Genomic DNA, 120,724 nt, shown 5'->3' with positions numbered 1-120,724 from the left:
TGCTTGAGATAGTACGTTTGCTTATGCAGGAATCCCTGCTTAAGTCGCCAACTTGCAAACGGGCTTTGTCAGGTAGCGCATTAGCCAAAGGATTTGAATATTTTTACTACCACCATAAAAGGCTGCTCTCCTCTACTCTCTTATAATCAGGTCTTGGGAATGCTATATTTAGCTTCCACTGGCAGAAAATAAGTTCTGTAGGGATTGTATGCAGACCTTGATGGAAATATGAAATGTAGAATCTCAGTGGGTATAATTCTCACTCTGTATCAAAACATGTATTCAGAGTCTACTTGTACCAGTGCCAATAAAAAAAACACCATCAGATGTGACATATACATGTGGAAGGCAGTGTCCTCTAATAGAGTATCACAACCAAAGACCCAAACATGCACATTAGTGCAAACACACACAGAGAAGTACAAACCCACGCGCGCACACACACAACCTTTGTATCAGACAAACAGAACATCTTGCAATATCTAGGCACCCAACTCTCAGGTGCATTGAAACTTTGCAACGACTTAATTGGACTCAACCATACTGCATATCCAGTTAGAGGTGTGATACCACTGAAAGAGTCTGAGAACATTGTGACAAGTCTCTGATTTTCAGTCACTAGCATCAAGTGACACAGTCACCTTGCACACTTTTTCTACTTGAAAACTCCTCCAGCTGAGCAACTTCACAGGCATGCGAGTGTTAACAGATATTGTCATTAGAGGTCCTTCTGTATTCCCATTTCAAGGCATAATGATTGGATAGAGTGATAGAGGGCTACTGTCTCACTACGGAGCAGATTGAGATAAGCATTATTGAGCACAGCGGTGCTGCATAGATTGGGGTTTGCTGCCTGGAACTCCTGTGACTGATTAGAGCTCTGGCCTAGATTGAGTGGTTATTTCTGGCACAAATTAACACATGGGGAAAGTATTGCCTCCTGAGCTTTATATCTTCTTCAGCACTGAGACCAATATTTCAAAGCACAGAAAGAAAAAATGGATATCCTATATGAAGAGCAACAGAGGCACAGTAGGACTTTGAGGAGGGCTCTCGTATTTGTAGATGGTAGAGGAGATGGGATGCAGGAATGAAGAGATGGAGAAGCACCCTTCTTTTACCATCCACCCTCACCTCTCCATCTGCAGGTGTACATCCCCAAAGTATAGCGTAGATTATACCTTTACCTTCCCCAATTTCTCACAGTGTTATCACTGTTCAATGTCACTTTCTTTTTTAAACACTTGATGTGAGTGTGACTTACCACAAATAGCTGTGTGTGTGTGTGTGTGTGTGTGTGTGTGTGTGTGTGTGTGTGTGTGTGTGTGTGTGTGTGTGTGTGTGTGTGTGTGTGTGTGTGTGTGTGTGTGTGTGTGTGTGTGTGTGTGTGTGTGTGTGTGTGTGCGTGCGTGCGCGCAGTCGGGTGTTCAGCACAGCTACAATTTCCACAGGATTGGAAAGTTTATCCACCTGACAGACATGATGAGAGTATCCTTATTCTTACCGCTACGCATGGTGGACTGCCAACCCCTCCAAAAAAACTAATTATCAGATACACGGAAGTTCAATTTGGACTCAAAATGTGCATACATTTTTAATATGGTCAGCAGGGGTGAATGGGTGTCCGGTCACATTTTGGCTTGGGTTGCTGCTCTACCTGTCCCTCACCTTTGACCCTACCAGACCAACCTGACACTGTGAAGCATTACATTTTTCTCTAGGTGTGTATATCACGCATGTCTGAGCTGTCTGAGCCATATCATCTAACTTATAGGCTACTATTCATATGTCTCAAACTGTCTTGTTTCAAATATAGTAAGGCATTGGAATCTTGGGGGCAAGTTCGAGACATTGTGTAGTGCACTGTGCAGTTGGAAAAATCCATAATACCTTCTCTGTTGTCATGCGTTCTACATTTCTGTATCATGAATTACTGTAAAAAAAAAATCTAAAACATGATTTCCTGTGATTATATATATATTTCCACCCTATGAGGTTGAAACAATACTGTGAAATTGTGAACATTATGATAAATCATTTTAGGTGTAAGAGAAAATACCACGTGAAATAGCATCCTGTTTTGGTGGGATGCAGTTTTGGCTTGCCTAGTGACATCACGGTAAATGTGTCAATAGACCAATAAGAAAGATAGTTCCAAACCTCTCTACCAGTAACAGCTAGTTTTCCGTTTTCCCCTCCCAACTCAGACCACTCCCAGACAGTCCAAGCAAAATTCTTGCTTGAAAATTGCTCTTTGCTAAGAAGCTATTTTTGTTATTTGATTCATTTTAATTGAAAACAATCACAGTAAGGTACTTATTTGTTACCCATAAATGATTTGATATTGAGATAAAAAAACAACAACAGCTGCATTGGACCTTTAAACGTGTTAGAGACCATCAGTTTTACAGTATAGTGATTGTGTAGCCTATGAGGGTTGTCTAAAATGAGAATTAGAAATTACCCTTGAATTAAAACAATACATAAATTCCTATTGGATAAAAAGGAAACTTCTGTCACCACCGTTTTTTGGCAATGGGCGTATGTATTGATAATGACTATTAATCCCCAGTCTAATTTACTTGTTGAATCCTTGTGCTGACTTTGAATGTTTGTTCGATAGTAATCATGTGTTGTAGTTCTGTCTAGACACGGGACTACTACGTACCTGTCCGAAGACTGATTTCACTATCGGGTGCAGATTGGAGTCATGTTCAGATGGAGCTGTGCTGAGTCTTTTGGAGGTGCGGCTGGTAGCGGGGCCGGTAACTGGCGTGGACGTTGCGGGTGGAACCGAGTTTAAACTCGTGGACGACCCAGTATTTATTCTGTCCTTCGATTCAAAAAAGTACGCAGTATCGTCGGATTGTTTAGTATAGGATGGAGTTGGCGAGGACCTCCGCCCCGGACGTGCGTTGCCGTGGTGATGAGCTGGCGGCAGGTCACCTCTGGAGGTGTGGTGGTGGTGGTGGTGGTGTGGGTGTGGGTGTGGGTGTCTAGACGACTTACTGAGGTCTTTCCCGCTCCGATCCACCCGCTCTCTAACTTCTTCCTGGCTGTAGCCGTCATTGTAGTGGCTGCTTTGTTGGTGGGAATGTCCCCGTTTATCACATCCATTCCTGTCTGTCCTGCCACCAGCATGCCTCGGTTGACAAAGGGGTCTGCGCGCGCTTGCCTCGCACTCATCGGTCCAACACGGCTCGTCAGGTACATCTTTACCTCCGTCGGGTTGATGGATGTGACTACAGTGGCTGCGCGACCCATGATGCTCAGAATGTTCGGACCTCCGACTCACCGGTACGGCCGGAGCTCTCAGCAGAGAGGTGGTTGATTCGCTTTTGGGAAGAGAGGAGCTCATTGTCCTATGCCGTTCCCTTAATGTATTACTGTGTGCAGATACCAGGACTAGACAGGAGGTCGTTAAGACAGATGCACCTGTGTGGTCGTTCTGAGCATTTAGCCAATGTGTAGTCAGGGCAGCCTGTTGGATCACCTCTGAGTAGCCTATTCGCGCGTCTCTAGCCTAGGCTACAATGCGAACTAGGAACCCACACCTACACTCTCACTTGTGAAATGATGAAGTTCTGAATGCTACCTGCTCGCGCAATTGTAAATATGTCCAGGCGAAGTGAGGAATCAGTCGCTTATATAGTAGGGGACTAGGGGGTAACTACTCCCCCCCTAAGAACAATGTCTAATTGCTGACACAAAAAAAGCTCGTTTTGAAAATAATTGGTATGTGGATGAAGATCATGCTTAGGCGAATACAATATAAGTGTTTACACTTTTTTTGTTTGTTATTTCATGAAATGTTGTTTTTAAGAAAAGGAGCGTTACCCTGGTAGAAGAATATGGCATAGAGTTTCACACAAAAGTGTTAAAATCCATTTGATCAGTTTTATTTAGAAATGGTTTGATGTAACATATGGGGAGGGGGTTAATGGTGTTGCACGTCACCATTAATATCCTCACTATGAGGATATTTGATGTAAAGTCCCTCTTTTTAACTCGCCTGCACATTCACTTTCTTTGTTCTTTCTTTGTTGTTCCTTTTCCATACAATCCATTATGTCCAATTGCACTAAATATGATTTCAATAATGTAATATTTTAAATTCCAGCAGTCTTTAAAATTACATTCAGGAGCAAAGGGTTTTGAATAGTTGTTTTTAATTCATATAAAATATATAATATTGGAATGGAATGAAAATAATAACGCTGGAATATAACATTTAATTACAATAACTAATTTACTCAGTGTAACATTGATGTGGAAACTCTATTATGCTATGCTATTGCACGATTCTAATTTTAAATTCTAATTTTAAAGACAGGTGGTAAGGGTAGGTAACAACTTGAGGTCGACCGATTAAGATTTGTCAAAAAAAAGTGGATACCGATTAATCGGACAATTTTATTTATTTATTTATTTATTTGTAATAATGACAATTACAACCATATTGAATGAACACTTATTTTAACTTAATATAATACAGCAATAAAATAAATTTAGCCTCAAATAAATAATGAAACATCTTCAATTTGGTTTAAATAATGCAAAAACAAAGTGTTGGAGAAGAAAGTAAAAGTGCAATATGTGCCATGTAAAAAAGCTAATGTTTAAGTTCCTTGCTCAGAACATGAGAACATATGAAAGCTGGTGGTTCCTTTTAACATGAGTCTTCAATATTCCCAGGTAAGTTTTAGGTTGTAGTTCTTATAAGAATTATAGGACTATTTCTCTCTATACCTTTTGTATTTCATATATTGGATGTTCTTATAGGCACTATTGAGTATTGCCAGTGTAACAGTATAGATTCTGTCCCTCTCCTCGCCCCTACCTGGGCTCGAACCAGAAACACATCGACAACAGCCACCCTCGAAGCATCATTACCCATCGCTCCACAAAATCTGCGGCCCCTTGCAGAGCAAGGGGAACAACTACTTCAAGGTCTCAGAGCGAGTGACGTCACCGATTGAAACGCTATTAGCGCACACCCCGCTAACTAGCTAGCCATTTCACATCGGTTACACCATCCTAATCTCGGGAGTTGATAGGCTTGAAGTCATAAACAGCTCAATGCTTGAAGCACAAAAGTGCTGTTTGAATGAATGCTTACGAGCCTGCTGCTGCCTACCACCGCTCAGTCAGACTGCTCTATCAAATATCAAATCATAGACTTAATTATAACATAATAACACACAGAAATACAAGCCTTAGGTCAATAATATGGTCAAATCCAGAAACTATCATTTTGAAAACAAAACGTTTATTCGTTCAGTGAAATAGGGAACTGTTCCGTATTTCATCTAACGGGTGGCATCCCTATGTCTAAATATTGCTGTTACATTGTACAACCTTCAATGTTATGTCATAATTATGTACAATTTTGGCAAATTAATTACGGTCTTTTTAGGAATAAATGGTCTTCACACAGTTCGCAACGAGCCAGGCGACCCAAACTGCTGCATATACCCTGACTCTGCTTGCACGAACGCAAGAGAAGTGACACAATTTCCCTAGTTAAAAGAAATTCATGTTAGCAGGCAATATTAACTAAATATGCAGGTTTAAAAATATATACTTGTGTATTGATTTTAAAGAAAGGCATTGATGTTTATGGTTAGGTACACATTGGTGCAACGACAGTGCTTTTTTCATGAATGTGCTTGTTAAATCATCACCCGTTTGGCGAAGTAGGCTGTGATTCGATGAGAAATGAACAGGCACCGCATTGATTATATGCAACGCAGGACACGCTAGATAAACTAGTAATATCATCAACCATGTGTATGTAGTTAACTAGTCATTATGTTAAGATTGATTTTATAAGATAAGTTTAATGCTAGCTAGCAACTTATCTTGGCTTCTTGCTGCACTCGCGTAACAGGTAGTCAGCCTGCCACACAGGCTCCTCGTGGAGTGCAATGTAAGGCAGGTGGTTAGAGCATTGGACTAGTAACCGGAAGGTTGCAAGAACGAATCCCCGAGCTGACAAGGTAAAAATCTGTCGTTCTGCCCCTGAACAGGCAGTTAACCAAACGTTCCTAGGCCGTCATTGAAAATAAGAATGTGTTCTTAACTGACTTGCCTAGTTAAATAAAAAATTTAAAAAACGGCCACAATCAGTGTCCAAAAATGCTGATTACCGATTGTTATGAAAACTTGAAATCGGACCTAATTAATCGGCCATTCCGATTAATCGGTTGACCTCTAGTAACAACACATCCGCCACGCTGATCCTAAGCACGGGGGGCCCTTAGGGGTGTGTGCTCAGTTCCCTTCTGTACACCCGGTTCATTCATGACTGCATGAGACAGCCTATAGGGAGGAGAACAGAGACCTGGCCATGTGGTGCCAGGACAACAACCTCTCACTCAACGTGATCAAGACATAGGAGATGATTGTGGACTACAGGAAAAGGAGGAACGGGTAGGCCCCAATTCTCATCAACGAGGCTGTAGTGGAGTAGGTTGAGAGCTGCTTTGGTATCCACATCACCAACAAACTATCCTGGTCCAAACATACCAAGACAATCATGAAGAGGGCACGACAAAGGCATGGGTCCTCAGATCCTCAAAAAGTATCACTGCATGGTATGGCAACTGCTCTCCCTCTGACTACAAGGCACCACAGAGGGTAGTGCGTATGGCCCAGTACATCACTGTGGCCAAGCTTCCTGCCATCCAGGACCTCTATACCAGGCGGTGTCAGAAGAAGGCCCTAAAAATTGTCAAAGACTCCAGCCACCCTAGACATAGACTCTTCTCTCTGGTACCACACAGCAAGCGGTATCAGAGCAAGTCTAGGTCCAAAAGGCTTCGTAACAGCTTCTACCCCCAAGCCATAAGACTCCTGAACAGCTAATCAAATGGCTACCCAGACTATTTGCATTGCCCGCCCCTTTTATGCTGCTGCTACTCTCTGTTTATTATCTGTGCATAGTCACTTTAACTATTACCTCAATTACCTCGACTAACCAGTGCCCCCGCACATTGACTCTGTATTGGTACCCCCTGTATATAGCCTCGCTATTGTTATTTTACTGCTGCTCTTTAATTATTTGTTACTTTTATTTTTCATATTTGACTTAATCTATTTTTTACTTAACACTTACTTTTCTTAAAACTGCATTGTTGGTTAAGGGCTTGTAAGTAAGCATTTCACTGTAAGGTCTACACCTGTTTTATTCAGCACATGTGACAAATAACATTTGATTTGACCTGTAGGTCACAATTAAATCTATCCCCAGTACAATTGGAGCTCATGAGCTCACCTCCTGCACTGCTCACACCTAATCCAGTCCCCACCTGTGACTGAAAACAGGGGGTGAGATACCAATTGAAAAGCTCTCTCTTAAAAATGTCGATAGCTATCTAGCTATATTATATAACATGCTGTGTAAAATAGCTAAATGGCTCTACATTTGCATTAACTGTAAAGCTATCAGTCACTAGTGGAATTGTTTGCAACTGAAATTAAGTTACTTTATCTTTTTTTAAATGTATTTTACCTCAGACGATTGCTGGCTAGTACTCCTAGCAGCTTATGCTAACTAGCTAGCTGGCTAGCTTTTTACTTCTGTTGAAGTTGCTAGCTAGCAAGTTAGCATAAACAAGCACTAACTGAGCTAGTCATTGTCTAAATGACAGGTAGAAACACATTCATAACCTTAAGGGGGTAACTGGTCCCCAACACACTCATCCAACATATTACTACTTTACAAAAAAATTCTAACACAAAATAATTTTGTTGAAATATCTCAAAAAGTTGTGATGACACAAAGCACATTTTTTGTTCAGCAAGAACAGTGACAGTCAGGGAAAGTTTTGGGTTGACAGTGATTGGTCAGTGGCAGAACACTGACCAATCACTGTGCAAGTATTTTGGTCAGTTATTGATTATAGGCAACCTAAGTGGGACTGCATCTCTTGGACAAATACATAAGGCCTATTGATGTCAAACGAAAATATACTGAACAAAAATATGAACACAACATATAAAGTGTTGGTCCCGAGTTTCATGAGCTGAAATAAAAAATCCCAGACATTTTCCATATGCACAAAAAGCTTATTTCTCTCAAATTTTGTGCACACATTTGTGCACATCCCATTTAGTGAGCATTTCTCCTTTGTCAAGATATTCCATCCACCTGACAGGTGTGGCATATCAAGAAGCTGATTAAACAGCATGATCATTACACAGGTGCACCTTGTACTGGGGACAATAAAAGACCACTCTAAAATGTGCAGTTTTATCACACAACACAGTTTTGAGGGGGGTGCAGTTGGCATGCCGACTGCAGGAATGTCCACCAGAGCTGTTGCTAGAGAATGTAATGTTCATTCCTCTACCATAAGCTGCCTTCAATGTCGTTTTAGAGAATTTGCCAGCACATCCAACTGGCGTCACAACCGCAGACCCCGTGTAACCAGTATTTCTGTCTGTAATAAAGCTCTTTCGTGGAGAAAAACTCATTCTGATTGCCTGGGCCTGGCTTCCAAGTGGGTGGGCGTATACCCTCCCAGGCCCACCCATAGCTGCACCCCTGTCCAGTCATGAAATTAAGGCCTAATTTATTTATTTCAATTGACTGATTTCCTTATGTGAACTGTAACTCAGTAAAATCTTTGAAATTGTTGCATATTGCGTTTATATTTTGGTTTGTATACATTAATATCATCACAATATTCTCAATTTCATAATGAGTCATACTGCAGGGAAGGAATTGTCTCTTCTCTCCTCTACATCTTTTGTCTAGTATCTTTCCGAGGACCATTGGGAACAGGCCATTGTAGCCTACCACAGTAGAAAGTTGACAGCCTGCATGGAATTCCGAGCCAAACTCCTCCTCCCCAGTCCTATCTAACTATGTCCCAGCTTTCCATACATCTTGTATAGCCTAGCCTACACTAAACATTTTCAAATGATCGAGCTGATGAAACGCTAGAGGCTCAATGGCCTCAAAAGAAATCTCTATATATTCATTTTCATCCACAATGTCTAAATAGGCTATTACCACTCCTGTTGGCAGATTGCTCTTTTTCCAGTGACCTCAGTCATTCTCTGGCCTCTCCCCCTGTGTGAGCCCCCTTTCTCTCTAGGGTAAACAGATGCTCTCAAGCTGAAAGTCTTATGTAACATTGTACATTCACCTTTCAACCCAATTTCCACACTGTAAAAACATATTTGTTGACTCAATTTACAAAAGTTTGTTACAAGTCCAATCAGGATTTCATGTTGAGTTAGCTTAATCTAAAGTTACTTCAACCTAGTAGAGTAAGTGGAACTGACACATTTGGATTTAATAGCTTGTTGAGTGACCATGATACTTGTAGTCAAATCAATGTGCTTCAACTGTTTGTTTTAGTTGTGCTAACAAATTTATTTAAAACCTCTCTGGGATTATGTGGGGCGGTAGCGTCCCACCTCGCCAACAGCCAGTGAAATTGCAGGGCGCCAAATTCAAAATAACAAACATCTCATAATTAAAATTCCTCAAACATACAATTATTTTACACCATTTTAAAGATACAATTCTCGTTAATCCAGCCACAGTGTCTGATTTCAAACATGCTTTACAGTGAAAGCACCACAAACGATTATGTTAGGTCACCACTAACTCACAGAAAAATGCATCCATTTTTCCAGCCAGAGAAAGGTGTCACAAAAAGCATAAATAGAGGTAAAATTAATCACTAACCTTTGATGACCTTCATCAGACGACATTCATAGGACTTCATCTTACACAATACATGTATGTTTTGTTCGATAAAGTGCATATTTATATCAAAAAAATCTCATTGTACATTGGCGCGTTACATTCAGTAGTTATAAAACATGCGTTGATTGTGCAGAGAGCCACATCTATTTACAGAAATACTCATTATAAATGTTGATGAAAATACAACTGTTATACATGTGTAACGAATGTGAAACGGCTAGCTTAGTTAGCGGTGGTGCGCGCTAAATAGCGTTTCAATCGGTGACGTCACTTGCTCTGAGACCTTGAAGTAGTAGTTCCCCTTGCACTGCAAGGGCCGCGGCTTTTGTGGAGCGATGGGTAACGATGCTTCATGGGTGACTGTTGTTGATGTGTACAGAGGGTCCCTGGTTCGCGCCCGGGTATGGGCGAGGGGACAGTCTAAAGATATACTGTTACATTGATGCTGTTGACCCGGATCACTGGTTGCTGCGGAAAAGGAGGAGGTCAAAAGGGAGGTGAGTGTAACGGATGTGAAACGTCTAGCTTAGTTAGAGGTGGTGCGCGCTAAATAGCGTTTCAATCAGTGACGTCACTTGCTCTGAGACCTTGAAGTAGTAGTATCACCTTCTTTTGTTAGGGCGTTTGAAAAACAAATCCAAAAGCGCGTTCAGGTCCAGCCGAACGTCGAAAGAAAAGTTCAAAAAGTTCCGTTACAGCCCTTAGAAACTTGTCAATCTAAGTATAGAATCAATCTTTAGGATGTTTTTATCATAAATCTTCAATATTGTTCCAACCGGAGAATTCCTATGTCTGTAGAAAAGCAATGGAACGAGAGCTAACTCTCTCGTGACCGCGCCTCAGAGCCTGTGGCAATCTGCCAGACACCTGACTCATTCCTCTCTCATTCGGTCCCACTTCACAGTAGAATCCTCAAACAAAGTTCTAAAGACTGTTGACATCTATTGGAAGCCTTAGGAAGTGCAACATAACCAATATCCCACTGTATCTACAATAGGGGCTGAGTTAAAAAACTACAAGCCTCAGATTTCCCACTTCCTGGTTGGATTTTTCTCAGGTTTTTACCTGCCATATGAGTTATGTTATACTCACAAACATCATTCAAACTGTTTTAGAAACTTCAGAGTGTTTTCTACCCATTACTACTAATAATATGCATATATCAGCATGTGGGACAGAGTAGCAGGCAGTTTACTCTGGGCACCTTATTCATCCAAGCTACTCAATACTGCCCCCCTGTCACCAAGAAGTTAAGTTGTTTTGGCAAATTACTTGGTGAAAAGGACAAGTATTTGCTAGTCAGAAAAACAAAACTATTAGTTGTTTCAACATACCAAAGTTTGTCACAATGCTGCCTTACAATTTTAAGTTGTGTCAACTTCCAAAACAGTTAAAACAACTACTTTTTTTAAAATGACAAATTTCTGAACTGGGCTGAAATCTTTTAAATAATATAATAATGATTTCAGAAGGGAACATTATGCTCCCATCTGTCTCTTGCTCATGTGTGAGCATTTTCACCAGTTTCAAAACTGGCAGTGCACTCAGTAATGTCGACTAACCAACACCACTTCAACTACAACAAGCTAAGTAACCTTTACAGAAATGTTTTACTCGCTCATTTTAACTTGGTTGTTTATCTACCTTTGTTGAATGTTGACATTGCTCTGGATTAAAGTGCCTGCTAAATTACCAAAATGTAAATTTTGGTCATCTGAATTAAACATTTGTTTTGTTGCTTCAGTTGATTTGACTTCTTAGTTTTCAATTTATATGTTGCGTAAACATATTGTTTTTTGCTAAATCAACTTGAGTTCATAAGTTAAGACTATTTGATGCGTTGTAGTTTTCTTTAAACTTTTTGTCAGCACAACTGTTATGTTTCTTCAGTTGATTTGACTTCATGGTTATGCATTTCTAAGTGGAATAAACACACATCTCAACTTGATTGAATATGTTTTTGACATTTTGAGTGAGTTGAAGTCAACTCAATTTTTGAACAAAAGGTAAACAACTAATTTAGTTGACTTGGCTAGTTTAAACGAGCCATTTTGACTGAATCCTTATATCCTTTTTTACAGTGCATACATTTTTTTAATGGTAAAATAAAATGTGACATGACTAAGACAAACCCTTCATAAAAGATGAAGTGCTATCAGTGGTTGAAATTGTGTGATCGTTTGTGATTGCTGAAAATAATGGTGTTATATGTAGCTGTTATAATTCAATCAATACAATATAAACTAACTGTCTTTGCAACTTTTGCAAAGCCTTTATAAAGATACAACAGGTGAGGGACAGTAGATCTGAAGCACTTTATAGCAGTTCTTCACATAAGAAACTTATAACCTATTTCTGTTTATGATTGCATCATCACATAATGAAAGAAAAACTATGTTGTGTAGCCAGATAGTTGCAGTAAAACCTGACAGTCTTGCAAACCCATCTGCATGCCCATGGTCTTGAATCAGAGCAGATGCCCAGGGATTCAGGGCAGAAGTCCATATGTGAAGGATTTTTATATAGAGACCCAATTAGATATACAACCTCTCCATCCTAACTGTGTTTTGAGCTTGCAGTCCTAATCCAGGCTCTTGTCATCTCCTTTCTAGACTACTGCAACTCTCTGTTAGCTTGTGCCATCAAACCCTTGTAACTTATCCAGAATGCTGCAGCCCGCCTGGTGTTCAAACTTCCCAAGTTCTCCCATGTCACCCGCGCCTCCGCACACTCCACTGGCTTCCAGTCGAAGCTTGCATCTACAACAAGCCCATGGTTCTTGCCTATGGAGCAACAAGGGGAACTGCCCCTCCCTACCTAGGCTATGTTCAAACCCTAAACCCGAGCACTCCGTTTTGCCACCTCTGGTCTGTCGGCTGTCCAACCCCTATGGGTCAGTTCCCGCTCAGCCCAGTCAAAGCTCTTCTCTGTCCTGGCACCCTAATGGTGGAACCAGCTTCCCCCTGAAGCTAGGACAGCAGAGTACCTGCCCATCTTCGGAAAATGCCTGAAACCCTACCTATTCAAACAGTATCTTAAATGACCCCCCCCCACACACACACACACAGAAATATATATATTTTCCTACTGACACTGACTTTGCTGATAACTATTTTGTTGAGTGGAAATGTACTTGCTATGACTGTAGTATGTGGTTTTCTCACCTAGCTATTTTAAGAGGAATAAAATCTGGATAAGAGTGTCTGCTAAATGACTAAAATGTAAATGTAAACTGTAAGTGGACTCCCCCATCTTCCCTCCCTCTGCCCCTGTCTCTCTGACATCTGTTTCTCTGTCTCCCCTGCTCCAGGGATAGGCAGCAGAATATCTCGCTTATCTTTTTGTCTCTTTCCCATCCCCTGTTTTCCTCACCTTCTTTTCTTGTTCTTGTTCATGCTATTTCTAGTTTTGTCATCCTCTCACCCTCCCTGTCTTTCCTGTTTCTATGTGTCCTTCTTTCTTTGTAGAAAGTCTACAACCCCCTTGGAGTTCTTCATACTTTATTGTGTTGGAAAGTGGGATTAAAATCGATGTAATTGTCTTTTTTTTCAATGATCTACATAAAATGCTCTGTAATGTCAAAGTGACAGAAGAATTCTATCATTTTGTAAAAAATTTATGAAATACAAAACACTAATATAACTCGATTAGATAAATATTCACCCCCATGAGTCAATATGTTAGAAATACCTTTGGCAATGATGTGTCTTCTTGGGTAAGTTTCATAAGAGCTTTGCACACCTATATTGTGCAATATTTCCCCAAGCTCTGTAAAGGTGTTGAGGATCATGGCTAGACAGCAATTTTCAAGTCTTGCTTTGTTTTGATTCCAGGCTGTATCACAACCAGCCGTGATTGGGAGTCCCATAGGCCGTCATTGTAAATAAGAATTTGTTCTTACAGTTTTTCTCAATTGCTAAAACACTAAAACCCATTGGCTGAACAAAGTTCTCAGTTGCCTGGACTCATTTAGCTAATTATGCAGTCTGTTGTCAATACCTTAAACCATTTCACATGGTAAAACACAATTTGCAGATCTCACTTAGACTTTTCAGCAAAACTCTAAACACATTCTCTTTCTCAAAACACATTCTGCACTCTAATGCACATGTCATCCAGACTGGTAAACACAAGTGGCCACAATCAAATACAAATAGAGAACATATGTCATTGATTGAACACAACCACTCAAAATTGATTTAACCTGTTTCAAATGATGAAACACAACCAATATAAGCCAGTTCAGAGAGCAAACAGGTTGTTGAAGGTGGGAAGGAGAAAGTCTGAGAATGGATACTGTAGTACAGTGCATTATAGGCTGTATACTGTACAATGGACTAATTGTATGGCCCTGAACATTGTGCTTTCCATTTATTAACAGTACTGACTGCTCAATAGATGTTGACTGGTTGCAGGTTCATATCAACAAAGAACAAGAATTACAGTATCACAAGGACAAGTTTGTGAGATGCAGGGTGAAGTACTGTAAAAATAGGGGTACAAGGAGGAGGAAGAACAAAAAACAAAATTTCAAAGAGCAAAGCAGAGTAGTAATTTCGGATAAATTTTGAGCTACTATGATAGACCCTGTTTTCGTTCATCAAAAGACAATGACGGAAAAATATGAATATTTTTTGGGGATTAAAAATGTACTTCTCCCTGAGAATTGTATGTTTTGAACAATGTGTTTTCTATTTTTTGGTGTATTGTTTACTGACTGCTTGAGAGTGTATATCATTTTGATCACTTTGTTTATGATTTGAGAGCAGTGTTTGATTTTGAACACAGGTAAAACTGTTTCGAGGTGAATGTTTCATTTTGCAAGAGGAGTCAGAGATTTTTGTAAATAGCGCTTGAAGATGAGGATTTGTGTTGAAAGTTTTCAGGAAATGGAGCAAGGTTTCAGAAGTTGTGTTTTAGCAATTGAGAAAAACTGTAACAGACTTGCCTAGTTAAATAAATAAATTAATGTTAAATAAAAAATTCATAAAAAAATATATAGTTATGTGTGGTGGATGATACAGTATGTGTGGATGGTGTTCGTTGTTGTCCATGTAGCCCTCTCCCTGCTGTCTGTCTCTTATCTCTGACCACATTTTGCACCCCCATAAACCCAGTCCCCTGGCACAGTTTGGTACCCCTGAAACATTTATCCGTTGCTTTATTAATTAACCACACACAAGCTTATGGCATATACAATGAGGACAGAATGTGAATGAACGCTCTTATCTGATACTTTGCTTCTCAGGTAGAAGCAAATCTCTATGGGTTGAAAAGACACTGTCACTGAAAGTGACGTTATTACTAAGTGCCTGCATGTGCTCACAAATAATGATTTCTGCAATATAACTTACTGATTAGTTTAGAGGGTTTTAGTTTATATTGTGCTATATCATGATTTATAATTGAATGAACCATTCACTTTTACTTCTACTGAAAATATTTTTTTAGTTCAGTCCTCCAATAGCTTGTTATTTCTTTCACACTGTTTTGTGTACTCTGTTTCTCCACTGCCACAGGTTCTAATTGCCCCCCTCTCTCTCTCTCTCTCTCTCTCTCTCTCTCTCTCTCTCCCTCTCTCTCTCTCTCTCTCTCTCTCTCTCTCTCTCTCTCTCTCTCTCTCTCTCTCTCTCTCTCTCTCTCTCTCTCTCACTCTCTCTGCTTGTTGGCATCTCATTAAAAAATATCCCAAATTCCCAGAAAAACAAAAGAGCAAACAATATTTTTTAAGTGTTGAAGAGAGGAGAAAGTGGTATATTATTTACGATTAATGGAAGAAGTGAAAGGGGATTGAAAACTGACAACTAAAGGAGAGGTGGGTAAGAAAGGGGGGTTGGTGGAGATTTAGAATGACGCAAAGAGAGCAGAATAATAACTAGTACTATTTATAGAATCACAGAGACCTTTGTCTCTCTGCTAAAACACATACTCCTACCCCGTCTCTGGGTGTTCTTTTGAATGGTAAATAATGCATGGGGCTTGCAGATACCCTCGTTTTAATGATACTAGGTTAACACAGGGGCAATTCACTTTGTAATTATACTATTATAGGGGCTTAATTACAATATTTACTTCAATTGAAAGATTTTTGTTGAGCTAAATCCTACAATCACTCTGTAAAAATGTCAGCCTTAAATTGTAAGGTGCAGATCACCATCTTTTGCATGTTCCCAATTAAAAAGCTACACACCATCTCCCCCTGGTGTCAAGATCCCATTTAAGAGTAGTCCAACATAAAAATACAGTACAGGTTAACTGACAAAATAATGGAAACTCTTGCAGAAATGAAGGCTATGAAGTATATTGAATGCAGGTGCTTCGACACAGGTGTGATTCCTGAGGTAATTAAGCAATTAACATCCCATCATGCTTAGGGTCATGTATAAAAATGCTTGGCAGGCCAATACTTTGGCTACCATGGCTGTGCCCCCCATAGGATGACAACGAACCCATTCACAGGGCACGAGTGGGCACTGAATGGTTTGATGAGCACGAAAAGATCATATCCCAAGGCCGACTCAGTCAGCAGTTCTCAACCCAATTGAACCCTTGTGGGAGGTTCTGGAGCTGCGCCAGACATATCGTTTTCTACCACCATCAACAAAATTATTGAATTTCTCACGGAAGAATGGTGTCGCATCCCTCCAATAGAGTTCCAGACAATTGTAGAATCTATGCCAAGGTGCACTGAAGTTGTTCTGGCTAGTGGTGGCCCAACTCCCTATTAAAGGTCCAATGCAGACATTTTTATCTCAATATCATAATTTCTTGATAACAATTAAGTACCTTACTATGATTGTTTTCAATTAAAATGGTAAAAAAATAAACAAACATATCTTCTTAGCAAAATGCAATTTCTCCAGCAATAATGTTTCTAGGACTGTCTGGGAGGGGTCTGAGAGAGGGGCCAAATGGAAGGGATATGTGACCTGAAAACTAGCTGTTATTGGCAGAGAGGTGATCTATTAACTTATTCAAAAAACCCACCCAGACAAACAAGCTGAAATGTCAGGCAGTCTTTTCAAACGGCTCTTACCCTAAAAGTGCATTATCACAATTTCCCAATTTCACTTTATTATTCCAACCTCATAGTGTGGAATATATATCTATAAAACTTCAAGACACTTTATGTTGATGCGTCCTTTATTTTGGCAGTTTGCCATCACTAGCCAAAACAACTTCAGTGCACCTTGGCATAGATTCTACAATTGTCTGGAACTCTATTGGCGGGATGCGACACCATTCTTCCGTGAGAAATTCAATAATTTGGTGTTTTGTTGATGGTGGTAGAAAACTATATGTCTGGCGCAGCTCCAGAATCTCCCACAAGGGTTCAATTGGGTTGAGTACTGCTGACTGAGTCAGCCTTGGCATATGATCTTTTCATGCTCATCAAACCATTCAGTGCCCACTCGTGCCCTGTGGATGGGTTCGTTGTCATCCTATGGGGGCACAGCCATGGTAGCCAAAGCATTGGCCTGCCCAGCATTTTTATACATGACCTTAAGCATGATGGGATGTTAATTGCTTATTATTTCACTCAGTAATCACACCTGTGTCGAAGCACCTGCATTCAGATTGCTCAGCTTGGCCGTGTCGCCAGCTCTAGGAAGAGTCTCGGTGGTTCCAAACTTCTTCAATCTTTGCAGCATTCCACCAATCCGGCCTTTATGGTAGAGTGGCCAAACGGAAGCCACTCCTCAGTAACCCCAACCCAACTCCAGTGAGTGTACTTGGCTCCAATAAGCATAATTTGCTCAATATTAGTAGTTAGGAAATAGTTGACATCATTAGAAAAAAATATATTCTCCTCTTTTTTTTTACCGCAGGTAAATAAATCAAATGTTGTTTATGCTGTTGTTTCCTAGCAATATTCATATACAGTGCCTTGCGAAAGTATTCGGCCCCCTTGAACTTTGCGACCTTTTGCCACATTTCAGGCTTCAAACATAAAGATATAAAACTGTATTTTTTTGTGAAGAATCAACAACAAGTGGGACACAATCATGAAGTGGAACGACATTTATTGGATATTTCAAACTTTTTTAACAAATCAAAAACTGAAAAATTGGGCGTGCAAAATTATTCAGCCCCTTTACTTTCAGTGCAGCAAACTCTCTCCAGAAGTTCAGTGAGGATCTCTGAATGATCCAATGTTGACCTAAATGACTAATGATGATAAATACAATCCACCTGTGTGTAATCAAGTCTCCGTATAAATGCACCTGCACTGTGATAGTCTCAGAGGTCCGTTAAAAGCGCAGAGAGCATCATGAAGAACAAGGAACACACCAGGCAGGTCCGAGATACTGTTGTGAAGAAGTTTAAAGCCGGATTTGGATACAAAAAGATTTCCCAAGCTTTAAACATCCCAAGGAGCACTGTGCAAGCGATAATATTGAAATGGAAGGAGTATCAGACCACTGCAAATCTACCAAGACCTGGCCGTCCCTCTAAACTTTCAGCTCATACAAGGAGAAGACTGATCAGAGATGCAGCCAAGAGGCCCATGATCACTCTGGATGAACTGCAGAGATCTACAGCTGAGGTGGGAGACTCTGTCCATAGGACAACAATCAGTCGTATATTGCACAAATCTGGCCTTTATGGAAGAGTGGCAAGAAGAAAGCCATTTCTTAAAGATATCCATAAAAAGTGTTGTTTAAAGTTTGCCACAAGCCACCTGGGAGACACACCAAACATGTGGAAGAAGGTGCTCTGGTCAGATGAAACCAAAATTGAACTTTTTGGCAACAATGCAAAATGTTATGTTTGGCATAAAAGCAGCTCATCACCCTGAACACACCATCCCCACTGTCAAACATGGTGGTGGCAGCATCATGGTTTGGGCCTGCTTTTCTTCAGCAGGGACAGGGAAGATGGTTAAAATTGATGGGAAGATGGATGGAGCCAAATACAGGACCATTCTGGAAGAAAACCTGATGGAGTCTGCAAAAGACCTGAGACTGGGACGGAGATTTGTCTTCCAACAAGACAATGATCCAAAACATAAAGCAAAATCTACAATGGAATGGTTCAAAAAATAAACATATCCAGGTGTTAGAACGGCCAAGTCAAAGTCCAGACCTGAATCCAATCGAGAATCTGTGGAAAGAACTGAAAACTGCTGTTCACAAATGCTCTCCATCCAACCTCACTGAGCTTGAGCTGTTTTGCAAGGAGGAATGGGAAAAAAATTCAGTCTCTCGATGTGCAAAACTGATAGAGACATACCCCAAGCGACTTACAGCTGTAATCGCAGCAAAAGGTGGCGCTACAAAGTATTAACTTAAGGGGGCTGAATAATTTTGCATGCCCAATTTTTCAGTTTTTGATTTGTTAAAAAAGTTTGAAATATCCAATAAATGTCGTTCCACTTCATGATTGTGTCCCACTTGTTGTTGATTCTTCACAAAAAAATACAGTTTTATATCTTTATGTTTGAAGCCTGAAATGTGGCAAAAGGTCGCAAAGTTCAAGGGGGCCGAATACTTTCGCAAGGCACTGTATATAATGTAATGAAACAGGCAGACAGCAGGACTCGAACCCTCGACCTTCTAGCCCGAGGTCCGGCGCGCTATCGACTGTGCAACAAAAGCATGCTCGTGCGGCAGAGTCGATTTCCGCGCTTATAAACCCAGGGTCGTTACACTACTCCCTCCTTCCAAAGAGCGCGTCCTCGCGCTAGCCTGCGACTTTACGTCTTACAGGAACGCGCTCACCGGCCAAACATCGGCACTGTCGTGGATGCAAGGTCCGATCACTTCTGACACCAATGTAATGAAACAGGCAGGGAGCAGGTCTCGAATCCTCGACCTTCTAGCCCGAGGTCCGGCGCGCTATCGACTGTGCCGCAAAAGCATGCTCGTGCGGCAGAGTCGATTTCCGCGCTTATAAACCCAGGGTCGTTACAGTAATATATGTATTTATTTCTTTTTTCGTGGACCCCCTGCAGTGCTTCCGTCTGCGGACCCCGGGTTGAACACCCTGGTTTAAAACATGTATGAAGATAAGCCTATTAAATTTATAATATGCCACATTCCCTATAATGTCATGTAATATCTGACGTCTCAAGAGAATACCATATTTACTTTAACTTCTTGAGGACTGATTTCTTATTTTTTTACGCGTGGGGGAGGGGGATTTGGTGCATAAATAGGAGGGCTCATTGGCTACTGTACCACGCGCTCCTGTGACGGGACTCTATACAATACCATTCTCCGCTGGGCAGAAAGTGCTCTTGGAAAAGTTTTACTCCTGAAAGTATGGCCAGATATAAGCCCTGGCAGTTTGGTTGCTGTCTCTGTATTGGTTTATTGGGTGCTATAATATCCATTTGTCTCTGCATAGCCTTCGATGTATTTATCCACCGAGGATGCTCGGAGGACACCTTCAAGAACGCGGCGGTTTCTGCGGACTCTCAACTTTGCTCAGAGATTGGCAGGTGAAGTAGAGTACGGTTGCTTTGCTTAGTTAGATACGCTCTTAGAAAAAAAAGGGTTCCAAAACGGTTCTTCAGCTGTCCCCATTGGAGAATCATTATTGGTTTCAATTAGAACCCATTTGGGTTCCATGTAGAACCCTTTCCACAGAGTACTACATGGAACCGAAAAGGGTTCTTCCTGGAACCAAAAATAGTTATTCTAAAGGTTATCCTATGGGGACAGCTGAAAGCACCTTTTTTTCTAAGAAGGTACAGCTTGTGAGGTACATCTTATTTGAAGTTTTCACTGTTATCAATAGGTGTTTGGTCTAAACAGGTGTTTGATGGTTCGGTAAAATGGCTCAACTGGTCTCTTTAGGCTACAGGTTCAAGCCATGTGCCTTATCCTGTACTGTACAACATAAATTTAAATGTCAATATTGCAGGGATACTCAATCTTTACTGCAGGCATTAGAATCTCTGTAGACTATTTTTTTTTCAACCGAGCCAAGGTGCAGTGAGATATAAAATGTAGACTAGTGAACTGTAAACGGATTAAGAGATTTGATAGTCTGTCATGGAGATTATGGTCTGAAGAACATTTCATTGAATTGCATTGAACCCAAGTGACTTGATTCAACTGTGACTGATCAGATCTATAGCTTTACTTGTATTACAAAAAAAAACTAATCAAGTGTGCCAGTCAACGGCAATGTCTGTAAATTCAGAAAATGTCCTACAATAAACATTTGTTATGTTTTTGTGACTTTTCCCATGTATTTTAAGCACACGGACATGTTTTGTGTATTTAATGGCTTGAGCTTTACATTCCTTCGATATAATCCCTAACTTTGCATTACCATTTTGTTAATGTGAGGGCTACCATGACCTTAAATAAGTAGCATCAAATCAAGCTTCAAGTCAGCTCCCCAAGCAACAGAAAATATTCAGCTTTTTTAGCTGAACAGGTAGTGGTAGAGCACACAACATGCTTTTCTGTGTAGAAGGTCATAATATGTCCCCTATTGGCGAGATGCATCCAGCGAGCAAATAATTACAGGAAAGGAAAAATGAAGTGAGGAAAGTGCGCTAGGAAAGGTGGAAAGGAGCTATGACAGGAAAGTAGATAAGGAAAGGGAGGAAAAGGAAGCTTTAAAAGAAAGGAGATAAGGAAAGAGAGTTGGGGAACGAGGAGAGGAAAGGGAGGCTGGGAAGTTGAAAAAGTTAGATCCCATGCTTTAAAACGCTCTGGATAAATTATGTAAATGAGTTCTCATGTATGTGATAGGGATTAACCACAGCCAGTAAATGGCGATATTATAGGTTATAGTGACAGGCTATTTTTAGTGACAGGTTGCTGCGGGGCTGCAGCTAGATACTATTACGATCGGCTGCAAAAGTTGTCGATCTTCAGCAAATCCATTTCCTTCTTCAGTTGTGTGAAACTATCTTTATCCTTCGCAAACAATGAGACATGAAGACACTCTAGGGGTACAGATTACCCAACATGCACCACCTGACTGGAGGAGAGAGGATGTAAGGAATGTTATAGTTGGACATACTTCTGTTTGGTGGGACATTTGCACTGAATGTACATGTATAAACCAAACAAGCTGTGGGATGACACCCTGGCCTCAGATCCCCATACTGTCCCCTTTATTGTTGTTTAACAAAGAGAGGAAATGAGAAAGGACACAAGGCTTTTAATACCTGAGTCATAATATTTTTATGACCCTATTTTAATGACCCGGAAAAGTCCCACCAGACATCAATGAGAGGTCCTGGCTTTCATCTGGATTCACTTGGTCAGTCTTTATCATGGCAAAACCAGTGTTCTTATTGTTCTGTATGTTCAGTGTAGATGTAGGATCTGTTTCACCAGTGAGCCCATGCCAAAAATGATGTTCCATTAACAGGAAATGGCGAGACAACAGTAGAAACAGATAGAATTGCAGTGAATGCTTCACTTGACCCCGTGTTCTTAGACTGAGGAGAAAAGTCTTCAAAAGTTTTGAATTGTACTCCCATAGAGAGAGGTTATATAGGCATATTCGATTATTTTACTGGGTCCTCTTTGCTTTCTATCTGAAAGATCTTTTTTTTCTTCATTCAATGACCCCCAGGCAAATTCATCAGTTGGCAAATGTTTGTCGTCCTCAGTGATTATGACCATCTTTAATGTAACCCTGATCAAACCTCTGATTTAAAATATCCATATGTAAAAATAAAAAACTCCTCAAACGACCAAAGTGAAAACAAGGACCCATATAAAAGTACCGTGTTAGATATGATGAGTGGTATTCAGAAATAGTCGGTTTCCTCTGTTAGCTGTGCTCTGGGGGTTGAGACATGGTGCATGGCCCAAACTTGCCTCCTGGCATGGGATTTGTCATTCTGACTTTCTCTTGAACATAACATAACTTAAGTTTCAGTGAAATTACTCAACTACAGGAAGCTGTGAAGAGCGTGTGTGTGCGTGTAGCCTATGTTCACACAGTCAGTGTTACCCTGTCAAGTATTGTTTATAGTGGAGCATTGAAGTTATACTGTAATGCAGGGTATCCCAAACTCTGTCCTCAGGACCCCAAGCGGTGCATGTTTTGGTTTTTGCCCTAACACTACATAGCTAATCAACTAATCATCAAGCTTTGATCATTTAAATCAACTGTGCAGTGCGTCGTGGAAATTCTAACCAATAAGGAGAGACTTTGTTATTTCTTCAAACAATCATACTTACAACATTGATTAATTATAGCAATAATGGAGCTGGTCAATGAACCACCCCGGAAGTGATTAGTTGAGAGCCCGATGATACAGGAAATGCTGATGTGTTATATACTAGACCTAAAAATGCTAAGTCATGGCTCGTTCCACCCCTCCCCAGCAGACCAGGGCATCGTAAGCTACCTTGTTTTCTTCTTGTGGCTGTGGGTATCGGGTGTGTGAGGTCATAGCGCACAAACAAGTGATAACGTTGCTCCTCTCTGTTCAAGCCAGCATCTGTTCACCTCATATCTCCACACAGAGTCAAAATGGAAAAATGCCTGCTCCTTCTTACAAGACAGTGGAAATTTACAGCGCATGTGCATAACAAAGTTAACCATTAAGAAATATTAAATTCATGACATTGTCTCTGCTAAACAAGCTTAAAGAGGTTATACAGGATTTTTCCCCTTACAAAACATGCACCCCTTGGGGTCCTGAGGACCGAGTTTGGGAAAAGCTGCTGTAATATGTGCTGTGTTTCCAGAGACATACTGCTAGAAGGAGGGTCGGCAGTAGATGGGGCCATTGCAGCTCTGTTGTGCACCTCACTGGTCAACCCTCAGAGCATGGGCCTGGGAGGAGGCTCTATATTTACTGTTAGGGATACATTTGGTGAGTCTGTTCTTTACTGTTCTTTGCTTCTGTGTTACTGTACCGTGTAGGGTTTAGACAATCATGTTTGTGGCGGAATTGTGTGACCTCTCTACATCTCTTTATCAATCTATTCTCAGGTAAGGTGAAAACCTTCAGTTCGAGAGAGACTGTCCCACAGTTATTCAAAGCTGACCTGCTGAAGGGCTGTCCCACATCTGTCACATTTATCACAGGTAGGTAGACTTGCCAATCGGTGGAGGAATGAATGAATGGCTTGATGGAAGGATCAGTATTCAGTATGAATATGTAAACATTGCATGACAACAACTGATTCAAATTACTCCAAGACCACTAAAGTAGAAATGTCTTTTAGTCTTTTCTTACATCAAATGTGAACAAACCACAAGCCCATTTCTGTAACCCTTTAACATTGCTCTCTGTCCTGGAGTGTGGCATCACATGTCTCTTCTCACTTTTGTGCTTTACGCCTCTTCTGACTCTGTGGCCCCTGGTAGGTAGTCAATGGATTGGCGTTCCTGGAGAGTTGCGTGGGTATGAGGTGGTTCACAGACAGTATGGGAAGCTGCCCTGGGCCCGGCTGTTTGAGCCCACCATTAGACTGGCCAGAGAGGGATTCCCTATGCCACCCTTCCTGGGACGCCTCCTTAACTTCCCAATCATAGAAAACCTGGTGAAAGCAACATCACTCTGGTAGTACAACATCTCACACTGACACACAGGAACTCAAATGTGTTCCATTTGTTTTCATTCTAACTGTACTCCTTTCTAAAACAGGCATTTTCCCAAATTTAAAAGTCAAAGTGCATGTATCTCAGTCAGAGAAGTCCAGATATCCTGCCAGACATCCTGTCCTATTACCCTAGCAATGAAGCTAATAATAAACTTGCTCTGCTGTAGTCTTTATCTGTTGGCTCAGACCAAGTTCTCATCCGTATGGTTGTGCGGTACTATACACAGACAGACTGCAGAGGCTTTCCTAAAGCCCAGCCCTGGGATTAACATCAAAGGGGGTTGTCTCCCCTCAGCTCCCCGCTCTCCTCCCCTCTCTCCTCCTCTTACAGAACAGAAGTCTAAGCAGTAGCACAAGATCTGCATAGAGAAAGTGCCCTTGGCACCCCGGCAGATGGACAGGGTGGATTCACATATACTCAGGGATAATTTGAGATGCTAATGAGTTTCCACAAGCTGCTTAGGAAGGGAGATATTTATGAAATTAGGTGGTAAACAGAGATGTAATGTTTGTTGGCGGTAGCTACTTCTCTGTTCTATCTCTGTAATCCAGTGAAGTCGCTTAACATCCAAGTAATAGGCTATGGCATTGGCTACATGTGCATGTTTATGTTTGTTCTATTGTCTTTTCCCAGTTTATGGTTGCTATGGTATAATGAATGCATTCCCCTCTTCCAGTGAGGTGTTCTGCAACAAGAACAAAACGGTGCTGGGCATGGGGGACATATTGAAGTTCCCTAAGCTGGCGGAAACCATGGAAACCATTGCAGAACAAGGAGCAGATGCCTTTTATACTGGCCAAATTGGACTTGACTTGATCCAAGATGTAAAAGCAGCAGGTGGGTGAGGTTTGTATGTGTAAATGAGAGAGAGCGAGAGAGAGAGAGAAGGAAGGAACAAATTATATCCCCCAAAAATGTATATGAAAACTCCAGCTTGTTATGTTTTTTTGTCTGGACTGCTCACATGGATAGACATACTTTGTTCCCCATTATATTTTAGGTGGGACCCTAACCATGGAGGATCTGAAGTCATTCCAAGTCAGAGTGGAAGATGCCTGGACTGTTCCTCTGGGAGATTACCAGATGCACATCCCTCCACCTCCAGCAGGGGGAGCCATGCTTGCCTTTATTCTCAACATCATGAAAGGTGCATGATCAAATATGATCAAATAGTCTTTCAACTCAAATCATCGTGGTAGCTCATCATTGAACAGTTCCAAAATGTCCCTTCATCGAGTAGTAGAGATTTGAATGGCTGTTTGTGACCTTTCCCAGGGTTTCATTTCACCCCCAGGTCCATGGAGGGGGACCAGAAGGTCCTAACTTATCACTGCTACATTGAGGCTGCTAAATTTGCTACCGGACAGAGGAGACACGTCCGCGATCCTGTCTTTAACCCTAAAAAAGTAAGGATCTGAGAAGAACGGCCTCTTTAAGTGTATTCTGTACTTTTCACCCACTAATTTGCGGAATATTTTTTTTCCATGTAGAATGCATCGTATATGGTGGACTCAGATTTTGCTGATCGGATCAGGTTATTGATCAGTAAAAACCGTACCTATAACAACTCCTACTACAACATCACACCTTCCCCTGACCGCTTTGGGACCACACACGTGTCAGTCCTGGCTGAAGATGGATCTGCAGTCTCTGTCACAAGCACCATCAACCAAATGTGAACCTCTACCCTCACTGAGATAGAGAACATTACAGAACAGTAGCTACATCCCTCTAAATAGAACACTGTCTACTGTATTAGAACACAATCTCCTTCTAAATATGAATAGGAGGACAGTCCTGACTGCAAACGAACCAGCTAACACTGCAGCTTTTGGAGTTGTGTACTCTTCACTTGGCTAACAAAACAGTCTTTCTTTCTCTCCTCGCAGTTTTGGTGCAGCGATTTACTCTCCTAGAACAGGCATCATCCTTAACAATGAGCTGGCGGACTTCTGTTTTAGAGCAGAGAGAGTCAGTGCAGGTAGATTACATGTTTTTAAATGAATGTATCACTTAGGCCTACCTGTCTAACCTCTAACTGGTCTTCATGGGGTGACATCTTATTATATAAGCCTATGGGTGATATCTGTGTATATGATTATATCTCATTTCTCACAGGTGAACAACCTCCCTCTTCAATGGCTCCAGCTATACTGAGCTCCAGCTCTGGAAAGAATACCCTTGTAATTGGGGGATCTGGGGGCAGCATGATCACCACGGCCATGGCCCTGGTGAGTCTAGATTACATTTCTACCAGTTTTACATGTCTGACCGTTCCTTCTCAACCCATTACCTTCTGAAAAACTGAGAAAGGGATCCATAGGGCCTCATCAAATCCATCCATCTCGCTCTCTCTCACGCTCTCTCTCTCTCTCTCTATCGCTCTCTTTCTTTCTCTCTCCTTTCAGTCAATCATGAACCACCTTTGGTTGGGGATGAGTTTGAAAGAGGCCATTGCTGCTCCTGTAGTGTTTGTTGACGGCAACAACAACGTGAACTTTGAGCCTGCCTTTGATAAGGTAATTCCCATGTTCGTATCCTCTCAGTAAACCAATGAAAATGACAGCCAAGGTCACTGCAATTGACTGCCTGAGAGCAGTGACCATTTGAGAAATGTAAGGAACTTGTATGTCAGCCCTGTATTAAAGAACATAAATGGTTCAAGAAAAGTTTGATAAATAAATACAGATACCAATTTCAAGAAACATTCTCTCCGCAATATTAAGCTGATCCACCTCTAAAAAAAATAATATTTTAATTGTTTAAATGTACACTGAGTAAGTGTTGCTTCATCGCAAACAAACCATAACGTGGAATAGGTAAGGATTGTGAGTGGTGCTTGTTTTACCCTAACTAACTGTCTGTATGTGCTTTCAGTCTGTGATAGAGGCCCTAAAGGTAATTGGACACAGAGTGACAGACTACCCATACTTCTTCAACGTGGTCAATGCTGTGGCCAAGGAGGACAAATGCATCACAGCCGTGTCAGACGGCAGAAAGCAGGGCAAAGCTGCTGGCTACTGACCAATAGAAAACCAGGACATTAAGAGGTTCCCGGGACCAGGTGTTCCCTTACTCAGGTCTACAACCAAATAGTGGGCCTCAGTAGATCACTGCAGTAGATCCAAGGGGATCATCATTTTAGTGAGATGTATTTTTATAGTTCATTTATTTTTATATATTAAACCAACAGTCCAAGAGCCTTATTCTCAACCAACAGTCCAAGAGCCTTATTCTCAACCAACAGTCCAAGAGCCTTATTCTCAACCAACAGTCCAAGAGCCTTATTCTCAACCAACAGTCCAAGAGCCTTAAGAAGAATCAAATGTGCCTCTTGACATAATAGTTTGGGCTTTTTGGGGGGGGCCTCTCACTTTGGCACTCAAATGGATGGAGTTTCACATTTTACAAAGTACATACAGTACATATTTGTTCTTGAGGACTTACTGCACAGTACACATACAGTATAGTGAGGTCCTGAAGCAACTGACATGGGAACAGAAGGTCGGTACAGCCTGTCAGCCTGTGGTATCATGAGGCTCTTGCTGTGACCGCAAGGACCTGTCAGATTCAGGCAGAACGTGTAACAACACAATCCTCCAAGTTCATTTATTAGTCCTTCTCTGGAGTGTAGTAGCAATACTCTGAGACTCACACATTCATTAAGATTAAACAGGTTTTCTGCAGCCCCCTTTCACAGTACATTGGAATAGAATCAACATCTGAAATAGCAAGTAAATCGGTTAGAGGGGCTGAATGAATTCTGGTGCGATAGTGATAGTGTGCAATCTTGCAAAAGCTTTAATGGCACGTATTACCCCCCCCCCCCCCCCCCCCCCCCTGACAGAGACAAAGGCAATAGTAATGAGATGTGTTTCAATAGTGGAGCTTATGAATGAGTAATGATCTCCGAAGTGGATCCTCCCAGGCGCTAGATGTGAATTATGAAAACATGCAAATCTGCTACCCAGTGTTAGGTGCTGGTGTCTGGTGTTCATGTGGGATCATTTGGAGTAAAGGAGCTCAGTCTTTGGTATGTGGCAGAGTGTTTCATCAGGTTTAGCTGAATGATAGTGAGGCTCTCGTGAATCAGACCATCTCAAACACTCGTGGAAATGCTTGACTAAAGCCTTAATCAACTCTCCAATACAGCATATTCTCTGTCCAGGGCATGCCAAAGCTGTAAAATAGTTGTTAAAAGCCTTGCCTCATAGTTTTGTCTCTTTTTGTATCCTGCTCTCCAAAGGTTTAAGTGCTTTATGGTCCTTTCCCTCCAATAATACAGTGAGAGATGTGGTATGAACCTGTCAGAGGAGACAGTATTGTTAAGGTCATGTCATGAGCGTTTACTGAACTCTTGTTGGTGGGAAATGATTGTTAAAGTCATAAACTGTAGCTCTACAGCACTTTGCCCCGTTGTCCATAGTACGTCACATATACTATGTCCAAAACATGACGCTAAAGACGATAGTGTCACCTTGTCCCTTTTTGTTTGCTATATTTGGTCATAGAGTATATGGTCTATGCTACACATTTACTATATCCCTGATATGGTGCCACTGAGAATAGTTTCAAGGTTTGGTTTACATTAGTTTTCTTGTTATCCTCTATGCTATTATGACATAATGGTTTCATGTTTACTGTCCAAATAACATGCGTCAAGTAAACGCATGCAATATATCGTTTTTTAAGTGTGGGGGAAAAGTTATGGAACACTTAGCCTTACAAGATAAAAAATGATCATCTATAAATATGTTGTCATGGTATAGGCAATGTGATGCAGAAACGTTGGTGGTTTAGTAAATAGATTGCTGGTAGCTTATACAGTGCTTTTGGAAAGTATTCAGACCCCTTGACTTTTTCCACATTTCTTAACGTAACAGCCTTGTTTAAAATGTATTAAATCATTTTTTCCCCCCCATCAATCTACACACAATACCCCAATAATGACGAAGCAAAAACAGGTTTTTAGAAATGTTTGCAAATGTAAAAACTCAAATATCACATTAGCATAAGTATTCAGTCCCTTTACTGACTACTTTGTTGAAGCTCCTTTGGCAGCGATTACAGCCTTGAGTCTTCTTGGGTATGATGCTACAGTACAAACTTGGAACACCTGTATTTCTCCCATTTTTCTTTGCAGATCCTCTCAAGCTCTGTTAGGTTGGATGGGGAGTGTCACTGCGCAGCTATTGTCGGTTCTCTCCAGAGTTGTTAGATCGGGTTCAAGTCCAGGCTCTGGCAGGGCCACTCAGTGACATTCAGAGACTTATTCCAAAACCGCATTGTCTTGGCTGTGTGCTTAGTGTCTTTGTCCAGTTGTAAGGTGAACATTCGCACCAGTCTGAGCGCTCTGGAGCAGGTTTTCATCAAGGATCTCTCTGTACTTTGCTCTGTTCATCTTTCCCTCCATCCTGACTAGTCTCCCAGTCCCTACCGCTGAAAAACATCCCCACAGTATGATGCTGCCACCAACATGCTTCAGCATAGGGATGGTACCAGGTTTCCTCCAGATGTGACGCTTGGTATTCAGACCATAGAGTTGAATCTTGGTTTCATCAGACCAGAGAATCTTGTTTCTCAAGGTCTGAGAGTCCTTTCGGTGACTTTTGGCAAACTCCCAGTGCTGCCATGTGCCTTTTACTGAGGAGTGGCTTCGGTCTGGACACTACCATAAAGGCCTGATTGGTGGAGTGCTGCAGAGATGGTTGTCCTTCTGGAATGTTCTCCCATATCCACAGGGGAACTCTGGAGCTCTGTCAGTGACCATTGGGTTCTTGGTAATCTCCCTGACCAACGCCTTTCTCCCCTGATTGCTCAGCTCTAGGAAGAGTCTTGGTGGTTCCAAACTTCTTCCATTTAAGAATGATTGAGGCCACTGTGTTCTTGGGGACCTTCAATGCTGCAGAAATGTTTTGGGACCCTTCCCCAGATCTATACCTCATCACAATCCTGTCTCGGAGCTCTACGCACAATTCCTTCAACCTCATGGCTTTGTTTTTGCTCTGACATGCACTGTCAGCTGTGGGACATTTATATAGACAGGTGTGTGAATTTACCACAGATGGACTCCAATCAAGTTGTAGAAACATCTCAAGGATGATAAATGGAAACAGGATGCACCTGAACTCAATTTCGAGTCTCATAGCAAAGGGTCTGAATACTTATGTAAATATGGTATTTCTGTTGTTTAATATATATATATATATATATAATCAATTTTAGAAGGCTGTGGGCGAATCTATTTATTAGTATAGCCTACATGGTGTACTTTACCAACATAAATTAACAAATGGCAAACAAACATTGCACTTTGCAGTCGTATCATGAGAACAATTGAACCATGAAGTAAGCCCTCTGTTATTATTTTAAACTTTGTTTCTGTCTTCCTGTGTTTTCATTGTTGGTCAATGCTTATAAGATTGTTGCAGTCTTGTTAACATTACATCATAAAACTGTTATATGGGTATGGCTTGTGAATTATTTATCTTGAACCAATAACATGTCTTCTCAAAAGCAACACAAATAAAAAATATATAATATTTGGTTTAAGGCAAACAGTGATTATCATAATATATTATCTCAAAATGAAAATCCTGACTGAAAATCATCCATGAAAAGATTGCAGTGAAAGAAAAACATTGATATAGTGTTGGCACAGTTACTTTGAATAAGAAAGGACTAAGGTCATACTGTTGGTCGTAGGTCTATGCTGAGATGACAGGAATCTGAATGTTTTTCTCTTGGTTTGTAATATAGTCTATAGAGTAGGGCCAGGACGATACCAGTATCGCGAAGCGGATTAACTTCTTCAGGAAAACAGCCCTAATGTTGGAAACAAATATCATTATGTTGTCATCCAGAGTCTGATGTTTATGTTTTCTATCTACAGCACACAATATTTAACATACAGTACAGCAGGTTTGTAAAGTACCAAAGAGAGATCTGCTTCGTGTATTCATTTTTGCCATGGAAAAAATATTGCGATACTGGTATTGTCATAGCCTTATTGTAGAGGTGGCTTTCATCTGAATCAGAAGCCCAATCAGCCAGCCTGTCTGTGGGAGCAGAGGTGTGTGGTTTGCCTCAGTTCGTGGGAGCAGGGGTCTGTGGTTGGTCTCAGTACCCAGCAGCGTAGCTCCATTTCCTGGGGTCGGATTCAGCATGGAGCCGGTCTCCCTGGCGCACCACTGCCTGAACCACAGCCCCTGTGGCTGTCAGGAACTCTGTCTCATGGTTCTTCAAAGCCAGACCTGCCATCACCATCTGTAAGGAAAGCTTACTCATTGTGACACTCCTTTTTATGCACTGTAGAGTATGTGAATTCACTGTCGTCAATCTTCTAACCCACCTCGTCAAACCCGGGCTCTCCCAGTGTGGTGTTAGGACTCAGCTGGTTGTGGATTCTAGGATCTGCCACAGCTTTCTTCAGGTCGTAGTTAAAGTACAGCGTGTTGAGAATCACCTGCAGAATGAACAGCCAACATTTCAGTCACAGACGACAACTTGGTAGAATGCAAAGAAAGTATTAGAGTACTTTCACACAGCAATGAAAGGGCATTGTAGCCTGATGTACCGTGGCAGTTGCCGTGGTGATCTTTGTTCCTCCTGAGCCCCCCACCACCATCTTGACATTGTTGCTCCTCTTGTCAAAGAGAATGGCTGGACACATAGAAGACAAGGGCCTCTTACCTGGGGAGAGATAACAAGGCAGTTAGGCCCATCCTTACCCACCACTAAGTACCAATTTCTGCTATTAGAGCCGGGTGGTGAACGGAAAAGTGTGGCGTCTGTACAGATGTAGCCCTTACCTGGTCTGATGAAGTTGTTTGGTGAAGGAGGCACTCCAAAGCCATTGGTGATGAAAGGGGAGCTGAAGTCATCCATCTCATTGTTGAGGAGGATTCCTGTAGATTGTGACATGACTTTGGAGCCAAAACTAAGGAGGAAATAGAAAAGAATGATAATGAGGACTAGCTCCAGTTAATTTTTCTAATCAAATGTTTAACTGGGACATGATTCCTACAATTGATTGATGGTGCTGGTGGCTGCCACTGCACTTCCGTCCTCTGCCACCACAGACAGATGTGCTGTCCCGTGGTTCTCGGGGACAAAGTACTCTGGCTCATAGTAGTTCATGTGATGGGTGGTATCATCTGTAATCTTCTGACGGAGGGCATCGGCAAAGTAGTCTGAGGTCATGTTGCGGATGAGCTGAAGAGGCGAGGGGACAAGAGAATGAGTCACAAATGAATGCCCAATAATAAAACTAACCATTTAGAACAGTCTAGAATGATGAAGCTGTACTGGTTTGCATTTACAGAAATTCCAACATAGCACCTGTACAAATAGTCTCTTGGTAGACAGAAGTTCATTTCAATCAATAATCCAATCAACTCTCTTATATGAGCATATTTAATAAAAGGGCTTACCAAGAAAGTCCATGGAGAACAAGAGAACAAGAGCACCTCCTCCCAGCTGCCCACTGCACCGAGGCTAGGTAACACGGTCACCACTGATAAATCCATGATTATCGAAAACTTCAATAAGCATTTCTCAACGGCTGGCCATGCCTTCCGCCTGGCTACTTCAACCTCGGCCAACAGCTCCGCCCCCCCCGCAGCTCCTCGCCCAAGCCTCTCCAGGTTCTCCTTTAACCAAATCCAGATAGCAGATGTTCTGAAAGAGCTGCAAAACCTGGACCCGTACAAATCAGCTGGGCTTGACAATCTGGACCCTCTATTTCTGAAACTATCTGCCACCATTGTCGCAACCCCTATTACCAGCCTGTTCAACCTCTCTTTCATATCGTCTGAGATCCCCAAGGATTGGAAAGCTGCCGCAGTCATCCCCCTCTTCAAAGGGGGAGACACCCTGGACCCAAACTGTTACAGACCTATATCCATCCTGCCCTGCCTACCTGTCTTCGAAAGCCAAGTCAACAAACAGGTCACTGACCATCTCGAATCCCACCGTACCTTCTCCGCTGTGCAATCTGGTTTCCGAGCCGGTCATGGGTGCACCTCAGCCACACTCAAGGTACTCAACGATATCATAACCGCCATCGATAAAAGACAGTACTGTGCAGCCGTCTTCATCGACCTTGCCAAGGCTTTCGACTCTGTCAATCACCATATTCTTATCGGCAGACTCAGGAGCCTCTGTTTTTCGGATGACTGCCTTGCCTGGTTCACCAATTACTTTGCAGACAGAGTTCAGTGCGTCAAATCGGAGGGCATGCTGTCTGGTCCTCTGGCAGTCTCTATGGGGGTGCCACAGGGTTCAATTCTCGGGCCGACTCTTTTCTCTGTGTATATCAATGATGTTGCTCTTGCTGCGGGCGATTCCCTGATCCACCTCTACGCAGACGACACCATTCTATATACTTTCGGCCCGTCTTTGGACACTGTGCTATCTAACCTCCAATCAAGCTTCAATGCCATACAACACTCCTTCCGTGGCCTCCAACTGCTCTTAAACGCTAGTAAAACCAAATGCATGCTTTTCAACCGGTCGCTGCCTGCACCCGCATGCCCGACTAGCATCACCACCCTGGATGGTTCCGACCTAGAATATGTGGACGTCTATAAGTACCTAGGTGTCTGGCTAGACTGCAAACTCTCCTTCCAGACTCATATCAAACATCTCCAATCGAAAATCAAATCAAGAGTCGGCTTTCTATTCCGCAACAAAGCCTCCTTCACTCACGCCGCCAAGCTTACCCTAGTAAAACTGACTATCCTACCGATCCTCGACTTCGGCGATGTCATCTACAAAATGGCTTCCAACACTCTACTCAGCAAACTGGATGCAGTTTATCACAGTGCCATCCGTTTTGTCACTAAAGCACCTTATACTACCCACCACTGCGACTTGTATGCTCTAGTCGGCTGGCCCTCGCTACATATTCGTCGCCAGACCCACTGGCTCCAGGTCATCTACAAGTCCATGCTAGGTAAAGCTCCGCCTTATCTCAGCTCACTGGTCACGATGGCAACACCCATCCGTAGCACGCGCTCCAGCAGGTGTATCTCACTGATCATCCCTAAAGCCAACACCTCATTTGGCCGCCTTTCGTTCCAGTACTCTGCTGCCTGTGACTGGAACGAATTGCAAAAATCGCTGAAGTTGGAGACTTTTATCTCCCTCACCAACTTCAAACATCAGCTATCTGAGCAGCTAACCGATCGCTGCAGCTGTACATAGTCTATTGGTAAATAGCCCACCCTTTTTCACCTACCTCATCCCCATACTGTTTTTATTTATTTACTTTTCTGCTCTTTTGCACACCAATATCTCCACCTGTACATGACCATCTGATCATTCATCACTCCAGTGTTAATCTGCAAAATTGTAATTATTTGCCTACCTCCTCATGCCTTTTGCACACATTGTATATAGACTCCCCCTTTGTTTTCTACTGTGTTATTGACTTGTTAATTGTTTACTCCATGTGTAACTCTTTGTTGTCTGCTCACACTGCTATGCTTTATCTTGGCCAGGTCGCAGTTGCAAATGAGAACTTGTTCTCAACTAGCCTACCTGGTTAAATAAAGGTTAAATACATTTTTTTTTTTTAAACAGGATTTCAATGTTGCTTCATCTATGATCAGGCTATTAGCTGGCCAAATGTAGGCTACATTAAAAGTGCAATACTTTTAATATAACCATGTGTTAGTGTGGGTTTTCAGTGAATTTATGTAAATCACGAAGCTCATCTGTATTTCCTTTGGTGCAGGAATAGGGGTTAAACTATGATTTTTCATTGTCCTCGTTTCCATAATGTCGTCATGATTGTTTGTGTCTCTCTGCCGCTGTTTTCACAGACACCCAAATATCACCTTTGTTTATTTTGATATGGGCCTATTAATCAACGAGACACCTGATATGTGTTACTATTATTCTGTGTTATTATTAGCCATTGACACTGTTATTGTTTAATTTCACATGGTTGTGTCTCAATAGGCCACTCGGCTAAAAATAGGAGTTGAGTGCAATTGTTGGGTCAGTCACCTGTAACTGCTCATCCAATGGATTAAAGCTGAGAAAAACAAATCCCTGCCTTTTTTGTTGAGTGCTCCAACTCCTTTCGTCTTCGAATTAGTCCTTCTGTAACTTTTTCTTGGCAAGCCCTTTTGTTGGATTTTTTGACATTGTTACCAAGCATCCCTCTTACCTTTATTTATTTGCTGTAGCTCGGAGGCCTACCTGAAATCATATCCATATTAACTGTCTCCAATGAACATGAACTTATTGACCCATGACATTCCAACACATACAGTACTATGAGCCGTTGATTGAATATAATCAGTCAGTGATTGAGAGTACTAATTGAATATAAACTCTGGGGAAGATGGGGGTGAGACTTACATCAGAGATGCTGAGGAAGTTTGGATCTCCCAGCATGCTTCGCTTGGCATAAGCAAATCGGAAGGCCTCAACCATGCGGTGGTACGTGAGGATCTTCTTCTCAGTGCTGGAGACACTGTCTGAGGTGAAGTTGTATCCTGAAAACAGTAACCAGTTCAACCATAGCCACTATCTTTACATTTATTAAACAATAATAGAGTATGTTCAATTTGATCAGGTGAAGTTGACATTCAAAGGGTTTTACTCTCGATATAAAAGTTCTGTTCATTCTGTTTCCCTATTCCAGACTCTCAGTGTTAGAACTGTTTTAGCTCACAGCCATAGAGGAGGAGAGGATGGGAAAAAAACGAAAGAGATCTGTAACCAAATGGAATTGTTTGACGAATTTCAGCTGACAGGCAGTAGCAGAAGTCATGGTGAACTGTCAGGATGAAGGGCTTGAGCGGGCCCTGGCATGCCAGTGTTATGTGATTCCCCCACCACTCGTCTGTGTCCAATTAGAGGTAAATTGGTCAGATTAGTGTTTTGCGGTAGAGGCAGAGAGCCACTGTAAGTGGGGCGGCCAGGCAGAGGAGCCACAGGAAGAGGCGGTTTAGTTTAATTAGGTAGTTTAAATACTCTGGAATAAAGTTTCCATCTAATCCCCTGACAGACACTGTCATATTATATAGCTACTGTACTGGGAACCAGCTGAGAGAGGGAGTCTGGAGGAAGTACTCTATTGACTAGATATCCAATAGACCCCGGGCATTAATGTGAAGCTGAAACAGAGCTGGGGATGAGAAGAGGAGATGTATTTTTACACCCCAATTACTGGTCAGTCAGCAGCACCACCACCGAACAGAAGGTGGTTATCTATCTGAATATGCATGGTCAAGAGAGAGACATGGAGCATACAGTAACGGGATGAGATAGATCAGGGCTGCTATAATGGTAATGAACAGTTCAGCATCATTTTCCGCAGTTAACAGTGCTGACGGAGCACCAGGCCTGCAGAGCAGAGTGCCTCGGGTGTGATGGCTCAGAAAACAATTATCTTTGGTTCTTAATTACTCCTATCTGGAGCAGCTGCCACATCTCTAATACATTTGTACTGTAGCACGAGAGTGACAGGCTGTCCAAATGTGACTCAAATATTTTTCCAAACCTCCTTAAATAGAACAGCCACAGTTTGATGTTGAATTACAACTCTGTGTCATCAGGTTGAAGACTTACCATCCAGGATGTTGAGTACGAGGGACAGGACAGGGCCACTGGCTGGGGCGTTGGGCACATACATGATGTACTCCCCCACATTAGAATTGAGAGGACTCTCATCCAAAAAAGGCTTGTAGTTCTTTAGGTCATCCAGTGTGATGATACCATCTGAAATACATACCGGTAAACAGACAATAAGACACTGTTTCTGTTAAGATGTTCAGCCAGCAGACCCTGAATGAAATTCAATCAAAATTGCGGTTTGTTAATATTTGGTAGATATAAGGGAGAAGCCAACCTGCTGACTGAATGTCCCTCACAAGGTTCTCTGCCAGTGGGCCCTCGTAAAAAGCATTAGGCCCCTCATTTGCTATTGTTTCATAGGTGTCAGCAAGTTTAGTAAAGGTGATGGTGTCGTTTTCCTTCAGGATGGCACCATTTTTGTCACAAAACACCTCACTTAAAGAGAGACCAAAAACAGAGATGTCAGAGACAACATATGAGACACTGAGCTCTCATGTGTGGGAATAAGGGCAAAAATCATCTTAAAAGGGGAGTATCTCCTCATGTGAAAATGTGACCCTCTGTACAGTAACTCAGATCACCACTCCATATTATGTCTCCCTTCTAGGCATTCTTACCATAAAGCTGTGTCACTAGTGATGGTTTTTCTGTTCTTGGAGATAGCAGTGGCCAATGCCCTGCCCAAAGGAAAGCCCTTCCGTGCCAACTGGATTGCAGGCTGGAACAGCTCTCTCCATGGCAATTTTCCATGGCGATCGTGTGCCAGCTCGTACCCACGGATCTCCCCTGGTATGGCGATGGACAACCCTCCTGCCAAACGTTACTGCCAAACATTACTGCCAAACGTTCCTGTACAACTCTTATCTCTGTATCTTTGACTCTTATCGCAAGGCCATCACTCATTGTAAATGTACGCCTTTCAACCATTTTCTGGTGTTAGGTAACTGGTAAAACATTACCTTTCTTGGCTAAATGAGTGCTATTCCCAAACATGTCCTCTGTCGCGGTGGCGGGAGCCGTCTCCCTGGAATCAATGGTCTCTACCTTTCCTTTGAAGGAAGTCAAAATCATCTTTTGAACATCACACCAAGGTTTTACATTTCCTGTTTTTAGTTCAGGCGTCATTGTTGGAATTGTTGACATCAATAAAGATAAATATGGTGTAGTTTTAAGTCAAGGATTAGGGCTCTGACTGTACCAGTTTTGGCATCATAGATAGTGAAGAAGAGTCCTCCACCAATGCCCATGCTGTGGGCGTTCATCAGCCCAACACACAGCAAGGCAGCAATAGATGCATCCACTGCAGAGCCACCTTTTTGCAATGTGTCTCTGAGATTTACAGACACACCCACGCAGAAAAAAGTTTATATTCAGTGGCCCTAATTTGCATACAAATGCACTAGTTCATCAAAAAAACAGCAGGCAGTTTACACAGACAAAATGAATTATCATGACAAAATGGGAAGGATTTGAGATGACGGATGAACATAAATAGACTCAGAAGCAGGAGCATATTTGTATGTTCAGACCAAGAAAAACTTATTAGGCCTGCATGGAACAGCATGCTTTGAAACCGGTATCTTTGTGTCTGGATGTCTACAAAAAACGTTTAAATGAGTAATTTGTTGGTGTGGAAATGTATGAGACTGGTACTGTATATACTGTATGTGTTTGCGTGAGAGTTCTTACCTGCCGATTTCTGAGCATGGGCCAGCATCAGCTGCCACGGCAGCCCTGGAGTAGGAATGGTCATTTGAGGTCGACCTGCTCCCCAGCCCAAAGAACACACCCACGAAGGTGCTCACGGCAGCCACCAGCAGCACCACCAGACCCACCACTATGGACTTATGGACCATCTTTCTGTCAGGGAAACACAGGACATCATATTACAGTCAATCTCAAATGAAGGGTGTTATATAAACATATAGAAACACCCCCACACAAAAGTACTCTCAAAATTGCAAAACACATGAGCAAAGGCAAAAGACAGTGCATCACAATTGTACAGTGTGAGTTGTTGGTCAATTCTTACATTCTGTTCAGATATGAAACCATGCCATTACTACTCACCTCACTCCTCACTGACACAAATGACTGATGACTGGCTAAAATGTATTTATAGTAATACGATTGTGGTAGCTTTTTTGTTGGACTTCAGTGCAGCTTTTGATATGATTGATAATAACCTATTGCTGAAAACACTTAAGTGTTATGGATTTACATCCTCTGCCTTATCATGGATTGAGAGTTAACTATCTAACAGAGCACATAGAGTTTTCGTTAAGGGAAGCCTCTAATGCAATTACAGTTGAGTGTGGTGTACCGCATGGCAGCAGGCTTGGGCCATTATTGTTTTTCTGTTTTTACTAATGACTTTCCGCTGACCTTGAATAAAGCCAGTATGTCTATGTACACTGACAACTTAACAGCATACATGTCGGCTGCGACATTAAAATAAATAACTGACACCCTTAACATAGAGCTCCAGTCAGTTTTAGAATGGGTAACTAGCAATAGGCTGGTGCTAAATATATTTCAAAAAGCAAAGTTTTTGAAACAGATCACTCACTCAAACCTAAACCTCTAGATATATATCTAGATATATTATTGAATAATGTGGTGATTGAGCAAGTTGAGGAGACTAAACTGCTGGGTGTAACCCTAGATAACAAGATGTCATATAGACATCTAAAATGAAAAGAGATCTGTCCATGATAAGGCTCGCTTTGCTTTCTTCACATCTCAGTCAACCTATTTTTGTCCCACCTGGCCTACTGCCCAGTTGTATGGTCAGGTGTGGCAAAGAAGGACATATGCAAACTGCAGTTGATCCAGAACAGAGCAGCAGGTATTGCACTTAGATGTAGTAACATGAGATCGAATGTCAGTAACATGCATGTCAATCTCTCCTGGCTCAAAGTTGAGAAGAGATTGACTGCATCACTTTTGCTCTTTGTGCGAGGTGTTGATATGTTGAAGGCACCGATCTGTCTGTTCAAGTAGTTGGCACACAGTTCGGACACTCATCTGTACCACACAAAACATGCAACCAGAGGTCTCTTCAAAGACCTCAGGTCCAGAACAGAGACTGGAAAACGCACAGTACTAAATAAAGCCATGACTACATGAAACTCTCTGCCACCCGAGATAACTCAAGAAAGCATTAAAACCAGATTCAAAAACAGATAAAATAACTCCCCATCGGTACGATGGGGACTGTGAAGAGACACAGATACTTTTATGTATTTTGTGTTCTATTATGTATTATAATAATGTGTGATACTTGGTTGTCTCACCTGGCTCTCTTGAGATGGGAGCATCTGCTAAATGACTAAATTGTGATGTAAATGTAGTGCAATTGTCACGCCTTGGTCATAGTATTTTGTGTTTTCTTTAATTATTTGTTCAGGCCAGGGTGTGACATGGGTTATTGTGTTGTCGTATTGTTTTTTTTTGTAGGCATTGGGATTGTGGTTGATTAGGGGTGTGTTGAGTGTAGGCTTGGCTGCCTGAGGCGGTTCTCAATCAGCAGTCAGGTGCTTCTCGTTGCCTCTGATTGGGAACCATATTTAGGTAGCCTGAGTTCGCTTTGTATTTCGTGGGTGATTGTTCCTGTCTCTGTGTAGTGTTCACCAGATAGGCTGTAATAAGTTTCACGTTCCGTTTGTTGTTTTTTGTATTTATTATAGTTATTTCATGTATCGTCACTTTTCTTCATTAAAGACATGAGTAACCACCACGCTGCATTTCGGTCCGCCTCTCTCTCAACAAACGAAGAACGCCGTTACAGCAATGTACAGTCATCTATTTCATTAGTTTTGTTTTGAGTTCTGTTTGCCTCGGCAGCAGCTAATTAGAGATCCTAATAAATACTACTAATACTACTACTACTCAACAGTGTCCTAACCTTATCTAGAGAGTAAACACAATAGTACTCCTTTCAGTATATCAACCCAACAAGATACACTTTTCCCCTAACCACACTGAACAAAACTATAAATGCAGCATGTAAAGTGTTGGTCCCATGTATCATGATCTGAAATAAAAGATGCTATAAATGTTCAATGCACAAATGTATTTACAGTGCCTTGCGAAAGTATTCGGCCCCCTTGAACTTTGCGACCTTTTGCCACATTTCAGGCTTCAAACATAAAGATATAAAACTGTATTTTTTTGTGAAGGATCAACAACAAGTGGGACACAATCATGAAGTGGAACGACATTTATTGGATATTTCAAACTTTTTTAACAAATAAAAAACTGAAAAATTGGGCGTGCAAAATTATTCAGCCCCCTTAAGTTAATACCTTTTAGCGCCACCTTTTGCTGCGATTACAGCTGTAAGTCGCTTGGGGTATGTCTCTATCAGTTTTGCACATCAAGAGACTGAAATTTTTTCCCATTCCTCCTTGCAAAACAGCTCGAGCTCAGTGAGGTTGGATGGAGAGCATTTGTGAACAGCAGTTTTCAGTTCTTTCCACAGATTCTCGATTGGATTCAGGTCTGGACTTTGACTTGGCCATTCTAACACCTGGATATGTTTATTTTTGAACCATTCCATTGTAGATTTTGCTTTATGTTTTGGATCATTGTCTTGTTGGAAGACAAATCTCCATCCCAGTCTCAGGTCTTTTGCAGACTCCATCAGGTTTTCTTCCAAAATGGTCCAGTATTTGGCTCCATCCATCTTCCCATCAATTTGAACCATGTTCCCTGTTCCTGCTGAAGAAAAGCAGGCCCAAACCATGATGCTGCCACCACCATGTTTGACAGTGGGGATGGTGTGTTCAGGGTGATGAGCTGTGTTGCTTTTACGCCAAACATAACATTTTGCATTGTTGCCAAAAAGTTCAATTTTGGTTTCATCTGACCAGAGCACCTTCTTCCACATGTTTGGTGTGTCTCCCAGGTGGCTTGTGGCAAACTTTAAACAACACTTTTTATGGATATCTTTAAGAAATGGCTTTCTTCTTGCCACTCTTCCATAAAGGCCAAATTTGTGCAATATACGACTGATTGTTGTCCTATGGACAGAGTCTCCCACCTCAGCTGTAGATCTCTGCAGTTCATCCAGAGTGATCATGGGCCTCTTGGCTGCATCTCTGATCAGTCTTCTCCTTGTATGAGCTGAAAGTTTAGAGGGACGGCCAGGTCTTGGTAGATTTGCAGTGGTCTGATACTCCTTCCATTTCAATATTATCGCTTGCACAGTGCTCCTTGGGATGTTTATAGCTTGGGAAATCTTTTTGTATCCAAATCCGGCTTTAAACTTCTTCACAACAGTATCTCGGACCTGCCTGGTGTGTTCCTTGTTCTTCATGATGCTCTCTGCGCTTTTAACGGACCTCTGAGACTATCACAGTGCAGGTGCATTTATACGGAGACTTGATTACACACAGGTGGATTGTATTTATCATCATTAGTCATTTAGGTCAACATTGGATCATTCAGAGATCCTCACTGAACTTCTGGAGAGAGTTTGCTGCACTGAAAGTAAAGGGGCTGAATAATTTTGCACGCTCAATTTTTCAGTTTTTGATTTGTTAAAAAAGTTTGAAATATCCAATAAATGTCGTTCCACTTCATGATTGTGTCCCACTTGTTGTTGATTCTTCACAAAAAAATACAGTTTTATATCTTTATGTTTGAAGCCTGAAATGTGGCAAAAGGTCGTAAAGTTCAAGGGGGCCGAATACTTTCGCAAGGCACTGTACATCCCTGTTAGTGAGCATTTCTCCTTTACCAACATAATCCATCTACCTGACAGGTGTGGTATATCAAGAAGCTTATTAAACAGCATGATCATTACACAGGTGCACCTTGTGCCAGGGACAATGAAAGGCCACTCTAAAATGTGCAGTTTTATAACACAACACAATGCCACAGATGTCTCAAGTTTTGAGGGAGTGTGTAATTGGCATGCTGACTGCAGGAATGTCCACCAGATCTGTTGCCAGAGAATTTAATGTTAATTTCTATACCATAAGCCGCATCTAACGTAATTTAGAGAATTTGGCAGCACGTCCAACTGGCCTCAAAAACGCAGACCAATTGTAACCATGCCACCCCAGAACTTCCACATCTGGCTTCTTCACATGCAGGATCGTCTGAGACCAGCCAGCCAGACAGCTGATGAACCAGAGGAGTATTTATGTCTGTAATAAAGCCCTTTTGTTGGAAAACAATAATTCTGACTGGCCGAGCCTGGTTTCCCAGTGGGTGAGCCTGGTCCCCAAGTGGGTGGGCCTATGCTCTCCCAGGCCCACACATGGTTGTGCCTCTGTCCATTCATGAAAAAACACTAGATTAGGGCCTATTTAATCTATTTAAATTGACTGATTTCATTAAATGAACTGTAACAGTAAAATCGTTGAAATTGTTGCATGATGCGTTGTCACGTCCTGACCATAGAGAGCCTTTATTTTCTGTGGTGGAGTAGGTCAGGGTGTGACTGGAGGGTTAGTCTAGTTTATATTTTCTTTGTGGGGTTCTAGGTTGTTTTTTCTATGTTGGGGTTTTGATATGATTCCCAATTAGAGGCAGCTGGCTATCGTTGTCTCTAATTGGGGATCATACTTAAGTAGCATTTTTTCCACCTGTGGGTTATGGGATATTGTTTATGTTTTGAGTTAGTGTTGTAGTCACGGTTCGTTGGTTGTTAGTTTATTGTTTATTGTTTTGTCTTTGCTAAAGTTTCACTTCTTTAATAAATTATGTGGAACTCATCGTGATATGCGTTTATATTTTGTTCAGCATAATTTATTTAGTTGAAATCTGATACTGGGTTTACACAGGCATCCCAACTCTGATTTCTTTGCCTAAATATTTGCAAAAGATCTGACCTGATTGGTCAGAAGACCAATTATTGGCAAAATATCTGAATTTGTCAGCCTGTGTAAACCAGGTCCACTTACTGAGGGCAAGGTTCACTTGACTAAAGAATGTAATAAAAAGAGGCATATTTATTTAAAAACAGGCATAAATATTTTATCAAATTAGATTCTGACCTTGGGGCAATGCTAATAACAAGCTTTGACATGTTGCGATGAGAAAGTATTTATATTAAACAGTCACACAGATGTGCCATTGGTGAGAGGGTAGTCTCTACCTTTTGAAAAGGAAGGTTGTTTTTGAAAAAAAAAAGTTTTAATCTAGCTGGTTGGAAATTTAAATTCAGATAAGAGCCTTTTGATGTACTTAATGAGAATTTTCCAGAGCTTTTTTACATTTATTTTTATTTAAAACCTCTCTAGGGCAGGCGTTCTGCTAGCGGAACCCCTCCACAACATTCTGCTGAAAAGGCAGCATGCGAAATTCAAAAATATATTTTTTAAATATGTAACTTTCACACATTAACAAGTCCAGTACAGCAAATGAAAGATAAACATCTTGTTTATCTACCCATTGTGTCCGATTTAAAAAATGCTTTACAGCGAAAGCACAACATATGATTATGTTAGGTCATAGCCAAGTCAAAAAAACACACAGCCATTTTTTCCAGCCAAAGAGAGGAGTCACAAAAAGCAGAAATATAGATCAAATTAATCACTAACCTTTGATGATCTTCATCAGATGACACTCATAGGACATCATGTTACACAATACATGTATGTTTTGTTCGATAATGTGCATATTTATATCCAAAACCTCAGTTTACATTGGCGCCTTACGTGCAGTAATGTTTTGATTACAAAACATCTGGTGATTTTGCAGAAATACTCATAATAAACATTGTTAAAAGATTAAACTGTTATTCACAGAATTAAAGATAGACTTCTTCTTAATGCAACCACTGTGTCAGATTTCAAAAAAACTTTACGGAAAAAGCATAATCTGAGGACGGCGCTCAGAACCCAAAACAACCAGAGGAATATCCGCCATTTTGGAGTCAACAGAAGTTAGAAACAACACCATAAATATTCACTTACCTTTGATGATCTTCATCAGAAGGCACTCCCAGGAATCCCAGTTTGACAATAAATGACTGATTTGTTCCATAAAGTTCCATAAAGTCCTTAATTTATGTCCAAATAGCCACTTGTTGTTAGCATGTTCAGCCCAGTAATCCATCTTCATGAGGCGCAGGCACTTCGTCCAGACAAAAACTCGAAAAGTTCCGTTACAGTCCTTTAGAAACATATCAAACGATGTATGGAATCAATCTTTAGGATGTTTTTAACATAAAACATCAATAATGTTACAACCGGAGAATTCCTTTGTCTGAAGAAAAGCACTGGAAAGAGAGGTAACTCTGTCGGGAGTGCGCATCATGAGACCAAGGCCAAGGCCAGACCACTGACTCAAAGAGGTCTCATAAGCCCCTCCTTTATAGTAGAATCCTCATTCAAGTTTCTAAAGATGGTTGACATCTAGTGGAAGCGGTAGGAAGTGCAATTTTGTCCATATCTCAATGTGTTTCTAATACTATTTTAGGTAGGCCAAGCTTTGAAAAACTTGTTCTCAGGTTTGCAAAAAAAAATCTCTGGTTTTTGCCTGCCATATGAGTTCTGTTATACTCACAGACATCATTCAAATAGTTTTAGAAACTTCAGAGTGTTTTCCATCCAATACTAATAATACTATGCATATATTAGCATCTGGGACAGAGTAGGAGGCAGTTCACTCTGGGCTCGCTATTCATCCAAAAGTGGAAATGCTGCCCCCTATCCCAAAAGAGTTTAACTAAGTAAAACTGGCCCAACACTCTAGCCACTAGGCTACCTGCCACCACAGCTTGCACTGTACTGTATAGATATTGGACAAATAGTGTATTCGGAAAGTATTCAGACCCTTCCCTTAATCCATATTTTGTTACGTTACAGCCTAATTCTAAAATGAATTAAATATTTTTTTCCCTCATCAATCTATACACAATACCCCATAATCACAAAGCGAAAATTGTATAATTTATTTTTTATACAGTAATTACACAAATATTCAGACACTGTGCTATGAGACTTGAAATTGAGCTCAATGTGCATACTGTTTCCATTGGTCATCCTTGAGATGTTTCTACAACTTGATTGGAGTCCACCTGTGGTAAATTCAATTGATTGGACATGATTTGGAAAGGCACACACCTGTCTTTATAAGGTCCCACAGTAGACAGTGCACGCCAGAGCAAAAAAAACAAGTTAAACAAGGAATTGTCCGTAGAGCTCAGAGACAGGATTGTGTCGAGGCACAGATCTGGGGAAGGGTACCAAAAAATGTCTGAAGCATTGAAAGGTCCCCAAGAACACAGTGGCCTCAATCATTCTTAGTTTGGAACCACCAAGAAAGATAAACGAAGCAAAGTAGAGAGATCCTTGATTAAAACCTGCTCCAGAGCTCTCAGGACCTCAGACTGGGGCGAAGGTTCACCTTCCAACAAGACAATGCAGGAGTGGCTTCAGAACAAGTCTCTGAATGTCTTTGAGGGACCCAGCCAGAGCCCGGACTTGAACCCGAACGCTCCCGATGCAACCTGACAGAGCTTGAGAGGATCTGCAAATAAGAATGGGAGAACCTCCCCAAATACAGGTGTGCCAATCTTGTAGCATCATACCCAAGAAGACTCTAGGCTGTAATCGCTGCCAAAGGTGCTTCAACAAAGTACTGAGTAAAGGGTCTGAATACTTAAGTAAATGTTATTTTTTTAATATTTTTTTTTAAAACATTTGCCACCATTGCTAAAAACCCGTGTTTTAATTTGTCATCATGGGTTATTGTGTAGATTGAAGAGGGGGGAAAACAATTTAATCAATTTCAGAATAAGGCTGTAACGTAACAAAATGTGGAAAAAGTCAAGGGGTCTGAATAATTTTGGAATGCACTGTACACTACTGCATAGAGCTGCAACAATTTCTTGACGGCAGCAACTTCTTGATTTTAGGAATCTTTACTTTAGAATCCGAAACCATCTCCAAATGAATTTCCTGGTGTTCCATAAGTCAAAATCTTATAGTCCCCCTTTGATGCTCTTTCCCTGACGAAGACTGACCAGGTGAAAGCTATGATCCCTTATTGATGTCGCTTGTTAAATCCACTTCAAACACTGCAGATGAAGGGGATGAGACAGATTAAAGAAGTATTTTCAAGCCTTGAGACAATTGAGACATGGATTGTGTATGTGTGTCATTCAGAGGGTGAAAAAGATGTAAGCACCTTTGAACAGGGTATGGTAGTAGGTGCCAGGCACACCGGTTTGATTGTGTCAAGAACTGCAACGCTTCTGGGGTTTTCAATCTCAACAGTTTCCCATGTGCATCTAGAATGGTCCACCGTCCAAATGACATCCAGGCAACTTGACACAACTGTGGGAAGTATTGGAGTCAACATAGGCCAGCATCCCTGTGGAACGCTTTCGACACCTTGAGAGTTCATGCCCCAACAAATTGAGGAAGGTGTTTTGTACACTTTGTGTAAGTAATAACAGCAGAGCGAATAAGTAGGCCAAATTAAAATGGGGAAAAAACAGGCACTCTTCAAGTGTGACTATTTCAAATCAACCAGTCATAACCCACACTATACAAGACTGACCAAGAGATTACATTTTTTTTTTAAATAAGAAAAGCTTTGTACTGTGCCCATTCAGTAACACATCTATTTTTCGGTGTGGTTTATTGTGTTTCTCTTTGTGTTTGAAGAAGCACTTTCGATTGCGAATAAAAAATGTTTTATTGATTGATATTATTTGAATTAGCAGCATATGATAAGCAACATGTGATAACCAACATGTGATAAGCAACATGTGATAAGCAGCATATGATAAGCAACATGTGATAAGCAACATATGATAAGCAACATGTGATAAGCATTTTTCTTTATTTTTTTTATTTTTAAGCAACATGTAATAAACAACATTTATGGGGAATGTCTGTGTCTGTGTTGAATACAACAACAGTCGATGAAAATGATCTGCTCTTTATCGCTGTGTCACATTCATCGGTAGATACTAGCACCAGGTGTAGGTGAGTTACTGTTGAATGTAGAATGATAAATTCACATACAGACACATCTCAGCTTCAGTGGGCAACAGTGAACAGTCACCCACGCACCAAACTGCCCATTTAGTGTTGCCAAAAGATATGACCCGTTCTAGCTGACCATAACTCTCTCACCATTGCACATGATCACAACTCACATACACAACCCCCATCGTTAAATACTGTCATCTGCAATGCTTTAAATAACATAGAAACACATTATGTTTTCAAACCCTTTTTATTTGACAAATGTCATATCATAAGCTACCAATTACCCATCATTGTTAAGGAAGAATATTTCCACTGAGATGCAGACTTTTTACAAAGACTGACTGACACTATTAGCTATTTAGTTAAGGACATTTGGTAAATATATAGACACTGAATCATTTATTGACTTGACTGTTTCCCAGTAACAGAGAGACCTGTTAATTGTTAGAAAAGCGCGGATGTGTTGCCTGCATCAAACCCTACCTCACTGCAGAACTGTAGCTACAATATATATATATGTGAGCACACTGTAATGCAGCACATCCCTCTCTGTGAAGCTCGTGCTGCCTGCAGCCAACAAAATTAAACCAGCAACACAAAAGACTGGAATTTCTCAGCCAGATAATACCTCCCTTCAGTGCTATGTATTTACTGCCATGCAAATTCCTCAGCCTTCAAAGCAACAGCGTTCAACGTGTGTAACATCTCTGGACACTTCCTTTAGCTTATGTAGCACAGGTGCAGTTGATGAAAATACACAAACCAATCAGACTGAGTTATTCCCTGTCTTCACTCTTTATAGCATTTCTGTTGTTGTTGTTGCCACGATTGAGCCGTCCATCACCCAAATAGTAAAAGATCAGATCCTTCTCTTACCTTGGTGTCTCTCAGGCCTCTGGAACAGACAGACTGGTTGCCAGTGGGTTTCTCACAGTCCTCTGAGCAAGTTTGAGCAGTACATAGCACCATGTAGGCAATAGCTCTCAATGTGTAACTATTACAATGCCATTAAACATTAACCTACGCCTCCATAAAAGCACCTCATCGGTGGTACTGTGGCAAAAGCAGACAGGAACATTCAGAAAACATAAAAATAAGACCCACCTCTCTTATGAGGGAATTCATTTACAAATTAACATCAACATAAAACCATCTATGATGCCGTTTTGTTTCCCCAGATACTGGATATCTGACCAATAGGACAAATTATCTCTTTAACAAATAGATTGCTCTTGTGCTTGGCTACACACATGAAAGATTAACCACATGAAGCAAAATGGTTGTTGGAGATGAATTCAAACAGGTTAACTGCCATGATTTCAATGTTTAATGTGCTTCTAGAAGCTCTATCTTTTAGCACATTACCAATGCAGCATTCTACCACATGAAAAGGTATAGCAGTGTGGTACACTGCCTGTAGATCTCTTCTCTTGTAGTCTTTTCTGAGAACAACACAGCTGGATTGGTTTTAATGTTTAAGTTCAATGGGTGCAACAAAGGTTGAGATGGTATAAAAATCTTTAATAACACTCCTATATTGCTGAGTTTTATAGATTCTTCATTTTTTAAATTCGAGAATGACATAACATCACCTCATTTCACAACAGAATTGTGGTTTTATTTCTTCTTGACACGTAGAATATATTATACAGTAACTGCATAATTGATTTTCTCTTTAGGTTTAACTCGCCTATTAAATGGGAATACCAATAGTTAGTTAAATTCTTTTACTTTTACATATTGACTGCATGGGAGTCTCATTACCAGCCTGATTCACAGCTCATAATAAACATTAATTTATATTATGTGAGTATGTAATACTCTGGAAATATCCATATAGCTAAATAAAAAGGTTGGTGAGAAAGAGAGTGAGATAGAGAGAGAGAAAGAATCTGAAAAAAGTCTGCATTGTAGGTCTGCAAGACAATATATAAAAAACGGAGAAGGGAGAACAGAGTGGAAGACACGTTTCCTTTATATTGTATGTTTTGTATGCATTGTTGTACTGTATAAACAAAACAAAAACATCTACATTGATTAGCCTATGTGATAATATGGATTATGATAATTAATATCACAATTTACATTCCTGCACTCTAAAAAATGCTGGGTTGAATATAACCAAATTTGGGTTATTTGGTAACCCAGCGCTGGGTAAATTATGGACAGAACACAAGCTGGTTATTTTTACGTGTTGGGGTTGCTTGGATTATCCAAACGGTTCATTTAACCAACAGTTTTTTTTTACCATCAGTTGGGTCGACCCAGCAGCTAGGTCTTTTTTAATGTAATCAATCTGTTATTTCAGGGGGCGTGGCCTAGTAGGGGTGTGGCTTTCACATTATTATTTTTGGCCACCTGTAAGAGTAAATGTCATTCCTGTTCATCATTTTAAAGGTGCTACACCTAGAATCTCTCTTAATTTCTCCCCTATGTGGAAGCTAGGTGAATTGCAACAGCACTAGGCTACTTTCAAAACAAATCTCCTCCTATTCTGCATCCTATTACCCCGTAACATGGTGGAGACTCGTGCTTGAGCCTTTTACTTTCGGTTTTGTTCCACCAGCTTCAAAAAGCTGTTAAAACTATATTTGTTGTTATTGAGAATATATTTCACAGCGATTTAGATGATACAATGATTCCCTACACTATTCAATGATTGTTTTCTCACCAGGAAATGAGTGATTTCTACATTGGCCACTCAACCTAATTTCCACTGGATAGCACAGCCACAAAGTCGAAACAGCTTTTCCATTTTGACAACAGATGCCGCGCCGGAGAATATCACACCCAATCACAACACTGGCAGGTAAGTAATACAGTGAAATACTATAATTCCACTGTTACTGCGGATATATTATGGACATTTGTTCTGAAAATACAATGCAAAATTGAATATATCCTATATGTAGCACCTTTAAGTTTGTACACTGCAAATTTCAATTTTCCTTGAATATTTTTGCACGTTACATATTATAATATAACATTCATAACAATATTGTTTACATATCCCAACACTGGGATATGCATAGGCTCCAGGGGCCCGATTCAGAACTGGAAATGTAGCGCACTTCTCAGTAATTGGTATTCAAATCAAATCAAATCAAATCAAATCAAATTTTATTTGTCACATACACATGGTTAGCAGATGTTAATGCGAGTGTAGCGAAATGCTTGTGCTTCTAGTTCCGACAATGCAGTAATAACGAACAAGTAATCTAACTAACAATTCCAAAGAACTACTGTCTTATACACAGTGTAAGGGGATAAAGAATATGTACATAAGGATATATGAATGAGTGATGGTACAGAGCAGCATAGGCAAGATACAGTAGATGATATCGAGTACAGTATATACATATGAGATGAGTATGTAAACCAAGTGGCATAGTTAAAGTGGCTAGTGATACATGTATTACATAAGGATGCAGTCGATGATATAGAGTACAGTATCTACGTATGCATATGAGATGAATAATGTAGGGTAAGTAACATTATATAAGGTAGCATTGTTTAAAGTGGCTAGTGATATATTTACATAATTTCCCATCAATTCCCATTATTAAAGTGGCTGGAGTAGAGTCAGTGTCATTGACAGTGTGTTGGCAGTAGCCACTCAATGTTAGTGGTGGCTGTTTAACAGTCTGATGGCCTTGAGATAGAAGCTGTTTTTCAGTCTCTCTGTCCCAGCTTTGATGCACCTGTACTGACCTCGCCTTTTGGATGACAACGGGGTGAACAGGCAGTGGCTCGGGTGGTTGATGTCCTTGATGATCTTTATGGCCTTCCTGTAGCATCGGGTGGTGTAGGTGTCCTGGAGGGCAGGTAGTTTGCCCCCGGTGATGTGTTGTGCAGACCTCACTACCCTCTGGAGAGCCTTACGGTTGAGGGCGGTGCAGTTGCCATACCAGGCGGTGATACAGCCCGCCAGGATGCTCTCGATTGTGCATCTGTAGAAGTTTGTGAGTGCTTTTGGTGACAAGCCGAATTTCTTCAGCCTCCTGAGGTTGAAGAGGCGCTGCTGCGCCTTCCTCACGATGCTGTCTGTGTGAGTGGACCAATTCAGTTTGTCTGTGATGTGTATGCCGAGGAACTTAAAACTTGCTACCCTCTCCACTACTGTTCCATCGATGTGGATGGGGGGGTGTTCCCTCTGCTGTTTCCTGAAGTCCACAATCATCTCCTTAGTTTTGTTGACGTTGAGTGTGAGGTTATTTTCCTGACACCACACTCCGAGGGCCCTCACCTCCTCCCTGTAGGCCGTCTCGTCGTTGTTGGTAATCAAGCCTACCACTGTTGTGTCGTCCGCAAACTTGATGATTGAGTTGGAGGCGTGCGTGGCCACGCAGTCGTGGGTGAACAGGGAGTACAGGAGAGGGCTCAGAACGCACCCTTGTGGGGCCCCAGTGTTGAGGATCAGCGGGGAGGAGATGTTGTTGCCTACCCTCACCACCTGGGGGCGGCCCATCAGGAAGTCCAGTACCCAGTTGCACAGGGCGGGGTCGAGACCCAGGGTCTCGAGCTTGATGACGAGCTTGGAGGGTACTATGGTGTTGAATGCCGAGCTGTAGTCGATGAACAGCATTCTCACATAGGTATTCCTCTTGTCCTGATGGGTTAGGGCAGTGTGCAGTGTGGTTGAGATTGCATCGTCTGTGGACCTATTTGGGCGGTAAGCAAATTGGAGTGGGTCTAGGGTGTCAGGTAGGGTTGAGGTGAGGTGATATGGTCCTTGACTAGTCTCTCAAAGCACTTCATGATGACGGATGTGAGTGCTACGGGGCGGTAGTCGTTTAGCTCAGTTACCTTAGCTTTCTTGGGAACAGGAACAATGGTGGCCCTCTTGAAGCATGTGGGAACAGCAGACTGGTATAGGGATTGATTGAATATGTCCGCAAACACACCGGCCAGCTGGTCTGCGCATGCTCTGAGGGCGCGGCTGGGGATGCCGTCTGGGCCTGCAGCCTTGCGAGGGTTAACACGTTTAAATGTCTTACTCACTTCGGCTGCAGTGAAGGAGAGACCGCATGTTTTCGTTGCAGGCCGTGTCAGTGGCACTGTATTGTCCTCAAAGCGGGCAAAAAAGTTATTTAGTCTGCCTGGGAGCAAGACATCCTGGTCCGTGACTGGGCTGGGTTTCTTCCTGTAGTCCGTGATTGACTGTAGACCCTGCCACATGCCTCTTGTGTCTGAGCCGTTGAATTGAGATTCTACTTTGTCTCTGTACTGGCGCTTAGCTTGTTTGATAGCCTTGCGGAGGGAATAGCTGCACTGTTTGTATTCAGTCATGTTACCAGACACCTTGCCCTGATTAAAAGCAGTGGTTCGCGCCTTCAGTTTCACACGAATGCTGCCATCAATCCACGGTTTCTGGTTAGGGAATGTTTTAATCGTTGCTATGGGAACGACATCTTCAACGCACGTTCTAATGAACTCGCACACCGAATCAGCGTATTCGTCAATGTTGTTGTCTGACGCAATACGAAACATCTCCCAGTCCACGTGATGGAAGCAGTCTTGGAGTGTGGAGTCAGCTTGGTCAGACCAGCGTTGGACAGACCTCAGCGTGGGAGCTTCTTGTTTTAGTTTCTGTCTGTAGGCAGGGATCAACAAAATGGAGTCGTGGTCCGCTTTTCCGAAAGGGGGGCGGGGCAGGGCCTTATATGTGTCGCGGAAGTTAGAGTAACAATGATCCAGGGTCTTTCCACCCCTGGTTGCGCAATCGATATGCTGATAAAATTTAGGGAGTCTTGTTTTCAGATTAGCCTTGTTAAAATCCCCAGCTACAATGAATGCAGCCTCCGGATAAATCATTTCCAGTTTGCAGAGAGTTAAATAAAGTTCGTTCAGAGCCATCGATGTGTCTGCTTGGGGGGGATATATACGGCTGTGATTATAATCGAAGAGAATTCTCTTGGTAGATAATGCGGTCTACATTTGATTGTGAGGAATTCTAAATCAGGTGAACAGAAGGATTTGAGTTCCTGTATGTTTCTTTCATCACACCATGTCACGTTAGTCATAAGGCATACGCCCCCGCCCCTCTTCTTTACCAGAAAGATGTTTGTTTCTGTCGGCGCGATGCGTGGAGAAACCCGCTGGCTGCACCGCTTTGGATAGCGTCTCTCCAGTTAGCCATGTTTCCGTGAAGCAGAGAACGTTACAGTCTCTGATGTCCCTCTGGAATGCTACCCTTGCTCGGATTTCATCAACCTTGTTGATTCAGACTTACCTTAACTGATTTTCTTGTGGAGATTTTATTCTATAGGGTTTTCACTACATTTATCTAAAGCCATCCATTTGAATGTGGTGTACCTTTAATTCGAATTTTCTCACCAGACTCACTAGAATATAGGGAGAGAACGGTTCAGAATACAAGGTGAAAGAAAACAGTGAAAGAAAGCCACCTAAATATATGCATATTTGTCTCCGTTTCAGCATTTCAGATTTAAAATACTCTGATCTTGTAGATTATTCGGGCAAATTTCAGGGTTAGGAAAGTATGTATGAATCATAAAATAATTGTTTGGAGAGCCTTTACGCATTACATATATTGATGAATTAAATATATTGATGAATCAAATATACAGTGGTTTGATTCATCTTGAAAGTTGCCATATTCAAGTTCAATCCCATGAAATATTGTAAGGTGAAAAGAAGAGTACACTAGGGGTTTATAACCATAGTCCTATAAATCTGGTGTCCTGTGTGATCTTATGTATGCTCCCTCTAATTCTCCCATCTCTCTCTCTCTCTCTCTCTCTCTCTCTCTCTCCCGGAGGACCTGAGCCCCAGGACCATGCTTCAGGACTACCTGGCCTGACAACTCTTGGCTGTCCCCGTCCCAAATCCACCTGGTCATGCTGCTTTCTGCTGTTTCGACCCTCACTCTCTCTCTCTCTCTCTCTCTCTTCTCCCCCGCACCTGCTGTCTCGACCTCTGAATGCTCAGTTATGAAAAGCCAACTGACATTTATTCCTGAGGTGCTGCCCTGTCGCACCCTCTATAAGCGCTGTGATTATTATTTGTCCCTGCTGGTCATCTATGAACGTTTGAACATCTAGAAGAACAATCTGGCCTTAATGGCCATGTACTCTTATACTCTCCACCCGGCACAGCCAGAAGAGGATTGACATCTACACTACCGGTCAAAAGTTTTAAAACACCTACACACCTATGCTTTTCCTTCACTCTGCGGTCAGAATCATTCTAAACCATCTCAATTTGGTTGAGGTCAGGGAATTGTGGAGGCCAGGTCATCTGAACTACAGGTAATCTGCTCTCCATCACTCTCCTTCTTGGCAAAATAGCCCTTACACAGCCTGGAGGTGGGATATCACTGGATGGGATATCACTCCAGAATGCTGTGGTAGCCATGCTGTTTAAGTGTGCCTTGAATTCTAAATAAATCACAGACAGTGTCACCAGCAAAGCACCCCCAGTCCATAACACCTCCTCCTCCATGCGGGAAATTCCAGGTGGGAAATTCACACCAACCCAAAATCTCAAATTTGGACTCCAGACCAAAGGACACATTTCCTCCGGTCTAATGTCCATTGCTCGTGTTACTTGGCTCAAGCAAGTCTCTTCTTATTATTGGTGTCCTTTAGTAGTGTTTTCTTTGCAGAACTCGACCATGAAGGCCTGATTCACAAGGTCTCCTCTGAACAGTTGATGTTGAGATGTGTCTGTTACTTGAACTTATTTTTGGTTGCAATTTCTGAGGCTGGTAACTCTAATGAACTTTTCCTCTGCAGCAGAGGTAACTCTGGGTCTTCTATTCCTGTGGCGGTCCTCTTGAGAGACAGTTTCATCATAGTGCTTAATGGTTTTTGCGACCTTCCTGTCTTAAAGTAATGATGGACTGTCGTTTCTCTTTGCTTATTTGAGCTTTTCTTGCTATAATGAAGCTGATTGAGAGAATGCCAAGAGTGTGAAAAGCTGTCATCACGGCAAAGGGTAGATATTTGAAGAATCTCAAATATAGCATATATTTTGATTTGTTTAACACTTTGTTGGTTACTACATGATTCCATATGTTATTTCATAGTTTTGATGTCTCACTATTATTCTACAATGTAGAAAATAGTAAAATAAAGAAACCCTTGAAAGAGTAGGTGTTCTAAAAGTTTTGACCAGTAGCGTATCTAAAACCCCAGAGAGCTAAGAGAGCAAGCAGTGCAAATGTAGAAGCACGGTGGCAAGGAAAAACTCCCTAGAAAGGCAGGAACCTAGGAAGAAACGTAGAGAGGAATCAGGCTCTGAAGTCAACCCTCAGGGCCTGGTTCCACTCTATGTTATTTACTCCCTAGGTTCTGTCTTTTCCAGGGAGTTTTTCCTAGACACCATGCTTCTGCATTGCTTGCTCTCTGGGGTTTTAGGTTCGGTTTCTGTTTAAGCACTTTGTGACAGCTGCTGATTTAAAAACGGCTTTATAATACATTGGATTGATTGGTTGATTGAGGACCCCCTACTGGTGAAATAGTCATGATTCCACAAGCCTCTCGTTCACATGTCATTCCCCATAAAGGGCTTATTGGAGCTGTCATTTGTGATTGAGACTTGTAAAAGCATGCTTTAAACAATGTAAATTTTTTGATTGCTAGGCTTACAAATATGATTATTTCTTGGTACATTTGACAAGATTGTGAACGACTCTTGGCGGAATGCATTGCTTGACTGCTGTGAGGGTGATAAGCACAAAATCATTGGTGAACCGCAGCACCCCAAACAATTTGTTCTCGAGTTTGCGTTTGTTGAGCAAAGGCTGTGTAGGTTTAGGTTCTACAAAGCTGTGTCCATCATAATAACATTCAATAATCAATTAATTGCATTCATTCTTGCACAATGCGATCAATTATCAACCCAGAGCTTGAATAAGTATCATGTGCAAATATTGAACAATCCAGGTAAATGAATTTAGAGGTTTAACCAGAAAGACTCACAGTTGTAATTGATGCCAAAGGTGATTCTAACATGCATTATGAACTGGGTGGTTCGAGCCCTGAGTGCTAATTGGCTGACAGCCGTGACATATCAAACTGTATACCACGGGTATGACAAAACAATTTTGTTACTGCTCTAATTACATTGGTAAACAGTTTATAATAGCAATAAGGCACCTCTGTGGTTTATGGTATATGGCCAATATACCACGGCTAAGGGCTGTATCCAGGCACTCCGCATTGGGTCGTGCTTAAGAACAGGCATTAGCCGTGGTATACTGGCCTTATACCATTATTGCTTGATTGACTCAGGGGTGTGCATACCTATGCAAATGAGATATTTCTGTATTTCATTTTCAATAAATTTGCAAAAATGTCTAAAAACATGTTTTCACTTTGTCATTATAAGGTATTGTGTGTAGATGGGTGAGAAAAAAGATTGAATACATTTTTAATTCAGGCTGTAACACAACAGAATGTGGAATAAGTCAAGGGGTATGGATACTTTCTGAAGGATATGTCTGACAAGACAGTTGACCGTCAGAGCACGTCTCCACAGAGGAGCAAGTATAGACATGGACAAGTTACCTGACAACATCACGAAAATGATGAGTGTGCTGCAATGGGTGTTGTTGTGATTCTGGATGGCCAGATAGCTACTGTAGCAACAATGCCAAGAAACTGCCATACAGGGAATCGTAGGAGGCTCGTTTCAGCAAGTTTTTTTTTATCTCGTCTTGATACCATGTCTTATTTTGAGGTGTTTTGTATGTGATATTGTGGCAAAAATTCGCTAGCTAGCTAACCAACAACTGTAAGGATGTATTTGAGACAAGTTCTCATCGTGCAAATTAATTTATGTTTTCAATAAACATTGGCGACGAAGTATAGTTTACATATTGTCAACAATCTAAGCCAATTATGTCTGTTTTGTACCCATAGTTACGCACGCATCGTTTTTTTTTTGCTAAACAACCTGTCAATTAATCCTGCTGTAGAATTCATTGCAGCCAAGTAGGTCAAACAAAGGACTGAACGAGTCCCTCGGAAAACCGAATCAAACCTCTCAGTCACTAAAATGAGTCGTTCAAAACGAAGAAATCGTTCACGACCGACACATCACTACTCAATAATCCAGCATCAATAACCTAGCGGTCTTTAAAGAAAAACAGCCCAACTATCTTTTAGCACATTACCAATGCAGCATTCTACCACATGAAAAGGTATAGCAGTGTGGTACACTGCCTGTAGATCTCTTCTCTTGTAGTCTTTTCTGAGAACAACACAGCTGGATTGGTTTTAATGTTTAAGTTCAATGGGTGCAACAAAGGTTGAGATGGTATAAAAATCTTTAATAACACTCCTATATTGCTGAGTTTTATAGATTCTTCATTTTTTAAATTCGAGAATGACATAACATCACCTCATTTCACAACAGAATTGTGGTTTTATTTCTTCTTGACACGTAGAATATATTATACAGTAACTGCATAATTGATTTTCTCTTTAGGTTTAACTCGCCTATTAAATGGGAATACCAATAGTTAGTTAAATTCTTTTACTTTTACATATTGACTGCATGGGAGTCTCATTACCAGCCTGATTCACAGCTCATAATAAACATTAATTTATATTATGTGAGTATGTAATACTCTGGAAATATCCATATAGCTAAATAAAAAGGTTGGTGAGAAAGAGAGTGAGATAGAGAGAGAGAAAGAATCTGAAAAAAGTCTGCATTGTAGGTCTGCAAGACAATATATAAAAAACGGAGAAGGGAGAACAGAGTGGAAGACACGTTTCCTTTATATTGTATGTTTTGTATGCATTGTTGTACTGTATAAACAAAACAAAAACATCTACATTGATTAGCCTATGTGATAATATGGATTATGATCATTAATATCACAATTTACATTCCTGCACTCTAAAAAATGCTGGGTTGAATATAACCAAATTTGGGTTATTTGGTAACCCAGCGCTGGGTAAATTATGGACAGAACACAAGCTGGTTATTTTTACGTGTTGGGGTTGCTTGGATTACCCAAACGGTTCATTTAACCAACAGTTTTTTTTTACCATCAGTTGGGTCGACCCAGCAGCTAGGTCTTTTTTAATGTAATCAATCTGTTATTTCAGGGGGCGTGGCCTAGTAGGGGTGTGGCTTTCACATTATTATTTTTGGCCACCTGTAAGAGTAAATGTCATTCCTGTTCATCATTTTAAAGGTGCTACACCTAGAATCTCTCTTAATTTCTCCCCTATGTGGAAGCTAGGTGAATTGCAACAGCACTAGGCTACTTTCAAAACAAATCTCCTCCTATTCTGCATCCTATTACCCCGTAACATGGTGGAGACTCGTGCTTGAGCCTTTTACTTTCGGTTTTGTTCCACCAGCTTCAAAAAGCTGTTAAAACTATATTTGTTGTTATTGAGAATATATTTCACAGCGATTTAGATGATACAATGATTCCCTACACTATTCAATGATTGTTTTCTCACCAGGAAATGAGTGATTTCTACATTGGCCACTCAACCTAATTTCCACTGGATAGCACAGCCACAAAGTCAAAACAGCTTTTCCATTTTGACAACAGATGCCGCGCCGGAGAATATCACACCCAATCACAACACTGGCAGGTAAGTAATACAGTGAAATACTATAATTCCACTGTTACTGCGGATATATTATGGACATTTGTTCTGAAAATACAATGCAAAATTGAATATATCCTATATGTAGCACCTTTAAGTTTGTACACTGCAAATTTCAATTTTCCTTGAATATTTTTGCACGTTACATATTATAATATAACATTCATAACAATATTGTTTACATATCCCAACACTGGGATATGCATAGGCTCCAGGGGCCCGATTCAGAACTGGAAATGTAGCGCACTTCTCAGTAATTGGTATTCAAATCAAATCAAATCAAATCAAATCAAATTTTATTTGTCACATACACATGGTTAGCAGATGTTAATGCGAGTGTAGCGAAATGCTTGTGCTTCTAGTTCCGACAATGCAGTAATAACGAACAAGTAATCTAACTAACAATTCCAAAGAACTACTGTCTTATACACAGTGTAAGGGGATAAAGAATATGTACATAAGGATATATGAATGAGTGATGGTACAGAGCAGCATAGGCAAGATACAGTAGATGATATCGAGTACAGTATATACATATGAGATGAGTATGTAAACCAAGTGGCATAGTTAAAGTGGCTAGTGATACATGTATTACATAAGGATGCAGTCGATGATATAGAGTACAGTATCTACGTATGCATATGAGATGAATAATGTAGGGTAAGTAACATTATATAAGGTAGCATTGTTTAAAGTGGCTAGTGATATATTTACATAATTTCCCATCAATTCCCATTATTAAAGTGGCTGGAGTAGAGTCAGTGTCATTGACAGTGTGTTGGCAGTAGCCACTCAATGTTAGTGGTGGCTGTTTAACAGTCTGATGGCCTTGAGATAGAAGCTGTTTTTCAGTCTCTCTGTCCCAGCTTTGATGCACCTGTACTGACCTCGCCTTTTGGATGACAACGGGGTGAACAGGCAGTGGCTCGGGTGGTTGATGTCCTTGATGATCTTTATGGCCTTCCTGTAGCATCGGGTGGTGTAGGTGTCCTGGAGGGCAGGTAGTTTGCCCCCGGTGATGTGTTGTGCAGACCTCACTACCCTCTGGAGAGCCTTACGGTTGAGGGCGGTGCAGTTGCCATACCAGGCGGTGATACAGCCCGCCAGGATGCTCTCGATTGTGCATCTGTAGAAGTTTGTGAGTGCTTTTGGTGACAAGCCGAATTTCTTCAGCCTCCTGAGGTTGAAGAGGCGCTGCTGCGCCTTCCTCACGATGCTGTCTGTGTGAGTGGACCAATTCAGTTTGTCTGTGATGTGTATGCCGAGGAACTTAAAACTTGCTACCCTCTCCACTACTGTTCCATCGATGTGGATGGGGGGGTGTTCCCTCTGCTGTTTCCTGAAGTCCACAATCATCTCCTTAGTTTTGTTGACGTTGAGTGTGAGGTTATTTTCCTGACACCACACTCCGAGGGCCCTCACCTCCTCCCTGTAGGCCGTCTCGTCGTTGTTGGTAATCAAGCCTACCACTGTTGTGTCGTCCGCAAACTTGATGATTGAGTTGGAGGCGTGCGTGGCCACGCAGTCGTGGGTGAACAGGGAGTACAGGAGAGGGCTCAGAACGCACCCTTGTGGGGCCCCAGTGTTGAGGATCAGCGGGGAGGAGATGTTGTTGCCTACCCTCACCACCTGGGGGCGGCCCATCAGGAAGTCCAGTACCCAGTTGCACAGGGCGGGGTCGAGACCCAGGGTCTCGAGCTTGATGACGAGCTTGGAGGGTACTATGGTGTTGAATGCCGAGCTGTAGTCGATGAACAGCATTCTCACATAGGTATTCCTCTTGTCCTGATGGGTTAGGGCAGTGTGCAGTGTGGTTGAGATTGCATCGTCTGTGGACCTATTTGGGCGGTAAGCAAATTGGAGTGGGTCTAGGGTGTCAGGTAGGGTTGAGGTGAGGTGATATGGTCCTTGACTAGTCTCTCAAAGCACTTCATGATGACGGATGTGAGTGCTACGGGGCGGTAGTCGCTTAGCTCAGTTACCTTAGCTTTCTTGGGAACAGGAACAATGGTGGCCCTCTTGAAGCATGTGGGAACAGCAGACTGGTATAGGGATTGATTGAATATGTCCATAAACACACCGGCCAGCTGGTCTGCGCATGCTCTGAGGGCGCGGCTGGGGATGCCGTCTGGGCCTGAGCCTTGCGAGGGTTAACACGTTTAAATGTCTTACTCACTTCGGCTGCAGTGAAGGAGAGACCGCATGTTTTCGTTGCAGGCCGTGTCAGTGGCACTGTATTGTCCTCAAAGCGGGCAAAAAAGTTATTTAGTCTGCCTGGGAGCAAGACATCCTGGTCCGTGACTGGGCTGGGTTTCTTCCTGTAGTCCGTGATTGACTGTAGACCCTGCCACATGCCTCTTGTGTCTGAGCCGTTGAATTGAGATTCTACTTTGTCTCTGTACTGGCGCTTAGCTTGTTTGATAGCCTTGCGGAGGGAATAGCTGCACTGTTTGTATTCAGTCATGTTACCAGACACCTTGCCCTAATTAAAAGCAGTGGTTCGCGCCTTCAGTTTCACACGAATGCTGCCATCAATCCACGGTTTCTGGTTAGGGAATGTTTTAATCGTTGCTATGGGAACGACATCTTCAACGCACGTTCTAATGAACTCGCACACCGAATCAGCGTATTCGTCAATGTTGTTGTCTGACGCAATACGAAACATCTCCCAGTCCACGTGATGGAAGCAGTCTTGGAGTGTGGAGTCAGCTTGGTCAGACCAGCGTTGGACAGACCTCAGCGTGGGAGCTTCTTGTTTTAGTTTCTGTCTGTAGGCAGGGATCAACAAAATGGAGTCGTGGTCCGCTTTTCCGAAAGGGGGGCGGGGCAGGGCCTTATATGTGTCGCGGAAGTTAGAGTAACAATGATCCAGGGTCTTTCCACCCCTGGTTGCGCAATCGATATGCTGATAAAATTTAGGGAGTCTTGTTTTCAGATTAGCCTTGTTAAAATCCCCAGCTACAATGAATGCAGCCTCCGGATAAATCATTTCCAGTTTGCAGAGAGTTAAATAAAGTTCGTTCAGAGCCATCGATGTGTCTGCTTGGGGGGGGATATATACGGCTGTGATTATAATCGAAGAGAATTCTCTTGGTAGATAATGCGGTCTACATTTGATTGTGAGGAATTCTAAATCAGGTGAACAGAAGGATTTGAGTTCCTGTATGTTTCTTTCATCACACCATGTCACGTTAGTCATAAGGCATACGCCCCCGCCCCTCTTCTTTACCAGAAAGATGTTTGTTTCTGTCGGCGCGATGCGTGGAGAAACCCGCTGGCTGCACCGCTTTGGATAGCGTCTCTCCAGTTAGCCATGTTTCCGTGAAGCAGAGAACGTTACAGTCTCTGATGTCCCTCTGGAATGCTACCCTTGCTCGGATTTCATCAACCTTGTTGATTCAGACTTACCTTAACTGATTTTCTTGTGGAGATTTTATTCTATAGGGTTTTCACTACATTTATCTAAAGCCATCCATTTGAATGTGGTGTACCTTTAATTCGAATTTTCTCACCAGACTCACTAGAATATAGGGAGAGAACGGTTCAGAATACAAGGTGAAAGAAAACAGTGAAAGAAAGCCATCTAAATATATGCATATTTGTCTCCGTTTCAGCATTTCAGATTTAAAATACTCTGATCTTGTAGATTATTCGGGCAAATTTCAGGGTTAGGAAAGTATGTATGAATCATAAAATAATTGTTTGGAGAGCCTTTACGCATTACATATATTGATGAATCAAATATATTGATGAATCAAATATACAGTGGTTTGATTCATCTTGAAAGTTGCCATATTCAAGTTCAATCCATGAAATATTGTAAGGTGAAAAGAAGAGTACACTAGGGGTTTATAACCATAGTCCTATAAATCTGGTGTCCTGTGTGATCTTATGTATGCTCCCTCTAATTCTCCCATCTCTCTCTCTCTCTCTCTCTCTCTCTCCCGGAGGACCTGAGCCCCAGGACCATGCTTCAGGACTACCTGGCCTGACAACTCTTGGCTGTCCCCGTCCCAAATCCACCTGGTCATGCTGCTTTCTGCTGTTTCGACCCTCACTCTCTCTCTCTCTCTCTCTCTCTCTCTCTCTCTCTCTTCTCCCCCGCACCTGCTGTCTCGACCTCTGAATGCTCAGTTATGAAAAGCCAACTGACATTTATTCCTGAGGTGCTGCCCTGTCGCACCCTCTATAAGCGCTGTGATTATTATTTGTCCCTGCTGGTCATCTATGAACGTTTGAACATCTAGAAGAACAATCTGGCCTTAATGGCCATGTACTCTTATACTCTCCACCCGGCACAGCCAGAAGAGGATTGACATCTACACTACCGGTCAAAAGTTTTAAAACACCTACACACCTATGCTTTTCCTTCACTCTGCGGTCAGAATCATTCTAAACCATCTCAATTTGGTTGAGGTCAGGGAATTGTGGAGGCCAGGTCATCTGAACTACAGGTAATCTGCTCTCCATCACTCTCCTTCTTGGCAAAATAGCCCTTACACAGCCTGGAGGTGGGATATCACTGGATGGGATATCACTCCAGAATGCTGTGGTAGCCATGCTGTTTAAGTGTGCCTTGAATTCTAAATAAATCACAGACAGTGTCACCAGCAAAGCACCCCCAGTCCATAACACCTCCTCCTCCATGCGGGAAATTCCAGGTGGGAAATTCACACCAACCCAAAATCTCAAATTTGGACTCCAGACCAAAGGACACATTTCCTCCGGTCTAATGTCCATTGCTCGTGTTACTTGGCTCAAGCAAGTCTCTTCTTATTATTGGTGTCCTTTAGTAGTGTTTTCTTTGCAGAACTCGACCATGAAGGCCTGATTCACAAGGTCTCCTCTGAACAGTTGATGTTGAGATGTGTCTGTTACTTGAACTTATTTTTGGTTGCAATTTCTGAGGCTGGTAACTCTAATGAACTTTTCCTCTGCAGCAGAGGTAACTCTGGGTCTTCTATTCCTGTGGCGGTCCTCTTGAGAGACAGTTTCATCATAGTGCTTAATGGTTTTTGCGACCTTCCTGTCTTAAAGTAATGATGGACTGTCGTTTCTCTTTGCTTATTTGAGCTTTTCTTGCTATAATGAAGCTGATTGAGAGAATGCCAAGAGTGTGAAAAGCTGTCATCACGGCAAAGGGTAGATATTTGAAGAATCTCAAATATAGCATATATTTTGATTTGTTTAACACTTTGTTGGTTACTACATGATTCCATATGTTATTTCATAGTTTTGATGTCTTCACTATTATTCTACAATGTATAAAATAGTAAAATAAAGAAACCCTTGAAAGAGTAGGTGTTCTAAAAGTTTTGACCAGTAGCGTATCTAAAACCCCAGAGAGCTAAGAGAGCAAGCAGTGCAAATGTAGAAGCACGGTGGCAAGGAAAAACTCCCTAGAAAGGCAGGAACCTAGGAAGAAACGTAGAGAGGAATCAGGCTCTGAAGTCAACCCTCAGGGCCTGGTTCCACTCTATGTTATTTACTCCCTAGGTTCTGTCTTTTCCAGGGAGTTTTTCCTAGACACCATGCTTCTGCATTGCTTGCTCTCTGGGGTTTTAGGTTCGGTTTCTGTTTAAGCACTTTGTGACAGCTGCTGATTTAAAAACGGCTTTATAATACATTGGATTGATTGGTTGATTGAGGACCCCCTACTGGTGAAATAGTCATGATTCCACAAGCCTCTCGTTCACATGTCATTCCCCATAAAGGGCTTATTGGAGCTGTCATTTGTGATTGAGACTTGTAAAAGCATGCTTTAAACAATGTACATTTTTTGATTGCTAGGCTTACAAATATGATTATTTCTTGGTACATTTGACAAGATTGTGAACGACTCTTGGCGGAATGCATTGCTTGACTGCTGTGAGGGTGATAAGCACAAAATCATTGGTGAACCGCAGCACCCCAAACAATTTGTTCTCGAGTTTGCGTTTGTTGAGCAAAGGCTGTGTAGGTTTAGGTTCTACAAAGCTGTGTCCATCATAATAACATTCAATAATCAATTAATTGCATTCATTCTTGCACAATGCGATCAATTATCAACCCAGAGCTTGAATAAGTATCATGTGCAAATATTGAACAATCCAGGTAAATGAATTTAGAGGTTTAACCAGAAAGACTCACAGTTGTAATTGATGCCAAAGGTGATTCTAACATGCATTATGAACTGGGTGGTTCGAGCCCTGAGTGCTAATTGGCTGACAGCCGTGACATATCAAACTGTATACCACGGGTATGACAAAACAATTTTGTTACTGCTCTAATTACATTGGTAAACAGTTTATAATAGCAATAAGGCACCTCTGTGGTTTATGGTATATGGCCAATATACCACGGCTAAGGGCTGTATCCAGGCACTCCGCATTGGGTCGTGCTTAAGAACAGGCATTAGCCGTGGTATACTGGCCTTATACCATTATTGCTTGATTGACTCAGGGGTGTGCATACCTATGCAAATGAGATATTTCTGTATTTCATTTTCAATAAATTTGCAAAAATGTCTAAAAACATGTTTTCACTTTGTCATTATAAGGTATTGTGTGTAGATGGGTGAGAAAAAAGATTGAATACATTTTTAATTCAGGCTGTAACACAACAGAATGTGGAATAAGTCAAGGGGTATGGATACTTTCTGAAGGATATGTCTGACAAGACAGTTGACCGTCAGAGCACGTCTCCACAGAGGAGCAAGTATAGACATGGACAAGTTACCTGACAACATCACGAAAATGATGAGTGTGCTGCAATGGGTGTTGTTGTGATTCTGGATGGCCAGATAGCTACTGTAGCAACAATGCCAAGAAACTGCCATACAGGGAATCGTAGGAGGCTCGTTTCAGCAAGTTTTTTTTTATCTCGTCTTGATACCATGTCTTATTTTGAGGTGTTTTGTATGTGATATTGTGGCAAAAATTCGCTAGCTAGCTAACCAACAACTGTAAGGATGTATTTGAGACAAGTTCTCATCGTGCAAATTAATTTATGTTTTCAATAAACATTGGCGACGAAGTATAGTTTACATATTGTCAACAATCTAAGCCAATTATGTCTGTTTTGTACCCATAGTTACGCACGCATCGTTTTTTTTTTGCTAAACAACCTGTCAATTAATCCTGCTGTAGAATTCATTGCAGCCAAGTAGGTCAAACAAAGGACTGAACGAGTCCCTCGGAAAACCGAATCAAACCTCTCAGTCACTAAAATGAGTCGTTCAAAACGAAGAAATCGTTCACGACCGACACATCACTACTCAATAATCCAGCATCAATAACCTAGCGGTCTTTAAAGAAAAACAGCCCAACTAAGTGACCCATAGCCTGTAACCCAGCAGTTGGGTCAACCAAACAACCAAGCATTTTTGTGTGTACAAAATGTAAAAGCATCAATCTCTCAAATCGAGTTAGTTCGTCGTGAGCTAAACAACAAAATTAGCCTTGGACCTATATGAAGAGAGAGTAATCGCGCGACCCTGATCTAGGCAGCGCGGGTTCTGATTGGACGCAAAGACCACGAGCTCCGTGTGATATTGTATTACTGCACGAGCTCTGCTGTGGCAGTGCGTGGTTATTACTGGAAGACGAAGGAAACTATTTGAAGACGAATTAAGAATAGAAAGCTATGCAATACTGACGGTGTGATGCTCTATATTTAATATAATAGAGAATATAGTCATTTATCAACCTCTGCTCATATCTTCTCCCTTTGTTTTCATACTGTAAAGATAAAAGTACATGCGTGCGTTACTCAATTTCCAAGTTTAGGCTACTGTGCAACTGTTATGGCTACATTCAGCCAAACGTTAATGATACATAGTGTCAAGGAGCCGTTGTTCAAGTGAAACATTATTCTGTGAAGTAATGGGTTCTAAGTTGACCAGGCAGAGTAGTCTGGACCAAATAGAAACCACATTTTCCAAGAGGAGACGCCAGCGGCATGACAGCTCCAGAGAAACCGAGAGGAGTGGAGGCAAGGGTGGCGGGGAGTTCTTGTTTACATCCCTGATGGTCAAGTCCGACAAGCTTCCAGGGATGCTACGAAAGACCAACCACAGCCCCTACGTGAGACGGGTGGCATGGATCCGGGAAATACAGAAGCTTATCCGAGAAGAGAAACAAGAACAAGCAGTCGAAGTGCTCAAATTGCTAAGAAAGGTAAGAGAGAACGTTTAACACTGAATACTAACTTCTCAACTTCATAAGACGTGCTCTCTGTAAGTCACCTGCTGCACCTGCAGAATATGATGCTGCTTGTTCAGCAGTATCCACAGGTTGTCACTCAAGTCAGTGCCTGATAAATTATTACAAATGTACTGGTAAAAATGCTGCATCTATTATTAGTATTAGATTATTATACTGTAGGTTTGTTTTTACGTTAGGCTGGGTTCCTTCTTATTTTGGGGTTTCCCGTTTAAAATGATTTACTGTATGTCTTTAGATGTTTTGATTCACTTCATTGTCAACCTTTATTAAGTGTCTTAGCTTTATAGTTTACTCTGCTCAAATTATTCAGTGGCTTGACCCTTATATAATCTCAGAGCAAAGGTGTAACTGCTTTGTCAGATTGCTCCCCTCAGGCTCAGGTACAGTGCCTTCAGAAAGTATCAATTTGAACATTTTTGTTATTTAGCAGGTGCTCTCATTCACACCCGTTTACTTTTTCCACATGTTGTTGTGTTACAGCCTGAATTTAAAATGGATTCAATTCAGATTTTTGGTCACTGGCCTAAACACAATACCCCATAATGTCAAAGTGGAATAATGTGTTTCGTAATTTTTACTAATTAAAAATGAAAAGCTGAAATGTCTTGAGTCAATGAGTGTTCCACCCCTTTGTTATGGCAAGCCTAAATCAATTCAGGAGTAAAGATTAGCTGAACAAGTCACATAAATTGTATGAACTCACTGAAAAACAGCTTCTATCTCAAGGCCATCAGACTGTTAAATAGCCATTACTAGCCAGCTACCACCCTGTTACTCAACCCTGCACCTTAGAGGCTGCTGCCCTATATACATAGACATGGAATCACTAGTCACTTTAATAATGTTTACATACTGATTTACTCATTTCATATGTATATACTGTATTCTATTCTACTGTATTTTAGTCAATGCCACTCAAATATATATTATTTCTATATTTCTTCATTCCATTATTTCACTTTTAGATTTGTGTGTATTGTTGTGAATTGTTAGATATTACTGCACTGTTGGAGCTAGGAACACAAGCATTTCGCTACACCCACAGTAACATCTGATAAATATGTGTATGTGACCAATAATATTTGATTTGTGTGCAATAGTGTTTAACATGATTTCTGAATGACTACGTCATCTCTGTACCCCACGCTTACACATCTTGAAGGTCCCTCACTTGAGCAGTGAATTTCAAACACAGATTCAACCACAAAGACCAGGGAGGTCACAAAGAAGGGCACCTATTGGTAGATGGGTATAAAAAAGCAGACATTGAATATCCCTTTGAGCATGGTGCAGTTTTTAGTTACACTTTGGATGGTGTATTAATACACCCAGTCACTACAAAGATGTAGGCGTCCTTCCTAACTCAGTTGTCGGAGTGGAAGGAAACTACTCAGCGATTTCACCATGAGGCCAATGGTGACTTTAAAACAGTTACAGAATTTAATGGCTGTGATAGGAGAAAACTGAGGATGGATCAACAACGTTGTAGTTACTAACCTAATTGACAGAGTGAAAAGAAGGATGCTTGCACAGAATAAAAATGTTCCAAAACATGCATCCTGTTTGGAACAAGGCGCTAAAGTAATACTGCAAAGAATGTGTCAAAGCAATTCACTTTTTGTCCTGAATACAAAGTGTTATGTTTGAGGCAAATCCAATACAACACATTACTGAGTACCACTCAGCATAGTGGTGGCTGCACCATGTTATCTGTATTCTTGTAATCTTTAAGGACTGGCCAGTTTTTCAGGACAAAAAAAGAAATGTAATGGAGCTAAGCACAGGCAAAATCCTTGAGGAAAACCTGGTTCAGTGTAATGTCAACGCAGGGAGTCAGGAAGCAGGTGTAGTTAGTGAGTTTAATATGAATGAACATAGAACGATACAAAACAAGAGACATGTGACAAGGAAACACAACCAATAACGCCTGGTGGGAAATAAGACGGAGTGCTATTATATAGGGGGAGTAATCAGGGAAGTGATAAAGTCAAGGTGTGCCTGATGAGGCGCAGGTGTGCGTAATGAAGGGTTGCAAGGACTGGTGGATTGTAAACAGACGCACAGCTCCAGGAGGACGGCCCTGAGGGCGAGGAGCGGGCCGGATGATCTCGGATAATGTTGGGATCTATAATGTTGTCCACCGGGACCCAACACCGCTCCTCTGGACCGTACCCATCCCAGTCCACCAGGTACTGGAGCCGTCCCACACAACGTCTGGAGTCTAGGAGGGATCTGACGGCATAGGCGGGACCTCCCTCGATGTCCAGGAACCATCGGCCTGAGGAGAGAAACATGAAAGGAAGGTGAGATCCCATACTCAGTGGTGAGCTGTAATCTCTATGTCACCTAATTGACCCTCTGGAGGACCTTGAACGGCCCCACAAACCAGGGTCTCAGCTTCTTGCAGGCAAGGCGAAGTGGGAAGTTCCTGGTGGAGAGCCGGACGCATTCACCAGGATGGAACACGGGCGCCTCACTGCGGTGGAAATCCGCCTGCTACCTGGAGAGCGGTAGGGAGACTAGAGGAATGAGGATGCCTTTGTGTGTAGGTGCAGTGATGATAAAGGGTAGGCTTTCCTGGTGCCACAGTAAGGGTGAGTGGTGCTGTCCTCCAGGACACACCCGCTCACACCACCAGGTGTGACATTTCCAGATCCCAGTGCTCGACCAACGCTTGAACCGGAAATGGAGAGAAGAGCGGGTGTGAGGTGATGTTAAGTGAGGAGGCAAGGGCCTGGTCAATGAAATTCCCTGCGGCACTGGAGTCCACTAGAGCAGTAGATACAATATATGAGGGACAGCCAGCTAGTGATATTGATACTAGAAAGGGTTTGGCGGAAAGTGAGGATGGTGGAATATTCACGCCAAACCCAGGAGAGGGATGATCACGGGACTGTCCCTCTGCTCTTGTGAACCCCGGGTTGGGACATATCGGACATGGCTGAAGCTTTGGCCCCTCTTGTCCGCAATAGGGACAGCCCCAGCTGTCTCTGGCAGTGTCGCTCAGCCGTGGGGAGGCACGTGGCCCCTACCTCCATGGGTTCAGGCTCTGACTCAGATTGGTCAACGAAGGAGGCAGAGCGGTGATGGTGGTTTCCGACGCTCCCGTAGAAGGTTATCCAGACGGATGGCCATCACGATAAGTCCGTCCAAGAGAGTGTGCCATCATCTTGGCACGCCAACTCCATCTGGATCTCCTCGTGCAATCCTCTTTGGAATAGGGTGCGGAGCGCTGGCTCATTCCATCCGCTGGATGCTGCCACTGTCCTGAAGATGAGGGTGTACTCCGCAACGGTCTGGTCTTCCTGCCATAGGTGAAGTAAGCGCTCACCTCCATCTCTGCCCTCTGGTGGATGGTCAAAGACCCTTCTGAACAGAGCCATGAACCCTTCATACAAATCCAGCTCCTCCTCTCCTTTCTCACAGATGGCCGTAGCCCACTCCAACTCACGTCCAATCAGCAGGGAAATAACCATGGCAACCTTGGACCTCGGTGGTGGGGGCTGCCATCTGAAGAGCGGAAATCGAGGGAGCACTGTATTAGGAAGCGACGGCATTTTGATGGAGTCCTATCGTATTTGTCCTGGAGGGACAAACTGACCTCGGTGACCTGGACGGACTGCTGGATGGGCTGGGATGCTGGGTCGACACATAAGAAAGAATCCTCCGCCTGAGGGAGGTGATGCCCTTTTGGCAACGTCAAGACTTTGAAGAACACGGAGGATCTCATCCATACCTGCCCCCATTTGAGCCAGCTGGTCGTGGTGTTGGCGAAGTACGTCTCCCTGTTCGTTGACCATCTGGAAGATGCCTTGATCAACTACTACTTCCATGTGGTGAGGCATTATTCTGTAACGTCGACGCAGGGAGTCAGGAAGCAGGTGCAGATAGTGAGTTTAATATGAACGAACATAGAACGATACAAAACAAGAGACACGCCTGACAAGGAAACATAAGCAATAACGCCTGATGGGAAATAACAACGGAGTGATATATATATATATATATATATAAGGGGAGTAATCACGGAAGTGATAAGGTCCAGGTGTGCCTGATGAGGCGCAGGTATGCGTAATGAAGGGTTGCCAGGACCGGTGGTTAGTAAACCAACGACGTCGAACGCCCGTGGGGAGGAGCAGGAGTAGACGTGACATTCAATCTGCTTTCCACCAGATGCTCTGAAATGAATTCACAATAACCTAAAACACAAAGCCAAAGCCAAATCTACACTGGAGTTGCTTACCAAGAAGACGGTGAATGTTTTGCTTAAAGTTAACCTTTTCACATGTGGGTTCCAAATATCTCTTAACGGTCACGGCAGCATGAGTTGTTTTATGCACGAGATGTCAGAATGCACTCACTGTTCCAAAATGTGATTGTTGCGCAACAGGAAAGTTAACACGCGCTGCCTGATAATTATCAATAGGCTATCTTTCAGTTTGTCAATTTCAAATGATTTTCTAACAAATGTTATTTTCAAACACAGTTTGAATTAAGGTGTGTTCCGCCTTTTTTGAAGGTTGTATTGATTATGATGAGCTAATACTAAGCTATTTACCAGCTATGTGTGGCACCATTTTTGATGGCATTTTACAATGCGTTCTGGGTGTCACGTAACATAACTTTGTAAGTACTGTGTTTGTGAAGAATGTTTCTTTGAAAAAACAGTGTGGCCAGCTCAAACGCTGACAGTTGCATCAATCGAAACTGGACGTTCTAAATAAGCTTTCTAATCACACCGGTTTGAGGGTACGCTGCAGGGACCACTGTAGAATGATCACACCCATTTGTTGGTACATGTGAAAAGGTTCATCTTGCATTTTACCAGAGAAATATAGGCTGGCTACACGAGAAACGTATTGGAGGCAAGTAGCTACACATCAGTCAGAGCGCTGTCTGCTGATAGAATTCTCAGTCATGAATTCTCATCCGAGTTTAGAAGTGCAAGGGAAGCACAACATTAGTCTGATGCTGAGCAGAAATTACAATAAGAAGCCTTTTAGATCTGTGTTTACAAAATGCAGCAAGCTATTTTCTATGCATAAAAAAAAAATCCTGTGTGGAAAACGCAGAATTATGTGTTAACACGACCCCGAGTTTAACTTGCTATCTAAGTAATTGGCTGAATCAATAAGGTGACGGAGCATCATATTTTTTTACTTTTCTGCTGTTCTTGAGAAGGCAAAGCCCTTTGGATGAGTTATTTGACCAGCTGCCACTTATATCTTGATTTTCATGCATTTTTTCTCCTCTTTGTTCTCGGCCCGTCTGCTCCTCCCCCCTCTTTTCCAAGCAGAGCAGGCCTGTGACTCAGACTCCACACAGACACAGCGTGTAGGCATGCTGCTGGAGAGCCAGTACTGCATGCGTCAAAATTTTGTTCGTTTGAACAATGTCTCTCGTTCACATTCGCTTGGAAATGTCCAAAATCACAAAAAAATGACATTCGGTAGAAGCTCCTACTTATATATGAAAACTTTATGAGCTTGATTGCCTGACTTTGCAATTTATTTATTTTTGTTTGAGCTCGTTAGCATATTTAGCTAGCAGCCTCCATGTAAATGTGCTATTACTTGTGTAAATTTTGTTAGCATTCTGGTAATAGATGCCAAATTAGCTTTTTTATTGGGTTTCCTGGCGCCCCCTTGTGTATTAAACCGGTAATACCATATATCCCTGGGTGAGAGAAGGACGATATGAAAATGTGGATACCGCCCAACCTTAAATCCTTCCCTAACCTTTACCATTTAACCTAACTCCTAAACTTAACCCTAACCCCTAGCCTAGCTAATGTTAGCGAGCTAGCTATACATTATGCAAATTTGTAACATAATATACATTTGCAAATTCGTAATATATTGTACATTTTGTAAATTTGTAACATATACTGTAATACGAATTGTAATTTGTGAGATATCATACGAAATAGGTGATGAATATCCTCAAATTCATACATACCACACGAAACGTAACATATACTAAATGGAGTGGGCATATTTACATACAGAATAATACAAAATGCTCTGAGACCAGGTTGGTCACACAATAATCTTTGCCAGTGTGTGTGCATGTGTAGGCTACCTGCCCCTCGCTCTCTCCCCACCCGCAAAGTTTAAGTAGCATCTCGTGCCCTACACTTGTCTGACCATCACGTATGTAAACAATTAGCAATTATGTTCCATGGCAAACTGCTCTATCCACACTTATTGGTGAAGTAATTTAATGAGCTAAATGGAAAAAACTGTAGATTTCACAGGTTTAAAAGGAACAGAAAGGAACAATATAAACCAGTCCTTTATTGTGGTTCAAACCGGTTCAGAACTTTATTTTGCTGGTCGGAACAGTGGAACGGAACGGAAAAATTGTGGTTCTGTTCAGAACGAAACGATTGGAAAGTTTTGGTTCCAACCCCTGATTGTGTTGCCATGCAGAATGGGGCATGTCTATTGCACAAATTAATGAACTATATCTGAGCCACGTGCCACACATCAAGCCTTAGCACCAGCAAAAAGCATAACCTTGTCTAAAGGACGTCACACTGACACTTCAGGATGAATCATTTACACACACCCCCTGCGCTACATTCACCCCTCAAACTTACTCAACAGTGACCCCAGCGTTGAGCTGACTGTAACTGTAAATCCGGATCACGGCACCACTGTAAAGGACGTCACACTTCTTGCTTAGCCAGTACCACATCCTCCTGATTCAGCTCACGCTGAGGCTCAAACCTCGGACCTCTGCCTTGCTAGCACACGAGACCGCCCTCCTAAAGCGTCTTACCAGTCAGCGAGACACTTCAGGCTGAGTTTCACACATCCACATGTGCTACACTTGCACTGATCTGCTTCCCTGTAGCACTGAAGGTACATTAATTAAAACATGGTCAGCTCCACCTTCTCTTGTCAAGTCCTTACTTTTCACAGATTCGTCACACAACTAACAGTGGGTATTTAAAATCAGTGTCTGTAATTAATGAATCTGGGCCTTGCTGTGGGTTTTATTGCGCTTGGGTAGCCACTTATATTGATCTTACAGGAAAGCCTCTTAAAGTTCAGAGATCAAGACAACTCCTGTTGAGAAGACTCCCTCCCATCATTAACATACCACAGAGGAGACAAATAGTACTGTACTGCCATACAGTATATGTCCCTATCTGAAGAATACTATGCATTTATTAGTTAGGGCAAACATATTTTCACGATTTCACATACACTGTATATCATGAAAATCAATACATTATAGCACGCTTTTTTTTGGCTCATTCAGTAGTTTATACCTAATAAAGTAGAGTTATTATCTTAAAATAATATTTTATATTTCTAAAATATAAGTTTAACTCGATACTGTGGCTGCTTCCTTTTTTCATGAATATTAGATGTATAGCCCAGTGTCAAAACACTGGTTTTAGATGTCCAAATTCAAAATCAATATGTTGAAATAAACTGTGATGTGTTGAAGACAAGGAAAATTACCCTACACACATCACACTTGTAAATTAGTACCTTGTAAACTGCTTTCACCACCAATTTTTACCAGGGGGCCACTCTAGACTGGAATTGATTAGCTTGTTCTACTGTAATCAATAGCGTGTGCATATTAATCACAAACATCAATATTTGTATTGAAATCAATGAAACTGGTAAAACAAAAACTGCGTAGATATGTACAGTTTGCTCTTCTAACAGGCAAAACTCAATGGACTTGGGTATATTACATATACCAGCAGATAAACGAGAGCCTGTTGCAGCCATTTATTAACTCATATCTCTGTGAGAAAAATGTTTACAGCAGACAGCCAATACTAATAAGGTATCACAACACTCACTTTTTGACTGAACAATTTCAAGGAAATCAACACCTCACATTGGTTTCTAAATAGCGACGGGGGTTGGCTTTCATTTGAATGATAGCTTAACCCTCAAATCTGCAAATTCATGTGAGGCCAGAGATATTTATACATATTTTTTCTTGCCACTATGGCCTTAAAGTCCCACTACAGACAGAAACACTGGTACTAAACCAAAGACATTGATTTGTTTTTGTAAGATTGTGATGATTAGAAACTTTTATACTAACACCACCAATCTGAGGTAAAAAAAATTGTTTTTCCTGTCATTTTTGTGTGGTGATTGTCCTAAGACGTTCTGTCTACCATGGGGAATTTAGCCTAATATTTTTTTTTTTACGTATGTCAAAATAATTCAATATTTAGATTTAAGATTAATCACACTCACAGTTTTACATATATTTCTTACTACTTTAACATGGAGAGAGTTTAAAAATGCTCCTAACCACAATTTAACAGGGCACTCTAGACTATAGCTTCCATAGTGATTGTGCAGCAGGCTGAACGTTTGACATCTCTATATCTATTCTGTATAACATAGATAGACAGTTAGTCTCTTCCCACTTGCTGTGTCGACCCATTACACTTTTGATCCGATGATAGATCATTTTAATGAACACATCAATGCAACTTGATAAGAAAACCGCCCACTAGATAAAAACACTGGTCCAGTCAGGTGGGAATGAAACCTATATCAACTCACACTGATCCACTTTAACAACACAGGAGTTCTTGTAGCTCTGCTGTTTTTCCTCAATGAGTGTTTTTTTCTTTCAGGGAAGGCTGGATTTGGAGTTAACGCTTTGAGTCCCATGCCTTCGTGTTTTAGTGATTCAAACCCCTTTTAAACATTTAATGTTTGAGCTATAAACTGCTGCTTTTTTGCATTGGATTTGTCTATTTCTTTTGCTTCCGCGGATAGCAACCATTAGCGTGTGCAATTAATAACAGGGGCGTTATTTGTGAGACAAGGGAGGATGTCCAATGATCTTCTATGTAGAATAACCCTTACCTTCTAACGACTCGTGTGACTTGTGAGCATCATAGAGCAAGACAGACGTGCGTGTTTTGTGAAAATGAAAAGCTGAGATTCTCACAAAACACGCACATCTGTCTCACAAGCCGCACAATGGTCGTTAGAAGGTAAGGATTCTTTTACATAGAAGATCATTGGACATCCCATGACATAGTGTCTATCATACTGTCGTGCTTTATGTACAGTACCAGTGAAAAGTTGACACCTACTCATTCAAGGTGTTTTCTTTATTTTTATTATTTTCTACATTGTAGAATAATAGTGAAGACATCAAAACTATGAAATAACAGATATGGAATCATGTAGTAACCAAAAAAAGAGTTAAACAAATCAAAATATATTTAATATTTGAGGTTCCTCGAAGTAGCAAGCCTTTGCCTTGATGATAGCTTTGCAAACTCTTGGCATTCTCTCAACCAGCTTCATGAGGTAGTCACCTTGAATAAACTTTGATTAACTCCCAACTTCTTTGGGATAGGGGGAGTATTTTCACATCCGGATGAAAAGGTTGCCCAGAGTAAACTGCCTACTACTCAGGCCCAGAAGCTAGGATATGCATATTACACTCTGAATTTTCTAAAACTGATTTAATGATGTCTGTGAGTGTAACAGAACTCATATGGCAGGCGAAAACCTGAGAAAAATCCAACCAGGAGGTGGGAAATCTGAGGTTTGTAGTTTTTCAAGTGATTGCCTATCCAATATCCAGTGTAAATGGGGTCAGATTCCACTTCCTAAGGCTTCCAGTAGATGTCAACAGTCTTTAGAAAGTTGTGTCAGGCTTCTATTGTGAAAGGGGAGCGAATAAGAGCTGTTTCAACAAGTGCTCAGCCTGAAAGCCATTAGTTGTGTCTCGCGCGTGGCCGTGAGCGCGACGGTCATTCTCTTTCCTTTCTATTGACAAAGGAATTGTCCGGTTGGAATATTATTGAAGATTTATGATAAAAACATCCTAAAGATTGATTATATACATCGTTTGACATGTTTCTACGAACTTTAATGGAACTTTTTTAAACTTTTCATCTGGTCTTCGTGCCCGCGCTTTGTGCATTTGGATTAGTGAACTAAACACGCAAACAAAAAGGAGATATTTGGGCATAAAGACTGACTTTATTGAACAAAACAAACATTTATGGTGGAACTGGGTTTCCTGGGAGTGCATTCCGATGAAGATCATCAAAGGTAAGTGAATATTTATAAAGCTATTTCTGACTTATGTTGACTCCACAACTTGGCGGGTATCTGTATGGCTTGTTTTGGTGGCTGAGCGCTGTACTCAGATTATCGCATGGTGTGCTTTCGCCGTACAGCTTTTTTGAAATCTGACACAGCGGTTGCATTAAGGAGAAGTTTATCTTTAATCCTATGTATAACACTTGTATCTTTCATCAAAGTTTATGATGAGTATTTCTGTAAATTTGTGGATCTCTGCAAATTCACCGAATGTTTTGGAGGCAAAACATTACTGAACATAACACGCCAATGTAAACTGAGATTTTTGGATATAAATATGAACTTTATCGAACAAAACACACATGTATTGTGTAACATGAAGTCCTATGAGTGCCATCTGATGAAGATCATCAAAGGTTAATAATTAATTTTTATTTCTGTTTATGCTTTTTGTGACTCCTCGCTTTGGCTGGAAAATGGCTGTATGTTTTTATGTGACTAAGCGCTGACCTAACGTAATCGCATGGTATGCTTTCGCTGTAAAGCCTTTTTGAAATCGGACACTGTGGTTGGATTAACAAGAAGTTTCTTTAAAATGGTGTATAATACTTGTACGTTTGAGGAATTTTAATTATGAGATTGCTGTTTGAATTTGGCACCCTCGCAATTTCACTGGCTGTTAACGGAATTTGATCCCTAAGAAGTTTTAACAGGTGTGCCTTGTTAAAAGTTAATTTATGGAATTTCTTTCCTTCTTAATGTGTTTGAGCCAATCAGTTGTGTTGTGACAAGGTAGGGGTGATATACAGAAGATAGTTGTATTTGGTAAAAGACCATATAATGGCAAGAACCGCTCAAATAAGCAAAGAGAAATGACAGTCCCTCATTACTTTAAAACATGAAGGTCAGTCAATGTGGAAAATTTCAATAACTTTGCAAGTTTCTTCAAGTGCAGTTGCAAAAACCATCAAGCGCAATGATGAAACTGGCCCTCATGAGGACCGCCACAGGAAAGGAAGACCCAGAGTTACCTCTGCTGCAGGAGATAAGTTCATTTGAGTTACCTGCACCTCAGATTGCAGCCCAAATAAATGCTTCACAGAGTTCAAGTAACAGACACATCTCAACATCAACTGTTCAGAGTAGAGGTCGACCGATACCGATTATTGGAGGACCCCAAAAAAAGCCGATATTAATCGGCAGATTTTTATTTATTTGTAATAATGACAATTACAACAATACTGAATGAACACACTTATTTTAACTTAATATAATACATCAATAAAAATCAATTTAGCCTCAAATAAATAATGAAACATGTTCAAATTGGTTTAAATAATGCAAAAACAAAGTTTTGGAGAAGAAAGTAAAAGTGCAATATGTGCCATGTAAGAAAGCTAACGTTTCAGTTCCTTGCTCAGAACATGAGAACATATGAAAGCTGCTTGTTCCTTTTAACATGAGTCTTCAATATTCCAAGGTAAGAGGTTTTAGGTTGTAGTACTCATAGGACTATTTCTCCCTATACCATTTGTATTTCATATACCTTTGACTATTGGAATACCTTATATGCACCTTAGTATTGCCAGTGTAACAGTATAGCTTCCTACCCTCTCCTCGCCCCTACCTGGGCTCGAACCAGGAACACATCGACAACAGCCACCCTCGAAGCATCGTTACCAATCGCTCCACAAAATATGCGGCCCCTTGCAAGGGGAACAACTACTCCAAGTCTCAGAGCGAGGGACGTTTGAAACGCTATTAGCGCGCACCCCGCTAACTAGCTTGCCATTTCACATCAGTTACACCAGCCTAATCTCGGGAGTTGATAGGCTTGAAGTCACAAACAGCTCAGTGCTTGAAGCACAGTGAAACACATGAAAGTGCTGTTTGAATGAATGCTTATGAGCCTGCTGCTGCCTACCATCGCTCAGTCAGACTGCTCTAATCAAATATCAAATCATAGACTTAATTATAACATAATAACACACAGAAATTAGGCCTTAGGTCATTAATATGGTCAAATCCAGAAACTATCATTTTGAAAACAAAACGTTTATTCTTTCAGTGAAATACAGAACTGTTCCGTATTTTATCTAACGGGTGGCATCCCTAAGTCTAAATATTGCTCTTACATTGTACAACCTTCAATGTTATGTCATAATTATGTAAAATTCTGGCAAATTAGTTCGCAACGAGCCAGGCGGCCCAAACTGTTGCATATACCCTGTCTCTGCATGCAATGAACGTAGAGAAGTGACACAATTTCAACTGGTTAATATTGCCTGCTAACCTGGATGTCTTTTAGCTAAATATGCAGGTTTAGAAATATATACTTCTGTGTATTGATTTTAAGAAAGGCATTGATGTTTATGGTTAGGTACAGTCGTTCAACGATTGGGCTTTTTTCGCATATGCGCTTTTGTTAAATCATCTCCTGTTTGGCGAAGTTGGCTGTCTTTGTTAGGAAGAAATAGTCTTCACACAGTTCGCAACGAGCCAGGCGGCCCAAACTGCTGCATATACCCTGACTCTGTTGCAAGAGAAGTGACACATTTTCCCTAGTTAAAATAAATTAATGTTGGCAGGCAATATTAACTAAATATGCAGGTTTAAAAATATATACTTGTGTATTGATTTTAAGAAAGGCATTGATGTTTATGGTTAGGTACACGTTGGAGCAACAACAGTCCTTTTTCCGCGAATGCGCACTGCATCGATTTATATGCAACACAGGACATGCTAGATAAACTAGTAATATCATCAACCATGTGTAGTTAACTAGTGATTATGATTGATTGATTGTTTTTTTTATAAGATACGTTTAATGCTAGCTAGCAACTTACCTTGGCTTCTTACTGCATTCACGTAACAGGCAGGCTCCTCGTGGAGTGCAATGTGAGGCTTGTGGTTAGAGCGTTGGACTAGTTAACTGGTTGCAAGATTGAATCCCCGAGCAGACAAGGTAAAAATCTGTTGTTCTGCCCCTGAACAAGGCAGTTAACCTACCGTACCTAGGCCGCCATTGAAAATAAGAATGTGTTATTAACTGATTTGCCTAGTTAAATAAAGGTGTAAAAAAAAAAAATAATAATAAAGAAAATTTGGCCAAATCGGTGTCCAAAAATACCGATTTCCGATTGTTATGAAAACTTGAAATCGGCCCTAATTAATCGGCCATTCCGATTAATCGGTCGACCTCTAGTTCAGAGGAGACTGCGTGAATCAGGCCTTCATGGTTGAATTGCTGCAAAGAAACCACTACTAAAGGACACCAATAAGAAGAAGAGATTTGCTTGGGCCAAGAAACACGAGCAATGGACATTAGACTGGTGGAAACCGGTGGAAATCTGTCCTGGTCTGATGAGTCCAAATTTGAGATTTTTGGTTGCAAACGCCTTGTCTTTGTGAGATGCAGAGTAGGTGAACAAATGATCTCCTCATGTGTGTTTCCCAACGTGAAACATGGAGGAGGAGGTGTAATGGTGTGTGGATGCTTTGCTGGTGACACTGTCTGTGATTTATTTAGAATTCAAGGCACACTTAACCAGCTTGGCTACCACAGCAATACGCCATCCCATCTGGTTTGCGCTTAGTGGGACTATCATTTGTTTTTCAACAGGACAATGACCCAAACACACCTCCAGGCTGTATAAGGGCTATTTGACAAAGGAGAGTGATGGAGTGCTGCACCAGATGACCTGGCCTCCACAATCACCCAACCTCAATCCAATTGAGATGGATTGTGATGAGTTGGACCGTAGAGTGAAGGAAAAGCATACAACAAGTGCTCAGCATATGTGGGAACTCCTTCAAGACTGTTGGAAAAGCATTTCTCATGAAACTGGTTGAGAGAAAGTGTGCAAAGCTGTCATCAAGGTAAAGGGTGGCTGCTTTGAAAAATGTGTTTAACACTTTTTTGGTTACTACCTGATTCAATATGTGTTCTTTCATCTTTTGATGTCTTCACTATTATTCTACAATGTAGAAAATAGTCAAAATAAAGAAAAACCCTTGAATGAGTAGGTGTCTCCAAACCTTTGACTGGTACTGTAGATATATATATATATATATATATATATATATATATATATATATATATATATTAGGGGCACTGTAGATGTTATTTATCTCTCTATACTGCGCCTATAGAATGCTAGCCTAGCCATAGCAAGCTAGCTAGGTGGCTAGTGGTGTCCTGTTAGAGAATGTCGTGAGAAATACTCAGGACAGGAGGTGTAGGGTGACACAACAACAGATATAAGGTTCTCGAATAATGTTGGTTTACTGACAGATGCGTTGGTACAGAACGTCATGCACTAGTATCACGTGTTATCACAGATCGACCGTGATCAGAGCTAATGCGAGCACACACCATTATTGTTTCATCAACCAGATAGGGGGGGCAACATCACACCCGGAAGGTGAGTAATCAAACACACATGTAGTCCCACTGTAACAATACTGTAATACGTTCACATAGTTGCTATCACAAACTCCACACAGTTGTCACCGAGTAGTTGGAAATAAATATCCAATTTATCCAACAATTTCTGTACTTACAGCATTCTTATACATTTATTTTCTATCAGGTTTTTACTTGGCAGACCTTATTTTTAGATTTACATTTGTTTATAAAACTCATGAATGCAACTGTTTATGTCAAATTGGTTTGTGTTCTACTTTTAGCCCTGGTTGTCTAGAAAATAAAATGGTAAAACACTTCAATGTGAGGCTAAATGAGGGCAGAGCAGATAAATGAAAGTAGTGAATTTCAGGTTTTTGTCTTCGGGATTGCCTGGGTCTAATAAGGTTTTAATCTACTTGAGATGGTGGATGATATTGGAGCATGCTTGATGTCTCCTTCAGAGCACAGCACTGCACACAGGAAGTCATTACACAGAGGAGATGCACAGAGGAATCAATGAGACCGGACTCTTATCTCCATCTTCAATCTCTTCTGGGCTATTATTGTTAATTACTTTGGACTTTTCTCTATGTTCGTCAGTAAACAAGGAATCAGCAAGCAGGCATTAAGATTAAAAGCATTAACACAGAATATGTCTAGTGATGCAGGAAGCAAATACTAAAGTGTCCCTGAGGTTATAAAAGGCCAGGTAAAATGACCATTGGAATGAGACTTAATAGTCTATTTACTACCTCAGTTGTGTTTGAGAGGATTAGTGAGTCACCGTTGTTTGAAACGTAATGTGAGTTGCCACTTCTCCTGATAGTTCGATGTTAAGGAATAGGCTACCTACCAATAATGTATTATACATATGTACAGGTCATTCGGAAATTATTCAGACGCCTTGACTTTTTCCACATTTCGTTATCTTACAGCCCTATTCTAAAATGTTATGAATTACGTTTTCTCATCATCAATCTACATACAATACCCCATAATGACAAAGTGAAAAGTTTTTAAAAAATGTTTGCACATTTATTACAAATAAAAATACAGAATACAGAAATACCTTATTTACATACTGTATATCATACACTACAGTTGAGGAACAATGGGAAAGTAATTCTGCTTTGAAAGTTGACACATTTGTAACCTCTCTTTTAAGAACATGGGTCTTTTGGTACCTACTGGAGAGCTCTTCTTTGTCTACACCCATTCAGCATCGTTCACACCCTCTTAAGCTTTAGCCCCACCCATCTCTTTAAGGATTCACATGTGAGGCTATGTACTAAACAACCAAAGATTTCAAGACTAAAGGCTGGTTTATACTACGTATATACACACCGTTTGTAAATTTGACCTGGAGTGCCAGGCCATTCGTAAACTCAGAGCGATGTCAGATTGTCTGTTCCTAAATTCAGTGTGTTTTTCTCTCAGAGCGTTCAGAGCGCACACTAGACACTCTGGCCTAGGAGTAAGGTTGATCCGAGCATTCTGATCTAACAGCAGTCAAGCTAACGTTGGCTAGTTTGCTACCTATTCCCAGACACAACTGAGAAAACAGCTCACCATTTTACTCGCACTAGCAGAGCTGCTTTGGCTGTTTTTATGTTATTCAGAGCGTTGGTGATTGCAACTGTGCTGCTGGCAACATTTTAATTACGCTTTTTTCCAACGTTTACTGACACCGGCCATATTCAACGGGTGTTGAGTGTTCGTAAATGTGTCAGTTATTCTGTGCTCTGGCACAATCAGATGAGAGTGCTCTGAAATCGGAGTAGATAGCAAGAATTGACCAGCTACAACAATCGACAGTTGGCGCAGTGACATCATAAACATTCTATTGAAATAGTTACTAGCTACATTTAGACATGTAGCTAGCTAGCTAAACAGTGAACCATAATCCCAACTCATAATGTTACTACCCTGCATGAATCTGCAGGTAGCTAACCAACCGGGTTCAATGTTAGCTAGCTAACATTAGGCTATAATTAACAATGCAAGTGGCTCTGAGATACAACTACTATTACTACACAGATCTTAGACGTAACATTAGATAGCTAGCCAGCCAGCTAACATTAGCTAGGTAGCTAACAGTACACTTTAACTTGAAATTAAAACAACTTGCTGACGAAATTAGAAATGTGTAATATCTGAAAATGTAGCTAGCTACACTATCTTACCCGTATGCATGAATGGACACTTCTCACTCTGTCACGGATGTCATGGTAGCCCTTAGTTTGAAGATGTAATCTGGAGACAGGTGTTTTATACAACAGCCTTCGGTGTGTTCTCTTTTCGACTCTTGATTGCAAATATGCAGACAAACGCCATAATTTTCTCTATCTCCTTAGCTATCATACTCTAATTCCACTGATTTCAAAACTCAGTCCTCCAGAAAGTGAAGAGCAACACTTATGCAGTTGTACTACGAGAAATCGTTCAAAAAAGCAGCGTAAAAATGTTGATAACATTTCTAAAAACCTGTTTTAGCTTTGTCATTATGGGGTGTTGTGTGTAGATTGATGAGGTAGAAAATATAATTGAATACATTTAAAAATAAGGCTGTAAGTAACAAAATGTGGAAAAAGTCAAGGCTTCTGACTACTTTCCGAACGCACTGGATATTAAACGTCTATATTATACATCTCTCATATAGAGGCCAAATTGGACTGGTGTGGAGATTACGCCTCTTGCCCTCTTCTATGTTGCACCATAATCAGTTACATTAATTTCCTTGCTCTAATGATTTGGTAGCCTTCTGCCATTCATCCACAATTAAAGACTTGGGTGTATGAAAATGTACTCTTTCAGAACACAGAAAGTGTCACAGTGTTTTATGTTTTTATTCCCTTTTATTCATAGTTTTTGAAAGGCGTGTTAGATGTGAGCAATTTTAGAGGATTATTATGTCTAATAATCCCACTTGTCAAATTGTCAAAGAAAACTCAACGCAAGCAACAGACTCCGGGACTGGTTGTGGGGCTCTATGCAATACGTTTTAATAGGTTCCTAATGAGCTGTGGATGTGGGATGGGTGTTCTCAAATTCCAAACTCTCAGCACTCAATTCTTGGTTGAAAAGACAGCAATCATATTAGATATGCAGGCAGCCTACGGAACAGGCTTTGTGGAGTGATCTGAAGACAACTTTCATGCAGAGATGGCGACGCAGACACACTGTCAGTGACAAAATGAAACACCCTTCACACAGAGATGGTGGAACATGAGAGACGCAGTGGCATGTCAGTTATTCTGTCAGATTAACCCATGCAGTGTTGAGCCGCCACACCAATGCAGACATCACACAATGTTGTTTACTGTGCACCCAGAGAAAAAAACATACCTACCGTAATAGATTTAGAACCATGGCATTTTCTTCAAGGCTGATGACTGCTGGGTTTCTTCCAATATTACACAAAATTGGTCATAGTTGACCTACTTGATGATTGAACACATTTTCAACATACTAATTTGAAAATGATCTACTATATAGGCCTATCTCTATGCTGTTGTTGTTTGGGACTTGTTTACTGTATTTTGTTGGGGTATGTTTCCCTGTCATAAAGGGAGCACTGGAGAATGGCCCGGAGTCAGGGAATCCCAGAGAGCTCAAGTGTAATAAATCAGCCAGAAAGCTGGAGGAGGAGGAGAAAGTGCTGGTGGGAATTTGCCTCAGAGCTTTCACTGTAGCCTTCAGTGTTTGGCCTGTCAGACTGTAGGTTCTGCTTAACATAGCATAGAGTCCCCAGCCTCCTCCTATACAGCCTCTTTACAGCAGCTTACATGTATAGCACTAAGCCCTCGCCTGATACTATCTTCACGTTGCATGTCCAGCAAGTAAACAGATTTACAGCAGCTTTGCACGTATTGTAGAACAGAAGAGGAGAAAATAATATTTAGTATAATTTTTCTTGATATTATATAGCCCCCATATTTGATGCTGAACACATTAGCAAACCAAGTTATAAGCAAGAGGAGGAGAAATATTTTCCCAATTTCATTTTTGTCCTCTGCTCTACTCCGCCTTAACCTTTCATTGTAGTGGGGTTTTGTTTTTGAGCCTCTCCTTCACATATTGCCTGCGGTTTCAGCTAATTTGTTTCAGGACTTGCTGTGTCTGTTTGGTTGATGTCATTCTCCTCGGTAGGGCAGGTGGGTGAGGGCTACGTCGAAGACCCTTTGATGTGTCTCAAAGCGTTATATCTCAAACTCGGGCTCCGAGATGACATCCCTCACCAGCAGCAGCCCTCAGAGCATTACCGGAAGTTGCAGATTCCTTTGCCTCAATATATTTACACTGTCACTGCAAATAGCAGCCACCCTGCAGATTATACTAGTAAGAACAACCTCTGGGGATGTTTTCTCATTCCTCATTTTTATTAAACCAGTCTGCACATCACACCCGCCTGCCATTTGAATTCCAGAGAAGACGGTGAGGAACTGGAGTTCTGTAGACTTGAACCGTTTCTCTTTAAGTGCCTGCATGGTGTTTTTAGAGGTTTTTTAGAGGTTGTTCTTAGATAACTGGAGTGTGTTCAGTGTTGTATGTGTAAAGACCCAGGGCTTTAGGGGTGAATGACGGTACAGCACATCACTTTAGTTGTTATGTATCTGTTGGAATGTTATTTTGGGAGAAATTGTCCTGCTTTAACCCCACATACCCCTCATGCCACACCCCAGCCCTCCCTGTGCCTTGTCCCATGTGACACTCTTACTGTAAAATCCTCTCGGCTTGAAAAGTGAACATCATGAGGCAAGTGGATGATGAAATTATTATGTAAATACATTCTGTTACCATTAAGCAGTCCACGTCATGTCAGTTTAATGCCTAACGATTCATGACTTTCACTTAAAAAAATATTGAAATTCACGCTCTGTTGGACTTTGGAATGATTGAAAGGAAACACAGATGATTGATTCTTCTCTCCTTCTCTGTGTTCCTACAGGACTTGGGACTCCAGGGAACATCCCTTAATGATATCCTCTATAAGAATGCAGCCTTTCTCAACCTGGTGGATCCAATCTCCCATGAGCTCCTGCTCAGCCTGGCCAAAGACATGCAGTGCCCAAAGAGGGTAAGCCCATCGTACCGTCTGGCTGTTGATCTCGACCTCCTCAGCCGTGCTGTTGTCAGGGAACATCAAATGAGATCAGGCACAGAAAATAGAACGTTTAGGAATCCACAGCTGCAAGGGTCAATTCAAGAGCATGTACATGAGGTCAGTCTTTTTGAAATGTGACTGCTAGGCTACTTGGTTTGGTTCCAGCCTTCCAACTGATGCCAGTATCCATACAGTCGTTATGATTAGTCTCTAAACGATGCCTGTGTGTGTGCACGTGTTCACTCTTGGGGTGCCCGAGACATCGGCACCTATTTATAACTAATGGCCAGAAGTAGGTCAGTCACAGTGTTGTGTCATTTCAACAACGTACACAACTTACAACACAGTATCTTCTGTTGCTTGTTACTTTTCCTTCAGTATTCACTTGCATGACAATAGGTAATAAATAAATAGGTAAACAATTGATCTAAAATAATGAATTTACTGCCAAGAAAAAATTAAGCAGACAGTAGCTCATATAGAGTTTTCGGCCAAAAGTGTTTGCTCCTTCCTAAAAGACTTTGTTTTCATCATCTTCTAGTCTAAATGAATTTACTGGGAGCTTGAATCTCTCAGATTGATGTGGTTGACCTTTCCCTTGCTTTAAAGATGTACCAGGCATTTTTTGATAAGCTCTTTTCCCAATAAATGGCTTCCCAGAGGAATATGCAGGGAAGGGGCACACTTTCCAATAATAACAAAGACAGACAGCTGTGCCCAGATAACAGGCTCATCTTGTTTAAACTGGTGCCCAGAGAGATCTAGCAACACATTGTGAAATACAGTAGATAGAAAAGTTGAACTTTTAAGCACTTCTTCTCTTTAACAGATTATGAAAAATACTTTTGAAAAAAGGCTACTTTGAAATCAGATCTTTCAATAAGGGCAGCATACCTAGGGTGGTGTGCGTTGTCAACCAAACACAATTCAATATTACTTTTGCTAATACAGTAAATGGCCTAAAGTTAAGACAAACTACAAACTAATGTAACATTCAACATTAAAATAAGTCACACATCCATGGTCACATTTTGAGATGACTATACATTTCTTCTTATGTAATCATCTAAGACGTGCATGTTCAAGACAGCATGCATAGGTCATCGCAGGTCAGTGGAGATCTTCACAATTGCTGTAATAATCTTCGTAATAACAGAATTTCGAAAGGCATTGATCACATGTAATCTCAACTGCAATCCAGGTCATTTGGTTCTGCTATTAGATGAAGCACAGTGATAACACATGAAGCTGTTGTATAAATAAACAAATATCTGATTTGAACTTTGCTGTGCTTTTAAATGGTTGAAAGTGCAGTGATAGATATGTGGGTGACCACTAAACCAGAAATCTGACATTGTTTATCCATTGGAATTTGGTTGTGCTTTTAGATGGTTGACTGCATAGTGACAACACACTGGAAATTCAACAAACTTTTGGCTGTCTTTTTGAGTGGGAGTATATATGTTGTAGTCTCATTGATGAACGTCTCGACCAAAAAAATGACATAATTATCTTGAAATGACGTGGTATGCCTAGGGGGTGGTGAAATGTGACAGGGATTTAGTGAGTTGGTCTGCTGGGCCTCAGGGCCTCAGCTGCAGGTCCAGTCACGGTTCTTCCTCCTTCACCTCTATGCTTCAAGGGATTGACAATCATATGCAAACAACAACTCATCAAAACGTCTCACTGCTTCATTACTATTATTGTGCATTCAGCTATAGAACTGTATATCTAACTCAAGAGCCTTGTGGTCGTCTAAGTCTATGAATATTCAGAATCGTGTTTGAATTTGAGTGAAAAACATGTTTTGAACAATGTTAAACAGATGCCATGTTGACAATGCCCGAATTCCCATCAAAGAGAAGAACATGTTATGTCCAGATTAGAGTCAATAGCTTGTCTACGACTACTTCCATTCAGTTAACCCCTTTCCCACCAAGATTTAACATAACAAATACTGTAATGGTGTTCTCACTGTCGTTTCAAGGCCTGAAGCGAAACGCTGGAAGGTTTGAAGTGTATGAGGCATGTTTTGTGCCACAGAGTGGGAGGAGTGGGAATGGTTAATCGCCTGAAGTAAATTGCCCCTGTCTTTTTTCTCTTTTGCTGCATTGCCTCTTTCTTGTTGTTGTGTTGTACCATTAATTAGATTTACCCTGCTCTGCTCAACCCAATCCGTTTAAAGTCTTTGACAGAGGAAGGGAGAGAGAGAGAGAGAGAGAGAGAGGGGGAGAGGGAGAAAAAGCAAGGGAGAAAGAGCTGGAGTGAGACCAAGGAGGAGAAGAGAGGGAGACTGACAGAGATGCTAAAGCATATTTTTATGTATAAAATGCTCGAGGCAACCATGTTGGATGGACAAATGAGAAGAGCCTTGAGATCATTTGGTGAAAGCAGTCAAAAGGTTGGATTGTTTGTAGAGTGATAAGTGAAGGGGATCAGACAATTATAAATAACTACCTTTTAAACCAACATTCTAGGAACAAAGTAAACAGCCTCCTCTCCACAGCTCAATGTGTCATAATAGGGGTTACAAGGTCGTAAGTGATACAATGGTCCATTGAAATATGTGTATCCAAGATGTTCTGCCTTTGGCTTCTAAATGTATAAATTCATTCTATGGAGTCACACGTTTACCTGTTGTGCTAAATGTGGTTAAGACTACCTTGAAATCAGAACAACAGGTGCATTTGTTGTAAACACATTCCTAAGAGTTTTCAATCTCTTGCAAGATATTCAGCACTGTATAATATGGATACGGTCATTCGATTGGATATGATTTAGTAAAGTTTTGTACTTTTACATATACAATGTACATCACCTGGGATATTCAACCAATTCTCAACAAAGGGGTTAAATTCAGTTGTTCATGATGTCGGAAAGGAAAATAAGCATGTTTTCGTTACATTAATTCACTTCAGAAAGTCAAATAGAGCAGTCATTTGATTATTCCTCTATTTGAATGCCAGACACTTTTTAAGCCCTTTGAAACCTTTTGAGGCATTTTTTCAGCTGTAGCCACCAGCAGAAGAGATTAAAGTGTGTGGGTTTGTGTGTTTTTGTATATGTGTGTATTACAGGAGAAGGACACCCTGAAGTCGTCCGACAAGATCTGCAGACAGCTGATATTCCACCTGACCCCTCACTCCAAGTGGATGAGACAGAGCGTGCCCAGGAGGAAGTCGCAGGCCTGGTGAGTCCGTCCGTCTGCCCGCTTGCACATCCACACACCGGGACAGCTACTGCCATAACACCAACGCAAACGAATAAACAGCAAACTGACATCAGAGCAGTGATACGGTGCGCATGCCCTAGAACCTTCAAAACTCACTAGCATCTCTAAAACAAGACAGTCTTGTGTTCAGTGTGTGTCAGAGATAAGTCACTCCTGACATTGGGCTAAGGCGCTTTACTGTACAATACCTGCTAGGATTTCATGTGCTAGATCAGGGCTCTCCAACCCTGTCCCTGGAGAGCTACACTTCTGTACGTTTTCATTCCAACCCCACTTGTAATGAACCTGACTCAGCTTATCAACCAGCTAATTTGTAGAAGCAAGTGCCCTAAATTAGGGTTGGGAATGAAAACCTGGAGGACGGTAGCTCTCCAGGAACACGTTTGGAGAGCCTTGTGTTAGATAATTATACAGCAGCACTAGCTGCCACAAAGTCTAATAAGTTATTGTATTCGGGTCCTGTAATATAGACCTGTGTAGTAGCCTATTTTTGGGGGCAGGATATCATGTTCACTTGGTCAGTTTCAGTTTCTTGGGGAGTGTACTGTCGCCTCACTGCACAGCTTGACAACTGCCATGGTGCTGTAGACTTATCTCACCCAGAAATAAATGAACAAATCAATCATAATGAATAACAGAAAGGTTTTAATGAAATAAAACATCACAGATTCAGCTCGAGAAACGCTGTGTAAAGAATAGACAGAACTGCAAATGCTCTCCAGCTCTGATTGCCAAGCAGGTGCATTTGAGGGGAAGAAGGAAGGAAACAATCTAATGATCTTCATGTGTTTCTATCTCCCTGAGCAATTAAACTAGTTTGTGAGATGTTTGACAGCCCCAGTCGAACCTCCTAGCCCGTCTCCTTGTTGCAACGTTTCAAAAGATGTGTCAACAATAACGAGGCTGGCTCTCCCACTGTGTTCATTAGCAGACTCTGCTCTGGCAGCAGGCTCCGTGCTGTAAACCTTTCTTCTTCTCATTGCCTCAACCCTCTTACCAGACAGCCTCTCTTCTCACTGCCTCAACCCTAACTAACTATCCAGCCAGGCAGCCTTTCTCCGTACTGTCTCAACCCTAACTAACTACCCAGCCAGACAGCCTCTCTTCTCATTGCCTCAACCCTCTTACCAGACAGCCTCTCTTCTCACTGCCTCAACCCTAACTAACTATCCAGCCAGGCAGCCTTTCTCCGTACTGTCTCAACCCTAACTAACTACCCAGCCAGACAGCCTCTCTTCTCATTGCCTCAACCCTCTTACCAGACAGCCTCTCTTCTCACTGCCTCAACCCTAACTAACTATCCAGCCAGGCAGCCTTTCTCCGTACTGTCTCAACCCTAACTAACTACCCAGCCAGACAGCCTCTCTTCTCATTGCCTCAACCCTCTTACCAGACAGCCTCTCTTCTCACTGCCTCAACCCTAACTAACTATCCAGCCAGGTAGCCTTTCTCCGTACTGTCTCAACCCTAACTAACTACCCAGCCAGGCAGCCTCTCTCCTCACTGCCTCAACCCTAACTAACTATCCAGCCAGGCAGCCTTTCTCCGTACTGTCTCAACCCTAACTAACTACCCAGCCAGGCAGCCTCTCTCTTCACTTCCTCATCCTATCTAACTACCAAGTCTGGCAGCTTCTCTTCTCACTGCCTCAACCCTCGCTAATTACCCAGCCAGCCAGCCTCTCTCCATACTGCCTCAACCCTGACTACCCAGCCAGGCAGGCTCTCTCCTCACTGCCTCAACCCTAACTAACTACCCAGCCAGACAGCCTCTCACCTCACTGCCTCAACCCTAACTAACTACCCAGCCAGACAGCCTCTCACCTCACTGCCTCAACCCTAACTAACTACCCAGCCAGACAGCCTCTCACCTCACTGTCTCAACCCTAACTAACTACCCAGCCAGACAGCCTCTCACCTCACTGTCTCAACACTAACTAACTACCCAGCCAGACAGCCTCTCACCTCACTGTCTCAACCCTAACTAACTACCCAGCCATGCAGCTTCTCTCCCCACTGCCTCAACCCTAACTAACTACCCAGCCAGACAGCCTCTCACCTCACTGCCTCAACCCTAACTAACTCCCCAGCCAGACAGCCTCTCACCTCACTGTCTCAACCCTAACTAACTACCCAGCCAGACAGCCTCTCACCTCACTGTCTCAACCCTAACTAACTACCCAGCCAGACAGCCTCTCACCTCACTGTCTCAACCCTAACTAACTACCCAGCCAGACAGCCTCTCACCTCACTGTCTCAACCCTAACTAACTACCCAGCCAGACAGCCTCTCACCTCACTGTCTCAACCCTAACTAACTACCCAGCCAGACAGCCTCTCACCTCACTGCCTCAACCCTAACTAACTACCCAGCCAGACAGCCTCAACCATACTGCGATGGAACCCGTCAACCAGGATTCCGTTAGCTGGTAGTAGCTGCATTTTGACCGATAAAAAAAATAGAAAAGCCGATAAATAAAATTGGTGCCGACCAATTGTCTGGGAGAAGAAGATTGCGAAATTATGCTTTTTAGCCTATTCATTGATGGAAATACCAGTCAATGTACTTTAAATACATTTGACTGGTCATGCTTATTGGTGTATAGGTTAATTTGCATAATTTAATGGAATTAAATTGGCACGTGTACAGTATATTCGTTATGTATCTTATTTATCACATGCGTACAGCATACAAATACAGAGCCTTGGAATGGAAAATCTCAAACAGCAAATGCATAGGCAACAGAAGGCATGCTTCATCAGCGCTTCACACACCACTTTGCAATGAACTGGAGGCAGTATGCATTTTGAAAACATATACTGAATCGTTTGAAACCTTATCGTTTTAATACATAATCTCAGCAAAAAAAGACATGTCCCGTTGTCAGGACCCTGTCTTTCAAAGACAATTCTTTGAAAATACAAATAACTTCACAGATCTTCATTGTAAAGGGTTTGAACACTTTTTCCCATGCTTGTTCAATGAACCATAAACAATTAATGAACACCTTAGAAACTAAGAGCTTACAGACGGTAGGCAATTAAGGTCACAGTTATGAAAACTTAGGACACTAAAAGAGGCATTTCTACTGACTCTGAAAAACACCAAAAGAAAGATGCCCAGGGTCCCTGCTCATCTACGTGAACGTGCCTTAAGCATGCTGCAAGGAGGCATAAGGACTGCAGATGTGGCCAGGTCAATAAATTGCAATGTCTGTACTGTGAGACACATAAGACAGCACTACAGGGAGACAGGACAGACAGCCGATCGTCCTCGCAGTAGAAGACCACGTGTAACAACACCTGAAGGACAGGTACAGGATGGCAACAACAACTGCCCGAGTTACACCAGGAACGCACAATCCCTCCATCAGTGCCCAGACTGTCCGCAATAGGCTGAGAGAGGCTGGACTGAGGGCTTGTAGGCCTGTTGTAGGAAGGTCCTCAGACATCACCGGCAACAACGTCGCCTATGGGCGACGGATCTCAATCCCATTAAGTACGTCTGGGACCTGTTGGATCGGAGGGTGAGGGCTAGGGCCATTCCCTCCAGAAATGTCCGGGAACTTGCAGGTGCCTTGGTGGAAGAGTGGGGTAACATCTCACAGCAAGAACTGGCAAATCTGATGCAATCCATGAGGAGGAGTACTTAATGCAGCTGGTGGCCACACCAGATTCTGACTGTTACTTTTGATTTTAACCCCCCCTTTGTTCAGTGACACATTATTGAATTTCTGTTAGTCACATGTCTGTGGAACTTGTTCAGTCTCAGTTGTTGAATCTTGTTATGTTCATACAAATATTTACACGTGAAGTTTCCTGAAAATAAATGCAGTTGACAGTGAGAGGATGTTTCTTTTTTTGTTGAGTTTATTATGAGGCATGTCTTACCTTGCTTTCAAGTAACCGAGCCAAAGTCATACCATATCCGTGGACAATGATTTAATATCAACTTTTCTTTCATTGTCTTGTAGCCAAAGGCAGAATACTAGTCCTATTAGCAACAAGATGCTAGTTGTTGCATATTAGATCTCCCCTCTTTCAAAATGATATCTCTGTCACATGAAACCACTCACATGCACTGTGTTTTCCCGCTAATTGCATTATGGAACAAACATTGCAGTGTGCATCGCTGTGCTTAGCTATAATGTGAAGAAAGTATAGTTTAGCAACATTTTAAGGTAAACGTTCTGATCTGTTGCATCAGATTTGTTGCTTTTTAATATTTTATATGTAACCTAGGCCTACTGGTTGTATGAATTTGGGCACTATCGTCCCACAACTGTTCCAGAGTCTGTTTGGAATAGGCTATTTCTTTCTCGACAAACTGACCAATAGAATAGGTCGATTTTGTTCTATGGGGGATAGTAGATTGACATAGGCTAGTGATTTTGCTGTTCATTACTCATCTTCTTGGCTGGGGAAAAGGAATTGTGGAAAGGAATTCTAACATCTTCACAGTGTACATCAGAATTCGGTAAGAAGTATCGCACATCGTTGCATCCTCGACTTGTATGTCCTGTTCATATGAATTACCATAATCAAAATGTGATTTTTGTTATTCTGAGCACCGTGGATGAACGCCCTAATCAGGTTACGCACCAAATGCATATGGGTCTGGAAGATTTCTCAAGTTTGCGGTAAATGAAAATGCTGCTGGGCAAATATCCGGCGCCACATTTTTCTAACGGAAACCCTGCCGTCAACCCATTTCTATTCAAGTACATTTCCAGGCTTAATGAAACATCTCAGAAGACTTTGAAAGAGTTTGTGCTGTGAATATACTAGTAGCATTTAGAATTCATAATGGTTTCACTGTTTCAATGATAATAGGTATTTAACGATGTTTGATAATGGGTATACTTTACTTAAAGTGATGCTTTTCCTCAATTGATGTCTTTATGATTTTGAGTAATCCTTCCTCTGTTATCCTCTCTCTCACTCTCTCTCTCTCTCTCTGTTTCTCTCACGCTCCCTCTCTCTCGCTCCCTCTCAGGTTGGTCCTATTTTAAAATCCTTTTTCTCACATCGATTTTGTTCTATTTTTTCTTTCTTTTAAGAGTCCATTTTGTTCAACAGTTGCCTCACAGAGAGAACAGAGCAAGTATGCGGTCTGAGCTGGGGCTCTAGGGAAAACCTTCTGTCATAGAGAGAGGAGAAGAGAGATGAGGGAGAGAGCGAAGAGAGAGGAAGAGAAAGAAAGAGAGAGGGTGGGTGGGTGGGTGGGTGAGGGGGGGGGGGTGGGGGGGGCACTACAAGGTTACCCATTAGAACCCCTGTGTTTCTTTCATTCCTCCCACCTCGTCTTACAGTAAATAGGTTACAGCTATAGATCTGTTCTCTCATGTATAGGAAAGAAAATACTTATTACCTGTGCAGTAGCATGCTTTCCAGCCACAGAAAATGTCATTATTTTCACAGAAGAGAAGGAATAGAATCCATTGTATTCGTTTCAGAGCTCATGCATAAAATGTATTACTTCAGTCAGCTCAGTCCTAGAACACTGTGTAAGGTGCAGAGCCGTTTTGTCTTTTATTGTTTGGAATCGTGTCCCAGGAGAGTTGAACGTCTATTTGATTAGTGTCCGCAATAGCATGTTATAGTGTCCTCCTTATAATAAATGACTGAGTCCCCCTGAACATGTTTATAATCTTTTCTACATCTGTATTGGATTTCAAATTAATCAACTCCATATTCTTTAATACCCTGAAATTGCTCTTCCAGCACAATCGGAGGAGAATTCGCTCATATAGCAGATGTTATTTCATTACTTATCTTTACTTCCAGGCAATCACTGACGCCGTCATCTGAGGTCTTAATAACGGCATCCAATGATGAATCTAGCTCAGTAAAAATAGGAAGAACCCCTGCCTGCAGCCAATTTAGTAGATACCGTTAGACAACCTTCCCCATGTAGTAATAAATGCATTGCTAAGTACTAGCTGATGAGGGTTTGAAGTTATAAAGGAAGTCAGTGGAAATGAGTTAAATGCTCTATGCTGTGTGCGCATGCTCAGTAAATAAATACTACTTCTACTTCTAACCCAATTGATACTTCTTTTTTATCACTTTATATGGTACTACACTCGTACGAAACTCATCATTCAGAAGCATTATCAGCTGCATGGGCCAACGGTTATCCAAGCAGCTCAATAGAAAGCAGTATTAGCTTTAGGTGAATGGTTAAAAGAGTAAGATACTGGAGTTGAGTGCTTTTATGGCTGTCGTGCTGTTAGCAAATCAAATCAAATTGTATTGGTCACATACAGATGGTTAGCAAATGTTAATGTGAGTGTAGCGAAATGCTTGTGCTTCTAGTTCCGACAGTGCAGTAATGTCTAACAAGTAATCAAACAGTTCCCCAACAACTACCTAATACACACAAATCTAAAGGGATGGAATAAGAATATGTACATACAGTTAAAGTCGGAAGTTTACATACACTTCGGTTGGAGTCATTCAAACTCGTTTTTAACCGACTCCACAAGTTAACAAACTATATTTTTGGCAAGTCGGTTAGGACTTCTACTGTGTGCATGACACAAGTAATTTTTCCAACAATTGTTTACGGACAGATCATTTCACTTATAATTCACTGTGTCACAATTCCAGTGGGTCAGAAGTTTACATACACTAAGTTGACTGTGCCTTTAAACAGCATGGAAAATTCCAGAAAATTATGTCATAGCTTTAGAAGCTTCTGATAGGCTAATTGACATAATTTGAGTCAATTGGAGGTGTACCTGTGGATGTACCTCCAAAGATGACTTAAGGACAACAAAGTCAAGGTATTGGAGTGGTCATCACAAAACCCTGACCTCAATCCCATAGAAAATTTGTGGGCACAACTGAAAAGGCGTGTGCGAGCAAGGAGGCCAAACAACCTGACTCAGTTACACCAGCTCTGTCAGGAGGAATGGGCCACAATTCACCCAACTTATTGTGGGAAGCTTGTGGAAGGCTACTTGAAACGTTTGACCCAAGTTAACCTCTCTAGGGTAGGTGAGACGCTAACGTCCCACCAGGCCAACATCCGGTTAAACTACAGAGCGCTAACATTCTAAATACACCATTCGTTAGAGTAAACATTCTTGGAAATACATGTATCTCACATCATTTAAAAGATGAACGTCTTATTATTCCAGCCGCTGTGTCAGATTTCAAAAAGGCTTTACTGCGAAAGCAAACCATGCGATTTTCTGAGGACAGCACCCCACACACACAAGTATTACTAGCATTTTCCAACCAAGCATTAGCATCACGAAAGTCAGAAATAACAATAAAATAAATCTCTTACCTTTGAAGATCTTCCTCTGGTGGCAATGCCAAGTGTCCTAACTACACAGTGAATGTTCATTTTGTTTGATAACATCCATTTTTATAGATTTCCGTCTCATTCAACTTTGGACGAAGCGTTCGTGGTAATTACACACACTAAACAAACGTTTATCCAGTCATGGTTGGTTTCATTGCAATCCACCGGTTGTTATTAACACATCCATACTTGATGGTTCTTTCCCCGGGACGTATTGACCGAAACAAACCGATTTGAAGACACCAATCAATGACCTCATTGCGCACCAATGGTAGGACCGGTCTATCGTTGATTGACTGTATTTTGGCCCAATGACCACTGATCATCTTGAAATCTAGCTTGGAAGATAGCCAATGAGCTGGGGTAAACGGCAATATGTAATGGTTATACGTTCGAAGACCAGCCTTTGTTGTAAACTCTGGTGTAAAAGAAGTTCATTCGCCATTGCAAATCCTACTTGACGGAGCCACGAGTGTTATGCATAGCAGTACAGAGTCAATAGCATTTTCGGCAAGTTTATATATTTAAATTATGGCGAATAAATCAGGAAATGCTAAAACAAAGTCTAGGTATACAGATTTAACCCAAATTATAGAGGACATTTATAGAGAAAGCGAGACCGAGTTGCTTCAGGAAGATAAATCTTTCAGTTTTGCTACCGGTAATGGACGGAGTTCTGATTCCGTTATGGATTTATTGGATTTTCAACTGCTGTGGAAAGGCTACAAACTGTTTGTGGACAACTTCTACACAAGCCCTACCCTGTTACAGAGCAGAGGAAGCGTGATGTGTGGGCTTGTGGCACCATTCTGACCAACAGAGTGGGCTTTCCAAAAACAAAGGTGAACGACATGCCTAAGCGGGCTGAGCGGGGTACCATGTGATGGATTCGTGAAAATGGCCTGCTCTTTGTAAAGTGGATGGATACCAGAGAGGTGGTCATGTGCACAACTATCCACAAGTCCTTCAGTGGCGATCACGTCGTCAGGCGTGTGAAGGACGGTAGCGGGGCATGGACCACAAAAAAATTCCCCATTCCAGCTGCTGTGAAGGACTACAACAAGGGCATGGGAGGTGTGGACCTGTCAGATGCACTGATAGGATACTACAATGTTGTCCACAAGACCATGAAATGGTACAAGACATTTTTCTATAATTTCATTGATATTGCTGTGGTGAATGCCTTCATCCTCCAGAAGGAAATGTCCAAGAGCTGTGGACAGCCCCCCATCTCACAGCTAGCCTTCAGGGAGCTGCTCATCCAGGAGATTGCTAGCTACAGCAAGTCCACTGCAGCACCTTCTGTCCCCTCTACCTCTGTCCCTTCTGCTCCAACCAGTGGTGTTCACCTGCCCAGATTCATCTCTGCAGGCATGAATGTGCCTCAGGGCAAAAAGGGCACAGTAGGGAGACGTTGTTGTGCCCTTTGTCACAGGAAATGCCCCATCACCTGCATCACATGTTCAGTAAGCCTCTGCTTTACAGCAGAAAGAGACTGCTATGGGCCATGGCACCAGCAGCACAATATTGTGTAGAGGACTGAGGGTCTTGACAATATTGTAAATAGAAAATGTGTAAATAGTTACCCTTGATATTTGTTTATGTTTAATTATTATTATTTATTTATTTTTAATATATATTTTGGGGGGGGGTGTTAGAATAGCATTTATGTATTTTTATATAGTTCTTTCCTTCCAAATGTATCACTGTACCAATTCGGCCACTTGGGTACATTTGGGTACATTTGTGTGGGTGGGACACCTGGGTGACTTCATGCTCAATGTCATGTAGCTCGCTCATTTCTGAAGTTACCTGTATAAAACTTTGCCAAACTAATGTTGCCATCTTATGTTCTTCATTCAAATCATCCTCAGCATCCTATCTGTATGTTTGGCTGTTCTTGTACCTTTGAAAGAGGATGCGACAACAATAAAAAACAGAAAACGTATGTTTATTTCCTTGTATTTTCTTCAACAAGATCTATTGTGTTATATTCTCCTACATTCAATTCACATTTACACAAAATTCAGAGTGTTACCTTTCAAACGATACCAAGAATATGCATATCCTTGCTTCTGGGCCTGAGCTACATACAGGCAGTTAGATTAGGGAAAGTCTTTAGGCGGAAATTGAGAAGAAGGGGGAGTACCCCAAAGAAGTTAAACAATATAAAGGCAATGCTACCAAATACTAATTGAGTGTATGTAAACTTCTGACCCACTGGGAATGTGATGAAAGAAATAAAAGCTAAAATACATAATTCTCTCTACTATTATTTTGACATTTCAAATAAATAAAAATAAATAATAAATTTTTACTAGGATTAAATGTCAGGAATTGTGAAAAACTTTGGCTAAGGGTTATGTAAACTCCCGACTTCAACTGTATGAATATATGGATGACCGATGGCCAAGCGGCATAGGGTAAGTGCAATAGATGGTTTAAGGTACAATATATACATATGCGATGAGTAATGTTAGATATGTTAACATTATTAAAGTGGCACTGTTTAAAGTGACTAGTGATATATTTATTAAAGTGGCCAGTGATTTGAGTCTCTATCTAGGCAGCAGCCTCTCTGAGTTAGTGATTGCTGTTTAGCAGTCTGATGGCCTTGAGATAGAAGCTGTTTTTCAGTCTCTCGGTCCTAGCTTGAATGCACCTGTACTGACCTCGCACAGGTCTTATCAGCTGTGCATGTGGGTGAATATATCCACTCTGACTCCATCTGTCTGCTACACGTGAGGCTGTCCACCAAGGGCTCTGATATCTGACCCAGACACAGGCTACAGAATCAGACGACACGGCTACATATAGTACCAACCATTTGACAGCCTGTTCCTCACTGCTATCCCTAGCACACTGCTGGCACTCTTACCTTTGCACACACAAACCTTTGCACCCACACACCCACACATCTAGATACTTCCACATACACTCTGGCTGTGACATGAGGTAACAGGTTTATCCAAGGCAGGTGGAGTAGGTAGGATTTCAGTCAACTCAGCACGTGTCAAGCCCCGTTTGATTGACTGTCAATTTCACACTGATCCAAAGGTGTGAAACGACTTGATACAGTGCGAAGAAAAAGCTCCTGCCAAGGTTACTTTTGCACATCCCATGCAATGTAACTTCATCGGTCTTTCTTGCCTATTTTTGTCCCTTGAATTCACTCATACACTCACAAGGACATTGTAGTATGCTTTTCATTGGCTTGCTTGTTCAGCTAAGCATGCAGTATTGTATACAAGTTGACGTTGGTTTACTCCGGCAGTTCAGGTTAATTAGCTACCCTGCTCAGGAGCACAACAGCGTTCTGTCCTTCTATTGCTACCACTACCTGTTGTGTCGCTACCATTGTTCAGTGAGTCCAGTAGACTTGTGAGTCTAGGACAAAGTTGTTCATGATACTGAAGCACTTCTACTTCATTTATTTATTTACATCACTCATCTGCCTGTTTCCCCAGTGTCTTCTGTTTCAATGTGTTTAACCTATTTCCAGGGAGTCTCGGCAGGCATCCCCTGAGGTCTCTCTACAAAAAGGTCATGACAACTCTGACTCATCCCTCCTGACCCTTTAATAACCCGAGAGACATGCTCAAGGTGAGAAAAGGAGGTGAAATGAGTAAACAACATGTGGGAGGAAAATATACATCTAAATATAGACTTCCTTTTAGAGTCGAGTGAAATGCTTACTTAGAATGAAATAGAGGATGAAAAAGGGAAATGTCTTAGCAGGTAACAGAGTGGTATGTCATTGTAAGTACCTTATCTGTGAACATTGCCTCATGTTGTCCCTCCCCTACCCATTTGATTGGGTATAAAAGTCTCCTCCTCTCATAGATTAAGTAGTCGGTCTAGTTTCTTGTATACGCTAGGTAATCCAATCAATCTCTCATTGTTCTTTGCCAGCAACATACCGCCCTGCATCCCACTGCTGGCTTGCTTCTGAAGTTAAGCAGTTTTGGTCCCTGGATGAGAGACCAGATGCTACTGGAAGTGGTGTTGGAGGGCCAGTAGGAAGCACTCTTTCCTCTGGTCTAAAAAAAATGTCCCATTGCCCTGTGTAGGTTGCTGTCTTTTGGATGGGACGTTAAACAGGTGTTCTGACTCTCTATGGTCACTAAAAAGCCCATGGCACTTGTCGTAAGAGTAGGGGTGTTAACCCTGATGTCCTGGCTAAATTCCCAATCTGGCCTTCATACCATCATGGTCACCTAATCATCCCCAGTTTGTAGTTTCCCCTGTAACTATTCCCCAGGTGATTGCTGTAAATGAGAATGTTTTCTCAGTCAACTTACCTGGTAAAATAATAGTTTAAAAAATGTCTAGCCTCCACCTTGTAGAGAAACTTAAGGAGTCATCCATGGTCCTTATCCATAATGAATGGCACATTTCCCAATGAGCCCAGCATCGTAGGGCCTCTTTACACTACACTTCTTTGACGACACAAACTAAGTCCAGGAGAGATACTTGTGTAGTCTAAAGAGACGGATCTAGATTCAAATCTCTCTTGAAGAGATGTCGCCCACACTCGCCCACACTGGGAGTCATCTACACCACATACTCACCTCTGAGTGGTAGGGCTCTCCCACACCACATGTACCTGCAAGAATGACCTTGATTACCTACAGCATTTTTGCTCTGTTAGCCAAATTCTAAATTAGGATATCCACATTCTTTGTGGTTGTGATCCATTGATTATATCTGTGAAAACATATTGATCTGATATTAGAGCTTTTGATTTGGGCCTTGCATAGAAAAAAACATTGGGGATTACAGGAAAATATGGAGGGAAAGAAAACCTGAAGAATGAATCAAATAATATTTTTGTTGCTGCCTGGTCTGACGTTTACACAGAGCAAATCCCCATTGCCTCCCAACTACCATCAAGCACCACTGTGTCCCTTTGCAACACTGCACTTTAATGTTGGTTTCATAACCGGGCCTTGACATTGCAGACAGGGGCGCAGTCTTCGATGATTTAGTATTCAGTATTTTATCAGGATAAAGCAGCAGCTACTCTTCCTGGTGTCCAGTTACAGTTATGTAACGCAAACTCTTTTCCATGGAAACTGAAAACATGGCAAATAATACACTTCTGGAATAGTTTTAGTTTTTTCATACACTCTTAGATAAAAGGGTTCCAAAGGGGCTCTTTGGCTGTCCCCATTGGTTCCAGGTTGAACTCTTTTGGGTTCCATGTAGAACACTCTGTGGAAAGGGTTCTACATGGAACCCAAATGGGTTCTACCTGGAACCAGAAAATGGTTCTTCAAAGGGTTCTCCTATGAGGACAGCCAAACAACCCTTTTATGTTATAGATAGTGCAAGATTTTTCTAAGAGTGTAGAATACATGCGCACAGAAATATGTCTTAACACCTGTAAATCAAATCAAATCAAATGTTATTTGTCACATACACATGGTTAGCAGATGTTAATGCGAGTGTAGCGAAATGCTTGTGCTTCTAGTTCCGACAATGCAGTAATAACCAACGAGTAATCTAACCTAACAATTCCACAACTACTACCTTATACACACAAGTGTAAAGGGATAAAGAATATGTACATAAAGATATATGAATGAGTGATGGTACAGAATGGCATAGGCAAGATGCAGTAGATGGTATAGAGTACAGTATATACATATGAGATGAGTAATGTAGGGTATATAAACATAAAGTGGCATAGTTTAAAGTGGCTAGTGATACATGTATTACATAAAGATGGCAAGATGCAGTAGATGATCTAGAGTACAGTATATACATATACATATGAGATGAGTAATGTAGGGTATGTAAACATTATATTAAGTGGCATTGTTTAAAGTGGCTAGTGATACATTTTTACATCCATTTCCATCCATTTCTATTATTAAAGTGGCTGGAGTTGAGTCAGTATGTTGGCAGCAGCCACTCAATGTTAGTGGTGGCTGTTTAACAGTCTAATGTGTTTTTCAGTCTCTCGGTCCCTGCTTTGATGCACCTGTACTGACCTCACCTTCTGGATGATAGCGGGGCAGTGGCTTGGGTGGTTGTTGTCCTTGATGATCTTTATGGCCTTCCTGTGACATCGGTTGGTGTAGGTGTCCTGGAGGGCAGGTAGTTTGCCCCCGGTGATGCGTTGTGCAGATCTCACTACCCTCTGGAAAGCCTTACGGTTCTGGGCGGAGCAGTTGCCGTACCAGGCAGTGATACAGCCCGGCAGGATGCTCTCGATTGTGCATCTGTAGAAGTTTGTGAGTGCTTTTGGTGACAAGCCGAATTTCTTGAGGTGCTGCTGCGCCGTTCTTCACAACGCTGTCTGTGTGGGTGGACCAATTCAGTTTGTCCGTGTATGCCGAGGAACTTCACTTTACCACCCTCTCCACTACTGTCCCGTCAATGTGGATAGGGGGGTGCTCCCTCTGCTGTTTCCTGAGGTCCACAATCATCTCCTTTGTTTTGTTGACGTTGAGTGTGAGGTTATTTTTCTGACACCACACTTCGAGGGCCCTCACCTCCTCCATGTAGGCCGTCTCGTCGTTGTTGGTAGTCAAGCCTACCACTGTAGTGTCGTCCACAAACTTGATGATTGAGTTGGAGGGTACTATGGTATTAAATGCTGAGCTGTAGTCGATGAACAGCATTCTCACATAGGTATTCCTCTTGTCCAGATGGGTTAGAGCATTGTTCAGTGTGGTTGCGATTGCGATTGCGTCGTCTGTGGAACAAATTGGGGCGGTCAGCAAATTGGAGTGGGTCTAGGGTGTCAGGTAGGGTGGAGGTGATATGGTCCTTGACTAGTCTCTCAAAGCACTTCATGATGACGGAAGTGAGTGCTACGGGGCGGTAGTCATTTAGCTCAGTTACCTTAGCTTTCTTGGTAACAGGAACAATGGTGGCCCTCTTGAAGCATGTGGGAACAGCAGACTGGGATAAGGATTGATTGAATATGTCCGTAAACACACCAGCAAGCTGGTCTGCACATGCTCTGAGGACACGGCTGGGGATGACGTTTGGGCCTGCAGCCTTGCGAGGGTTAACACGTTTAAATGTTTTACTCACGTCGGCTGCAGTGAAGGAGAGCCCGCAGGTTTTGGTAGCGGGCCGTGTCAGTGGCACTGTATTGTCCTCAAAGCGAGCAAAAAAGTTATTTAGTCTGTCTGGGAGCAAGACATCCTGGTCCGCGACTGGGCTGGTTTTCTTTTTGTAATCCGTGATTGACTGTAGACCCTGCCACATACCTCTTGTGTCTGAGCCAATGAATTGTGACTCTACTTTGTCTCTATACTGACACTTAGCTTGTTTGATTGCCTTGCGGAGGGAATAGCTACACTGTTTGTATTCGGTCATGTTTCCGGTCACCTTGCCCTGGTTAAAAGCAGTGGTTTGCGCTTTCAGTTTCGCGCGAATGCTGCCATCAATCCACAGTTTCTGGTTTGGGAATGTTTTAAACGTTTCTGTGGGTGTAGCATCGCCGATGCACTTTCTAATGAACTCGCTCACCGAATCAGCGTATTCGTCAATGTTGTTGTTGGACGCAATGCAGAACATATCCCAATCCACGTGATCGAAGCAGTCTTGAAGCGTGGAATCAGATTGGTCGGACCAGCGTTGAACAGACCTGAGCGCGGGAGCTTCTTGTTTTAGTTTCTGTCTGTAGGCTGGAAGCAACAAAATGGAATCGTGGTCAGCTTTTCCGAAAGGAGGGCGGGGGAGGGCCTTATATGCGTCGTGGAAGTTAGAATAACAATGATCCAGGGTTTTGTAGCTCCAGATACTGAGTAAGCAACTGTCAATTATTCACTTTATTAATGATTCACTTTATACATTCAATGAAAAAAACAACCTTTGTGAACTTAGTACAGATACAGTAGATCCTATTAGGCAGGAGAGCAAGGGAAACAGCGAGTGTGGGAGAAAGGTTATTACAGTTTATAGTTCATGGCTTTGCTTTACCTTGAATTGTGTTATTGTACGTGTGTTCCTTCATGTTGTGTTCTGTTCCCTCACGTTGTTGTGTTGTGGTGCGTGTCGTTGCACACTGAGCTGAGCTGCCACTCCAGCCTATGTTAGGGGAACCCGGTGGCGTGCTGGTGTCAGGAGGGCCCATGAGAAGTGGCTGATTGGCGTATTAGTGGAGGGAAGGAGGCGTTGGTTGGCACTGATACAGTCTGCTCCTCCCCTCCCTCTGAGACCTCAGTGCCCTTCTCTGGGCTAATTAAAGCACCCTGGCATACACCTGTGGAGAAGCCTGGGGGTCTCATAGAGCTGGATCATGAAGGGTTGGTGGGAGGATAGGACTCCTTCAGAGGCTGTTGGAAGAGACTTACTTAGCGGTGGGTTTAGGGGTGAAAGCCTGTGTGTGTATGTTCATATGCGTGCCCAATCGGAATGATAGCTTGGCTCAAACCAAACATGTTGCTGAATGTTAGCTTCCAAGGCCCTGTGGCGAAGTTCTAAATCACTGCATGCACATCCATTTGTGCAACGGGCCCAGCAGCAGTACTAAAATGTTGTCAAATATTTTCACTCTGAAAAGCTTCTCTGTGGTGTCTCCTTTTAAAACCACCCAGGCCTGGGAATCTGTGCCCTATCTCGCCAATAGACATGACACAGACTGAAAGAAAGAACAACATACAGAACAACGAGAGAATTCCATACCTGGTTTGGTGTTGAAAGAATAGATTAGTTAGCAGAAAGCCCTGGTTCTCACAAGGCTCAGCCAACCTAGACCATCCATCATGTTTAATACAGATATCCAGACCATCCATCATGTTTAATACAGATATCCAGACCATCCATCATGTTTAATACAGATACCCAGACCATCCATCATGTTTAATACGGATACCCAGACCATCCATCATGTTTAATACAGATACCCATACCATTCATCATGTTTAATACAGATGCCCAGACCATCCATCATGTTTAATACAGATACCCAGACCATCCATCATGTTTAGTACAGATACCCAGACAATCCATCATGTTTAATACAGATACCCAGACCATCCATCATGTTTAATACGGATACCCAGACCATCCATAATGTTTAGTACGGATACCCAGACCATCCATAATGTTTAGTACAGATACCCAGACAATCCATCATGTATAATACAGATACCCAGACAATCCATCATGTATAATACAGATACCCAGACAATCCATCATGTATAATACAGATACCCAGACAATCCATCATGTATAATACAGATACCCAGACAATCCATCATGTATAATACAGATACCCAGACCATCCATCATGTTTAGTACAGATACCCAGACCATCCATCATGTATAATGGGGCGGCAGGGTAGCCTAGTGGTGTTGGACTAGTAACCAGAAGGTTGCAAGTTCAAATCCCCGAGCTGACAAGGTACAAATAAGTCATTCTGCCCCTGAACAGGCAGTTAACCCACTGTTCCTAGGCCATAATTGAAAATAAGAATTTGTTCTTAACTGACTTGCCTAGTTAAATAATACCCAGACCATCCATCATGTATAATACAGATACCCAGACCATCCATCATGTATAATACAGATACCCAGACCATCCATCATGTATAATACAGATACCCAGACCATCCATCATGTTTAGTACAGATACCCAGACCATCCATCATGTATAATGGGGCGGCAGGGTAGCCTAGTGGTGTTGGACTAGTAACCAGAAGGTTGCAAGTTCAAATCCCCGAGCTGACAAGGTACAAATAAGTCATTCTGCCCCTGAACAGGCAGTTAACCCACTGTTCCTAGGCCGTAATTGAAAATAAGAATTTGTTCTTAACTGACTTGCCTAGTTAAATAATACCCAGACCATCCATCATGTATAATACAGATACCCAGACCATCCATCATGTATAATACAGATACCCAGACCATCCATCATGTATAATACTGATACCCAGACCATCCATCATGTTTAATACAGATACCCAGACCATCCATCATGTTTAATACAGATACCCATATCCTGAATAAACAACTCAGGACCAAAGCGTTGATGAAGCAGACATTAATCCAGCTGGATCCACCGGGCCTCTGGGATAGCATCCACATCCAATATTTCTCAAGTGCCTTTATTTCATTCGGCTGACATGAGTCACGTGTGTCTTTGCATTGCTCAGCTGAAGTGTAACCGCCTGGAGGATTCTAATTAGTATTACCTAGTTAGACCCTCTTCCCAGTTCCCTGAGAGACTCACATAGTGCATATTATTTATGCCTGAGCACCTTTTCGAGCATATTGCTGGAGTGACCTGCTACGCTGGCAGGTAGCCTAACAGTTAAGAGTATTGGGCCAGTAACCAAAAGGTCACAGGTTTGAATCCCTGAGCTGACTAGGTGAAAAATCTGTCTGTGCCCTTGAACAAGGCACTTAACCCACATTTTTCCTGTAAGTCGCTCTGGATAAGAGTGTCTGGTAAATGACTAAGTCTGAGTTTCTGTAAGTCCACATCCATCACGGCAACTCCTTACATTTACCATATGAGACTGAGTCATCCCACCATTTAGAGTAGATTTGGATATTGAAGTGCACAAAAACTGGTCAGTAGGAATTAAGTTTATATCCACTGAAACACTATAACTTTACTCCCAGGCTCTCTATGCTGATTTATGGGGGTAGATGAAGGGGAATGTGTATTCTATGTGGTTGGACAGATTTCAAGATTCCCTCAACATTTGCATGTATCCCTCACCACCCACCCCCAGACGCTTTAGGTGTTGTGCGAAAAGTGTCTGGTAAAAGTTCACCACATTTCTTTCCAAATCAAGTTTTTAGTAGTGACAGAAATGTTCATCCCCCACCTTCCCATTTCAAGATAGGTTGTGTACCTTGAGAGAGTTAAGTCCTGCCAGGGCTTTCCCAGGGAGAAATAATTGGGAGGGACAAAGAAGGCCAATGCTTATGACCACTTACCTTCTGTCCACCAGGAGAGCAGCTACACTGAACATAGCCATTAGCCCCAATGGGTCTAAAATGACCCTGACAGACAGTAGTAGTGTGGTAGAGATTAAAGGAGAGGATGAGAAAGGGTGAAGGTAAAGAAATAAATCAATGAGTCCGCTAAGGTCTTTACTGGAGTTGCTATCACCACAGCCAGGAAGAGTTTTAAGTGACCAGAATGAACTCAACTACCAGAGTTCAAAAGCAACACTTACACAGTACACAAATACACATGCTAATCAACAGCCTGAATACAAATTTACATGAATGCTGATGTGCGCTGAAATAGGGAATAGGGGTTGCATGAAGAGAGCTCCTCTGGCTGAGACATGAGTTGACGTCATGCTATCTGTGCTGTCGCGGCCCGCTCTGTAAATCTCTGGATTTGTGGCGGCAGGTCTTGAAATGGATGTTGCCATAACTTACCCTGTATGATCTCAACCCAGAGCTGTTTAAACTGACACTAAATCACAGGTGATGGCCTCGCCCTATTTCACTGAATGGATTGTTTGTTCAGAGCTTTTGAAGCTGATAAAGATCTGTCTTTAGTTCTGGCCTACCGTCTCAGCTTTATACACCAGTGTTTGAGGATATTTTACCGTAGACTCTACAGCCCTATTCCTCAATAGATAACATAGATTGTCATATAATGAGAATGAGTGCCCATAGACATCCATATTAAAAAGAGGATTATTTCCTATAGGAAAGAACAGCTATGAAAGGCAATCAGCCAGAGCAGCTGTTAAATGTTAACCTGTTAAATGTAATATCAAAATGTATATTTCCACATAAATAGACATAACCAATCATTTTTTTATCATGAGAGGGCCGTAAACAATACCAAGTAATGCTTATACTGCCAGAAAGATTGAATTGCTGAGGTGTAGTCACTTTTGAGGACAGAAGCTCAAGAACACAGTACAAATATGAAAATGTGAAAATTGTATGATTTTTTTTCCCTATTAAACAAAATAGGGCTTAAAATTATTGAAGTGCTTTCGAGTTATATTTGATTATACTAATTGCTCAGAGAAAGACATTTGTTTCAGAAGTAATAAAAACACGGTGGGGTTCCACAAAATGTTAGTATTTGGTCCCATATTCCTAGCACGCAATGATTACATGAATGGCGTCTCTGTTATTGGTAATGGTGAGATGTTAGCATAAATACTTCTGAATAACAAACTGGCTTTATTTACAAACTAGTAACAATGTCTCACCGCATGGCCTTTTTCTCACTCATTTTCCGTTATTTGAAAACAAAATCATCTCCGAAATAATGTTATTTTTTAAACAAAGCGATTATTATTATTATTCATTTAGAATTATATAAAAGCCCATTGGATATTTTCACAGATTTATGATTAACCCTGTTGTAACTGCATTCAGAGGTGAAAGAAGGATTGGACCAAAGCGCAGCGTGGTAAGTGTTCATCTTTCTTTTAATGAAACTGAACACTTCAAAAACAAAACAACAAATTGAAAACCGAAACAGTTCTATCTGGTACAGACACACAAAGACTGAAAATAACCACCCACAAAACACAAAGGAAAACAGGCTACCTAAATATGGTTCTCAATCAGGGATAATGATAGACAGCTGCCTTCCCCCCCCCCCCAAAGGTGCGGACTCCGGCCTCAAAACCTGAACCTTTAGGGGAGGGTCTGGATGGGCATCTGTCCGCGGTGGCGGCTCTGGCGTGGGACGTGGACCCCACTTCACCACAGTTTTTGTCTGCCTCCTCAACCGCCCCCGTGGCCTCTTATGAGCGGCGACCCTCGCCGCCGACCTCGGACTGGTGACTCTCGCCACGGGTCCCGAATGGACAGGAGATTCCGGCAGCGCCGGACAGGTGGGAGACTCCGGCAGCTCCGGAATGAAGGACGGCTCTGGCGGCTCCTGGCTGACTGACGGCTCTGGCAGCTCCTGGCTGGCTGACGGCTCTGGAGGCTCCTGGCTGGCTGACGGCTCTGGAGGCTCCTGGCTGGCTGACGGCTCTGGAGGATCCTGGCTGGCTGACGGCTCTGGAGGATCCTGGCTGGCTGACGGCTCTGGAGGCTCCTGCCTGGCTGACGGCTCTGGAGGCTCCTGGCTGGCTGACGGCTCTGGCGGCTCCTGGCTGACTGACGGCTCTTGCGGCTCCTGGCTGGCTGGCGGCTCCTGGCTGGCGGTTCCTGGCTGGCTGGCGGCTCCTGGCGGCTCCTAGCTGACTGGCGGCTCTGGCGGCTCCTGGCTGACAAGCGACTCCTGGCTGACTGGCGGCTCTGGCGGCTCCTGGCTGACTGGCGGCTCAGGACAGACGGGAGACTCTGGCGGCTCAGGACAGACGGAAGGCTCTGGCAGCGCTGGGCAGGAGGAAGGCTCTGGCAGCGCTGGGCAGGCGAGAGCACCTGTTGGGAGGAAACGGAGAGACAGCCTGGTGCAGGGGGCTGCCACCGGAGGGCTGGTGCGTGGAGGTGGCACTGGATAGACCGGACAGTGCAGGCGCACTGGAGCTCTTGAGCACTGAGCCTGTCCAACCTTACCTGGTTGAATGCTCCCCGTAGCCCGGCCAGTGTGGCGAGGTGGAATGGCGAACCGGGGACACCATGTGTAAGGCTGGTGCCATGTTTCTTTTAATGAAACTGAACACTTCAAAAACAAAACAACAAATTGAAAACCGAAACAGTTCTATCTGGTACAGACACACAAAGACTGAAAATAACCACCCACAAAACACAAAGGAAAACAGGCTACCTAAATATGGTTCTCAATCAGGGACAACGATAGACAGCTGCCTCTGATTGAGAACCATATCAGGCCAAACACAGAAATAGAAAATATAGAAAAACTAACACAGACTGCCCACCCCAACTCACGCCCTGACCATGCTAAATAAAGACAAAACAAAGGAATAAAGGTCAGAACGTGACACTTGTTATTAGCAGGACAATATATCATGGCTCCCGAGTGGCGCACAATGGTTTTGCCTTGCAGTTCTCCATCTGTATCCACTGAAAGCACGCGAGGTTCAAGGCACAAGGGCAGGGGGCACGGGATGGGCACAGAAGACAGACCTAGCCCATGGGGAATGGAGGGGGAGGGAGGGTGGACCCCCACCCGCCACCCTGGTAGCACAGAGCAGCACTTTATGGGGCATTGCACTAATAATGGCACTGACTAGGGAAACATTCCGGCTGTGCTTAGTGCCAGCCTGCACATTCAAACTAAAACAATGTAACAAATAATGGCATCTTTATGCTTTTTTTTTGCTTTTAATAGCCATTATGGGCTATTAGCAGGACAATATACCTTTACCAGCACCTCTCTGTATTTTGATACTTTGCACCGGAGTGGAGCCCCCGTCACCACATCGCAATGCAAAATGTGTTGCTACAGATAACCGTGCCTTCAACTATTTTAGCATTGTTTTGCGCTGCTGGTCTTGATAAATCAATGAGATTTTTATTTTCACTGAATCTCTGTTTGAATATTGGTTATACTACAATTATAAAATTAGGGTGTATAAATGTTATGCTCTTAGTGCAACCTTTACTTAACTAGGCAAGTCAGTTAAGAACAAATTCTTATTTACAAGGACAGCCTAGTCCTTCCTCTGCATCACGGAATTGAACCCCGGCCTCCCACATGCCCGCACAACACAGAGATTCTTTAGCTAAATAGCCAAGTACTGTAGCCTACTCCCGACTGTCACGTTATACAGCGCCATATTTTCCGATCTATCCTAATGGAAACCCAGAGGGTTAGAAACACCATAATTTGAATCAAATTAATGAAGCAAAACTTCTTTAAATCAGTCCCATATACTATGTTCTTACAAAAAAAGGTTTTAAATTATCTAGTACAGCCACTATTGAAGTGGCTGCTGCCAGCACACTGACTCAACTCCAGCCACTTTAATAATGGGAATTGATGGAAATTGATGTAAAATATATCACTAGCCACTTTAAACAATGCTACTTAATATAATGTTTACATACCCTACATTATTCATCTCATATGTATATGTATATGTATATACTGTACTCTATATCATCTACTGCATCTTTATGTAATACATGTATCACTAGCCACTTTAAACTATGCCACTTTGTTTACATACCCTACATTACTCATCTCATATGTATATACTGTACTCGATACAATCTATTGCATCTTGCCTATGCCATTCTGTACCATCACTCATTCATATCTTTATGTACATATTCTTTATCCCTTTACACTTGTGTGTATAAGGTAGTAGTTTTGGAATTGTTAGGTTAGATTACTTGTTGGTTATTACTGCATTGTCGGAACAAGAAGCACAAGCATTTCGCTACACTCGCATTAACATCTGCTAACCATGAGTATGTGACAAATAAATTGGATTTGATTTGAAGGCTATCAAATGCTTCTCAAAGATGCCCTCTGGTGGTGAAACTAGCACTAACTAGCATTAATGTTACCAGTAGTTGGCACTTAAATAATGTGCCATAGAATTCTGCGGCACCATGCAAGCTGTGCCGCAGTACGCTGCTATTTTTCAAGGACGAACCACTGTAGTACATCCTACCAGCGAACTGCATAAATGTTGGTTTTGTTTCAGATTATGTTGTGCCCAATAGAAATGAATCGTAAATAATGTATTGTGTAATTATGTAGTCACTTTTATTGTAAATAAGAATATAATATGTTTCTAAACACTGCTACATTAATGTGAATGCTACCATGATTATGGATAATCCTCAATGAATCGTGAATAAGGATGAGTGAGAAGAGGGTCAAAGATCATACCCCCAAGACATGCTAACATCTCACCATCTCTCGCCATTCAAATGGCTGATGACTCTATATAATTTTAGCTTTAAGCACAAAGGGATTTCATCCCACTGTGACCAAGAGAAAGTGGTCTTGTTTCAATTTGACAAAATTATTTGGTAGTTCTTCATGTTGTGAGCTCTAAATCCATCTGAGAACATTACAACGAGATGAGACCACTTTATCTGTAATCGCTAGGCTCCTTTTCATATGCAGTATTGCAAGCGGAGCTGCAAGGTTCACAGCCAGAGGAAATCGATCATTTGTCTGGCTATGCCAGAAAATGTGACGTGTCGCTCCCTATGTAAATGAGGTGTCAGATTTTACATACTGCATCTCAGCTGAAAGCGGAGAGCGGCATGAGATGAGGGACAACCAGAGCTTTCACGGAGTTCACAGCAATTGATGTTGCGCCGTTCACAGAGAGCTCTGTACACAAAAATGTTGTCCGGAACCGGTTCAGAACTGCTCAAAGTCCCCTAAATAAGGGACCAGCTAATATCTTTACGAAGGGTACTCCATTGTCATTTAGGTTCCTGTGCTGCATAATCAAATCCCTTTTGCTGGAGTGGATAGATGGATATCCCTCGCTCATTTGCTCTTAAATGAGACCTAATACAGGAAAAGCTCAGTGTTCTTGAGATGCATCATCTTGCTTATTATGCAGACAGAATCTGGCTGCCTTTGAAGTCCTGTTGTTTATGTTGTAGAAACTTGCAGGTCCAAGTAAAATGATACTGCTGGCCACAGGCAAAGTGGGTGTGGGGAACTGGCAAAGTGGGTGCATTAAATTAGAACAAGAGAGACATTTGTAGTTATTTTATCTTTTCATGGTAACGGGCAGTGAGAAAGGTTGGTTGTGCCCATAAGTCTGAACCAAGCGGAGCCCTAGGCCTGTGGGTGGCATTCTGCCCACCTTGCTAGGAGGCAGTGGATTTGGATGGCGGTCTGAGACCGTCTCTGCTTCTCAGCCTCATTAAAACAATAGTACAGAGAATATTGCCCTACACCACCCACACGCCCCGTCGCAGTCGAACTGGAACAGGCTCTTTCTTTCCTTCTTTATTTATCTCTCTCTCTCACTCTTTCGCTGTCTCGCTCTTTCTCTGTACTCTCTTTTTCTCTCTTCCTATCCCCCCTTCGCTCTACTCCCCCTTCTCTCTTTCCTATCTCTTTCCGCCCACACAATGAGGAGAGAAAGCAGGCTGCTCCAGCAGGAACTGGGAAATACCCACATCCTCTGAGCCCTCAAGCTGCCAAAATACAGAACAACACAAAACGAAAGTTGATGCATGGCTCTGTTGGCTCAGAAAGTGTAGCCTACATCTTGCAGATCTTGCACAAAGCAAAAGCCCCAGAGCAACTCTGCTGAGTAGAGCTAGGGAGAGACAGATGGGGCTCCCTGGCATTTAGAGGGGAGAGTGAAGGAGCAACCAGTCAATGCCAATGACGTTAATTACCATATAGAGGTGGTGCAGAGTACACCTTATATTTCTGTGGGGAAATCAGCTTGCCATTCTAATCCTTAGGGGTTGTTAGAGAGAAAAGGGTAGCAAGATAAAAATAGATCTTACAACATACAGAGCAAAATAACCTGAAACAGCCCAGACAGGGATTGCAGAGGAAGGGAGAGCGGGATGGATGGTGATCGAGGGAAGGAGGGAAAGCGAGAGTAGGAAGTAGAGAGAGGGAGTTGAATTATAGCCCACTCGAGGAATCAATAACTTCACAAATCTGAGCTCCAGTTAGCTGCTGCAGGCCTTTCCCTGGCTGCTCCAGAGCAGAGAGGCTGACAGATGTGAGGACCACAGGCAGCCCATTTATGAAGCTCCTGCTCCCACACAACCTAGGAGCAGGAGGGGAGAGGAGAGGAGGTTCAAATCCCAGGCAAGCAGGACTGACTAAGAGGAGATGGGGTTCAAACCCCAGGCAAACAGGACTGACTAAGAGGAGAGGGGGTTCAAACCCCAGGCAAGCAGGACTGACTAAGAGGAGAGGGGGTTCAAACCCCAGGCAAACAGGACTGACTAAGAGGAGAGGGGGTTCAAACCCCCAAGCAAACAGGACTGACTAAGAGGAGATGGGGTTCAAACCCCAGGCAAACAGGACTGACTAAGAGGAGAGGGGGTTCAAACCCCCAGGCAAGCAGGACTGACTAAGAGGAGAGAAGGGCTAATGTATACACGTCTGGAGTGTAACCTAGTACATCCTCCCAGCGAACTACACAAATGCTGTGTGTGTATGTAAATCTCTCTCCATTCCCACATTGTCATTGTCAATTGTTTTAAAGACTTCCTCCCCCTGACTTCCTCCTACTGTAATGTCCTACTGGAGGCTAGAGAAAGGAGCTCAACCCTCTCCCCAAATCCATAAAATATTCTTCCATGGCACATCTAGAGTCCTGCACTCCAGTGCCACCTCCGCACGGTACAGCTGGCTCTGAGCTTTCAAATGAATTTTTAATCAGACTATGGCAGGGAGCAGGTTTTTGTTTAGTGCTTCTATTCTGCCTAGTCTCAGAGCTAGTGAGGGATGTGATTATTCACCATGACAGTGTCAAAGGTCCAGTATTACCACACTTGGAACTCTCCATATACTTGGAACTCTCCATACACTTGGAACTCTCCATACACTTGGAACTCTCCATACACTTGGAACTCTCCATACACTTGGAACTCTCCATACACTTGGAACTCTCCATACACTTGGAACACTCCATACACTTTTATTTTTTATTTCACTAGTCCAGTCATTTGAAGATTGGTATGATCATTAAATGCCATATTCTTAATTTGCCATCACCACAGATCCCATCCTCTTTTAAAACCGTTTGCTCTTCTACTATATGCAGAGAAAGAGTTGAGTAAATCATGTTCTCGGTAGTGTCAGTTTGATGCCTCTTTGCCCACTGACAGCTGTGGAAAAGGGACAGTATAGCCAATGTCAGCCATGCCCTGTGGAAAGGGCATGGCTGTTCTGAAGGAAGAAGGGAGGGAGAGAGAAACACACACGAAGATATGACATTCACCAAAAACACTTCTCAAAACAATTCTCCCAGTTCCCTTATAATCTGTTTTTACTGCCTGGTTGCAGTGGGACCTCTGATCCCATGTCAAGTTAAACAACATCCATAGTCCCCCATAACAGGGCTCTCTGTACATCAATAAAGACAGGATCATTAAGTTAAGATCATTTGTTTTTGCACGCTAGAGGATACCTAACTGCCAATATAGGATGCTTGGTCTCAGCTTTGTTATCATGTATACTAAATGGCTATTCTATGCTCTAGAGTCTGAGAACCAAAACAACTTGCAAACAATATTGGCTTTTCAATTCTATTCTCTGTGTAGTTTCTAACAGTCTCTGGTCTTTCCTTTCACAGTCTTAAAACCACACTGAAGAAGAAACTGACCAACGATGTGGTCAACCTGTCTGGCATCCCTCTGTCTGGCCGAGACATCCACCGGGTGGCCTTCTACCTTCGAAGTAACTGTGACTCTGTGTCGGCCGTGGACCTCAGCTTCACCGAGCTGCAGGATGAGAGCCTGCGCCTGCTGCTACCCCACCTGGGCTCCATGCCCAAACTCACCACCCTGGCCATCAACGGCAACCGTCTGACGGTGGGCGTGCTGAAGGACCTGACGGAGATGGTGAAGAACCCCCTGCAGTTCCCCAGCCTGGCCTGGGTGGACCTGGGCAACAACGTGGACATCTTCACCGTGCCACAGCCTCTCCTAGTGGCCCTGCGCAGACGCTTCGGCCTCCGGAGTAGCCTGCCCACAATCTATGAGTACAGTGAGGTGCAGGCCTATAGTAGTTATACCCTGGAGACCTCTATTGAAGAACACAGCCTGTATGAAGAGGAGGAGGGGGGAAAGAGGGAGGAGGAGGAAGGAGAAGAGGATGAGGATAAGCTGGAGCTGGAGGCGTGGGGTGTTGGGGAGAAGCTTGGGGGGAAGGTTGTATCCACGAATGTGGCTCTGCACTACTGTGAGAGGTGAATGGTCAGAGCCAGCATTGTGTATTGACAAATCTTTGTACCCTACTGTACCCTCACCTTGCCCTGAGTGCTGCCTCCTGTGTCAGCATGCGTCATCATGACAGGAGAAGCTGGGGGTCACCAATTTCATAAAACACCCACTAGGAGAAAACACTGTGTTGTGTTGTCTCTTTGTATGTTCCGATTGCAGAGAGCTAAAGACAGTTTCAGGAAAATGTACAGTTCTTTTGTTGGTACAGACATTGTTACCCTAGGAACTGCAGTGACGTTGTTACTGTGTTGTCCTCCGAATGTCATTATTTATGAGCAAAGGAATCTTAAACAACAGGAACAAGACAGATTAGATTTCACCGGACTGTTTTGGCTTTCTAATGTCAAGTACTTTTTTTTTCTTATGTATTTGAGGTACTTTCATGTAGCACATGCAGACTGGATCACACAGTGGGAGGGTTTGTTTGCATAAGTATGCTGCTGTGTTTTATTGCACAACACACAACATTGACTAAACGCTGATTTCAGAACAGATGGTTTTAATTCACCAGAATCCCATTCATCAAAGAAGAGTTTTTATTTTCCAAGTAGAGCAGCCCCGATGAGGCTGTGAACCTCTGAGTGAGCCTCAGCCGGCGAGTTCTGGGTCGGGCTGCCCTGGGCTGGGAGCTGGGGAGAGGACACACAGTCTGTCTGGGAGGGTTTGGGCAGCTGATGAACTGATTGCCTCCTCTGTCAGGTCGTGTTAGTGGTGACCAGAGACAGATGCTGAGGAGATTAACCATTTTTCTCAAAGCAAAACGGAATGATCTCTCGAGTGCATCGTCCACCGTTGGTTATACGGAAGATTATATTTATGAATCGTACCATAAATAAATAAGATGTGCCCTACTTGTTCAAATGAAAGGCAAAAATATTGAGATAATGAATTAATTCGTTTTTTCTTTCCTCTGTACTGCTGTTTGCACACATAAATGGACAGAATTGTGAATATGAGGATCAGAAGAAGCATGTTACAGGTGTCCATCACCTGTTCTCTTTAGATGTTCTGTTCAGTGTTTATTTTGAGCATTATTTTGTATCTTTTTTTTAAACTGACATGACTGTTTACTGCAGCTCAACAATAGTCTGCAGAGATAACGTTTTAAATAAATTATTTATAGTGTGTGTGTACTTGTTTGTACACTCATGTGGTTGTCTATGTCTGTCTGTGTGCACAGTTGTGTGGGTGTGGATGTATGTGTTTGTGAGTGCTCTGGACATACCTGGTGTCCTCTAGAAACGGTTGTTTACTCGTTCGCACTTTAAATACAAGTACAAGTCAATGCCTGTTTAGACTGGCTCTATCCAGTCACAACTCTCTAAATGAATGTCCACTAGAATGGATTGATCTTCATCCAAACCGCTAGAGTCACTATGGCTTCCAACATACTGCATTTGTCTCTGCTTCCCACCTCAGTCTACTCTACAGTAACATATTATAGAATACATGTTATGACTGTCCTTGTTTACTGTAACAAAATAAATACATGTCACAGTTCCATGCATGTGGTCATTGTTGTTGTTTGTTGTTGAACTGTATAAACTGACGTCATCTCCCACCAGGCAAGAACATAGACCAAGAAGTTGAACATCTTCTGTGCATAGGGCAGTGGCGACCTCACCTTTTTTTAAATCGGGGGGGCTTGCCTGTTTTGCATGTTATTTTGGCATTAATACGTGTCACATATCAGTTTGCAAAAAATGTCATTTTTGGGGGGGGGGGGGGATCTTTGAGTTAATAAAGCCACATGCAAACAGGCAGCTCCAAATGCACAAAAAAAAAGCCTAGCTCAGTGCTTTCTGTTGTGGTGGGGCTGGCCAGCAGAAAATAGGAGCATTGCACTATGATTGGCTCAGCATTGCACCGTGATTAGCTCAGTGTTCTGTCACTCATGGGGACACTACATTACCCCCCCCCCCCCTCCCCTTTAGTAAGAGTAGACATAAAGAATGTGAGCCCTTTGGGTGCTGCCATAGAGTTACATTGGAAGTGCCCTTCCGAGAAGGCTTAAGGTCATTGGCCACAAATAAAATCACGTTTTATTTGTGGCCAATGACCTTGAGCCTTCTTGGAAGGGCACTTCCAAATCATGGACAGTAGCTTTGATTGGGCTGAACATCATACTTTCAAAATCTTAGCTAGCCATCATCATCATAAACCAAGTAGACAATCTACTGGCAAATCCTTTTTAATCCTTGTCATGTGAAGATAAATAATGAAGATAAATGATAGATAATACATATCAGCCATTGGACATAAACAACAAGTTGGATATCGCAAATTCAACAATGAGTTGTTTGGAAGGAATCGGTGATAGTGGCTAACTGCAAGCATTGCAACTGGGAGGCCAGACTGGAAAAATCTGTTTTTAACGGTCATCCAACTAGCAATTGTAAACTTTTTTTTGATGACTAAACTTGCTGACAAAGGACACAAGGTGAGTCCAAAAATGTCTTATATGCTGCTGCATAAATGATGTTATATGCCAGGGAGATATGGTTAGCTATATCAGCTATGTTTTTTTAAAAGGCAGTAAACGAGGCTGAATGAATTGTTTCGCTGCCAGACAAGGCTCCACTGATAGCCAGGTGTAACGGTGGTAAAGATTCACTGTATTGTGCTGGAAAGAAAGCTCTGCTGTTGGGACAGCTTTATTTAGGCCCTAACAGTTTGTGGGCACCATTTGTGGCCTTTAAAGTGCAATTAATGTATTGTTTAATGTTGTGGTGTGTAGTGGCTTTGCTGGCATGCATCTTCTTGAGTTTGCTCCACCAAGATTTGCATACTAAAATTGTTACTGGTATAGAGTGACCACATTTAAAATACCCAAATGCGGGACAAAGGGATGATTTTGCGGGACAGTGTCACCTTTCATTCATTCTTTTTTGGGGCAGCAAAAAATCCCCTTTCCGCTGCACCGAAAATAATTGACAGGGGCCTATAGGCTAATCCTTTGCCTCGTGCAAAATTTGGTCGTACAGAAACGAGAGACCAAATGTTGGCTGTTATAGTTAGGAAGGGAGACTTTGAAAACCAGATTGAGTGAGCAGAAAATATATTGACGCAACTAATGAGCATGGAGAGCCTCACAAGCAGTGGCGATTTTAGAATGTAAATATTGGTGTGGCAAACTCAACATTAAAAAAAATGTAAATGCATGCCAGCAAAGCCACTATACAACACAACGCTAAACAATACATTAATTGCATTGTAACAATGACAAAACG

General features: G+C 42.0%; 4 protein-coding genes across 8 annotated transcripts in view; 2 read left to right on the top strand and 2 right to left on the bottom strand.

Annotated features, from left to right (window-relative positions):
• The window catches only part of LOC109868175 (calcium-binding protein 1-like), a 21,006-nt gene extending 17,385 nt beyond the window's left edge, over positions 1-3,621 (bottom strand). For 2 of the 4 annotated variants that reach the window (XR_004205051.1, XM_031803178.1), the window contains exon 1: positions 2,669-3,597. Coding sequence is in view for 2 of the 4 variants with exons in the window: in XM_031803178.1 (XP_031659038.1) it covers positions 2,669-3,358 (690 nt within the window). In the remaining 2 variants the exon portion in view is untranslated. Of the gene's footprint in view, positions 1-2,668 lie in introns of all 4 variants that reach the window. The other 2 variants (XM_031803179.1, XM_031803181.1) reach the window with 2 other exon arrangements.
• Positions 3,622-19,912: 16,291 nt separating this feature from the next.
• ggt5b (gamma-glutamyltransferase 5b) lies at positions 19,913-30,728 on the top strand. 2 transcript variants are annotated; one of them, XM_020457729.2, is made up of 12 exons: positions 19,913-20,168; positions 23,398-23,525; positions 23,645-23,740; positions 24,023-24,218; positions 24,936-25,096; positions 25,260-25,406; positions 25,535-25,665; positions 25,750-25,934; positions 26,149-26,240; positions 26,378-26,490; positions 26,668-26,778; positions 27,137-30,728. In XM_020457729.2, the coding sequence occupies exons 1-12, from the start codon at positions 19,990-19,992 to the stop codon at positions 27,281-27,283; spliced, it is 1,686 nt and encodes a 561-aa protein (XP_020313318.1). In that variant the 5' UTR covers positions 19,913-19,989; the 3' UTR covers positions 27,284-30,728. The 2 variants fall into 2 exon arrangements, with proteins under 2 accessions (XP_020313318.1, XP_031658384.1); XM_031802524.1 differs by lacking the exon at positions 23,398-23,525 and having other exon boundaries at positions 19,970-20,168.
• On the bottom strand, positions 30,490-48,750 carry ggt1b (gamma-glutamyltransferase 1b). The gene is made up of 13 exons (XM_020458111.2): positions 48,685-48,750; positions 38,540-38,710; positions 38,049-38,179; positions 37,810-37,899; positions 37,468-37,660; positions 37,125-37,285; positions 36,845-36,994; positions 35,630-35,766; positions 32,286-32,473; positions 32,071-32,198; positions 31,836-31,951; positions 31,611-31,724; positions 30,490-31,525 (listed from the first exon to the last, which is right to left on the bottom strand). Exons 2-13 carry the CDS (start codon positions 38,704-38,706, stop codon positions 31,379-31,381), a joined length of 1,722 nt encoding a protein of 573 aa, XP_020313700.1. The 5' UTR covers positions 38,707-38,710; positions 48,685-48,750; the 3' UTR covers positions 30,490-31,378.
• A 17,760-nt stretch (positions 48,751-66,510) lies between these two features.
• Positions 66,511-118,995, top strand: lrrc75bb (leucine rich repeat containing 75Bb). Its single transcript, XM_020458405.2, has 4 exons — positions 66,511-67,564; positions 87,027-87,155; positions 90,260-90,372; positions 116,846-118,995. Exons 1-4 carry the CDS (start codon positions 67,271-67,273, stop codon positions 117,462-117,464), a joined length of 1,155 nt encoding a protein of 384 aa, XP_020313994.1. The 5' UTR covers positions 66,511-67,270; the 3' UTR covers positions 117,465-118,995.
• The last annotated feature ends 1,729 nt before the right edge of the window (positions 118,996-120,724 follow it).

Source organism: Oncorhynchus kisutch, linkage group LG23, assembly GCF_002021735.2.
Source record: "Oncorhynchus kisutch isolate 150728-3 linkage group LG23, Okis_V2, whole genome shotgun sequence".
Classification (NCBI taxonomy): domain Eukaryota; kingdom Metazoa; phylum Chordata; class Actinopteri; order Salmoniformes; family Salmonidae; genus Oncorhynchus; species Oncorhynchus kisutch.
The sequence above is the reverse complement of the archived record's forward strand: the minus strand, read 5'-3'. Positions and strand labels throughout refer to the sequence as shown.

Coding starts and splice junctions, on each gene's coding strand:
- ggt1b (XM_020458111.2), bottom strand. CDS start 38,706: ATGGTCCATAAGTCCATAGTGGTGGGTCTGGTGGTGCTGCTGGTGGCT. Junction 37,661..37,809: donor CACTCATTTAGCCAAGAAAG/GTAATGTTTTAC, acceptor AACGTTTGGCAG/GAGGGTTGTCCATCGCCATA. Junction 31,952..32,070: donor AAACAACTTCATCAGACCAG/GTAAGGGCTACA, acceptor ATCTCTCCCCAG/GTAAGAGGCCCTTGTCTTCT.
- lrrc75bb (XM_020458405.2), top strand. CDS start 67,271: ATGGGTTCTAAGTTGACCAGGCAGAGTAGTCTGGACCAAATAGAAACC. Junction 67,565..87,026: donor TGCTCAAATTGCTAAGAAAG/GTAAGAGAGAAC, acceptor GTGTTCCTACAG/GACTTGGGACTCCAGGGAAC. Junction 87,156..90,259: donor ACATGCAGTGCCCAAAGAGG/GTAAGCCCATCG, acceptor TGTGTATTACAG/GAGAAGGACACCCTGAAGTC.
- ggt5b (XM_020457729.2), top strand. CDS start 19,990: ATGGCCAGATATAAGCCCTGGCAGTTTGGTTGCTGTCTCTGTATTGGT. Junction 25,935..26,148: donor ACAAGCACCATCAACCAAAT/GTGAACCTCTAC, acceptor CTCTCCTCGCAG/TTTTGGTGCAGCGATTTACT. Junction 26,491..26,667: donor TCACCACGGCCATGGCCCTG/GTGAGTCTAGAT, acceptor CTCTCCTTTCAG/TCAATCATGAACCACCTTTG.